At 44.4% G+C, this 144,179-nt stretch overlaps 5 protein-coding genes across 9 annotated transcripts in view; 2 read left to right on the top strand and 3 right to left on the bottom strand.

The window, feature by feature from the left end:
* Window positions 1–27,585: 27,585 nt before the first annotated feature.
* LOC115117975 (solute carrier family 25 member 36-A-like) lies at window positions 27,586–53,864 on the top strand. Its single transcript, XM_029646492.2, has 7 exons — window positions 27,586–28,025; window positions 35,251–35,415; window positions 38,773–38,850; window positions 47,421–47,521; window positions 49,854–49,920; window positions 50,038–50,321; window positions 50,521–53,864. Exons 1-7 carry the CDS (start codon window positions 27,985–27,987, stop codon window positions 50,712–50,714), a joined length of 930 nt encoding a protein of 309 aa, XP_029502352.1. The 5' UTR covers window positions 27,586–27,984; the 3' UTR covers window positions 50,715–53,864.
* A 2,796-nt stretch (window positions 53,865–56,660) lies between these two features.
* On the bottom strand, window positions 56,661–116,759 carry LOC115117976 (SPRY domain-containing SOCS box protein 4-like). Of its 5 annotated transcripts, none has more exons than XM_065024317.1 (4): window positions 116,394–116,759; window positions 106,461–106,548; window positions 66,717–67,567; window positions 56,661–57,777 (listed from the first exon to the last, which is right to left on the bottom strand). In XM_065024317.1, exons 3-4 carry the CDS (start codon window positions 67,423–67,425, stop codon window positions 57,650–57,652), a joined length of 837 nt encoding a protein of 278 aa, XP_064880389.1. In that variant the 5' UTR covers window positions 67,426–67,567; window positions 106,461–106,548; window positions 116,394–116,759; the 3' UTR covers window positions 56,661–57,649. The 5 variants fall into 5 exon arrangements, with proteins under 5 accessions (XP_064880389.1, XP_064880388.1, XP_029502353.1 ...); XM_065024316.1 differs by lacking the exon at window positions 106,461–106,548 and adding an exon at window positions 77,273–77,423; XM_029646493.2 differs by lacking the exon at window positions 106,461–106,548.
* LOC135573871 (octapeptide-repeat protein T2-like) lies at window positions 68,426–68,872 on the top strand. Its single transcript, XM_065024053.1, has one exon. It carries the CDS (start codon window positions 68,426–68,428, stop codon window positions 68,870–68,872), a length of 447 nt encoding a protein of 148 aa, XP_064880125.1.
* Window positions 116,760–133,050: 16,291 nt separating the features above from the next.
* LOC115117978 (uncharacterized) lies at window positions 133,051–134,114 on the bottom strand. Its single transcript, XM_029646498.2, has 2 exons — window positions 133,387–134,114; window positions 133,051–133,273 (listed from the first exon to the last, which is right to left on the bottom strand). The coding sequence occupies exon 1, from the start codon at window positions 134,094–134,096 to the stop codon at window positions 133,548–133,550; it is 549 nt and encodes a 182-aa protein (XP_029502358.2). The 5' UTR covers window positions 134,097–134,114; the 3' UTR covers window positions 133,051–133,273; window positions 133,387–133,547.
* A 5,425-nt stretch (window positions 134,115–139,539) lies between these two features.
* The window catches only part of LOC115126092 (calsyntenin-2-like), a 546,721-nt gene continuing 542,081 nt past the window's right edge, over window positions 139,540–144,179 (bottom strand). The window contains exon 17 of the mRNA XM_065024315.1: window positions 139,540–144,179. This exon is cut by the window's right edge and continues 202 nt beyond it. The gene's annotated coding sequence lies outside the window, so the exon portion shown is untranslated.

Here is a 144,179-nt window from a genome sequence, read left to right as displayed (position 1 = left end):
ACCTTGGAAATGATCAGTTGTCACCCTGACCATTTCCTCTAGTTCTCTAACTATACTACCATTTTCTTCCCTAACACCATGCATTACCTTCCTACTCTGTCTTGCCCTAACCAACTTAAAGAACATAGCAGAACAAGTCTCATTATGTTCTAGAAAGCCACTATGCGCTCGCTCAAGGAAAGCTCGAGCCTTCCGCTCCTGCAACTCCCTGAGCTGCGCCTTTAGGGTTGCGGATCTCTCCCAGTCAAACGACCCGCCGAGGTTGCCTGCCTCGTATTCGAGTTCAATTAACCTCTGGATACGATCCACCTCCCTCCTCTCCTCCCTTTTTTTCCTCTTGCAATACCCTATTATAAAAGCCCTAATCCTCACCTTAACTAATTCCCACCACTCTAACACCCCCTCGCACATGGACCGGAGGCCCTCAAGCCTCAAAAGAAACCATAAAACCCGTCAACAAAAGCCTGCTCCTCCAGCACATCCCGATCTAGCTTCCAGTACCCTCTACCAAAGAGGCAGACTGGCGACCCCACCTGCAGGAGCACCCCGTCGTGATCCGAAAAGAAAACAGGCAACAGCCGCCCAGACAACTTACCCAAAGACCTGGGTACAAAAATATAGTCGAGCCTCCGCTCAACCCCCCTGGAGTTACGCCATGTAGGACCGTCCATTTTCGGAGTAGTGTGCAGACCACCATCTACCAGACCATGGCAAGCCATTAGCCTGGCAATGGCGCCCGCACTGCTATCCCCTCCTCTTCCTAAATCTGTATTAAAATCCCCCCTATCACTAATTTCCTATTTGTGACACACAGGGGCGTCAGACAGTCCACCATCTCCCTTCTGTCTGCCACCACCTGTGGCCCATACACCACCACTAATCTAAATTTACAATCCCTTATCGTGACATCCACCCCTATAACCCGCCCCTGCATTACCACGAAAGAATCCTCCACTTTTACCTCCCTGTGCCCACACAAAATCCCTACCCCCGATGAGTGCACCCCCCCAACACCCCAAACCGACTCCCCCTTGTCCCACTCCCTCTTAAACCTAATAACATCCCCTCCATCCCTCAGGTGAACCTCCTGTAAAAAACAAAATCAAACCCCACACCCTCCAAATAACTAAAAACCGCCCTCCTCTTAACAAAATCCCTTAAACCCCTTACATTTAAACTAACAAAAGTAAAATTAGACTCCATGAAAAATAAATACATGTAATACACTCAAATTCTAAACCCAGACAGAAAAAAACATAAAACAGGAGACTCACCCGATGCTCCCCTGCTCCATATCTACCGGTGAGAACACCATCCGTAATCCCGACATCCCCCTCTTCCTCCATCACACCCTCCCAGGATGCAGGAATAGTGTTTGGCTCCGGAGTGCCCTGCACCCTGGGTCTACCCCCACAATCCTCCCCCTCCCCAGTGTTGCAGCTGGTTTGGAAAAAAATTGGGGAGGCTGAGTCCCCAAACAAAAAACTCCCCACCTCCTCTTGTACCCAGTCCTGAGTCTTGTTATGTGTGTCCCCACCCAACAGAAGTTGAGGGCCTGGGGAAACCAGCAGCAACCCAGAGGTTTCTCCCGCCCCCATCACTCTCTTGGCCATCCCTTCCCCCTCACTGTCGGCCAATCGCCCCCTCCTCTTCATACTCTTCTTTGGTGATGGCGGCAGTGAAGAGATACCACCCTCCCCCTGCCAGCTCCTCCACCATACCCCTCATCTCTTCCACCATGGCACTTTCCCCCAGTCCACTTTCTCTTCCACCGTCTCCTTCTCCACCACTCCTCCTCGCTTTCTTCTCTCTCATGCCCCTCCACTCGGTTGCCTTCTTCCGCCGCTTTTTCTGGTTCTCCTACTCCAGTGCCTTCCGTTTCCTTCTCTCTTCCATCCGCCGCTTCTGGCTCCTCCTCCTTCCTTGTGGCCTTCCCCTCTGGACCTGATCTCTGGTCATGAGGCGTGCTTCCTTCCCCTCCTCTTCTTCCCCATCCCCCGCTCCTGCTCCCCCCAGCAGCAGACGCATATGACCTCTGACGGGCCGGGCACCCCTCCACAGGTGTGCTGACGAGCCACACCCATGGCACGTCTTAGGCTTGTCACAATCCCTCGCCTCGTGATCCTCAGATGCACAAAATCTGCATTTTCTTGCACTGCATGAGGCGAAAATGTGACCATAGGCCATACAGCGTCTGCAAAATGGGGGCTGACGTGCATAATACAACGTCCCCCTGTCAGCCCCTAGGAGAACATAGCAGGAGGATGGAGGTAGCCACCATGTCCCCTTGGGTCCTCTCTGAGGAGGGCCTGGAAGCCTCTCCTCCCATTCCAAAACCCAAGGGAGTCTTTGAGGTGCCTTGCTGAGGAGACGTTATCCATGTATCTCCCCAGAAAAGCCCTCACCTCTTCGTCCTTAACGTAAGGGTTGTAAATGTTTACAGTTACAACCCTAAAGTTATTCTTCGCCAGGCTTGTTATTTCGTAGTGGCACATCGGCCTCTCACCTCCCACTGCTCTTGCCCTTCTCAGGATATCATCGTGTTTTTCCTCTGTATATAGTGCAACGTCGTATGCTCCCTCCAACGAGTTGCCTTGGAAACAAAACACGTCCTTCACCGTCAGCTTTAGAATCCCCATCAATATTATCCTTCCAAAGGATTCCCGTCCTAAAGGCTCAAACTCCTTTTCCTTCCAAGCAAACCGAATCGTGTTGGCCAGCCCAATCCCAGGGACCGACCGTGTTGATGTATTTAGCACCATCTCCGCAAGGAGAATGGCGCTCGTTCTCTTCTCTTCCAAAACAATTGAAAAGAAAAAACCAAGTGACTGAGCCTATCTTGTGACAACAAACACAGAGACAGGAACAATCACCCTTGAAACACTCAAAGAATATGGCTGCCTAAATATGGTTCCCAATCAGAGACAACGATAAACACCTGCCTCTGATTGAGAACCACTTCAGGCAACCATAGACTTTTCTAGATAACCCCACTACACCACAATCCCAATACCTACAAAAAACCCAAGACAAAACACACCACATAATTAACCCATGTCACACCCTGGCCTGACCAAAATAATAAAGAAAACACAAAATACTAAGACCAGGGCGTGACATTCTCCAATTACATTGAATGAACTACAGGACAAAATACAAACCCTCCAACCCAAAAAGGCCTGTGATGTTGACGGTATCCTCAATGAAATTATAAAATATACAGACAACAAATTCCAAATGGCTATACTTAAACTCATTCACATCCTCCTCAGCTCTGGCATCTTCTTCCATATTTGGAACCAAGGACTGATCACACCAATTCACAAAAGTGGAGACAAATTTGACCCCAATAACTACCAATGGGACATGCGTCAACAGCAACTTTGGGAAAATCCTCTGCATTATCATTAACAGCACATTGCCTCAGTTAAAAAAATGTGCGGAGCAAATGTCAAATTGGCTTTTTACCAAATTACCGTACGACAGACCACATATTCACCCCGCACATCCTAATTGACAAACAAACAAAGCATAACAAAGACAAAGTCTTCTCATGCTTTGTTGGTTTCAAAAAACCCTTTGACTAAATTTGGCATGAGGGTCTGCTATACAAATGGATGGAAAGTGGTGTTGGGGGGAAAACGTTTGGCATTATAAAATCCATGTACACAAACAACAAGTGTGCGGTTAAAATTTGCAAAAAAACACATATTTCTTTCCAAAGGGCCTTGGGGTGAGACAGGGATGCAGCTTATGCCTCACACTCTTCAACATATACAGTTGAAGTCAGAAGTTTACATACACCTTAGCCAAGTACATTTAAACTCAGTTTATCACAATTCCTGATACTTAATCCTAGTAAAAATTCCCTGTCTTAGGTCAATTAGGATCACCACTTTATTTTAAGAATGTGAAATGTCAGAATAATAGTACAGAGAAATATTTATTTCAGCTTTTATTTATTTAATCACATTCCCAGTGGGTCAGAAGATTACCTACACTCAATTAGTAATTTGGTAGCATTGCCTTTAAATTGTTTAACTTGGGTCAAACGTTTCGGGTAGCGAACCACAAGCTTCCCACAATAAGTTGGGTGAATTTTGGCCCATTCCTCCTAACTGAACTGGTGTAACTGAGTCAGGTTTGTAGGCCTCCTTGCTCGCACATGCTTTTTCAGTTCTGACCACAAATGTTCTATAGGATTGAGGTCAGGGATTTGTGGATGGCCACTCCAATACCTTGACTTTGTTGTCCTTAAGCCATTTTGCCACAACCTTGGAAGTATGCTCGGGGTCATTGTCCATTTGGAAGACCCATTTGCGACCAAGCTTTAACTGCCTGACTGATGTCTTGAGGTGTTGCTTCAATATATCCACGTAATTTCCTTCCTCATGATGCCATCTATTTTGTGAAGAGCAAAGCACCCCCACAACATGATGCTGCCACCTCCGTGCTTCACGGTTGGGATGGTGTTCTTTGGCTTTTTCCTCCAAACATAACGATGGTCATTATGGCCAAACAGTTCTATTGATTTGCACTTTTTGCACCAAAGTACGTTCATCTCTAGGAAACAGAATGCGTCTCCTTCCTGAGCGGTATTACGGCTGCATGGTCCCATGGTGTTTATATTTGCGTACAATTGTTTGTACAGATGAATGTGGTGCCTTCAGGTGTTTGGAAATTGCTCCCAATAATGAACCAGACTTATGGAGGTCTACAATTCGTTTTCTGAGGTCTTGGCTGATTTCTTTTGATTTTCCCATGATGTCAAGCAAAGAGGCACTGAGTTTGAAGGTAGGCCTTTGAAGGTAGGCCTACAGGTGCACCTCCAATTGACTCAAATGATGTCAACTAGCCTATCAGATGCTTCTAAAGCCATGACATCATGTTCTGGAATTTCCCGAGCTGTTTAAAGGCACGGTCAACTTAGTGTATTTAAACTTCTGACCCACTGGAATTGTGATATAGTGCATTATAAGTTAAATAATCTGTCTGTAAACAATTGTTGGGCAAATTACTTGTGTCCTGGACAAAGTAGATATCCTAACCGACTTGCCAAAACTATAGTTTGTTGAACAAGACATTTGTGGAGTGGTTGAAATGACGACAACTTAAGTGCATGTAAACTTCCGACTTCAACTGTATATCAATGAAATGGCGAGTGCACTAGAACAGTCGGCAGCACCCGGCATCACCCTACTAGAATCTGAAGTCAAATGTCTGCTGTTTGCTGATGATCTGGTGCTTCTATCACCAACCAAGGAGGCCTACAGCAGCACCTAGATTTTATGCACATATTCTGTCAGACCTGGGCCATGACAGTAAATCTCAGTGAGACAAAAATAACGGTGTTCCAAAAAAGGTAAAGTCGGCCAGGACCACAAATACAAATTCCATCTCGACACCATGGCCATAGAGCACACAAAAAACTATTCATACCTCGGCCTAAACATCAGAGCCACAGGTAACTTCCACAAAGCTGTGAGCCAGCTAAGAGACAAGGCAAGAATGGCCTTCTATGCCTTCAAAATGAACATCATATTTGACATACCAATGAGGATCTGGCTAAAAATACTGGAATCAGTTAGGGAACCCATTGCCCTTTATGGTTGTGAGTTCTGGGGTCCGCTCACCAACCAAGAACTCACAAAATGAGACAAACATCAAATTGAGACTCTGCATGCAGAATTCTGCAAAAAATATCCTCAGTGTACAACGTAAAACACCAAATAATGCATGCAGAGCACAATTAGGCCGAAACCCGCTAAATATCAAAATCCAGAAAAGAGACGTTCAATTCTACAACCACCTAAAAGGAAGTGATTCCCAAAACCTTCCATAACAAAGCCATCACCTACAGAGAGATTAACCTGGAGAAGAGTCCCCTAAGCAAGCTGGTCCTGGGGCTCTGTTCACAAACTGAAACAGACCCCACAGAGCTCCAGGACAACAACACAATTAGACCCAACCAAGTCATGAGAAAACAAAAAGATAATTACTTGACACATTAGAAAGAATTAACAAAAAACAGAGCAAATTAGAATGCTCTTTGGCCCTAAACAGAGTGACTGACCCAAACTTAAGGACATAGCTTTGACTATGTACAGACTCAGTGAGCATTGCCTTGCTATTGAGACACTATGTTTCATCAACATGTTAATGAGATAAGGTATGACCATAGAGAATGATAGATGCGTCTTGTGCTCAAAAGCCAGTTTTATCATGGGCAGAGCCATTTTGAAGTGGTCAACTGGGTGGGACTTCCTATCGGTTAAGGAAGGATTACATAATTCCATCCAGGTTATTAGGAGGGATTAGCCAATGAATTACATTCGTGAGCAAACATTCCATAACTGCAGGTGGCAGTAAATCACCTACCTGGTCTTTATACCTGTTTAAAAACACACTCCAGGTGTCAGTGTGCACCTTTTCAGATTGTTCACCAACTCTTAGTAGTAGTAAAATAAGAAAATGGACAACTTCAAAATGGAGATGGCCTCAATGGTGCTGCCTGTGTGCTCACAGATGCCATAATGGGATAGCTATTGTTCTCTATGGGTGTGACTGTTATTTCAATGTTTCTCCCAATAGGGGTCATAGTTGACCCTGTATTTGACCTTGCCTTGGGGAACGCATGTGTTTTTGTGTCAACTCCCACTTTACCTCTATAGTCTGGTCTCCTTCACCACCAGCAGTTACCATACCCAGTAAGCTAGGTGGTTGCTACTTAAAGTCCCCAGGACATTCACAGTATTGGGCAAGACTGCCTTTTCTTCTTGTGCATCAGATGCATGGAATAGTCTACAATCCATGCTTCGTCTATATATGTTAGTGCCACTGAATGAATTTAAAATATTGATGGGAGACTGTTACAGAGGAGTGGAAATGCTTTTCGTAGGATGGATCATGTTGTTATATTGGTGTATGTTTTAATTCTGTAATGTATTGATTGTTGCTGCCTTCTTGGACAGGTCTCCCTTGAAAAAGAGACGCTGGGTCTCAATGGACTTGTCCTGGTTAAATAAAGGTTAAATATATATATATATCCTGCAACCTTGACCCTACCGATAATTAATCACCTACCAGTAGACACAACATATCACCATCAGGCAGAACTATCTAGAGGCGATTGTTTCTTTTGGAGGCAATTTTTAACAGAAGCTGGTGGGAGGAGCTATAGGAGGATGGGTTCATTGTAATGGCTGGTGTGGAATGAATGGAATGGTATCAAAAACGTTTGACTCTGTTCCATTAATTCCATTCCATTAAGATGAGCTCCTCCCATCAGCCTCCTCTGCTATATAATGACCTGAAACATGTTTTAGGTAATGGCATCATAATGTATATGTATTGTGTTGTGTGTCTACACACTGTGTCTTTATTTGATGTTCAGGGCACCCCACAGCTTCCTCTGCTTTATAATGACCTGAAACATGTTTTAGGTAATGGCATCATAATGTATATGTATTGTGTTGTGTGTCTACACACTGTGTCTTTATTTGATGTTCAGGGCACCCCACAGCTTCCTCTGCTGGGATCTCTTGAATGGGACAATATTTACTGGGAATTTATAATTATGCCCACCTGTGAGGTAAAGTTGTTGTGATATTGATTGCCATTGCCTTGGATGCTGAAGAAGGGCTCATACCCAAAACATTTGTGCGGAAATTAAATGTCAATTTAAATGTATTTACAGGAGTGCTGTCCTATTTCTGTTCTTCTAATGACCTGCAGACTGACCCCTCTACGTCTTTTCGTGTGTTTTCACAGACTTGATCTGTTTGCAGATATTTTTTTATTTGTTTATACAGGTTAGTCTCATTGAGATAAAATCTCATTTTCAAGAGAGACCTGGTCCAACCAAGACAGCAGCAGGTTGGATATAGAATTATACTGTTTCTACTCCATTCTACTATACTATTATTGTAACAGTAGAGCTGACCATTAGAATTAAATGGTTGGTTAGAAGAACATCATTGTCAAATCAACTTTTCGGCCAAAAGATAAGGGGTGGATAGACGATGTAGGCTACCTTTTAGTGAGCATCAGTATTTTTAAGTGGTATATTGTCCGCGACTAGCCTCCTACGAACAATACGGATCTCGTAACCTTACATTCTGTACGAGGCTAATCCGTGACAGCACCGATCTGACAAAAAAAGAACAAATGTTATTTCATTTGCTCTGTTCTTTCACATCAGGGTAGGTGAGGGATGGGAAACAATGAAACAAAGGGATTTAAGATAGGATTCATTTTGAAGTCCTTTGAATGCCCACTCTGGAGTTAGACATTTCCTATGTGGCTGTATGGCGCATAGAAATATACTGAACAACAATATAAATGCTACATGCAACAATTTAAAAGATTTTACTGAGTTACAGTGTATAAGGAAATCAGTCCAATTGAAATAAATTTATTAGGTCCCAATCTATGGATTTCACATGACTGGGCAATGGCGTAGCCATGGGTTGGCCTGGGAGGGCATAGGTCCACTGGGGAACCAGGCCCAACCAATCAGAATGAATTTTCCCCCAAAAAGGGCTTTATTACAGACAGAAATACTTCTGAGTCATACTTAAATACACAGGAGGTTGGTGGCACGTTAATTGGGGAGGACGGGCTCGTGGTAATGAGTGGAATAGCATCCAATACTGTACATCAAACACATGGTTTCCATCTGTTTGATGTCATTCCATTCGCTCCGTTACAGACATTAATATGAGCCGTCCTCCGCTAAGCAGCCTCCACAGCTTAAATACCTTATATCTAAGTACTGAGGTCACTGAGTGTCTATTGATCATACCATATCGCTTCTTGAAAATGAAACAATGTCTGATAACACTAGGCCTGTTTCACTGAACCACTTCATGCATATCATGTTGGTGATCTCATTGCTGGTTATAGTATAAAATATGCAAATTCTTGATTTATTTCTTACTGTTTTTATCGTGTGATTTGAACAGCCCATCCATTTGACCCGGAAGGACCCCTAACTAAGGAGCATCCCTGCAGTCCCGTGGCTTTCAGATGGCCCCTCGTGGCCCCTTCCTGTGTCCTGGGGCCAGGGTACAGAGTGCAGCAAGCAGGTCTCTGATTATTGATGATTGAATTAGGCATTGGTTCAGTGGAGGATCCCAGGCTGTCCTGGGCTGGCCTGTCTGTCTCAAATTCCTGGGTTTGTCCCTACAGTAATATCTGAAGGTATGACAGTCACATGAGCCAGGCTGCCTGCTAAACGTGCCTCGACTTAAAGAGGCCTCTTCCACAGGCCCATACGGCAATAAGAGTCATGGGATGGGGAGGGTGTGTGTGATTGGAAGTAGTGTGTGTGTGTGTTTCTTATATAGGCCTAGTCGGTATCTAACAATTGTTTTAATTGAGAATATATCTGCATCATGACACAGATGTTTAGTTTTATGACTGCTGTCACACTGTTTGTTATATGCACTGCAAAAAATGTTGATCTTTTGGATTTGGATTTATTATGGATCCCAATTCATTCCTGCCAAGGCAGCAGCTACTCTTCCTGGGGTCCAAAGCACCCACATTACATATAAAACAACATATAAAACAGTGAACTATGTTTGTACTGAATGAGCTAAAGATAAAACAGTACATCATATAACATCCCTACACCACCACGTGTCCACAACACAAAATGTTCAATACCACCATACAACAATATCACAATGTGTCTGTACTTTTGTGTGTGTCTTTTCACAGTCCCTGTTGTTCAATAAGATGTATTTTTACCTGCTTTTTAAATCTGATTCTACTGCTTGCATCAGTTACCTGATGTGGAATAGAGTTCCATGTAGTCATGGCTCTATGTAGTACTGTGCGCCTCCCATAGTCTGTTCTGGACTTGGGGACTTTGAAGAGAACTCTGGTCGCATGTCTTGTGGGGTATGGATTGGTGTCCGAGCTGTGTGCTAGTATTTTTAACAGACAGCTCATTACATTCACCTCTTACAAAAACAACTAACTATGAAGTCAATCTCTCTTCCACTGTGAGCCATGAGAGATTGACATGCATGTCATTAACATTAGCTCTCCATGTACTTTTAAGGGCCAGCCGTGCTGCCCTGTTCTGAGCCAACTGCTATTTTCCTAAGTCCCTCTTTGTGTCACCTGACCACCCTACTGAACAGTAGTCTAGGTGTGACAAAACCAGGGCCTGTAGGACCTACCTTGTTGATAGTGTTGTAAAGAAGGTAGAACAGCGTTTTATTATGGACAGCTGCCCTGGGGAACTTCTGATTCTACCTGGATTATGTTGGAGAGGCTTCCATTAAAGAACACCCTCTGTGTTCTGTTAGACAAGTAACTCTTTATCCACATTATAGCAGGGGGTGTAAATACATAACACACGTTTTTCCAGCAGCAGACTATGATCGATAATGTCAAAAGCCAGACTGAAGTCTAACAAGACACAATCATTTGATCATCTATTTCTCTCAGCCAATCATCAGTCATGTGTGTAAGTGCTGTGCTTGTTGAGTGTCCTTCCCTATAAACATGCTGAAATTCTGTTGTCAATTTGTTTACTGTGAAATAGCATTGTTTCTGGTCAATCACAATTTTTCCAGAAGTTTACTAAGGGTTGGTAACAGGCTGATAGTAAAGGAGGCTTTACTATTCATGGGTAGCGGAATGACTTTAGCTTCCCTCCAGGCCTGAGGGCAGACACTTTCTAGTAGGCTTTAATTGAAGATGTGGCAAATAGGAGTGGCAATATCGTCCGCTATTATCCTCAGTAATTTTCCATCCAGATTGTCAGACCCCGGTGGCTTGTCATTGTTGATAGGCAACAATAATTTTTTCACCTCATCCACGCTGACTTTACAGAATTCAAAAGTACAATTCTTGTCTTTCATAATTTGGTCAGATATACTTAGATGTGTAGTGTCAGCGTTTGTTGCTGGCATGTTATCCCTACGTTTGCTTATCTTGCCAATGAAAAACTCAAAGTAATTGGGTTTTGTGTCACATCCTGACCATAGAGAGTCCTTATTTTCTATGGTGGAGTAGGTCAGGGCGTGACTGGGGGGTTAGTCTAGTTTATTATTTTTATGTGGGGTTCTAGTTTTGTTTTCTATGTTGGTGATTTTGTATGATTCCCAATTAGAGGCAGCTGGTAATCGTTGTCTCTAATTGGGGATCATACTTAAGTAGTGTTTGTGGGATATTGTATTTTGAGTAAGTGTATGTAGCACCTCTGTAGTCACGGTTCATTGTTCGTTTATTGTTTTTTGTTAAGTTTTACCCAATAATAAATGATGTGGAATTCAACATTTGCCTTGGTCCGTTTCTACAAACGATCGTGACAGAATATCCCACCACAACAGGACCAAGCAGCGTGCCCAGGAGGAGAGTGTATCCTGGACTTGGGAGGAGATTCTGAACGGAAGGGATCGTGGACTTGGGAAGAAATCCTGGCAAGACAGGATCGCCAACCTTGGCGGGAGGCGCAAGGAGAGAAGGGAGAACAGCGACAACGCCGGGGTTCGTGGCCACAAGGAAAGCCCAAAAGACAGCCCGAAAATGTTTTTGGGGGGGAAACACAGGGTGGTCAGGATGTGAACCAGTGACAACATGGGAGGAGGTAGAGAGGTGGTCGGTTGACCCAGGGAAAGTACCAGAGCCCGCCTGGGAGTCAATGGAACAGTGCGAGGAGGCATACCGGAGAATGGAGTTGGTGATGAGTATGCGGCAACGCAGGCGTTTGGAGGAGTGTGTCAACCTGTGCTGGTCCCACGCATCAATCCTCCAGTGCGCCTCCCCAGTCCAGTACGTCCTGTGCCTGCTCTTCGCACTCGCCCAGATGTACGCCTCCACAGCCCAGTACGTCCTGTGCTAGCTCCTCATCGTTCCGGTACAATTTGTGCCGGCTCTATGCGCCAGGTCTCCAGTGCACCTCCACAGCCCAATGCGTCCTGTGCTAGCTTCTCGCACTTGCCATGCAAGGTGTGTCATCGAACCGGTACCTGCTCCTCTCGCTCGCCCTGAGGTGCGTGTCACCAGTCCGGCCCCATGCACCAGGCTTCCGGCGACAGTTCCCAGTCCGGAGCTTCCGGCGACGGTTCCCAGTCCGGAGCTTCCAGCAACGGTTCCCAGTACGGAGCTTCCGACGACGGTCCATGTCCGGAACCTCCGACGACGGTCCACAGTCCGGAACCTCCGAGGACGGTCCACAGTCCGGAACCTCCGACGACAGTCCACAGTCTGGAAACTCCTGAGATGGTCAACGGTCCGGAACCTTCAGCGAGGGTCAACGGTCCAGAGCTTCCGAACATGGTGTCCGATCCAGCTCCATGGCAGGAGTCTTCCTCTGGGCTGATGTACAGTCCAAACACGGCGTCCAGTCCAGCTCCATGGCAGGAGTCTCCCTCTGGGCTGATGTACAGTCCTGACACGGCGTCCAGTCCAGCTCCATGGCAGGAGTCTTCCTCTGGGCTGATGTATAGTCCAAACACTCTGTCCAGTCCAGCTCCATGGCAGGAGTCTTCCTCTGGGCTGATGAATAGTCCAAACACTCCATCCAGTCCAGCTCCATGGCAGGAGTCTTCCTCTGGGCTGATGTATAGTCCAAACACGGTGTCCAGTCCAGCTCCATGGCAGGAGTCTTCCTCTGGGCTGATGAATAGTCCAAACACGCTGTCCAGTCCAGCTCCATGGCAGGAGTCTTCCTCTGGGCTGATGTATAGTCCAAACACTCCGTCCAGTCCAGCTCCATGGCAGGAGTCTTCCTCTGGGCTGATGAATAGTCCAAACACTCCGTCCAGTCCAGCTCCATGGCAGGAGTCTTCCTCTGGGCTGATGAATAGTCCAAACACTCCGTCCAGTCCAGCTCCATGGAAGGAGTCTTCCTCTGGGCTGATGAATAGTCCAAACACTCCGTCCAGTCCAGCTCCATGGCAGGAGTCTTCCTCTGGGCTGATGAATAGTCCAAACACGCCGTCCAGTCCAGCTCCATGGCAGGAGTCTTCCTCTGGGCTGATGTATAGTCCAAACACGCCGTCCAGTCCAGCTCCATGGCAGGAGTCTTCCTCTGTGCTGATGTATAGTCCAAACACGCCGTCCAGTCCAGCTCCATGGCAGGAGCACTCTGCTCCGATGCCCAGTCCAAACACGGTGTCCAGTCCAGCTCCATGGCAGGAGTCTTCCTCTGGGCTGATGAATAGTCCAAACATGGCGTCCAGTCCAGCTCCATGGCAGGAGCACTCTGCTCCGATGCCCAGTCCAGACACGGCGTCCAGTCGCGCTCCATGGCAGGAGCCTTCCTCGGCATCTGGGTCCGGTCCGGTCACAATGTTCAGCCTGGGTCCATGGCTGGATCCGCAGGATGAGCGGGTTCTTCGTCCCGCACCAGAGCCACCACCAGGGATGGTGGATCCGTGAGCTGAGCGGGTTCTTCGTCCCACACCGGAGCCGCCTCCGATGCTGGAGGATCCGCGAGATGAGAGGGTTCTTCATCCTGCACCAGAGCCGCCACTGACACTAGACACCCCACCTAACCCTCCCTTTTGGTTTCAGGTTTTGCGGCCGGAGTCCACATGTTTGGGGGTTGGGGGTACTGTCACGTCCTGACCATAGAGTGTCCTTATTTTCTATGGTGGAGTAGGTCAGGTTAGTCTAGTTTATTATTTCTATGTGGGGTTCTAGTTTTGTTTTCTATGTTGGTGATTTTGTATTATTCCCAATTAGAGGCAGCTGGTAATTGTTGTCTATAATTGTGGATCATATTTAAGTAGTGTTTGTGGGACATTGTATTTTGAGTAAGTGTATGTAGCACCTCTGTAGTCACGGTTCATTGTTCTTTTATTGTTAAGTTTACTATTAATAAATTATGTGGAACTCAACATTCGCTGCGCCTTGGTCCGTTTCTACAAACGATCATGACATTTTGTGATAAATGAGCCATCTGATTCAATTAACGATGGAGCCGAGTTGGCTTTCATTCTCAAAATGTCATTGAAGGTGCTTCAAAGCTTTTTACTATCATTATTTATATAATTTATCTTTGTTTCATAGTATAGTTTATTTGCATTTTTATTTAGCTTAGTTACAAGATTTCTTCATTTGCAGTACGTTTGCCAATCAGTTGGGCTGCCGGACTTATCTGCCATACCTTTTGCCTCATCCCTCTCAACCATACAATTTTTAAATTCCTCATCAATCCAAGGGGATTTAACAGTTTTTACAGTCATTTTCTTAATGGGTCACTTTGCTTATTTGTAACTGGAATAAGCTATTTCATAAACGTGCCAAGTGCAGCGTCTGGTTGCTCCTCATTACACATCACAGACCAGCAAATATTATTTACATCATGAACATATGAATCACTGCAAAACTTCTTGAATGACCTCTTATACAGTGGCAAGAAAAGTATGTGAACCCTTTGGAAATACCTGGATTTCTGCATAAATTGATCATAACATTTGACCCGATATTCATCTAGGTCATAACAATAGACAATCACAGTCTGCTTAAACTAATAACACACTAACAATTATACATTTTTAGGTCTTTATTGAACGGACTGTGTAAACATTCACAGTGCAGGGTGGGAAAAGTATGTGAACCCTTGGATTTAATAACTGGTTGACCCTGCTTTGGAAGCAATGACTTCAACCAAACTTTTTCTGTAGTTGCGGATCAGACCTACACAACGGTCAGGAGGAATTTTGGACCATTCCTCTTTACAAAACTGTTTCAGTTCAGCAATATTCTTGGAATGTCTGGTGTGAACTGTTCTCTTGAGGTCATACCACAGCATCTCAGCATCGGGTTGGGAATTCATTTTTCCGTTGATAATAGCAAGCTGTCCAGGTCCTGAGGCAGAGCAGCCCCAGACCATGATGCTCCTTGCACCATACTTTATGCTTTAAAGCAAATTTCTGCAGCATTAGTACATATGTGATCAATACATGTTGATGATTTAATTCCTGTGATTTTCGTAATTACCCTGGTAGGTTGACTGATAACCTGATCCAGGTTGCAGGCACTGGTTACAGTTTGAAGTTAATTCTTGAGTGGGCAGGTTGATGAGAGCCAGTCAATATTTAAATCACCCAGAAAATATACTATTCTGTTGATATCACACACACTATCAAGCATTTCACACATATTATCCAGATACTGACTGTTAGCACTTGGCGGTCTATGGCAGCTTCCCACAAGAATGGGCTTTAGGTGAGGCATATTACTTTGACAGGATTTAACATTAGGTCGTCGCAAAACTTTACCGGAATGTGGTTCTGAATATAGACCGCAACACCGCCCCCACTTACATTTCTGTCTTTTCTGTAAATGTTATAACCATGTATTGCTACTTCTGTATAATCAAAGGTATTATCTAAGTGAGTTTGAGAGATAGTCAAAATATGAATGTCATCTGTTACAAACAAGTTATTGACTTCATGGACCTTGTTTCTCAGGCTGCATATGTTAATATAATATGGGCTATTTTTAGCACTTTTCTGGGTTGCTTGATTGTTTTTAATTCTTTACTGGGAAGAAGTAGACTTGCTCATGTTATTTATATTGGAGCTGATAGTGCAGGGTGAGCTGCATAAAGTGGTCTTCCTACTAGGGCACACCGCCTCAGTGCTAACAGTGTAACTCTGGTTTATAGGCTCATGATTACTGCTTACAATAGCTGTAGGATAAACAGTGGTATTCAGGGCAATTAGGTGGACATAAATTAAGTTATTTACATAGTGTCTGCCAACGCCCCTAGGATAATGTACATTTGATGCAGCATTATGACGACTCATTGTCACATTGGTAGAGATTAACTGAGTTGGTCTTGGGTCATTGATAAGTCTTGTTTCAATGCAGCCTTGAAATGCGTGGAGTCCAGGAGCCAAGATGATTTGGATGGACTCCGTCATTCCTGTAGTGTGTCTTCTGTTTCTAGAAGGTGTCAAAGTTATTTATAAAAGTGACTCCAGCAGAGTACAGTAGTCTTTTAGCCGGATGTGTAATGCCAGCAGTCTGCTGAATCTTTCACACCCGCGGCCCAACGATGGTACTGGACCTGAAATTATTGGCAGTTTTTTGGAGTCTTTTAATGCTAAAATCAGTTCTTTAAAATCCATTTTCAGATTTTCCGAGCTAGCCCTCCTGATGTCGTTTGACCCCACATGGACTACGACAGTGTCAGCTCCCAGCATGTGTCGTAGAACAGTAGGAAGCAGCTATGTGATGTTCTGAACTCGTGCTCCTATGTAGCACAGGGTTTTTGCCTTGGGGACCGAGATGTTTCTCACCATAGATGTTTCTCACCATTCTCGCCTATGATGACAGCTGGTGATGTTGAATGGGCCGGTTTCTCAGGCAGCCTCACGGTCTGATAAGGTTGGGAGCTCTGAGGATCTGAACTCGAGGTAGAAGCCACCGGAGAGGGAGACAGAACAGAGGACGAAGACGTAGGTACCTCCGGATCCAATCTTGAATGGGAAGCGCTGGAACCTCTGGATCCAAGGCAGCAAAACCGTTTCTGGTCTGTGTCAGGTCTGGGCTCACCTTGCCTAGATATCTCTTACCATTAGAATGCATTTACTTGACATCTTACCAAGGTCATTTTCCATGGTAATAGAGTTACGCTGAGACTCTGTTTCTTCACTTTAAAATGAAGAATCAATGTTTTCTGAGTCTCAGCGTAATTCCGTTACCATGGAATTGCCGTGACCCGTTTTATTTTTTAATAATTTGGAGGCCTCCACAAGTTCTTCAAACTACAGTGTGTAATTTTAACTCTCATGTCACTGTGGTTCAGTCTGTGTCTGGGTGCTCACACACACACATGAGCAGCAGGGAATGCTGGGAAAGGACTCATTTCTTCCAGGTCAACCAGTACCATACGTGGCATGAGGAAAAACCCAGCACCTGCGAAGGGTTAAAGTTTAACATTGCCACTGGTGCACACACAAACACACACTGTAAAATACACACAGATATATTAATAGCAGCTGCTTGGTATAAAGGTCAGTTCAAAGAGAGGTTCAGGAGCCAACTGGCTAGAGATATTAGTTGATCATTGTCTCTGCAGACATGTCTCTGGTTCAAGAAAAACACATTTTAAAAGAGCAAGTGATCAGGAAAGTTTTCCTAATCAACATGTACTTGAAGGTACAGGTTAGTTCATACTAAGCTGAGGTGGTAATATAGAGAATTGAGTGAAAGGTTAAGTTCCAAATTTGGTGAAATGGTAAGGAGTTCAAGATATAATTTACAGTATAAGGATGATTCAGCTCAGTATTAGGCCTAGAAGACATTTTTAACATAAATGCACGTTATTAGTGTCCTAAGCATATCCACATGTTTACATGAACAAAGACATACCTGTAAAATATGAGGATCCCACCACTGGCTGTAAGGATATCCCTCCATGCCATGACAGTCTCCTTATATGGTGGATGTGACACAAACACACCTCAGCTACTTTATACACATGGGCCTTCCCAGGTATTGCCCAAATCAATTATTTTTGTAAGGGACCACCCTAATATGGCAGAGCACACTAATACGGTCGACAAGCTGACACAACTCACCTCTCCCAAATATAGCGGGAAAAGGAACCTAGACGTTCCCTTCTCTTCAGTCAGCTGGAGGAACGTCAACCATAGTGAACTGAAACTAACTTCTGGCAAACCAATTTTAGAGCATTGTTTATCATTCAATTGTCGTTTTATTTCAGTTAAAGACATTGTATTATGTGAGGACACATAATTATGTGAGGCATTTATTTTAGCTGGAGATTTTAACAAAGCTAATCTGAGAACATATCTTCCTAAATTCTATCAGCACATTGAATGCGCGACACGATTTGGTAGCACTCTGGATCACTGCTACTCTAACTTCCACGATGATTCCAGGCTACGCTGTGGCGGCAGCGTAGCCTAGTGGTTAGAGCGTTGGACTACTAACCGGAAGGTTGCAAGTTCAAATCCCTGAGCTGACAAGGTACAAATCTGTCGTTCTGCCCCTGAACAGGCAGTTAACCCACTGTTCCTAGGCCGTCATTGAAAATAAGAATTTGTTCTTAACTGACTTAACTAAATAAAGGTAAATTAAATAATGCCACTTTAATAATGTGTACATATCCAACACTTACTCCTCTCATATGCTGTATTCTATTCTATATCATCTACTGCATCTATGCCGCTCGTCCATATATTTATATGTACATATTCTTATTCATCCCTTTACATTTGTGTGTTGTTGTTGTGAATTTGTCAGATTATTAGTTAGATATTACTGCATTGTCGGAACTAGAAGCACAAGCATTTTGCTACACTCGCATTAACATCTGCTAACCATGTGTGTGACATTTTTTTTGTTGATTTGGACAGAGAGCTAAAGATCCTATTTAAACAGATATTTATGAGTAACGTGTCTTGAGTAGACCAACAACACTGGTTCAGGGAATTTTATTTAACTAGGCAAGTCAGTTAGAAACAAATTATTTACAATGACAGTCTACCCCGGCCAACACTGGGGCTGTGGGTTCTCATGATACATCTGTTTTGATTATTTTGACTTCTGAAACAAACTGGTCGTCCCTGCCAAGTTGTGTCTGACACTAGATCAATACAAGCACATGACTTTATGTCACAAAGGCTATTAGACTGACTTTTGGTGACAATACTGTAGATTGCTATTTTGACACGTAGCCTATAAGCTGCATATCGGGGTCGATGGGCAATAGCAGCCTACCCTGAGCATTTTGTAGATAGAATAGTGAACACATATCTCCGTGTAGGTTAGGTTAGAGTAGGTCGCAAGTGTTACGTGATACAGGCGGATATCTGGTCATATTCGAGTATCTTTCCGCTTCTCTTGTGGTCATCGTGCCACACGCATCCCTAGTTTCGTTCACACAGATACTGGGTGGGTGTGACGCAATTAATTCGATGAGGTCAGGTGACAGTCTTTAGGCCCTCAATAATGCTTATATTATTTGTCATAGGCCTATAATATAAACATCATTTTTCTATATATCTAAAAGCAACTCTGCTAAATAATAAGCTACGTGTTGATTTTCTGAGGAAATTTGAGAAAATATTTCAGTTAGAGTTGCGTGTATTTATTCCTGTCACCTTATAAAGATTTTGAACATGAAAATAATTCAGGTCAAATTGAGTTAGGCCTACTCTGTATGTTAACAATTACTCCTCTGAAGTTTACCTTTTTAATATGGCACCAGAGAACAAGGCTGACATTTTACGTATTCCCAACCAATAGTGTTTTTAGTTTGTTTCTTTGCGTTGAATGTTTTAAAAACTTATTTGATACATAACGTCGCTGCTACCATCTCTTATGACCGAAAATAACTTCTGGGCATCAGAACTGTGATTACTCCCCAGGACTGGCAGAATCCTTATTTTCCTTTATTGAGTCGACAAGCCCGACGTGAATGATATACTGCTTCCCCAGGAACAGGCCCAGACCATATCCTGTCATTTGCGTGAAGAGAAAGCGGAGAAAAAGGGGCCAGGGGGCGAGCTGCCTTCTGAGAATTCGTAGGCGATCGAATAAACCCCCACTTCCTTCCATTCTGCTAGCTAATGTGCAATCTTTGGAAAATAAAATTGATGACCTACGCAGAAAATTAAACAACGACTGGAACATTCAAAACTAATATCTGATGCTTCATGGAGTCGTGGCTGAACAATGAAATTCTCAACATGGCTGGCTGGTTATACTCTGTATTGGCAGGACAGAACAGTGGCGTCTGGTAAGACGAGGGGCGTCTGACTTTATTTTTGTAAATAACAGCTGATGGATGACATCTAAGGAAGTCTCAAGGTTTTGCTTGTCTGAGGTAGAGTATCTCATTATAAGCTGTAAAACTCTAGGTAGATAGTGTGGTCATCTGTATTTTTCGTAGCTGTCTACATACCACCACAGACTGATGCTGGCACTAAGACCGCACTGAATGAGCTGTATTCTGTGTGGTGCCAGGACATCTCCCTCAACTTGATCAAGACAAAGGAGATGATTTTGGACTACAGGAAAAAGAGGACAGAGCACGACCCCATTCACATCGATGAAGCTGCAGTGGAGCAGATTGAGAGCTTCAAGTTCCTTGGTGTCCACCTCACCAACAAACTATCATGGTCCGAGCACACCAAGACAGTCGTGAAGAGGGCACAAAAAATCTATTCCCCCTCAGGAGATTGAAAAGATTTGTCACGAGTCCTCAGATCCTCAAAAGGTTCTTACAGCTGCACTATCGAGAGTATCCTGCCTGGTATGGCAACTTTTGGCCTCCGACCGCAAGGCACTACAGAAGGTAGTGCGTACGGCCCAGTACATCACTGGGGCTAAGCTTTCTGCCGTCCAGGACCTCTACACCAGGAGATGTCAAAGGAAGGCCCTAAAAATTGTCAGACTCCAGCCATCCTAGACACAGACTGTTCTCTCTGCTACCCCACGGCGGTACCTGAGCGCCAAGTCTAGGTCCAAGATGCTTCTAAACAGTTTCAAACCCCAAGCCATAAGACTCCTGAACATCTAATCAAATGGCTACCCAGACTATTTGCATTACCCCCCCCCCCCCTTTACATGGCTGCTACTCTGTTGTGATTATCTATGCGTTGTCACTTTAATAACTCTACCTGCATGTACAAATTACCTCAACTAACCGGTGCCCCCGCACATTGACTCTACCGGCACCCCCTGTGTATAGTCTAACTATTGTTATTTTACTGCTGCTCTTTAATTACTTGTTACCTTTATTTCTTATTCTTACTCGTGTATATATATTTTTAAACTGCATTGTTGGGTAAGGTTAGGGGTCCCGCTACAACTTCCTGTGAAACTGGAGGGTGCGCAATTCAAATAAATAATCATAAATATTATGGATTTTTCACATTTGTGTCTTATATCGGCTGAAAGCTTAAATTCGCTAAGAACCTTGGCGTGATCCTGGACAACACCCTGTCGTTCTCAACTAACATCAAGGCGGTGGCCCGTTCCTGTAGGTTCATGCTCTACAACATCCGCAGAGTACGACCCTGCCTCACACAGGAAGCGGCGCAGGTCCTAATCCAGGCACTTGTCATCTCCCGTCTGGATTACTGCAACTCGCTGTTGGCTGGGCTCCCTGCCTGTGCCATTAAACCCCTACAACTCATCCAGAACGCCGCAGCCCGTCTGGTGTTCAACCTTCCCAAGTTCTCTCACGTCACCCCGCTCCTCCGCTCTCTCCACTGCTCGCATCCGCTACAAGACCATGGTGCTTGCCTACGGAGCTGTGAGGGGAACGGCACCTCAGTACCTCCAGGCTCTGATCAGGCCCTACACCCAAACAAGGGCACTGCGTTCATCCACCTCTGGCCTGCTCGCCTCCCTACCACTGAGGAAGTACAGTTCCCGCTCAGCCCAGTCAAAACTGTTCGCTGCTCTGGCCCCCCAATGGTGGAACAAACTCCCTCACGACGCCAGGACAGCGTAGTCAATCACCACCTTCCGGAGACACCTGAAACCCCACCTCTTTAAGGAATACCTAGGATAGGATAAAGTAATCCTTCTCACCCCCCCTTAAAAGATTTAGATGCACTATTGTAAAGTGGCTGTTCCACTGGATGTCATAAGGTGAAAGCACCAATTTGTAAGTCGCTCTGGATAAGAGCGTCTGCTAAATGACTTAAATGTAAATGTAAATGTAAATGCTATTTTACATCCAGATGCATCTGTTTAATCATTGAGTGAAGAGTTAAGTGTATATTTACTCTATCCAGTACTGTAATGGCATTTAACAGTGAATTGCTTTATTTGAGCAACTTCTCCCTCAACGTCAGTAAGATCAAGAAGCTGATCGTGGACTACAGGAAATAGGGGGGCGAGCACGCCCCATCCACATCGACAGGGCTGTAGTGGAAGAGGTCAAGAGCTTCAAGTGATCCACACACACCCACACAGATGCGAAGAGGGCACGACAGCTCCTCTTCCCCCTCAGGAGGCTGAGAAGAATTGGCATGGGCCCTCAGATCCTCAAAAAGTTGCACCATTGAGAGCATCTTGACTGGCTGCATCACCGCTTGGTATGGCAACTGCACCGCGCTCAACCGCTAAGCACTACAGAGGGTGGTGCGAACAGTCCAGTACATCACTAGGGCCAAGCTCCCTGTCAGGACACCTATATCAGTTAGGTGTGGCAGGTAGCCTAGTGGTTAGAGTGTTGGGCCAGTAACCAATAGGTTGCTGGATTGAATCTGTGAGCTGATAAGGTCAAAATCTGTTGGTCGTCCCCTGAACAAGGCAGTTAGCCCACTGTTCCCAGGTAGGCCATCGTTGTAAATAAGAATTTGTTCTTAACTGACTTGCCTAGTTAAATAAAGGTTAAATTAAAAATAATATCTATCAGGTGGTGTCAGAGGAATGCCCAAAATGGCCAAGAGCCCTAAGAGAACTACTACACTGTACCCACATCCACACACTGGTTTCAGTGTATTCCCAAAACAATGGGGAAGATCATGGGATATCATAGTGAGTCTTGTTAGAAAGACTAGGAAGCTGTAATCTTATTCTGATGAAGGGAACAAATTCTCAAGCTCTCCCTTTGGCTCTATGCCAGTTTTGGACTGTATTACAAGTCCAGAGGATGTGTGATGTTCACACACAGCATCAGGAAGTCAGGATACACCTCCCTATCTCGCTAAGCCTACAAGGAAAGGACTATTACATAAAAAGTGGTAATGGACATCCACACGGTCAAAATCACTGCAGAGTAATTCCATAAGGACTCAGTGTTATTAGAGGATCTACAGATGTAGGATCTAAATTTGAGCCAGTTTGCTACAGCAGGAAAATAATCCTGCAGCAACAGAAAATGTTAATTATTATCTGGATTATAATTAATGGATATTATTTTGTAGGGGTTGATACATTTTTTCGATATGGCAAATGACATGTGTATTTAATGTTATTTAACCAGGCAAGTCAGTTAAAAACAAATTCTTATTTACAATGACGGCCTACACCGGCCAAACCCGGACAACACCGGGCCAAATGTGCACCAACCTTTGGGACTCCCAATCACGTCCGGTTGTGATACAGCCTGGTTTCAAACCAGGGTGTCTGTAGTGACACCTCAAGCACTGAGAAGCCGTGCCTTAGGCTACTGTAATCTGAGGGAAAAATGTCTCTAATATGGTCATACATTTGGCAGGAGGTCAGGAAGTGCATCTCAGTTTCCACCTCATTTTGTGGGCAGTGTGCACATAGCCTGTCTTCTATTGAGAGCTAGGTCTGCCTTCTGCGGTCTTTCTCAATAGCAAGGCTATGCTCACTGTACATCATCAAATATTTCCTTCATTTTGGGTTAGTCACAGTGGTTAGGTATTTTGCCACTGTGTAGCATTCTAGTTTGCTCTGTTTTTTTGTAAATTCTTTCCAATGTGTCAAGTAATTATCTTTTTGTTTTCTCATGATTTGGTTGTGTAATTGTGTTGCTGTCCTGGGGCTCTGTTTGTGTTTGTCAACAGAGCCCCAGGAAAAGGCTAGTAACGTCATCTGGGAGATCATGCAATAGGTTGATAACAGGAAATCCAATAGGCTAAAGTACAGGCAGTGAAGAGGAAAAAGGTGTCATTAGTGAGGCAGGCAAAAACTATCATACACATGAGGCGTAACTCACGGAAAACCACCACTCCAAATAGAAGTGTGTCACAAAACAAACAATACCTCACAATGATGGGGTGCAAAGAACTGAACTAAATACGGTGTGATAATGACATACAGGTGTGTTAACAGGTGTTCAGAATTCAGGTGATTGGGATCTGAGCTGCGTTCAGGGGACCTATGTGTTTGGGAGTGTGAGCTGGAAAGTGAGCTGCGTTCAGGGGATCTACGTGTTTTTAGAGTGTGAGTTGGAATCAGACGTTACAGGGGTTTTACGTTGTACGCGGAGGATATTTTTGCAGAATTCTGCATGCAGAGTCACAATTTGGTGTTTGTCCCATTTTGTGAATTCTTGATTGGTGAGATGGCCCCAGATCTCACAACCATAAAGGGCAGTGGGTTCTATAACTGAGTTATAGAAACCAAGTATTTTTAGCCAGATCCTAATTGGTATGTCAAATTTTATGTTCCTTTTGATAGCATAGAAGGCCCTTCTTGCTCTCTCTCTCTCCTCCCTTCTCTCTCATACAGAAAGCAGTCAGTCAGTAAGGTGATTAGCATAGAGCACCATAAGGCACATGATCTGTGTTATAAAACCAAGTGGCGTATTCATTTTATTTTCTAGCTCAAATGAGAACACTGCATTTTCTCCTTAATGCCAGGATGGCTCAAGTCACCTCCCAGATACACTTAACTTCCAAACATACACATGCACACAAACAAACAAATAGAGGCTAAATCCATTTTAGCATGCTATACCAACGTTGTGGTCACCAATGTCCCAATTCATCCTACACATGCATAAGTTGTATGCTACCAGCATATACTTATTCCCAAAGCCCACTTTGTGTTTGTTTTATGTGCAAAATATCCTAGTTGGTTACATAACAGCATTCCATGAGGGAGGTCAATATTAATGTGTTTGTGTGATTGACACTCCCTCTGAGCTGAACTCTTGGTAAATGATGCCAAGGTTGTCTTTTTTCTCTCACTGGCCACTACAACAAGGACCTTTTCAAGGTGGCCATGTTGTTTTGGTTGGTAGTAGTGCAGCTGAAATGTTTACACAGTCAGACTTACTTTTCAACCACTAACTTCAAGAATGCGGTAAGAAGGATATTACATTGCAAAACACTGACATGCATAACATTTCACTTTAGTGATCTTTCTCCTTACTCAATAAGTTCTCTTTGCTTTCACCTACCTCTAAATCATAGGCATCACAAGCCTGATACTTACTCATTCTAAATAAGAACTACCCTGCATTTCACCTTCAATGTTCATGTCAGTTACGCACTTACAAAGAATAGGAGTTGCAGCAGGTCAGGTAACATGGATGTGTACAAACAGACCAGCTATGCCCTCCATTAGGCAATCAACGAGGCAAAACAACAACACATGGACAAAGTGGAGTCTTAATTCATTGTATGTGGCAGGGACTCCAGACAATCACGGGATATAAAGGGAAAGCCAGCCATGTCGCGGACACCGACGCCTCAGTCCCGGACAAGTTAAAGACCTTCTTCGCCCCAAGGAAAACACTGAGCCGCTGACACGGGCCACCGATGCTCACGAGGACTGCGAGCTCTTGTTCTCATACCCCATACCACGTATGGACTCAGCAGCAGGGACGGGACACAGACCTACAGCCAGTGCTACAGTGGGTAGAGGCGCAGGTGAGGCCACCATGGGAAGAGGTGACAGCGCTCTCACTCGCGACCAAAGGGTTGTGGTCGAAGTTTGAGAGACTGCGGCTGGCTGATGGCGTGCTACAGCGGGCATGGAAGGAGTCAGCTACGGGAGAGGCGAGGTGGCAGGTGGTGGTCCCAAAAGCATTGCGGGAGGCTGTGCTCCAGAGTACTCATGGGGGGGTGGGGACTGGACACTTTGGGGTCACAAAAACACTGCGCCGTCTCCGTCAGGGCTTCTACTGGGGGCAGCACAAGAGGGATGTGGAGGACTTTTGTCGCCACTGTGACAACTGCACAGCGAGAAAGGGCCCCCAGGCCGCTCTCATGCTCAGCTCCAACAGTTCCCAGTGGGGGCTCCCATGGAGAGGGTGGGAGTGGATGTAGTTGGGCCGTTCCCCACCACAGACAGTGGAAACCGCTGGGTGCTCACGGCCATGGACTATTTCACAAAATGGCCCGAGGCCTATGCTCTGCCTGACCAGGAGGCAGAGACCATCGTCGACGCCCTGACAGCGGGGATGTTCAGCAGGTTTGGAGCTGCAGAGTCCATCCACAGCGACCAAGGCAGAAACTTTGAGTCCCGTGTGTTCGCCACCATGTGTGAGAGGCTGGGTATGCACAAGACCCGCACTACTCCTCTCCATCCTCAAAGTGATGGCCTTGTGGAGCGCTTCAACAAAACGCTTGGACAGCAGCTGGCCATCGTCTCTTCCAAACACCAGCGTGACTGGGACAAGCACCTGCCTATGGTCCTCATGGCATGCCGCTCCGCTGTCCAAGACTCCACCTCCTGCACGCCTGCCCTCCTCATGCTGGGGAGAGAGATCCGCACCCCTGCGGAGATGGCGTTTGGTCGGCCCCTGGATAGCCCTCATGTTCCTCCGGGGCCGGAGTATGCCCGGAGACTCCAGGACCGCCTGGAGACAGCCCACACCTTCGCCAGAGAGCAGCTGGTGAATGCAGGTGTGAGGCAGAAAAGGAACTATGACGTGCACACCCGGGAAGGCACTTTGTGGCTGGGGAGCTGGTCTGGGTCTACAGCCCCTAAGGAAAAAAAGGCAGATGCCCCAAGTTGGACAGTCACTGGGTGGGACCCTGCAGTGTCCTGGAGAGGGTAGGGGAGGTTGTGTACCGGGTGCAGCTTCCTCCCAGGGGGAGAAAGGTGGCACTGCACCGGGACAGGTTAGCCCCATACAGAGGGGCCTCTTCTCCCCAAACCCCAGGAACCCCCACAATTCCCCTCTCTGGCAATGACATTCTCCAGGCACCCACCCTCAGGTGCCGCAGACAAGGCTCCAGACAGCCCACTCCCCTGTCTCCCCCCCTGTGTCACCGCGTGGTTCCCCAGAGCCACGGACTGTATTACCCGTTCCCGCTTCCTTGTCCCCCATATCCCTGCCTTCATCCCCTGGTTCCCAGAGGGGCACTCTGCGACCATCACGGCCACGCAGGCAAAGGAGACCTCCGGGTCGCTTCAGAGACTTTGTTTGTTCCCTCGGGGACGAGGGACTTTGTGGTGGGGGGGCTGTGTAGCGACCCGCACAGACAGCTGTGTGTTATGTGCTAGGCTAGGAGGTGGTTGTGTTGTACTGACCAGTACCCGGTGTTCGCGGGGTCCGACATGTCAATCAACCTGCTATCTGCCAATCACGGGAATGCCTGGAATGTTCTGATGCCGGGCATCCTGGTGGTTGGCGGAGTGGCGTGGAGGGGGGTTGGGCAGGGGGGTGGAGCATTGGAAGTTAAGACCAGGTTCAGCCTTTGTTCTCTCCCTCTTGGGCTTCACAAGAGAAGGTCACGATTGGCTTGTGGGTTATCTGTCATCTATTTGGCGTGTGCTACGGCCCAAACAGTAGCCTGTGTAAAGTTGGTTTAATAAACCGTCAATTCGCAAACTCAAGCCTCTGTCTGGACAATTGTTCATTTATGATCTAGTCAGGTCATTACAGTATGTTAGGTATGCTGCACTTTTGGAACTAGAAACATAAGCATTTCGCTGCACCTGCGATAACATCTGCAAAATACTGTATGCGTACGCGACCAATAAAAATATTATTCGATTTGATCCAATTTGTAAGTCGCTCTGGATAAGAGCGTCTGCTAAATGACTTAAATGTAAATTTAAACTTGCTGTATTACCAGCTTGCAAAGCTTCCATTCAAAGTCTGATCACGTGAAAAAGTAGTGGTGACGGGGCGGGATTTAATGACGTCATTCAACACATCCGCCAATCACAGCCTTTGTTTTGCGACTTCCCTTTCGATGAAAACCATTCTGTCATGTCGCTGTAGCGTTCAGTGTGGCACGGCTTGGCGGCGAGGAATGTAAAAATCATGCGAAACATGTGTCGGGGTATAAGTATATCACAACGATTTTTATTTATTCACTAGAAAAATACATCCACTATGGCAAAATAGTATCCCTGTTAACACAGAACAGCCGCAAAGTCACTGTCGAGACCGCGAGGTTTTTAATCGGGGGAGGGCAACTATTAGCTTGTGAAGCTAACGTTACATATACTCGTTTTGCTAGCAACTGACCTCTACCAAAACACGGCGCATTGGACTAGTGATCAATAAGTTACAAATTCCTTATCGTCAGCCCTCCTACCAACCCAAAGTGGTGCCCTTGCGTACGGGTCCTGTGAATATGAGACAGAATGAGTCAGAGAGATACCCTGGTTCATCTGTTTGCTGGAGGGTGAGTATCATGGCTAATCGCTTGCTAGTAATACAGTCCACTGTAACAGTACTTAACATAATGGAATGGAAGATGAAGCTAGCTAGTAAACAATACAATTCAAATATGTATAGTTAGCTAGTTATCTATTAGTTGCTGTTAGTCTGGACTCCTTCCTGATGATGTGCCTGTAACAGATGTTTTGCTAGCTTGTTAACTAGCTAATATTAGCTAGCTAAATTCAATGTCATAACTGACCCTGTCTGGTTTTGGTAGGACCGTTTATTTTGCGGCGTTATGTAGAAGTTTTGCGCCCAAATCAACATGGCCAGCTGTTCTATTGTATACGAGTTTTTCTATTGCTATTCTCTAAATACTAACTTGATATATTGTCAGACTATTAGCCATAATCCAGGCTGATACACTAGTTTTAGCACGTGCGCTCGGATGCCATTGTTTTGACCTTATTTCACATTCTAACGTTAGCTAATCTTAACGTTTCCTGTCATCCCTTACTATCAAATTATTTAGCTACTCGTGCAACTAATGCACCATTAACGCTCAAAAGAGGACGTCTAATATTCTGGTAAGCTGTAAACTATCCGTTTTCTCTCACTGAGGTATAAGTATTATATCTCATAGTGGCATCTGCTCAAGATGCGGCGTCAGAACCAAAACAAATGTTCTCCAAGGTCGTGCCATGGCCAGCTATACATTACCTGAACCGCCGCAGCCGATGGGGAACTCTTCTCTAATTAAACCTATACAGCCCAAGGTTGTACTGGTAAGTAGTCATGATGCCCACACTGTCCGTGTCACATTGAAGCGAGCCATGACTGTCTAGTATGAATACTAGACCAAGATGTGCTCATAAGGAGCCTAACGTTACCATTAAATGTTAATTAAGGTCCAAGGTATATGTTATTTTCAGAGGTACACTTGCTTTGGCAGCCAAAACAACCAAATACTCCACCTAAACATAAATTGATTCTAAATTGCCATACGGTTCTACAAACTTATTCTGTTACGCCCAGGTGTTTGGAGCATGCACAATCGCGAATTAGCACAGGCGGTCCTTCTGTCTTCCGTAAACACGCGCTGTAACATCGAGATATGGTAGTGTGGGAACACAAACCCTATAAAGGTATCAATTCAACCTTTTGTTTTTAGAAAAGTATTTATCTTTGATATGAAAGAAAAGATAAGATCCGTATGCTTCTAAAACTGTACCGCAAGCGATATGTGTTATTGTTCAGACCATGCCCCAGGGCTCTTAACATTTCCACATACACAAGACCCTTCCACCAATGACTGTTATGTGTAATGGAACTTGAACTCAGTCATGATCGAGGGCTAGATGAGGATTTTATTTATAAATAACCGCAACATACAAGGGCTGTATGGTCAATAGAGTGAAACAACCGATGAGATGCTTTCAAGATTATGTGGAAGATTTCAGGACTCACATTTCAGCTGGGACGCTGTTGTGTGTGAAGGCGCATGTCAAGCTTGAGGCTGCAGGGCAAGAAGCATTCCTGCATGTGTTACTCACAGACTCATGGAAAAAGGCCAAGATGGATCAATACAGAGCAAGAGCTCTCCTTAATTCTTGTAAACAAAGGCACATGGCCTATTATTATTATTATTATTATTATTAGTTTTTTGTTTTCACAATATAGCAATGCAATTGAATTACATTTATCACTGAACAATAAATTGGCAGACATTTTTATTTCTTTTATTTTACCTTTATTTAACTAGGCAAGTCAGTTAAGAACAAATTCTTATTTTCAATGACGGCCTAGGAACAGTGGGTTAACGACAGATCTGTACCTTGTCAGCTCAGGTATTTAGAATTGCAACCTTTCGGTTGCTAGTCCAACGCTCTAACCACTAGGCTACCCTGCCGCCCCAAACATTAATATACAGTACCAGTCAAAATCCTGGACTCACCCGCACACTCATTTGAATGGTGTGTCCAAATCCCGACCGGCACCACGCATACAATAAAAAAGAGGAAACAACCTTATTCACCCCCATGCATAACTATTATAACAAAAACAAATAAAACAAAAGTCCCTACCACTACCAATCATCTCTGTATGTCTATCAGGCCTTTACAGGTCTATCAGGCCTTTCTTTCTATCGCTGAGAGAAAATGTCTCCAGATATCAATAAAATTATTGAGTTGACAATTAATTTGATAAATAAATCTTTCATATGAAGCAGTTTCTGCCAAGACTATGTACCATTCCTGAAATGAGGGAGGGTCCTTCTCCCTCCAGTGTCTCAATGTGACTCTTTTGGTTGTGGTTAGAGCAACTTGTAGAGGAGTCCAGTAAATCCTATTGAACACTTTAAATTGAATCAGTTTGAACCAGGCATCTCTCATTCCTCCTCTCTAAAATTACCTCTAGGTCTTTTTCCCATACTGCCTTCAAACCCTTACAAGTTCCATTAAATATATACAGTGGGGCAAAAAAGTATTTAGTCAGCCACCAATTGTGCAAGTTCTCCCACTTAACAAGATGAGAGGACTGTAATTTCCATCATGGGTACACTTCAACTATGACAGACAAAATGAGAAGAAAAAAATCCAGAAAATCACATCGTAGGATTTTTAATGAATTTATTTGCAAATTATGGTGGAAAATAAGTATTTGGTCCACAACCTCAAACAGTCACACTCCAAACTCCACTATGGCCAAGACCAAAGAGCTGTCAAAGGACACCAGAAACAAAATTGTAGACCTGCACCAGGCTGGGAAGACTGAATCTGCAATAGGTAAGCAGCTTGGTTTGAAGAAATCAACTGTGGGAGCAATTATTAGGAAATGGAAGACATACAAGACCACTGATAATCTCCCTCGATCTGGGGCTCCACGCAAGATCTCACCCCGTGGGGTCAAAATGATCGCAAGAACGGTGAGCAAAAATCCCAGAACCACACGGGGGGACCTAGTGAATGACCTGCACATGTCTCACACATGTGCCTGTTTTGTAGTGTGTACTGGCACAAAGGAATTCACAAAACATATTGTCATGTAAGAGGCTGGTGTTCATTCACCAACATTAACATTTTTCTCTTCCTTCTCCTATTCCAACCGTCAGATCAATGGGAGCGTGATCTGTCATAGTTATCTTGTGAGATCAGAAAATAGTCGATGTGTGAATAAACAGTGTGCCTATTAGAAAATAATGTGTAATCACAAGTGGTTGGATTGATCAGTCTCCATATATCATAAAGACCAGCATCCTTACAGTGTTTTAATTGCTTCTTGTGTTTTATAGGTCCTGGTTACAACAGTTTTGAATTTATCAAAAAATGCACCAGGGGCCTGATTTTATAATGTAAATATACTACTACCAAAATGTGACGACTGTTAGAAAGTGAGCGACTGTTAGTGCACCCCACATAGAACACTAAACGTCCCATTGAACAAATGTCATAAACATATCCCAATTATTCTAAAAGAAAATCCCCCTCCCCCTAAACCAGGCCTTCATTCGTGTGAAGTGTCCCGAGGTCTTCCCAGCACTGACGCTCCAACCAGAATAAGAACGTTTTATGACCATATCCATTTTGAAACGACAGCGATGACATGTCATAGAAAAAACATTGAACCTAAAGAGACAGGCTGATCATTATACTCACAAAGAGAAGATATTACCATTCTCATGAACTGTCTAATTCCATAAGGCAGCAATGTAAGCAGAGAATAAACACCGAAGGGAGACCTGTATAGGTCATAATAATGATAAAATAAACGTACACTTTGGGTTGTGCTCATCATGCATGGCACAAACATGCCTGTTGTAGCCTATATTGACCAACTATTGCTGTTATGATAAGAGTGAAAACTTAAAAGAATATATATGTTTATCCCTACTATGTCCGTAAATCTATAATCCTGCGCAATCTAGTACTATAATGATATCAACTGTTAACCAGAAAGATACATTGTAGGCAACATTCACAGCATAAACACTCCGTGAGACTGCTTACAACATAGGAAGTTCTATCAGTTTAGAGAAAAATGGTAGTCTATCCCTGATGAACCACCCATCATGTGGATCTTCCACAGCCTACCACCCTACTCAGATTGTTCAGCCTCATTGATGTCCGCAGCACCCTTCTTTGGGTCTGTAAGAACGACGTAGTGATCCTCTCACAGTAACCCAGAACACGGCAGGGTATTGCAAGGTGTATTTTAGTCCCCTTTTTTCATGCACATACGTCTTACCTCCGTGAACGCATTTCTCTTGTCCTTGGGAAAGTCAGGGAAAAACTCCACCTTTGTCCCTTTGCAGCGAAAAGTCCTGAGTTATTTTGCTTTGAGCCGGAACTTCTCCCTGTCGGTGTATAGTAAGAATTTCCCCAGGATAGGCTGAGGGTTACGTGGGGCTGGTCACTGTCCGATGTGTTCTCTCAATGGTCATGTTGTTAACATCCTCCTGTGTGTCCTCAAATAGATTGTGTAAAATGTCTTTCACACAATCCACCGTATTTATGTGGAGGGAACCCCTCTGTTCCGAAGTGCATTTTTCCAACTTTCTCAGATTTTCCTGGTATTGAAGTCATTCTTCCAGTTTTTCATGTACAGTCTCCATTTTTTCAACAGTGTGGTTTAGGTGTGTGTTCTTGTCCTCCAATGTTGATATCCTTTCTTCAGCGTTTAACTTGGTTGTCGAGTGTGTCCGCTATATGTTTTATTTCAGCCAAATCTTCACCCACTTTTGCAATTTTCTCTGAGATTTTTGCGAATTTCCTCGAGAACAGGCTGTTCTTCTCCACCATTTTCCTTGCTAGCAGTAGCTGCAGGTAGACCACTTTCGTTTCCCCATGTAACTGATATTTTGGACAATTAGTAAACAAAATGTGTAACTAGATGTTGAATAATTAGTTAAAATCAGGTTGTAGCTACACACCCTCTTTAGTTAGCTGCTGCTCCTCACCACATCGTCGCCGGAAGTCTGCACATGGCCAATTTCAGCTCAGACTACCAATTGTGAAATATGTCAGGGAGTATTGGAAGACCCCTACTGTATGAGGGTGACTTGACACCAATAAATCAAATGTATTTATGTAGCCCTTCTTATATCAGCGGATATCTCAAAGTGCTGTACAGAAACCCAGCATAAAACCCCAAACAGCAAACAATGCAGGTGTAGAAGCACGGTGGCTAGGAAAAACTCCCTAGAAAGGCCTAAACCTAGGAAGAAACCAGGCTATGAGGGGTGGCCTGTCCTCTTCTGGCTGTGCCGGGTGGAGAATTATAACATAACCAAGATGTTCATAAATTACCAGCATGGTCAAATAATAGTAATCACAGTGGTTGTCGAGGGTGTAACAGGTCAGCGTGGACTGGGGATAGCAAGGAGTCATCGTGCCAGAGGTAGTCTTCAGGCATGGTCCTAGGGCTGAGAGAGAGAGAGGGCTGAGAGAGAGAGAGATTTTTATAATAAAAAACACAAGTTTGTTTCATTACGCATGGCAGACATATTGCGAAAAAGGCCTAGACATGTTCTCCTTTTCTTTCAAAATAACATCAGTAGCTTGACATAGGACTACTGGAAGATAGAGTTTAGCACTGCACCCTCCCATTGTTTACCTTTGCTAATGTCCTCCATGGTGCTCATGCTCTGTCTTATGTGTAGACATGCGCAGTCCACATGTGCCAGGTGTGCATGTTTAGCAGGTGGGCTTCCCTCGATCTTTTTACTGTGGCCATCTCCCTCAATAGAACTATGGATTAATGATCAACCACCGTATCTGTCATTTACTGGGGTTTGGCTGAAAATATTCCCTCATATCTTTTTAAAATTATTTTGTAAAAAATATTTTATGATACAACACAGGACAAACTTTCTACTTGCCATATTGCCCCCAAAGGATTCGTAGAATGTAGGCTTCTTCTTTCAAATCATCCCACTTCCATTCATGAGTTTATATGAAGAAGCTTAGACTCAGTCATAGACATTTGTGGATGTATGATAGTATTTCTGGTAGCCTGGTCATTTGTGTGCTTTTGGAAATTAGGTGTGTGAAGGGTACCTGCACAAAGTGTTTGTTATTGCATTGATTAATTCCAGACGAGAACAGTTTTTTCCCCAGACGGGGCATTACTGTGCTGACTCTCCAAAGCCAAGCCTTGCCTAGTCCCCACACTGCCCCACAAGCCTATCCTAGTCCCCACACTGCTCCACAAGCCTCTCCTAGTCTCCACACTGCCCCACAAGCCTCTCCTAGTCTCCACACTGCCCCACAAGCCTCTCCTAGTCCCCACACTACTCCACAAGCCTCTCCTAGTCTCCACACTGCTCCACAAGCCTCTCCTAGTCCCCACACTGCCCCACAAGCCTTTCCTAGTCTCCACACTGCTCCACAAGCCTCTCCTAGTCCCCACACTGCTCTACAAGCCTCTCCTAGTCCCCACACTGCTCTACAAGCCTCTCCTAGTCCCCACACTGCTCTACAAGCCTCTCATAGTCTCCACACTGCTCTACAAGCCTCTCATAGTCTCCACACTGCTCCACAAGCCTCTCCTAGTCTCCACACTGCCCCACAAGCCTCTACTAGTCCCCACACTGCCCCACAAGCCTCTCCTAGTCCCCACACTGCCCCACAAGCCTCTCCTAGTCCCCACACTGCTCCACAAGCCTCTCCTAGTCCCCACACTGCTCTACAAGCCTATCCTAGTCTCCACACTGCTCCACAAGCCTATCCTAGTCCCCACACTGCCCCACAAGCCTCTCCTAGTCCCCACACTGCCCCACAAGCCTCTCCTAGTCCCCACACTGCTCCACAAGCCTCTCCTAGTCCCCACACTGCTCTACAAGCCTCTCCTAGTCTCCACACTGCTCCACAAGCCTCCCCTAGTCTCCACACTGCTCTACAAGCCTCTCCTAGTCCCCACACTGCTCCACAAGCCTCTCATAGTCCCCACACTGCTCTACAAGCCTCTCCTAGTCCCCACACTGCTCCACAAGCCTCTCCTAGTCCCCACACTGCTCTACAAGCCTCTCCTAGTCTCCACACTGCTCCACAAGCCTCCCCTAGTCTCCACAAGCCGCAGATCCTCTGGATTCCATCCACAGTGTATTTCTGTAATGGAATCAGCACCTTCCATCCAGACAGCCAGTTTGTCTGCTGCTTTTCTCGAGCAGCTGAGTGACATGTGCTGCCACTTCAGAAAATCCATGTTTTCTTCCCCACTGTGTTCTCTCTCCCCCTCTCCTCCTCTAGGTGTGGGGGAACGGTAGGAGCCATCCTGACCTGTCCCCTGGAGGTGGTGAAGACCAGACTACAGTCATCCCACATCACACTCTTTGTGTCTGAGGTGCAGCTCAGTACCGTCAATGTGCCCAGCGTGGCACGCATGTCCCCTCCAGGACCTTTGCACTGCCTCAAGTGGGTATTATATTCAGCCTGCACAACTTGATTTTCTAGCATTGTCATTAGGGCTGGACGATCAGACGATTTATATCGTGGGAAGATATAGAAAAACATCTTATCGTTTCATATTATGCTCTGTTTATTTCGTTGTGTCGCAAATCAAGCACTTTACGGCAATATTTTTTTGTCAATTGGACGATGCTTTGCGGTCTTCCACGCGGAAATTTGCAACACGAACAAACATGGAGGAGAGTGAACGTGGCACGGAGACATGTTGCTCGTACCTAAAAGAGGGGCTACTTTGTTTGCATGGACGTGGTTTGGGTATGAGTCTGACACGGACCAGAAAACTGTCCTCTGCCAAATATATGCCGCAGGCTGGTTCTGACAACCGGCTCAAACACCACTAACCTCTTTTACCACCTATGCAAGAATTACGTGAAACCGTACGAAGAGTGTCTGGATGAGACTCCAAAAAGTACAGTCTAGTGCTCAAAACAAACCACTGACTCAGACGTTCCAAGAGGCTTTTGCCCGCGGCTCACCATATGGCAAAGAATCATGCAGATGGAAGGAGAGAACAGCTGCCGTTACAACATACATCTGCTAGATATGCCCCCAATTTACACAGTTTCGCGAGTTGGTGCTAACACTCGACCCAGGTTACCAAATGAGAATTGATATGACACCTATTAATGCCAAAATGACATGCAAAACAGGCACGCCCCCCAAAAAATATATATATTTTAGGCGTAAATAAATTTTGTTTGCAAGTATAGTTTAAGTGTTTTCTATTTACCTTTTTAGATTTTATACATTAATATTTTGTTACGTGCTTAATTTAACATTTGTACAAGGGTTCTAAATAAGAGGGGAAATAATCAAATATGAGTAAGTACCTTTTTATTTGTTGAGTATAATTGTATAATTATAATTGAGTATAATTCAAATGTAATAAGAAATAGGCCTTTGCATGTGGTCATTTTAATTAAACTATTTATTAATTGAATTTACAGAAAATGTGCTATATCGTGATATGTACAATCGAAGTCGGAAGTTTACATACACCTTAGTTAAATACGTTAACTCAGTTTTTTCACAATTCCTGACATTCAATCCAAGTAAAAATGCTTAGGTCTTAGGTCAGTTAGGATCACCACTTTATTATGAGAATGTGAAATGTCAGAATAATAGTAGTGATTTATTTCAGCTTTTATTTCTTTCATCGCATTCCCAGTGGGTCAAACGTTTACAAACACTCAATTAGTATTTGGTAGCATTGCCTTTTAAATTGTTTTGACTTGGGTCAAACATTTCGGGTAGCCTTCCACAAGCTTCCCACAATGAGTTGGGTGAATTGTGTCCCATTCCTCCTGACAGAGCTGAAACTGAGTCAGGTTTGTAGGCCTCCTTGCTCACACTTGCTTTTTCAGTTCTGCCCAAAACTTTTCTATGGGATTGAGGTCAGGGCTTTGTGATGGCCACTCCAATACCCTGACTTTGTTGTCCTTAAGCCATTTTGCCACAACTTTGGAAGTATGCTTGGGATCATTGTCCATTTAGAAGACCCATTTGCGACCAAGCTTTAACTTCCTGACTGATGTGGATATATTGAAGAAACATCTGACAATTTTCCTGCCTTGTGATGCCATCTATTTTGTGAAGTGCACCAGTCCCTCCTGCAGCAAAGCACCCCCACAACATGATTCTGCCACCCCCGTGCTTCACGGTTGGGATGGTGTTCTTTGGTTTGCAAGCCTCCCCCTTTTTCCTCCAAACATAATGATGGTCATTATGGCCAAACAGTTCTATTTTTGTTTCATCAAAAAGTATGATCTTTGTCCGCATGTGCAGTTGCAAACCGTAGTCTGGCTTTTTTTATGGTGGTTTTGGAGCAGTGGCTTCTTCCTTGCTGAGCAGTCTTTCAGGTTATGTCGATATAGGACTCGTTTTACAGTGGATATAGATACTTTTGTACATGTTTCCTCCAGCATCTTCACAAGATCCTTTGTTGTTCTGGGATTGATTTGCACTTTTCACACCAAAGTACGTTCATCTCTAGGAGACAGAACGCGTCTCCTTCCTGAACGGTGTGATGGCTGAGTGGTCCCGTGGTGTTTATACTTGCGTACTATTGTTTGTACAGGTGAACGTGGTACCTTCAGGCATTTGGAAATTGCTCCCAAGGATGAACCAGACTTGTAGAGGTCTATTAAAAAAAAATGAATCTGAGGTCGTGGCTGTTTGTGTTTTTTTCCCCCCATGATGTCAAGCAAAGATGCACTGAGTTTGAAGGTAGGCCTTGAAATGCATCCACAGGCATACCTCCAATTGACACAAATTATGTCAATTAGCCTAATAGAAGCTTCTAAAGTGATATCATTTTCTGGAATTTTCCAAGTAGTTTAAAAGGCACAGTCAACTTAGTATATGTAAACTTCTAACCCATTGGAATTGTGATACAGTGAGTTATATGTGAAATAATCTGTCTGTAAACAGTTGTTGGAAAAATGACTGCATATGCTACATGCACACAGTAGATGTCCTAACCGACTTGCCAAAACTATAGTTTGTTAACAACAAATTAGTGGAGTGGTTGAAAAACAAGTTTTAATGACTCCAACCTCCAACCAATGTACGTAAACTTCCGACTTCAACTGTATGTATCTTTATCGAGATAAGAAATTTCGGCCATATCGCCCAGCCCTAATTGTCATCGTAACATAGACTATCAGCTCACAAGACCAAACAGGCATAGGCCTATATTCCATTATAGGAATATAGGCATAGGCCTATATTCCATAGTTATGTTTGTTAACCATCAAACTGTACAAGTACAATACTCTATGCTTGTGTTATTGGTTTTGATAGTTTGGGATGTATTACTGTCATTGCCCTCCAGCTTTGCCCATTAAACTTCACAGTAAACAGTCCTAAGTAGCCTGATGTGTAGAAGTCTCAAGAAACCAGAGTAAAAAGGAGCTGGTGTATTTTGGGTGTTTACACGCCCTCCGCTCTACCCCCTGTCCTCTTGTGGGGTTTGGCAGCAGGATCCCTCCCTCCTCACGAAACCCCATGTTGTTTGCTCAGGCTCATGTCTACTCGGCATGCAGTGCCATGTGGACTGAAATCCAACTCCTAGAGCTTGTCTCTCTCTCCCCTACCTTCAGGGAAAGGCCTGTCTGGGGATCTGTAGCATACCCCAGCAGGATATATCACATCGTATCCAACTACAATCATACTTCATGTTACAACCCAGCAAGGCTTTCAGCAGACCCTTTTCCTAGTTCATTGTTATGAACTCCACTGAAGTTTAAGTGAAAATAATGTGAATATTTTTGAGTGGTGGGTAAGATGTGTTTTTGTCTTCAGGTTGATTCTTGAGAAAGAAGGAGCCCGCTCTCTGTTCAGGGGCCTGGGGCCTAATCTAGTGGGCGTGGCCCCCTCCAGGTAAGCACCCAACATTACTTAAAACATTTTAGATTAATGAAATTATATTATTGTATGATCATTTCATATTTCAGGCTAAACAATATAATTAACCACGTTTCCATCCAAACATTTCACGCAGAGTTACCTGATGCATAAAAAGTCTAAACGGTTCACCTGATATGGATGAAAATAACCTCAAATTAAAGCTGACAGTCTACACTTAAACCTTTTAGCAATTGTATAATTTCAAATCGAAAGTGCTGGAGTACGAAGCCAAAACAACCAAAAATTTGACATTAGCCCAATACTTTTAGAGCTCATTGTATGTGTGCGCTACGCAGTATCTGCTCTATGGTTGCAAAGCTACCGGTAATTTACTAAAGTTACTTGAATCTTAACATAATCTAAGTAACTTTGGTAATTGATTCTTGAATAACTGTTAAAATAAATATCATATTAGGGGTGACCCCATTTAGTCGATTGGTCGATAGGCTGTTGGTTGACCAAGATTATTTTAGTTGCTCAATCGCAGATCTAAAAATGAATGGCACACGAGACACCGGTCTGATTTGCACCTGTCTCAGAGGACTAATCCATTGAGGAGGCAGCGGGGATGCCACAGTCCAAGAAGGAGTGTGGCTAAGATTCATAATGCACGTCTCTCCTGAATGTGCTCTCTTCCGCTATTTCGTGCCCGTTCATTGGTTCATAACTTTGTGTGAATTGTTTGCCCTTGATTGTTAGTCTATCAATTCCCCATTACATAGATCACCAATAGTAGCCTACTTTTACCGTTAATTCACATAATTGTTTACGGTAATTTCTGTTCATGCATTCAATATATTATTACAGTTTACTGTTCTCATTGTCGGAGTGGGCACCTTGTTTGCAGAATTCACAACCTATGCTACACTTGTGAGGAATATGTTTTGGTTTATTTCATTCCATTTATGAGTTTTGTCAATTTATTTATTGTCTTTTGTTTGGAGCGCTCCTGTCAATGTTGAGGAAGGACACGCACCTGATTACGCATATAGGCTACCTGGCCTGTGAGCAAATGTAGGCATATAAACCTGATCCAGTGGAAACATCATAAAATACCTGATTTACTTCTCATCCCTTGAACAAATACCCCACAGCTGTGTCTGTCCTGACTGGCATGTTAGGTCATTGCCAACTCGTGCTAGCGAGGCTATGGCATAGAAGTCACTTTTAGATTTGTATCATTTTCATTTAGAAATAATTCAAATTAACTACATGACAATTATTTTGAGGTATACTTTGTATTATAAATGAAATGAAACTGTTCACGAACATGTGCATATGAAAATCATAACTGGCACGCAGATCGGTAGACATGGTCATATTAATTGGCACTCCAAATGGAAAAGGATGCCAACCCCTGGAGTAGCCTATTACAGGCATCTTCAGGAGCATAATGGCAGATTATTTTGCCAACGGCCAGGAGGAGGAGGGTCAAGAGCAGGTTATTTTTCCTCTGGTTGATCGCTAGCTCCCTCTTTAGGGATTTATTTAAACAGCATGCTCAAAGCATCAGAGAAGTTCAGTGTATATATAAACTCAGCAAAAAAAGAAATGTCCATTTTCCTTGTCTTTCAAAGATAATTCATTAAAATACAAATAACTTCACAGATCTTCATTGTAAAGGGTTTAACCTAGCGGAACCCCTCGACAACATTCCGCTGAAAAGGCAGTGCGCGAAATATGTAACTTTTACACATTAACATGTCCAATACAGCAAATGAAAGATAAACATCTTGTTAAAAACCTCTTAAGGCTAGGGGGCACTATTTTCATTTTTGGAAAAAATAACGTTCCCAAAGTAAACGGGCTATTTTTCAGGACCAGATGCTAGAATATGCATATAATTGACAGCTTAGGATATAAAACACTCAAGTTTCCAAAACTGTAAAAATATAACAGAACTGATATTGCAGGCGAAAGCCTGAGAAAAATCCCATCAGGAAGTGACTCTTATTTTGAAACCCCTGTGTTCCTATGCATCCCTATTGCCCATTGAAAGGGATATCAACCAGATTCCTTTTTCTATGGCTTCCCTAATGTGTCTACAGCCACTAGACATAGTTTCAGGCTTTTATTTTGAAAAATGAGCATGAACGACAACATTGCGTCAGTGGTCAGGTGATGGCTCTCAGAGTGATTTGTGTGTAATAGACAAAAGCGGCCATTGTTCCTCTCGCTCCTACTGAAAAGCCAATTGTCCCGGTTGATATATTATCTAATAGATATTTGAAAAACACCTTGAGGATTGATTATAAAAAACGTTTGCCATGTTTCTGTCGATATTATGGATCGTGACTGCAATTTCCGGTGGATTTCTCAACGAAACGTGGACAAGAAATGGAGGTATTTTGGCTATAAAAATAATCTTTATGGAACAAAAGGAACATTTGCTGGGAGTCTCGTGAGTGAAAACATCCGAAGCTCATCAAAGGTAAACAATTTAATTGGATTGCTTTTCTGATTTTCGTGACCAAGCTTCCTGCTGCTAGCTGGACATGCTAGGCTATCGATAAACTTACACAAATGCTTGTCTTGCTTTGGCTGTAAAAACATAATTTCAAAATCTGAGATGACAGGGTGATTAACAAAAGGCTAAGCTGTGTTTCACTATATTTCACTTGTGATTTCATGAATATGAATATTTTTTAGTAAGATTTTTTGTCCGTTGCGTTATGCTAATTAGTGTCAGTTGATGACAATACTCCCGGAGGGGTAGTTTCAAAGAGGATAATCTACCCATCGTGTCCGATTTCAAAAATGCTTTACAGCGAAAGCACTACATATGATTGTTAGGTCAGAGCCAAGTCAAAAAAACACAGCCATTTTTCCAGCCAAAGATAGGAGTCACAAAAAGCAGAAATATAGGTCCAATGAATCACTAACCTTTGATGATCTTCATCAGATGACACTTATAGGACATCATGTTACACAATACATGTATGTTTTGTTCGATAATATGCATATTTATATCCAGAAATCTGTTTACATTGGCGCCTTACGTGCAATAATGTTTTGATTCCAAAACATGTGGTGATTTGCAGAAATACTCATAATAAACATTGATACAAGTGTTATTCACAGAATTAAAGATATACCTCTCCTTAATGCAACCGCTGTGTCAGATTTCAAAAAAGCATAATCTGAGAACGGCGCTCAGAACCCAGAACAGCCAGAGGAATATCCACCATTTGAGTCCACAAAGTTAGAAATAACACCATAAATATTCACTTTGATGATCTTCATCACAATGCACTCCCAGGAATCCCAGGTCGACAATAAATGACTGATTTGTTCCATAAAGTCTGTCATTTATGTCCAAATAGCCACTTGTTGTTATTGTGTTCAGCCCAGTAATCCATCTTCATGAGGCGCAGGCATTTCATCCAGACAAAAAAATCTAAAAGTTCCGTTAGTCCTTTAGAAACATGTCAAACGATGTATGCAATCAATCTTTTTAACCTCTTGCGACGAGCAAACCCGTATCCCGGAGTGTAATCATAGCCTCAAATGCATTAGCATAACGCAACGGACATAAATACCCCTAGAAACTTTTCCTATTCATGAAAATCGCAAATGAAATAAATATATTCAAACACAAGCTTAGCCTTTTGTTAACAACACTGTCATCTCAGATTTTCAAAATATGCGTTACAGCCAACGCTAGACAAGCATTTGTGTAAGTTTATCATGGCATAATGCTATGCTAGGCTCTGCTGGCAGCAGGCAACATTTTCACGAAAATAAGAAAAGCAACCAAATTAAATAATTTACCTTTGAAGAACTTCAGATGCTTTGACTCAGGAGACTCCCAGTTAGATAGCAAATGTTCCCTTTTTCCAAAAATATTATTTTTGTAGGCGAAATAGCTCCCGTGTCTTCATCATGCATGGCTGAGAAATCGACCGGAAAATGCTACAAATATAACGCCAAACTTTTTTCAAAGTTTGCTCCATAATATAGACAAACACGGCAAACGTTGTTTAGGATCCATCCTCAAGGTGTTTTAACATATATATTCAATAATATATCCGTCGAGGCAATTGGTTTCTCATAAGAAGCGATTGGAAAAATGGCTACCTCAAGGTTTTCTGCGGGAGACACCATGTGACCACATACCATATATGGTCCCTTACAGCCATTCTTCAATGGAAATGCCTAAAAAGACGCCACAATGCTGTAGACACCTTGGGGAATACGTGGAAAACGTAAGCTCATTCGTAGCTCATTCACAGCCATATAAGGAGTCATTGGCATGAGGCAGTTTTAAAAAATGCGGCACTTCCTGGTTGGATTTTTATCTGGGTTTCGCCTGGAACATCAGTTCTGTGGCACTCACAGACAATATCTTTGCAGTTTTGGAAACGTCAGTGTCTTCTTTCCAAAGCTGTCAATTAAGGTGAATGCACCAATTTGTAAGTCGCTCTGGATAAGAGCGTCTGCTAAATGACTTAAATGTAAATGTAGTCGAGCATATTTTCGTGACAAACTATCTTATAAAGTATAATATAAAGTGAAGAGAAGAAAAGGCCTAGGAGGAGAGATCACTAGAAATGATTCGGTTGACGGTTTTGTGTGGATTAATTGTCAGAGTAGAGGACCTTGTGCATTTCAGGTAAAATAACAACTCAATGTTTATCTCAGGACAAATTAGCTGGCAACAGCAAGCTTGCTAAATTGGCTTTTTACTTGTCCACAAATGAATGTAATTGGTTCAGAGTTTGTTTTGATATTTTAACCTGCGTGTTGTGATCGCGTTTGGTGTGGGGGGACAAAATACATTTATACACGATGGCGCACCTGCGCAGCCAGTTTGGGTTCCGTGTTAGACTGGACAAACAGCACTAATGCACTGCATCAGGCTGTCCATCCCACAGTCTTAATGCTGTTACATAACACTGTCGGTCACTGTGGAGGATAAAGGAGAGCACAAAACTAGGGTTTCTGAGTGAGCGAGAGAAGCCGATCACAGCTACAATGATCAGGGCTCAGTGGCACTGTACTGTAGCCAGCCAGTGAGCTAACCAACTGTAGGAGTGGGAGAAAAGATTTGTTGCTAAATTGCTACTAATGCTAATTAGCCCCGGGCCTGCTGATGATGATGCGTCAAAGTGGTAGCTAATGGTAGAGGCTAGCTAATGCTATGTCTAACAAGAGCTTGTGTATGTGGGGTGCTTTGTTGACACTGTCAGGGTAGACGTGTAGACGAGTCAAATTGATGTAACACGAAATGCACTACATGGCCAAAGGTATGTAGACACCACTTCAAATATGTGGATTCAGCTATTTCAGTCACACCCGTTGCTGACAGTTGTATAAAATCGAGCACACAGTCATCCAATTTCCATAGACAAACATTGGCAGTAGAATGGCCTGTACTGAAGAGCTCAGTGACTTTCAACGTAGCACCGTCATACGATGCCACCTTTCCATCAAGTCAGTTTGTAATATTTCTTACCCTGCTAGAGCTGCCCCGTCAACTGTAAGTGCTGTTATTGTGAAGTGGAAATGTCTAGGAGCAACAACAGCTCAGCAGCAAAGTGATAGGCCACACAAACTCATCGACTGTCCTTAGTTGCAACACTCGCTACTGATTTTATTATATATCTTTAATCCAAACTGCCTCTGGAAGCACAGTCAGCAAAAGAACAGTTCATCGGGAGCTTCATGAAATGGGTTTCCATGGCAGCCAAACACAATCCTCAGATCACCATGCGCAATGCCAAGCGTCGGCTGGAGTGGTGTAAAGCTCACCACCATATTAATGCCCATGATTTTGGAATGAGATGTTTGACGAGCAGGTGTCCACAAAATGTTGGTCAAGTTGTGTGTGTGTGTGTATAGCCTAGGCTAGACACACACACAGTCTTGTACAGCTAACCTTGTAGGGACACACATTTCAGTTCCATTCAAAGTCCTATTTTCCCTAACTCTTACCTTAACCCAAAAATGTAACCTTAAACTTAACTCTAAACCCAGCTGTTTAAAAAGTTATATAAGCTTTTATTTTTGTTTTAAGAAAATCTAAATTGTTGGTATTCCTGATTCTATATATGATCACGAGTCATCATGCCCGATGAGAGCACCATCAAAAATAACACCGGATTTTCTTAAATGAAAACACGATTACTCAATGTGCGCTTGAAATCAATATGTAAACATGGCTCAGACATAGTATAGGCCTATGCTATAATACTTTCTTACAAACAGAAAAATATGGGCTCTTGTGTGACTCTGTAGCACGTACTTCTCATCTCTCAGTCCGGGGAAATGTGATGGGCTGTCGCTGTGAAGTATCTCGCTGTAGCCCTGGAGGTCCATCCATCAGTAGTAAGCACAACACAGGGTTTGTTGGCCAATTCATTGACAACTTCAGCTTTGGCTTCTTACTGTGAATTTGGAAAGTATTCAGACCCCTTGACTTTTGTAGCATTACAGCCTTATTCTAAAATTGATGAGGATCTACACCCCATAATGACAAAGCAAAAAAGGTATTTAGGAATGTTTGCTAATTTATAAAAAAAATTGAAACATCTTATTTACGTAAGTATTCAGGCCCTTTGCAATGAGATTATGTGCATCCTGTTTCCATTGATCATCCTTGAGTTGTTTCTACAACTTGATTGAAGTCCACCTATGGTAAATTCAATTGATTGGACATGATTTGGAAAGTCACACCTGTCTATATAGGGTCCCAATGTTGACAGTGCATGTCACAGCAAAAGCCAAGCCATTATGTCGAAGGCATTGTCTGTAAAGATCTGAGACAGGATTATGTTGAGGCACAGATCTGGGGAAGGATACCAAAACACCTCCATTCTTGAATGGAATGTCCGCCCAGCCAAACTGAGCAATCGGGGGAGAAGGGCCTTGGTCAGGGAGGTGACCAAGAATCCGATGGTCACTGACAGAGTTCCTCTGTGGAGATCGGAGAACCTTCCAGAAAGACAACCATCTCTGCAGCACCCCACCAATCAGGCCTTTATGGTAGAGTGGCCAGACATAAGGTACTGCTTAGTAAAAGGCACATGACATCCCACTTGGTTTGCCAAAAGGCACCTAAAGACTCAGAGCATGAGAAGCAAGATTCTCTGGTCTGATGAAACCAAGCTTGAACTCTTTGGCCTGAATGCCAAGTGTCACATCTGGAGGAAACCTGGCACCATCCCTACTGTGAAGCATGGTGGTGGCAGCATAATTCTGTGGGGATATTTTCCAGAGGCTACGACTGGGTGACTAGTCAGGATCAAAGGAAAGATGAACGGAACAAAGTACAGAGATCCTTGATGAAAACCTGCTCCAGAGTACTGAGGACCCCAGACTGGGTCAAAGGTTCACCTTCCGACAGGACAACGACTCTAAGCACACAGCCAAGACAACGCAGGAGTGGCTTCGGTACAAGTCTCTGAATGTCCTTGAGTGGCCCAGCCACAGCCTGGACTTGAACCCGATTGAACATCTCTGGACAGACCTGAAAATAACTGTGCAGCAATGCTCCCCATCCAACCTGACAGAGTTTGAGAAGATCTGCAGAGAAGAATGGGAGAAACTACCCAAATACAGGTGTGTCAAGCTTGTAGCATCATACCCAAGAAGACTTGAGGCTGTAATCGCTGACTAAGGTGCCTCAAAAGTAATGAGTAAAGGGTCTGAATACTTATGTAAATGTGATATTTCCATTTTTTTTATTTGTAATACATTTGCGCAAATTTCTAAACCTTTTGCTTTGTAATTTTGGGGTATTGTGTGTAGATTGTGGCTGGAGAACTTTCACGAGGTGCTGAAACCTACTATTCTTCTCAACCACCGAGAATGGCTCATATCCACCGCCATTAACATACCGATCACTCTTGTCATTTCTGTTGCCCGATCAGAATCGACTGCGAATAGCTACTTGAATGCAGAGGGGAGACAAAGTTGTTCTTTTGCATTTCCGTCTTGCTCCGGTTGTAGGAATACTGAGGTTATGTCGTGAAAGTTTGAGATATTGGCAGCTGCATAAGCTATTGTTGATCAGTGGCCAAATATTTGTAGTGTTTTATCCACAACTCTCTGTCCATTGCTGTTGTAATCTATTGAGAAACCAACATTTTCCCAAACTGTAGATTTTAAACGTTGATAGAGAATCCTCCCGATTTATCGACCCTACCACTCGCCATCGTACAGAACTAGTTCCCAGCTCCGCCTCCAAAAAAAGGACTTTTAAATGCGGCATATTAAGACTGAAATTTGATTACAATGTGCGGATAGGCTCTGTTTCAACAGAATAGCCTGAAACAGATTTACTCCAGGCATACAACACAGCGTAGACATAGCATATAGAACAAGTGGTTTTTATGTTTTACATATATTTTTTTAATGTATTCATTCGGTTTCACAGTGCGGACCGAACCGAAGTCCCCAATACCGAACGGTTCTGTATGAATACATGTACCTTCTACTGTATTCTGTAAGTTCCTTGGCAGGACAAGGGTTTCCCCACCAGGGATGGTGAAGATGATGATTCCTGTGCTGTATGTATCATGTTCTCATCCTGTCTCCTCCAGAGCCATCTATTTTGCTGCGTACTCCAGTGCCAAAGAGAGACTGAATGGAGTGTTTCAGCCGGACTCTACACAGGTCCACATGGTGTCTGCTGGCTTGGCAGGTAACCACACCAACCTCACCCACTTTCTAACACTATACCATGTAGTCTTACATTTACATTTAAGTCATTTAGCAGACGCTCTTATCCAGAGCGACTTACAAATTGGTGCATTCACCTTATGACATCCAGTGGAACAGCCACTTTACAATAGTGCATCTAAATCTTTTAAGGGGGTGAGAAGGATTACTTTATCCTATCCTAGGTATTCCTTAAAGAGGTGGGGTTTCAGGTGTCTCCGGAAGGTGGTGATTGACTCCGCTGTCCTGGCGTCGTGAGGGAGTTTGTTCCACCATTGGGGGGCCAGAGCAGCGAACAGTTTTGACTGGGCTGAGCGGGAACTGTACTTCCTCAGTGGTAGGGAGGCGAGCAGGCCAGAGGTGGATGAACGCAGTGCCCTTGTTTGGGTGTAGGGCCTGATCAGAGCCTGGAGGTACTGAGGTGCCGTTCCCCTCACAGCTCCATAGGCAAGCACCATGGTCTTTTTTTTACGCTTTTATTTATAGATTTTTCATTAGTAGGTATACTTTTCAATCATCCATTTTTCTGTGAGTATTCAGTAAACTGTAGCTAGGCATTTTGGATGATAAGCTAACCTGTAGAGTCATGTGATGTGACTACTTCTAATGTGTTGGTCAGACATGCCAGAGAGCTGCACCTGACCGGGTCAGTGGTGGCAAGTCCAGTCAAACCCAGACTGACTAGTTCTGTAGAGGTCCCCTACCTTACGTTCCTATTCTAGGGTTAGGTTTCTATATTCTAGTCTCGTGCTACAGTATATCTGCCCAGCAGCTCTCAGCCTGTTGGTTCCTGTGACAGCTCCTCATATGACCTAATCCTCTAGCCTAGTGGCTAAACTAGTTTGACACAAGGGGTCCCTCTGTCTTTCCATCTGCATTTTGTTAGGACATTGTTGATTTTTCAAAGGCAAGGGAGTAGAATAGTCAATTTGTTGTTGAGGTTCCGTCTACAAACCCTTCTTCAAGACAAGTCTCAGTTAGGCCTAATATAATACAAGAGCTCAAACCTAGGCCTCCTGTACACACACTGAATCATCTGTTTCCCCCTGGCCATTATGCACCTCTGCTTCAAAGTGACAACCCCATGTTAAACCTGGCATATCAGGCTGAAGCAGGCAGAGCAACTCCCTGGCAGGCTGATGTAAGCAGTACTAGACATGGTAAAACTTTATTTTGGAAGATCGACTAAACAGCCTTCCTAGACGCAAGCTGGTTTCATACATGTTGGTGACATGAGATGTCCTGATGAAGGTCCACTGACTGGAAGCTCAGCCACAGTTAAAGACATTTGCATCTGACCGGAAGTATGCAGAGACCTTTTCCCTTTTTCTCCAGTTTTGCCTCCAGCAAAAGTATGTGGTAGATTCTACCTATTATCATACAATTATATTGTAAAACTCCAACTTGTACAGTATTACACACACACACACACTGGCCTTTTCTAGATGAGGAAATACATTCTCTAAATTATTATTTCTGTCCAGTGTCAGTGATCCTATGTAGCCTAGACTCCTGGCTTCTACCCTTTTAGAATTTAGGTCAGTCAAGCAAGCTGGGCTTTTAAAGAGCACTGCGTGTTTTTGTAATAGAGGACCGGGTAGGAACGTGATCCAGATCCCTCCAGGTGTTTTTGACAGGTTTACGTTAACACCCTTTCCCTCTGAGCAGCATGGCTCGGTCCTTCCACCAGTCAAATCAAGGCCCAAATACTCCCTCTAGTGGCCACTCCATGAGGTGCAGCTACCTGTAGAACCAGTATTAGCCACAACAGGCTTCTTTCTCTCTGTGATGCAGGAGCTCAGGGAGGGGAATAGACTGGCTCTGGTATGAGACGGGTGTGTTGATAGGCTGGTGAGAAAAGAAGCCTGTTTGCCATTGGTAGAGAGAGTTGTGATACAGAGAGCTCATTGGTACATCGTAGATATGTGCTACAGAGAGTTGTGTAGCCAAGTGGCATTTGCAGAGCTAGGAATAACCCTGAGATCAGTGTCAACATGACTGCCAGGCTAAAGCAGTCGAACACTGAAATTATGGAAGTGTAACCTTACACACACTAACATGCTGTCACAACACAGATATCCTAGGCCTTGTCATACTGTGGTATGTTCATGAGCTCGTCTCTCTTAAAAACGTGTTGACAAGGTTAACAGTTCTTAATTTCTGATGGTTTTAAATTCCCTTTAGGGCTGATGCCCCAGAGAAGATTTGGACAGTGTTTTGTTCTGCAGCTTAGTAGACAGACACTCCTGGTGTTGGTGGTGTTTGTCTGTAAAGTTAAGTGCCTGAATCATCAGAGCTCTTGTCCTTCCTCTCAGGGTTCACAGCCATCACAGCTACCAACCCTATCTGGCTCATCAAGACTCGCATGCAGCTGGACTCCAGGTAAACACACATGTCTGAGTCAGTAGTGGCTAGAGGTGGATTTAGGATGTGGTGTCGGTGTACAGCGCCTCTGTCTTTTGTACCATTAGTAAATCCTTTTCCGCCTGCCTTTCATAGGAACCGCGGGGAGAAGCCCATGAATGCGTTTGAGTGTTTGCGGCGGGTATACCAGACAGAAGGCCTGCGAGGGTTCTACCGGGGAATGTCAGCGTCCTACGCTGGAATCTCAGAGACTGTGATCCACTTTGTCATCTACGAGAGCATCAAGCGGCGCATCCTGGAGGCCAAGGCCACGCAGCACATGGACGAGGAGTCGTCCAAGGATGCCTCAGACTTTGTGGGGATGATGCTCGCCGCTGCCACCTCCAAGACCTGTGCCACATCCATTGCTTACCCCCACGGTGAGGGCACTGCATCCTGGGAGCAGGAGTGGAGGATGGGGGGGGGGGGGGTTATAGTCTGTCATGTGTTTGTAGTCCTTAGACTAGTTAGAACCTGTTGTTAGTATTGGTTCCAGTATGGAATCTAGTACTGGGAAAGTATTTATTTGAAATGTACCAGGAAATGAGCGTGCTCCTCTCCCTTTTCCCATCTTTACAGAAGTGATCCGCACCCGGCTACGGGAGGAAGGCACCAAGTACCGTTCCTTCTTCCAGACTCTGACCACGGTGCCCAAGGAAGAGGGCTACCGGGCGCTGTACCGCGGCCTCACCACCCACCTGGTGCGCCAGATCCCTAACACCGCCATCATGATGTGTACCTACGAACTAGTGGTCTACATGCTAAACGGTTAACCTTTGTCCCTTGACCTACGACCCCAGATTAAACCCTAGAGAGATGGGCCTACGTCCCACGTTGGACCAATGGCACAGAGACCCCCAAGAAACAGGAGAGGGACCAGGTACTCATCTCTCACACCTCCAGTCCCTCCATCCTGTCTAAAACGAAAGCAAATTGTCCTAAAAGCACCCTGTTTTGGGATGGGGTTGGGTTGTTTTCAGAGGTGCACGACACAGGAAGAGGGGTTGGTAGACAGGAAATCGCCATGTTTGTTTTGGGGATATGGTTTAAAGGTGTTTAAAAAGAAGCAGTGTCATTGAAAATGAGTTCTTAGGAGCCCTTTCTCCCTCCTTTTCTTGCCCTCTCTTATTGTCTCCTAAATAAGCTTCTTTACTAGAGCATAGCTTACTGGAGCAGGTACAGTGGGGAGAACACAAGCTATTTTAGTCTAACAATGCTAATCATTTCTCTGGGTTGTGTGTCAAGGGGCAGTAGAGTAGAGGTAGTAGAGGCTTGTTGAGTGCAGTGAGGTCTTAAGAATTGGGTTGAAGGTTTGAGCGAGGTGGATAGGGGACGTGCCTTGCCTTGCGTGACAACTTCAACTGACCGGTATAGATGCACAATAGTGATGAAGAGAAGCAAAGGTCAAACCAGCCCTTGTTTCTGGATCTCATTAAACCACAGTTGGACCGCAGGCATTCAGAACCACACAGTGCTGGTCGGGTCCGCTTTGCACTCAGGACCAAGCCTGGTCCCATCCACCCCAGGTCAGCAAGCTCACAGGTCATCCCTACAGCCAGGTCTAACCTAACCTCTGTGACTGGCTGGCCGGCCGGCCCTGACTAACACTAAGGCTTGAAACTCTGACTCATACAGCAGTCTTTACAGTGTTCTCTTTGTGTGGATGTTCTGTAATGTGGGTGATGGTAAGAACCTTTTGACCCTCTCCCTCATACCACCCAGACTGACCAGAATCATCCGCCATTTTAAACTACTTGAATGTTAATCAACACAAGGAATAACAAACGAAAGACTATGGGAGCATTGTCCCACATCAGATGGCAACTTTGTGTAAATATTCTAAGAGAGAAAATGCATAAAAAGTTTACGAACAACAAGACAATTATATGAAATCGTATAAATGTCTTCATAAGATGTAACATTGTTGCATTTTTCTACCCAGTCATGGGAGTTTAAACTGTTTTTTGGGGAGATTGGAGGGTGAACCTCTGAACCTCAAGATTTCCCCTCCTCCCCCCCTTTGACATACAGTATTGTGATTCTTTCTGCACTTTTCTATAGACCTGCTCTGACCTCCAGTTGCATCTCTTCTTTCCCTGCCTCAGAATCCACATGTTACCAATGAGACAATCCTCTGTCTGGTGTTCACTTTGGGAATAGATGGAATTCTCTTGTGTACGTGTGTGAAATGCTACACGATAAGGAGACCCTGTGTTGTCTATCCCCATACTTTATGCAGTATGTGTTTTTACAAGTTGACTACGTTTGGAAAAACAATCCGTTTTTTGATGCCTTGAAAACAGAAAGATGCTTTGCTGTCTACTTCTTTCCACTCCCTTTATTTAGCTGTTTTTCCTGTTATTTTCTGATTGTCATTTTGAAACTGTGAGAACTCAATGTTCATCATCTCCTTGTTTACATTCAGTCTTGTGTAACCATAGAGACGACCTTACCTACTGACCTTTCCCCACTCACATGATATGAGCACGAAGAGTCTTCCCAGCACATGTAAGCATCACTGCAGCCATTCAGTCAAATATCCACAGGTCACACTAATGCTAGAAGTAAGAATTAGGTTCATAACATGCTTACTGTTCCTTAAGAGGGGGTGCACAACCACATTTAAGTTGCACCTGTATTCGTCTCTGTCTCACTCGTCATAATTCACGATTTTAGAAACATTCTATTCTTACTGACTTTAAAATGTCAATACATTTACCATTAATTTCTATTGGGCACAAAATAATCTGAAACACAACCAAAACAAACAGCAAATGCATCAAACACATTTGTAGTCGCAATGTTGACGTAATCATTGCGTGCTATAAATATGGGGCCAAATAATGAACTTTTTACTACACCTAAGTGCATTTGTCCCAATACTTTTGGTCCCCTAAAAATGGGGAGACTGCCAAAACAACGTGTTACTGTCCCAGTACTTGGAGCTCCCTGTATAATTAATATATATATTTTTTTAATTGATCCACGAGGGCCGCCAGTTGCCCATCCCTGACCAACATGTGCATGTTTCTACTCTGGGTCTGTGTGTGCTTATAACCAGAGACATTTGGTACTCTGTTCTTTCACATGGGTCTGTTCTCATCTTGTCCCTGAATGTCTGAATTGTGTGTTCGAGAGCGTGTTTGTTCCATATGATTCTTGTCCTGCCCTTTTTTGTTTTGTAGGTGTGTGTCAGAAGTATGCTCTGTCATTAATGGACTGTGTTTTTCCATTTGTTTCCTCTAATTTGTGTTTTGTATTTGCTCGTGAGGTCTTTGACGAGCCTCCTAGATGCGTGGCTGACTCTATGCATTCTTCTCACACCCCTGGTTTGTAAAACAAATTTCCATAAATGGGAAAGGGTGCTCGGGGCATTTGTGTGGTTTGATGGTTCCAGAAAATTTCTAACTTTACCGGCAAGGAAAGAAACCGCTCACTACTGTTTTTATAACCAGCAGATGGCAGTATTGACTTCAGGTGCCTGCAGCAAACTACCAAGTCGCTTATAACAAACACACCCAAGTTTCCATTTGTATTAGTGGTATGTACGGCATACACCATCCAACTAAATGCTTACGTGCAGGTTCTTTCTTCACAGTGCCACAAAAAGAAAATAACAAAGTAAATTGCTCCGTAAAAATATTTGATCATAAGTATAATACAGGAAGGCACAATTTATAGTCCAATAGGTGTTTAGCGATCATAAGAGTGTGACAGTGAGTCAGTCCAGTTGAAGTGGTGCTAAAAGAATGACTGTCATGGGTCTACTGATGTTGATGTCAGCCAGACACTGAACAGAAAAACAACCCTCCTACAGCTCCATACATGACCTTCACAATACCCTCTACCACACGGTGGACGTCGAACGGCAGTGAGGTGCTCATTTGTCAAATTCTCTTTCAATAAAGTCTACTTTCTTTCCATTCTTCATATGGTTGTCATTGATGTCGCAGCAACAATGTATTGTAATGTTGTTGAAAAGGGCAATGATCCTCCTCTCCCCAGTCCATACTAACACAGTACTTCAGTAGACTGTTATTTCCCCCCCACCTAGTCGCTTTGGTTAGTTGACAATGGCCCCCAGGTCCATTCACAGGCCAGTGTGTTGTGACCACACCACAGCTCTGGGAAGACGAGATACCATCCAGCCATGTGCTGCTAACCTCGTGTTAGTGGTTCTGTCAGTTGTATTCCATGCCTGCACTGACGACATTCACGGCTATTTAAAATGTGATTGACAGCTACCTACTTTCTGTGTGTCAGTGGAGGACGGCTCATAAATGTCCATAACAGCGCAAATGGAATGGCATCAAACACCTGGAAACCATGTTTGATACCATTCCAGTAATTACCATGAGCGTGTCCTCCTAAATTAAGGTGCCACCAACCTCCTGTGGTGTGTGTCCTGTCTACAGGGCTGACTATGGGGAGTCTACCCGTTGTTTAAAGATCATTAAAATAGGTCAAAGAGAAGTTTAGCTTTGAGAAGTCAAGCACTCATTCATTTGATCTGCCTTAGAGAGAACTTTTACACCACGCTCTGCAGAAGAAAATAACTAAACGAGTATACATTTCTTCATCTTCCCTCCATGCAAGATAACAGCCCTTCAACCGCTACATTCTCCCCCCCCCACATGTCACTCACTACAGGATGAGAGGGAGGTAAAGGAGGGAGAAGAGTGAGAGGAGGAATGTTGATAGGACATCATGGAGTGTGAATGCAGTAGAATAGACAGGTGAGGGGAGAGATTACACCTTTCATTATGAAAGTGATGGAAAGAACAGCCATAAGAAAAAGGAGAGTGCAGACAGTAATAATATGGATGATGGAAAGCTGCTTGGAGAGGGCGAGTAGTGGGCGAAATAAATGGGTTGAGTAGGGAGAGGGGGAAGATTACGGAAAGGAGAGAGCCAATAGCCACCGTTGTAAGATTATACCCCAGTCAACTGGATAGACTAGAGCTCAATTGTAATCATAGCAGTGCAGCTGCCACAACACACTCAAGAAACGGCGTATCAAGGATAAGCCCCTTTTAAACAGGTCAAACAACTTCAGTTTTTATCCCGATTTGATCCTACGTTTCCGCGAGGGAGTAAATTCATTACGGAGTCGATATTCCAATACCTGGTTTTAGCCTCACGAATTGTGGTGTCCGGCGTCATGCCCCAAAACCGTTCTCATCCTTTCCTTCAAATCCTCGCTTCTCAACCTGAATTTCAGCACAAAAGCCTTCGCCTGAGATCCATGTGGTAGAACACCAGTTATGTACCCTTCTGGTAATGGGCAGGTAACTATGGCCCTGCAAGACCATCCTTACCAAGCCTTCCTAGAGGGAGGATGATTGTAACCATTTAGGGACATTTTTCCTTCCCTACAACCACTTGCGTTAAATCATCTCATCATGACCACTTTGCTGTTGCTTGGCGCTCTAGTCCTGGTGAGCGCACGCACTCGTCCTGGTGTGATTTTTCTACAGTATGATCAGAGACAGATTTATGCTGTAAACCATGAAGGGTTTTTTGAACAGTAAAGCTGCTTTGTCTGAACTGTGATCGCAACAGGCTCTGTTCAGCCTACCTGCCCCATGGGTCATCAGGATCACAAAACATTACTGAGACTAAATATCAAATACATGCAGCCAACTACAGCATCAGATTTGAAATCACAGTTAGAGAAATTCAATACTATAGTTTTGGTTCAAAGGCTTAGTGTGTGAAGGTGCTGGGCAGCATTGCGACTTCCTTTCATTTGGATGACACTGACACGCTGAGGTGACAGTAGGTCCAATTGGGGGAAAATCACCAGTATGTTGGGTTCAGTTTTTTTTAATTCACATTTAAAAAGATGCTCATTGCAGCACATTCCTCGATCAGTCTCTCTCAGCGAGACTTCCTGTCTCAACCGGGTCACTTCCTGTTCGGCAAATAGATCTTAATACAATAGAAATAAACAAAAGCCTCATTCATAAAAAGAGAAAACGTATTTAAAAGAGGATTATCACCATCGGGATAAGAACAGGAGGAGTGAAAAAACAAAGCAGCATATACATTTTTTAAAACAGTCTCCTGTGACAGAGGTGTCGTGTGCTTTCTCTGCGCAGGCACATAAACAGTAATAGCGGATTGGCCCTCTGATCAGCTTAAACACACACTGACTGACAACATCCCAGGGTATGTCCACAACGGCACCCTATCCCGACATAGCGCACTACTCCTGATCCGTCTGATCAAACGTAGCGCACTACTCCTGATCAAACGTAGCGCACTACTCCTGATCAAACGTAGCGCACTACTCCTGATCAAACGTAGCGCACTACTCCTGATCAAGCGTGGCGCTACTCCTGATCAAGCGTGGCGCACTACTCCTGATCAAGCGTGGCGCACTACTCCTGATCAAGCGTGGCGCACGATCAAGCGTGGCGCACTACTCCTGATCAAGCGTGGCGCACTACTCCTGATCAAGCGTGGCACTACTCCTGATCAAACGTAGCGCACTACTCCTGATCAAACGTAGCGCACTACTCCTGATCAAACGTAGCGCACTACTCCTGATCAAACGTAGCGCACTACTCCTGATCAAACGTAGCGCACTACTCCTGATCAAACGTAGCGCACTACTCCTGATCAAACGTAGCGCACTACTCCTGATCAAACGTAGCGCACTACTCCTGATCAAACGTAGCGCACTACTCCTGATCAAGCGTGGCGCTTTACTCCTGATCAAACGTAGCGCACTACTCCTGATCAAACGTAGCGCACTACTCCTGATCAAACGTAGCGCACTACTCCTGATCAAACGTAGCGCACTACTCCTGATCAAACGTAGCGCACTACTCCTGATCAAACGTAGCGCACTATGTAGGGAATAGGGTGCCATTTGACGCAGACCCAGACAGAGACTTAATGGAAGCCTGGATCCAATGAAATCCACTGATAAATAAAGACACTGCCAGTTGAGAGGGAGGTGTAGTGCAGCAGGGCACTAAAAGATATCAGGGCTGCAGTGTCCCCAAACTCAGTGGAGTCAGAGTGGGTCTGACTGATGCCTCGGGTTGCCTGTTGCGGAGCAAGGCCGACACGCACCAACCCACACATGCATAAAACCTCACGCCACTCACACTGAAAACAGCCCCTCTGAGCATGAGCGAGTGTTTGCATATGCATGCATTCAAGAATGTTTGCCTGCCTGTGTGTTTTCCATCCTCTAACTCCCTGTGGCTAGGGGCTGGTGAGTCTCAGTGGAGCCTGCTATAGGGTCTAAATATAAATATCTAGATGTTCCAAGAGCCTTCCAGGGAATCTGTATAGATGTACAGTAGCTACGTATGATGTCTATATGCATCATCCTCAAACGCCCTGTTCCTCCAGGCACATATTCTAGAAGCACTACAGACCCACATACCCAATGAGAAGTCAGCATCATAGCCCAACACTTCTGCTACAGTCTAGTCTCAAGCCCACCCCCCTCCTTTCGTTAATCCTTCCTCTGTCCATCAACCATCACAGCAGTGAGCAAATTTAAAAAAAACACAAAAAAACCAGACAAATCCTAAAAAGAAACTCGGAACTCCTTCATAGGCTTCCTCCAGACCATCATCATTATCCTGAGTAGATGTCCAATGGTTCAGGGTTACATTTTTGGGGGTTGACTGTAGTGAAATGTAGCTGCCGTCAAGCAGTCAGTCGTTCGTTGTCCTGGTGAGTGGGGTCACTGGTACTGGAGGTAGTTCTTGAGGGTCTCTGGCAGAGGGAGGGTGTCTATCTGGTTGAGTCGGTCCCGCCCCAGAGCCAGCCTGGCCACTCGCCTGCACAGATCCATCAGGGGGAGGGGCTCCGCTGTGACAGACAGGAGAGAAGAGGACATTAAAAAAGGAATGTACACAGATTTAATAGATGCTATTTCAGAAGGAATGGCAATGAGTGCATTTAATATTGGTGTAGACTAAGCAATATGATATCATTCTCAGAAGGGCTTTTAAGTGCATTTGTTTGTGTCAGAGATCTTACCACACAGAGAAACTTTGATAATGAGAGTGCCCTTCACGGACGTCAACTTGACCGGTCCACCTGCCGTGACCATCTGTTTGTGCTGGACTTACAGAGCAGACACTCTCCTGAGCACTGTGTGAAGGTGATGCCCAGGAGCTCACCACACACAGTCTCCCTTACTAAAGTACACATACACAATCTGCTGAGTCACTGGCCACATGGCTTGGAATAGACAGAGTGGGTGGTGTCAAGGGGGACCCTAGGGAATCCTCTAAATGGACTGGTGCCCTTGTAGCTACGTGACCACTAGACAACACACAGCAAAATATATTAGACACACACTGACATTGGACTCTCCTGTATTATACACCAAGATTCCATGGGAAGGATGTGATACAAAAGCAGGCTGGCAGGCAGGCTGGCTTTTGACATTATCTATTTCACCATATAATGAATGTTCTTAAAACTAACAAAGATCCAAAAGAAACGTGCAAATTGATGATTGACTCAACTTCCAAGAAACTACCGTAAAACATAGGCCTTAGACACGCGCAGACAAATACACACGCACTTCCAGATGTCGACTTCCAGGATCCGGCCTGCCTATCTGACTCACTAACGGGCTAAACAGGTCACATGGTCACAGCCTACACCTCATTTGCTGCGCAGAGGGATTGTGGGAGATGGATGGATGTAATCTCCTGTCTGCATGTTTCTTCTGTTTGTATGACTCCATGGTTATATGGGCGTAAGACAGTCATAGGGCGTAAGACAGTTGGGCACCACCTGGAGGATGTAAAATCTACAATTCCTGTTAGAGAGCCTGGATATATTAGGTGACCTCTGAACTCAGTAGTGAAAGGTAGCTCTCACCACCTGCACACACACTGGTGTGTCATTACCTAGGCTTACTAAAGGAAGACGATCATCTCACTGTAGCCGTGTGTCAGGAACACACACACAAACAAGGCAAGCCTATTAACATGTGAGAGCCATAGTTGAGTCAATTGAGAGGAATAGTAACATAGCATGTTATTCAGTGGAGATCTGGGAATTGCATAGGAGGGATCATAATTATGATGCTGCTGTTGCTGCTTCCTGGAAACTGTCCAATCATCCAGCTGGTGCGCCCTCTCCCTGCGTTGCCACCAGCGACAAGTGGTCCCATCAAACAGCGGGAATCTGAGCAGGAGTCTGTTAATGTCTGCTGTCAATCAACAGTCTGGCTGAGCTATCAGACTCCACACTGCTCCGGTGAATGTAGGTGTGTGGGTGTGTTTGCAGGTTGAGGACTCGAAAAAGAGCATGGAGTAACCTGTATGGTGCGTATCTCTTGGGTATCATGATTAGCTTGAAATAGTCTTCACAAAGAAAGAGACAGAAAAGGGAGAGGTAGGGGAGAATAACAGCTACATGTTGGTCAATATTCTATGCAGAAGCATGTCTGCCTTGGCTTGCTGAACTGCATGCCATGTGGGTTCATAAAAACCCATATTACACTTCAAAACATGGGATGAAAGCAAACAGGACAGGGTGATATTAAGTATTAATGGAAGCAAATTAGCTGGAAGTGGTTCAGTTAAAGGGACTAGAAAGTAATATCAAGCAAGCCACTTTCTTCTCTCATCTCCATCCCTCTCCTCCTATCCCGTTTATATCCATCCATCGATCTTTCTCTCCCCTGACTCAGTCCCCCTCTCCCCCACTGCTCGGTTAATAATGGTGAGATACAGGTTTGTGTCAGTAAAGCAGATATGATGCTGTCTGGGTCTGTCTGATTCAGGCATAGTCCAGGGCTCTCGTTCTGGGACAATCAGGAGCATGCTCTAGACCTGTATGTAGATATGAACTCAGGTGAAAACAGAGGTAGGGCACTGATGTTGGATGACTAGGCCTGGCTTTCAGTCGGCGTTCCAATTCATCGCACATGTGTTCGATGGGGTTGAGGTCAGGGCTCTGTGCAGGCCAGTCAAGATCTTCCACACAGATCTCAACAAACCATTTCTATATGGACCTCGCTTTGTGCACGGGGGCATTGTCATGCTAAAACAGGAAAGGGCCTTCCCCTAACTGTTACCAAAGTTGGAAGCACAGAATCATCTAGAATGTCATCGTATGCTGTAGAGTTAAGATTTCCCTTCACTGGAACTAAGGGGCCTAGCCCAAACCATGAAAAACAGCCCCAGATGATTATTCCAAACTTTAAAGTTGGCACTACGCATTGGGGTACGTAGCGATCCCCTGGCATCCGCCAAACCCAGATTTACCCATCAAACTGCCAGATGGTGACGCATGATTCATCACTCCAGAGAACGCGTTTCCACTGCTCCAGAGTCCAATGGCGGCAAGCTTTACAGCACTCCAGCCGACACTTGGTGATCTTAGGCTTGTGTGCAGCTGCTCGGCCATGGAAACCCATTTCCCGAAGCTCCCGACGAACAGTTATTGTTGTTGCTCAGACATTTCCGATTCAAAATAACAGCACCTTTAACAGGCCAGAAATTTGACGAACTAACTTGTTGGAAAGGTGGCATCCTATGACGGTGCCACGTTGAAAGTCACTGAGCTCTTCAGTAAGGCCGTTCTACTGCCAATGTTTGACCTTGGTGATTGCATGCCTGTGTGCTCGATTTTATACATCCGTCAGCAACAGGTGTGGCTGAACTACCCGAATCTGCTAATTTGAAGGGGTGTCCACACACGTATCTTGATCCTGCTGTCCCAATTTCTTCTCGCGCTCTCCCCATCTTTGTTTCGGATCAATCTCTCCCGCCATCTCTCATTTCCTCTCAGACTCACAGTCTTTGCGTGCAACCAGGAGAGATTGACCTGCTGTCAGGATATTCAGTATGGACTTGTTGATTCCAGACTCAGAGCTTATCTAATCAATATGGAGAACTGTGCCAGTGGAGATGGATAACATCTCAAACTGTGCACCAGTTCCAATGACCACCTCATGAGTGGGAGTGGGAGCGTGTCAGATGTAAAATATATAAAAAGACTGACTTATTATGGCAAGTAGTGTGTGTGTGTCACACAAATGTATAAAATGACCATCTTGTGACAAGACGTGTGTGACGTCAATGCATAAAATGAGCAGCTCATCCTGCGTGATTGATTTTTCCAGTAAGTAAGCATGGGAAAGAACGTACAACAGTGACCAATCCCCAAGAGCACATCACCGGGAGAGTGAGTGAGAGCGCACATCAGACAGACAGGACAGACAGAACATCACAGGGGGAGAGAGAGAAAGGACATCACAAGGAGAGTGTGAGAAATAACGAATGGAAACAGCAGTGAGGAAGAGAGAGAGCAAGAGAAAGGGCAAGCCTCAGCCTCTCTCAAATTGGAAATGCCAGTGTCCAAATTGAATCGCTGACTTCAGCTGAATCCAATTGTTCACTGAACTAACGGACACCAGTCGTCCGTTGGCGCTTTATTACCAGACAGAACCAAATGTCCCAGCCACTGATCCCCAGACAGAAGCAAATGATCCAGTCCATTTAGCCACTGATCCCCAGACAGAAGCAAATGATCCAGTCCATTTAGCCACTGATCCCCAGACAGAAGCAAATGGTCCAGTCCATTTAGCCACTGATCCCCAGACAGAAGCAAACGATCCAGTCCATTTAGCCACTGATCCCCAGACAGAAGCAAATGATCCAGTCCATTTAGCCACTGATCCCCAGACAGAAGCAAATGATCCAGTCCATTTAGCCACTGATCCCCAGACAGAAGCAAACGATCCAGTCCATTTAGCCACTGACCCCTGCAGTGCCCCTATACACTCAGGTCCTCAGCATAATAAAGCCTGCTATACCTCTGCAAGGCATTGAGTACGGTTACATGCACACAACACCATTATTGTGGATAGTCAGATTAATATAATAGTTTGTTTAAAACGTTTACATACTTTGCAAGAATAACTATTTCCCTAATAATCCTGTTGACAGCAGTAAATCCCCAATGAAAATAAACGTTCTACCACAGTGACAATGTTATTTTTGCGAAGCCTATTATATTCAGAGTTCGGACATATAAAGTTTGTATCTGAAAACTATTTCTAAAGATGCACACTCTGCTTTTCCAAACTCACTTCACTCGTGCATAAGAGGGAGGCTTGCAATACCCGGTGCTGGCACATGTGCAGATCAAACACACCACTGGAACGCTGATTAAGCGGTTTACGTGTCCTAATCAGTCTAAAGATCGCAAAATAAAATGTGTGTTTAAAATCGCTGTATGCTTACCTCGATTTTGACATTAAACCAATTCAGATAAGCAGAGTAAGGTGTTTGTGACTATTACCATACTCGGCCTGCTGACATAATCAGTTTAATATCGAATTATTAGTGTTCATGTAAACGTACTCACTGTCTGTGAATCTATTCTCCACACTATCAGGAGACTTACAGCAGAGTTTCATGGCTCCAAACAAGAGGAATCTCCATTCACAACCAAGATGATCCAGTCCCAGCCAACACACCATCCCCAGCCTAAATCTCCCTCCCCAAGCCAGCACTTGCTGTAACGTCTCCTCTCCCCATTCAGCTAAACGGTTTCTACGGCAACTCCCCTACATGATCAGAAGTGTAAATATTGAAGCAGGATTTGAGGGTAAACAAATGGGAGTGAGTGAGAAAGAGATATCGGGGGAGAGAGCGAGTGAGAGAAAGAGCCAGCATGAAATGGTGTGCATTTGTAACAGAGGTTTTGCAAAGTGCTCACCTCTTGTTATTCTCTTGTTAAGCTCTGAATGAGTTTGGCTGCTGGTAGCCTCCCTATGGCTGTAGTGTTGTGCCATTTTGGTATGTGAAGAACAGTGCTATTAGAATATAGCTAGCAGGACAGCCTGATCCCCCCTCTCCTATTGTTTTCTATTTACAGGCTTTATGGAGCAACAGAAACACTAAAGAAATCAATAAAGCTTCTATCAGTGTGAAAGTCGTGTGGAGAAGAAACTATGTGTTCGCTGAGAAAGACAGGATCAGAGAATTGCATTAACTGTGTTAACTTCTTCGAGTTTTAATTTTAGGATAAAAAACGTTCCCGTTTTAAACAAGATATTTTGCCACGAAAAAATGCTTGACTATGCATGTAATTGACAGCTTTGGAAAGAAAACTCTGACGTTTCCAAAACTGCAAAGATATTATCTGTGAGTGCCCCAGAACTAATGCTAAAGGCGAAACCAAGATGAAATTTCATACAGGAAATGGTCCAGATTTTGAATGCGCTGTGTTCCACCAATGTCTCCTTATATGGCTGTGAATGCGCCAGGAATAAGCCTGCACTTTCTGTCGTTTCCCCAAGGTGTCTGCAGCATTGTGACATATTTGTAGGCATATCATTGGAAGATTGACCATAAGAGACTACATTTACCAGGTGTCCGCCCGGTGTCCTCCGTCAAAATTATTGCGTAATCTCCAGCTCCATGCGCGTTTCCATTTTCTTCAGAGGAGAAAGTCAACTGCCACGAATGATTTATCATCGATAGATATGTGAAAAACACCTTGAGGATTGATTCTAAACAACGTTTGCCATGTTTCTGTCGATATTATGGAGTTAATTTGGAAAAAAGTTCGCGTTGTAAATGACTTAATTTTCGGGTTTTTTTCTTACCCAAACGTGATGAACAAAACGGAGCGATTTGTCCTACACAAATAATATTTTTGGAAAAACTGAACATTTGCTATCTAACTGAGAGTCTCCTCATTGAAAACATCTGAAGTTCTTCAAAGGTAAATGATTTTATTTGAATGCTTTTCTTGTTTTTGTGAAAATGTTGCATGCTGAATGCTAGGCTTAATGCTATGCTAGCTATCAATACTCTTACACAAATGTTTGTTTAGCTATGGTTCAAAAGCATATTTTGAAAATCTGAGATGACAGTGTTGTTAACAAAAGGCTAAGCTTGAGAGCTAATATATTTATTTCATTTCATTTGCGATTTTCATGAATAGTTAACGTTGCGTTATGGTAATGAGCTTGAGGCTATAAATAGGATCCCGGTTACGGGATTGCTCGTCGCAAGAGGTTAAGGGACAATTTGAGAAAGTGATGGAAAAGTGGAGGGACATCTCTCTTCACATGATTTTATTGCAAAAGAAAGAGAAGACTCCTTTACCACAGTGCATCTAAAACAGAAACATGGAGAAGCTACCTTGGGGAATACAAGCCAATGCCTGGCATCTCAGTGTATGCATACTCATAAACTGTCTCCATGTTCCTGTGCGTGTGCCCCATTTCCAAAGCATAATTAAGCAATAAGGCCAGAGAGGGTGTGGTAAGGGCTGTTCTCAGACACCCCTGATGTGCCTTATTACTATTATAAACTGATTACTAAGATAAATAGAATTCATGCATCAGACCAGTGGTTTATTGTCTGATATACCTCTGGCTGAAGTGCTGTTTCAGCCATAATAGCATCCAGTACCCAAACTACCCAATTTATAATATACCATGCTTTCCTCTGGAGCATTCCTACAGAACAAATAAATACTATTAACATCAGTGTAGAGAGAAGATGACAAACACAGGACTCCTACATAATGAGGCTACAGAGTTGTGACAAAGCAAGGACGTGGGGTGGACAGAGTTATGCTTCAGAAGCTGCTTCCATTAGCTTCTCTTACATTATAAAACTTCATTCCCTTAACTTTCCACTATCTTCATTTAGTTTGGGAAAACACAGCAGAGGGGGGAGAGAGCTGGAGAAATAGAGGGATATTGTGAGGGAGGGTAGAGAGAAATAGAAGGGGGGAGAGTGAGACAACCCCATGCCCTATAATAAACCAACACTAAAACCCCTCCTTTGTCCTCTTGAAAGTAAACCAGTTGATGAAGAATAGGGCTTGTGTTCTAATGGGCTATAGAATAATGCATTAATGTCACACGTTCCACACAAAACAGCCCAGTGTGTTGGTCTGAGATAGAGACAAGAAAACCATGCAACAGAGGGTGCCTGTATGGGGCACAATACACACACACATACACACACACACCTTCCTTCGCAAGGCGAGACATTGAGCTCTGCGCCACACTGGGACTGCCTCCACAATTACTCCACTCCTGGCTCTCTTCCGTGAACTCACACAAACACCTGGCTTGCGGCCATGAAAATTAGTAGTTAATGTCTGACCGTCTAAGGGGGGGGTTGACTGAGGAGAGAGCTTATGGGTAAGCTTACTATGGGTAAAGACATCTTTTTATAGATCAGAGCCAAGAAACACACACCAGCAGGCCCTCCCCCACTTTCTCTCCACAGTAGCAGAGGCAGTAACTGCACACAGAACTGTATACAGTCAACCCAGGCAGTCTGAAGTATAAAACACTATCAGCTAGTCTCGCTGTACTGACATGCCACTGATTAGTGTACGGGAGGCTATAGATTGACAGAGACCAGTGGCCAACTCTAGCTCCAACACAGCTGATGCAGCTAATCTAGGTCCTGATGAGCAGCTGATTGGTAGAATCTCAGTATCCAGTAGGTCTGCAGGAGGAAGGTAAGCCACCACTGGTATACAGCATCTCCATGCTCAGGCTGTCACTACTACAGTATTATTCAGACAGAGTCTCTGGGACTAACCTAGTGAGGAAACGGTCACTTACTGTCTGTCAACACATAGCCTCATCGTCTCCAGTCCATTATGTCCAAAACCCATGACTGACTGACAGACACACAGATGATTACATCCAAATATCTTTCTCCTTCAACCTTTTTCAGTAGTTGTCTCCAGTGGTTAGCGTCAGGGAGGACTGTTCTGGACTGATGTGCAGTGTGCTTCTCTGACACCTTCCTGAGTGTCGTAGCTTCACCCAGGTGGGTGCTACACATCGGTAGTGGAGGGGTTCTACCCATGGAGTCTGGCTTCAGAGAGTACTACTGAGAAGCGCTGCATCAGCGACAGCAAGGGCGCCCTGATGAACGGCTCTGGACCAATCTGAAACCCCCTGGATGTGACCTCCCTCCATTTCATCTCTGAACTGCCTCTACTTTAGCCTTCCTCCTGGCACCGACTATGCAAGCCATTAACTAACTACCCTGCCTGCCATGACAGTCCATCTACTGTTTTACAAAATTGCATTATTTTGTTTTGTTGTTGCTTAATAAAGTGCTATGAAATTGTAATAAAGAGCACTATAAGTTGAATTTATAATTATTAACCTTAACCACTTCATCTCACTCCCTCCCTTTCCCCCATTCTCTTTTTTCCTCCAGCTCTGTCCCTCCATCTTTCCAACCCTCCCACTGGTCATATTCATGTGCTCTGCGCATGTCGATTCATCAGAAATCTCCCCTGGGCGAGAGGTTGCCTCAGCACTTCTAAAATAAGCCCCAGCTCCAAACACAATATAATTGTGCTGTTCAACATTTCCTACAGACGCCTCCCTCGTCCCGCCTGCCTCCCCTCATCAACACAGTAAACAATGAAAAGCGATCGCTCCAACTTGGTTTTATATTCAGAGATGGGGAGAGTATGGGTGTATGAGTCACTGGGTTTTGACATTGTGCTTTATTGTTTTCTAAACAAGAGCCAGAGAGAAAGGAAAGTGAGCGCCCTCAAGGCATAATGCAGCATTGACTTGCTGATATTATAGTTGCTTTGAGCTACAGTATTAGAGAATACATAGCCTTGTCAGAGTATGCTATGCTGACTGAGGTATGCAAAACCACAGCACAGACTACAGAAAACCCCACAATATAATGTAGACAGAACAAACAGAAGGCAAAACAGCCAGAGAGAGAGAGGTTTCCCACTGTCAAGGCATAAGGACATTGACTTACGATCCAGTCCATTGACGTAGCGGATGGAGACCTCACAGTGTCCCCACACGGCGCTGACGATAGGGTACAGCCTCCTGCCCTTTAACCCTCTGAAGGCCACGCCCAGGTACTGGCCGTCCACCATGAAGCTGAGTGAGCCCTCGTCCATGTCCAGCACCACCAGCAGGGCATCTGGCAGAACAAACGACTCGTCTGCCTCCAGGAAACACGGGTATGTTGGTGCCGAGGTGGAGGCCGGCCGGTTCTTACTGTCGTGGTAGAGTCTGTTCCGGCCCAAGTCCCAGCCCCACGACTCACAGTCCGAACCCACCAGGGCCGTGTAACCCACAGAGTGTAGAAGAGCGTCAGCCGTGCCCACCCCTACGACAGCGTGTGTTCCTCGTTGTCTCACCGGCCAGTGGATCCGCCAGACATGGAGCCCCCGTGTGTAGCCCACCTGGCCGCGGATGCAGTCGGTGCTCTGGGCCACCGGGTGGCGGTGGAAGGTCAGCTTGTCATCCTCCTTGACAAAGACGTTGAGCGAGCGGTCTTCGGGGTTCCATGCGTGGTGGAGCTGCAGGTCAGAGGTCGCAGGGGGCATGTCCAGAAGCAGGTCCAAACGAGGAGGCCGGCAGAAGTCTGGACCCCGCAGCTCACGGCGGACCGGCCGGTATGAAGGCTCACCCCGTGCGTCCACTGACTTGATGCTGCCTGAGATCTTCTGACCCATCGCTGCAGGGGGGGGGGGTGGAGCGAGGGTAGTATGGGGCTTCCCGCCGTTACCTCATGGACACTGTGGCCAGAAGAGCAGTCGTCCCAGGCTGAGAGACGCTCACAGAGACACTCAGTCCACTGTCAGAGGAAACTCGCAACTAGAGGAGAGACAAAGAGGAAAACATTACTTGACTTTATCATGACATATTCTCACTTTCCCAAACTCATGTTACACACAGCAGCTGTGCGAAGACAACTTTTTTTTTTTTTAAGCCCTTTTCCTCACATATTGAAAATGTAACTCTCAGACAGACAGGCTAATGCAGCTGCAAAAGGCTTCCTTCACCCAAATTAAAAACACAACGCATCAGAAGAGTAGAGGGGGAGGAAGACACGAAAGAAAGGTGTACCAGTCTGAAATCCTGTGGTTCCTACCAGCCCTCTGGAAGAAGAGGGAACATCTGAGCAGCCTCACACTCCAAGGGCACCAGACATGAACGTTCAAACTACACACCAAACAAGAGGAGACTGCCCCACCACCCCAGAAACGTAGTCACTCAACCACACACTTACCAGATACTGAACAGAGAAGACCAAACACTGTATAACAAAACACACCATGACAAACGTTGGGTCACTCACATGCACACAATGAAAAGGCCTTTGTGTGTTCTTAAAAATGAAGGATATTCTAGATGGAACACTAACATTCCTCTGGGTGGAGACTAAACAAGACCAAAAAGATTTGGGAAATCATTCCACAAAGATGTCAAAACAGTCAGTTACCGTGCCACAGATTTTACATAACTATCTCTGGCACATTCACCCTGCCACTACATTTCCCAAAAACCCACCGACTTCCATCTGTTTCCACCTGTTCCAAAATGTCCCGTTTCAAATACTCCCTCCCTGTTTGAGGAAAGAGACCCACTCCACTTATAGAGAACAGAGAGAGAGAGAACACTTAACTGGCAACCTGCAACTCCCTGAGAGAGCTGAGCTGCTGCTGGGACACAATGGCGGGAAGCGGTCACATTCAACCCAAACACCAGGGGGAGACAGAGCAGGTGAGGCAGAGGAGGCGAAGAAGAGGAGGCGAGGCAGAGGAGGCGGGGCAGAGGAGGCGGGGCAGAGGAGGCGAAGAAGAGGAGGCGAGGCAGAGGAGGCGGGGCAGAGGAGGCAAAGAAGAGGAGGCGAAGAAGAGGCGGCGAGGCAGAGGAGGCGAGGCAGAGGAGGCGGGGCGGAGGAGGCGGGGCGGAGGAGGCGAGGCGGAGGAGGCGAGGCGGAGGAGACGAGGCGGAGGAGGCGAGGCGGAGGAGGCGAGGCGAAGGAGGCGAAGAAGAGGAGGCGAGAAGAGGAGGCGAGGCAGAGGAGGAGAGGCAGAGGAGGAGAGGCAGAGGAGGAGAGGCAGAGGAGGAGAGGCAGAGGAGGCAAGCCAGGTCCAGAATTTAATAACCACATAACAAACACTGAAACTACTGTCTGTGCGAAGCAATACACATGTGCCAGTGTGTTTCAAACCTCATCTGCATTGCACTGTCTCTCTCTATACAAATTAAAGCTACATCTTCCATTTACATTAGATTTGTGTACATTGTGAAATTGTTAGACAATACTTGTTAGATATTACTGCACTGTTGGCACCAGAAACACAAGCATTTCGCCACATCCGCAATAACATCTGCTAAACACGTGTATGTGACCAATAATATGTGATTTGATTACATATTAATTCATTTATAAGTTTATAAATGACTCATGGTGCCATTTGTGCTGGAATGAAGGGTCCTATTTACCACAACGCATAACGCAATGAGGCCCACTGAGACTCACTGATCACACTGTGTTGTATGACATGCAGACACTTGCTGACGGAGATAGTGCTAAAGACGGGTTAAGTGGCTTGTCTCGTCTGAGGGAAGCTACTCGTCATCTTATGACCCCTGGGGGGAGAAACATCAAGGCAGACAATTAGATGACAAACATTGAATGGAAAAGGAGTGACATTCTCTCCTGCTGATCTCAACTTCATTACCAAGATGTCTGCAGTCACATGTCAATAGCATTAGCAACGCGCGTGCACACACTTCTGAGCCTATGTGCTGCTGGTGTGTGTCGGTCTCTCCATCCTGTGAATGAAGTAATGTCTCTCTGTATGCGTGTTGTGAGTGTTCTCTTGACCCCTGTGGCCAGTGTGTGAAGGCACACACACCAAACCATCTGGTGTTTTATACTAATCTGGGCCTCTGTCCTCTTCAATGAGCTGTGGAGGATAGGAGATGGGTGCAAGGGAGGAGATGGGTGTGAGAGTGTAAGAGCGCACCCACTACAACAAATGTCAATCTGCAGCTCATTTGCCGTTTGTTCAACATTAGTTTTAGGGACCACCCACCGGTGGGCGTCTGACTGCCAATATTTTCGTGTGATTCTACATGTAGAAATCTGTTTATAAATTACGGCTGGCACTCTGAACAGAGGTGCTAAGTCTGCAAGATGGCGCCAGAGAACAAGGCTGACGTTTTACGTATTCCTAATGAATTGTGTTTTTTGCGTTGCTTCTAACATATTTTGTACATAATGTTGCTGCTACCGTCTCTTATGACCGAAAATAACTTCTGGACATCCAAACTGCAATTATTCACCACGGACTGGCAGAGTCCGACGAGCACCACAACGTCAATGATATACTGCTTTCCTGGGAACAGGCCCAGATCCCGTCATTTGCATGAGGAGGAGGAGAAAAGGGGGCCAGAGGGCGGGCTGCCTTCTGAGAATTCATAGGCGATTGAATAAACCCCCACGCAAACGTGCAATCTTTGGAAAATAAAATCGATGACCTACGCGGAAGATTAAACTACCAATGGGACATTCCAAATGAATAACTTATACTTCACGGGGTACTGGCTGAACGACGACAATATCAACATACAGATGGCTGGTTATACGCTGTATCGGCAGGACAGAACAGAGGCGTCTGGTAAGACAAAGGTCAGCAGACTATGTATTTTTGTAAATAACAGCTGGTGCACGATATCTAAGAAAGTCTCAAAGTTTTGCTCACCTAAGGTAGAGTTTTTAATGATAAGCTGTAGACCACACTATCTACCTAGAGAGTTTTCATCTGCATTTTTCGTAACTGTCTACATACCACCACAGACTGATGCTGGCACTAAGACCGCACTGAATGAGCTGTATTCCACTATAAGCCAACAAGAAAACGCTCACCCAGAGGCGGCGCTCTTAGTAGCCGAGGACTTTAATACAGGGAAACATAAATCCATCTTACCAAATTTCTATCAGCATGTTAAGATGTGCAACTAAAGAGAAACATTTGTAAAAAAAAAATATATATATATATATATATTTTTTTTTAAATCCACTGGACCACCTTTACTCCACACATAGAGACGCATACAACGCATACAGCTCCCTCATCCCCTATTTGGCAAATATGACCATAAATGTATCTTGATTCCGACATACAGGCAAAAAATTTAAAGCAGGAAGCACCAGTGACTTGATCAATAAGAAAAGTGGTCAGATGAAAAGCTACAGGTCTGTTTTGCTAGTACAGGCTGGAATATGTCCCAGGATTTCTTTGATGTCATTGAAGAGTACACCACATCAGTGTTTGGCTTCATCAATAAGTGCATCGATGACGTCATCCCCACAGTGACCGTACGTACATACCCCAACCAGAAGCCATGGATTACAGGCAACACCTGCACTGAGCTAAAGGCTAGAGCTGCCGCTTTCAAGGAGTGGGACTGTAACCCGGAAGCTAATGAGAAATCTTGCTATGCCCTCTGATGAACCATCAAACGGGCAAAGCATCAATACAGGACTAAGATCGAATTGTACTACACCGGCTCTGGCACTCGTTGGACGTGGAAGGGCTTGCAAACCATTACAGACTACAAAAGGGAAGCACAGCCGAGAACTGCCCAGTGACACGAGCCTATCAGACGAGCTAAACTACTTCTATGTTCGCTTCGAGGCAAGTAACACTGAAACGTGCATGAGAGCACCAGCTGTTCCAGAAGACTGTGTGATCACGTTCTCTGCAGCCGATATGAGTAAGACCTGTAAACAGGTCAACATTCACAAGGCCAGACTGATTACCAGGATGTGTACTATGAGCATGCGCTGACCATTGGCAAGCATCTTCACTGACATTTTAAACCTCTCCCTGTCCAAGTCTATAACACCAACATGTTTTAAGGAGACCGCCATAGTCCCTGTGCCCAAGAACACTAAGGTAACCTGCCTAAATGACTACTGACCCGTAGCACTCACGTCTGTAGCCATGAAGTGCTTTGAAAGGCTGGTCATGGCTCACGTCACCATTATTCCAGAAACCCTAGACCCACTCCAATTTACATACCGCCCTAACAGATCATGCAATCTCTATTGCACTCCACACTGCCCTTTCCCACCTAGACAAATGGAACCCCTCAATGAGAATGCTATTCATTGACCTTAGCTCAGCGGTCAACACCATAGTGCCGTCAAAGCTCATCAATAAGCTAAGGACTCTGGGGCTAAACGCCTCCCTCTGCAACTGGATCCTGGACATCCCAACAGGCCGCCCCCAGGTGATAAGGGTAGGTAACAACACATCTGCCACGCTGATCCTCCCAGGGATCCTCACAGGGGCCACTCAGGGGTGCGTGCTCAGTCCCCTCCTGTACTCCCTGTTTACTCACCGACAACGACGAGACTGGCTGCATGGTGCCAGGATAACAACCTCTCCCTCAACATGATCAAGACAAAGGAGATGTGGACTACAGGAAAAAGAGGACCAAGCACGCCCCCATTCTCATCGACGTGGCTGTAGTGGAGCTGGTTGAGAGCTTCAAGTTCCTTGGTGTCCACATCACCAACAAACTAACTAACATGGTCCAGGCACACCAAGACAGTTGTGAAGCGAGCACAACAAAACCTATTCCCCCTCAGAAGACTGAAAGGATTTGGCATAGGTCCTCAGATCCTCAAAAAGGTTCTACAGCTGCACTATCGAGAGCATCCTGACTGGATGCATCAATGCCTGGTATGGCAACTGCTCGGCCTCCGACCGCAAGGCTCTACAGAGGGTAGTGCGTATGGCCCAGTACATCACCAGGGCCAAGCTTCCTGCCATCCAAGACCTCTATACCAGGCAGTGTCAGAGGAAGGACCTAAAAATTGTCAAAGACTCCAGCCACCCTAGTCATAGACTGTTACCGTATGGCAAGCGGTACCGGAAGCCAAGTCTAGGTCCAAGAGGCTTCTAAACAGCTTCCACCCCAAAGCCATAAGACTCCTGAACATCTAATCAAATGGCTACCCAGACTATTTGCATTGTACCCCCCCTCCTTTAACACAGCTGCTACTCGTATCATCTATGCATAGTCACTTTAATAACTCTACTTACATGTACATATTACCTCAACAAGTGCCCCCGCACATTGACTCTGTACCGGTACCCCCCGTCTATAGTCTCTCTATTGTTATTTTACTGCTGCTCTTTAATTACTTGTTACTTTTATTTCAACTGCATTGTTGGTTAGGGGCTCGTAAGTAAGCATTTCACTGTAAAGTCTACACCTGTTGTATTTGTCGCATGTGACTAATAACATTTGATTTAATTTGAAGTGTCCATACCTTAATGGAGGAAATCTGGAGTGATGAACAGAGGCGAGAGGAGGGAGATTACAGGAAGGGGGAAGAGATGGGTACAGGAGGCAGGGATGATGAGCAAAGTAGAGAAATCAGAGGAATATGAACATCACTAGTTATTCTGGTACACCTCTCCTCTGTTAGTATAGGTGAGAAGAGCTGGTTGGCGTTGGCAGTGTCATTGTTAGCATAGCAAATACAGAGACTGGCAGGACAATACAAGGCCACACAGAGACTCATACATGCCTTGCAGGCGCATTATAGCAGACAAGATCAAAGGAGTGACAGCAGCTTTGAACCGACACATGCAGACATGCAGTTTTCCACATGCACGCCATCTGAGTTATAGAGCTAATAAATAGCACATTATCTGATTCTAAGTGGATTTAAAACCGTGCATGCCTTTGCTAGCAACCCTTTGTTCCCATACATCCTATCATATCTGTCCCCTTAGCACACCTTTCTCTCAGCCACGTGCTATCACTTGGCGCCAAGATTGTTGTGCCTCCCTCCCTCCCCTGTTCCTCCCCTCCATCAAATGTGCTTTGTGGAGCAGCAGATAACCGTCACACAGTCCTAACTCAAGAGTAAATGGTTTCCCATTGTATTGTGTTGTTGTCTGTGTCGTGGGCCATTGGCTGGCCGGGGATCAATACAACGCCACTGGAGAAAAACCTCTAGAAATGACTATTGAGCAGAGGGGAAAACACCTGTGATATGTGGGCGTATTGGAAGATGAGGGGTTACACTTATTAATGTGAGATTCTGAGGATAACTCCAATGTCACACAAAAGGTGGGCAGAGTTTGAGCTATTTTAGTGATCCAGTCCATCTGAGCCAGGACTAGCGGACACACACAGAGGTGTGAACGAACTGCGTTAGTGATAGGGTGAGCACATCAGTAGTCGTACACACTCCACCTAACACAAATATTACTTGCTCTAACAGCAACTTAAAAATACAACACTGAGGGATTTACTGTGAGACTGAATAATACTCCACTACCATAGTGCAAGTACGACAACAAACCATAAGATACTGTTACAGTGAGAGAGCCAAGGTGAAATCCACTACCATAGTGCAAGTACGACAACAAACCATAAGATACTGTTACAGTGAGAGAGCCAAGGTGGAATCCACTACCATAGTGCAAGTACGACAACAAACCATAAGATACTGTTACAGTGAGATCCAATACTTCAAGACAGAGCATAACATCCTGATAATGAGTGTGCTTTACTGCTTACTGTTAAAAAAGCAGCGCACGTCATCTCACAGGACAGAAAAGACAGTGACTCTCCTACTCTCCAGACTTGTGTAACCCCAAACCTACAGGAAATGGCTTCTCTTGCTCTCTGTGTGCCAAACAGCTGTGGAATGCTAGAGTACCACACAGCTCCCTTCATTTTATATTTCCCATACTGAGTCCCTATAACATGCTAGCACAACCTTGCTTGAACACAACTGTGCCACACACAGAGAGCTAGAGACAAAGCGAGTCAGAGAAAGACAAGGAGAGCGAGCGAGGGAGAGCAAGCGCCAACATGGAGAAAGAAACAGAATGAGAGAAACTTCTTACCATGCGATATCCAAGGTCAAGCTGGTGTCAGCAATTAGATTTCTCACGACTCAAGGCAATGTGTACGCAAACACTAGAGGAGAGAGGAAATCCTAAAAGCCTTGTCGAACTTTGGCCAGAATAGTGGATTGAGAGAGAAATACAGAAAGTGAGAAATAGAATAGAAATGTCAGTAAGTGACGCCACAACAGGAAAACAGTCTTGCCTCAGTCAGTTCCCAGCTACGACAGGAAAACAGCCACTGCAAGGAGAAAGGGGGGGAATGAGCGAGGGAGGTGGCTAAGCATAAGGCCACAGAAAGTCTTTCCCAACTATTAGAAAACACCCCAGTCTCTCTTTCGCTCTGTGCTTCAAGTAGAGCGATGGAACAAAGCAAAAGAGCAGGAAAGAGAACAAAGAGACTGGTAAACAGTCCCTCACTGACTAAGTGACTGATGCAATAGGCCAGTCCTGAGGACGATGAAAAATGAGAAGTGAATAGAGAGTAGAGAATCAGAGCGGTTGTTTTTGGGTAAAGGTTCTGTGGACATGCCACTGACCAAACCTTCCAGAACTCAGAGTGGAAAGCAACCTTGGCTGGACTGTACTTTCCTGGTTGCTGCGAAGGCAGCCTCATTAGGAGTGAGGGAAAGAGAGAATGCTCTGTAGTGTTCCTTCAGTAGGAGAGACTGAATAGAGGGAAACTAAGGGAGAAAGAGGGAGGGCTCAATGATGGTGGGAGAGCTGTATCATGTTACTCCTCCTCTCACAGACACATAACCTTACAAGTATGGAGAGAACATGACATACTTGTTCATATCAACAACATGTCAGCCCTCTCCCACCTAACCTTCTCACTATTCAGCTTTGCAACCATGCCCACCTCTTCTCTAGCCTTCTCAGTGCCTATCCATCCCCCTTTCCCTCTCATGTTTCTCCCCTGAGAGACAAGAAAGCCTTCCCACCATATCTGCTCCTACCCACACTTCAGAGCGGCATTCCTCTCACCATGCCCTTTCCTCAATCTGGAGTGGCTTAAATCACAAGCTGTAGAGTCCAGGCAAGTCTCTATACCACACACAGAGGGAGATTCTACGACCACCTGCTAATACATTAGAATGCATTCTGTATAAAAAAAAAGTTTGCGTAAGAGAGCGCACATTAGGACACTATAACCGGTTGTTTCTGCTTTGTTTTGACATAGGCTCCTGTTGAGTGACAGCAGCTCTGTGTGTGTATGACCTCTGTGTTAGACAGAAGACCTCCCCTCGTCTGAGCAGAGCAGGACAGCACCGAGCACAGCACCGAGCACAGGCTGGAAACCTTTTCAATGCCACTGCCACTGTTTTTACATTCCGGTCAATTTCAACCCTCACCACAAACGTCAGTCAACTAGCTAGCTACAACCTTTGCTTCACAACTGTCAAAAGCACAGTCCCTTACAGAGAAGGCAGCATGATTCACTGAAATTAAGAGAAAGAGGGAGAGAAATTTGGAGGTGGAGTGAGACAAAAGAGATACGTTTTACTACTGGAGGTTCCATTCACTCCATCACCAGGAAGCGAGTAGAAAAGGCAATCATGCGAGAGATCAGAGAGTAAGGAGAGGAAAAAAAGGATGGCTAAAGACAAGGCAGAGTGGGGGAGGGGGGAAAGGTTGGGAGATGAAAGAGAAAGCAGTCAAAGAGCAACAGAGGAAGAGGAATGGTAGAAATAGATTACAGATCAGACTGTGTGCGTGCACATACTACATAAAAAACTTGCAGGATGCTAGCTATAAAAGAGTATCTCCTTCACAACACCGCATCACAAACAGCCATCTTGAAAGAGTAGTGCTACTTTTATCTCCTCTTAAATACAGACCGACAGACAGTGAAGATGAATCACTTTACAACAAAGATCAAAGGGGGTTGGCCAGCCAGGGCTGGTAAATGAGCAGCCATTTGGCCAAATCAATTCCCGTCTCATACACAAAGGAGACTGAAGAGCGCAATATCACCCCCTAACCCACTGCTTCAGTAATCCAGCTCCTCCAGATATGCACCCAGCCAAGAGCAGAATGGCCAGTATAGAGCTGGATAACAGAATAGCTGGCATCATACCTTAGCACTGCTCTGGGGGCCAGTACGTGCATTGCCACTAGTTGGATCCAGATAGTGAAGTTGAGATCTGGCCCCAATACACACAAAGCCGCTCGTTCAAAGTCCAGTCAGACTTGGCAGGAGTCATTTTACTGTAAGCACAAGGTGTATTCTGGAGGCATAATCCACTGGGTTGAGTACACACACTCACAACCAAACAAGACACATTCTGACAGGAGCTATTCATGAAGGTTAGTCAAGGTGAGCAGGGCAGGACATATAGTACCAGTCAAAGTTCAGACACACCTACTCATTCAAGTTTTTTTTTTTTTTTACTATTTTCTACATTGTAGAAAAAGTGTGAAGACATTCAATCTATGAAACATGGAATCATGTAGTAACCAAACAAATTGTTAAATCAAAATACATTTTGGATTTTAGATTCTTCAAAGTAGCCACCCTTTGCCTTGACAGCTGTGCACACTCTTGGCATTCTCTCAACCAGCTTCATCTGGAATGCTCTTGAATGAGTTCCCACATATGCTGAGCAGTTGTTGTCTGCTTTACCTTCACTCTGCGGTCCAACTCCTCCCAAACCATCTCAATTGGGTTGAGGTCGGGTGATTGTGGAGGCCAGGTCATCTGATGTAGCACTCCATCACTCTCCTTTTTGGTGAAATAACCCTTACACAGCCTGGAGGTGTGTTAGATCATTGTCCTGTTGAAAAACAAATGATACCTCATCTGGTTTTCACCTATTTGGACTGGCCTATCGCTGCAGAATGCTGTGGCAGCTATGCCGATTAAATAAATCACAGACAGTGTCACCAGCAAAGCACCCCCACACATCCTCCTCCATGCTTCACGGTGAGACCAACACGTGAAGATCATCTGTTCACCTACTCTGCGTCTCAAAGACACTGTGGTTGGAACCAAAAATATCAGACCAAAGGACAGACTTCCACCGGTCTAATGTTCATTGCTCGAGTTTCTTCGTCCAAGCAAGTCTCCTCTTATTGGTGTCCTTTAGTAGTAGTTTCTTTGCAGCCTTTTGACAATGAAGGTCTGATTCACGCAGTCTCCCCTGAACAGTTGATGTTGAGATGTGTCTGTTACTTCAACTATGTGAAGCATTTAATTGGGCTGCAATTTCTGGGGCTGGTAACTAATGAACTTGTCCTCTGCAGCAGAGGTAACTTGGGGTCATCAAGGCAAAGGGTGGATACTTTGAAGAATCTCGAATATATTTGTATTTGTTTTACACTTTTTTGGTTACTACATGAAACGTGTGTTATTTCATAGTTTTGATGCCTTCACTACTACTCTACAACTTATATAATAGTAAAAACAAAGAACCCTGGAATGAGTGGGTGTGTCAACTTTTGACTGGTACTTTATATGGCCTCGTTATTGTTATTTTACTTTTAAAATTTTGTTTATTTAAGTAAATATTTTCTTAACTCCATTTCTAGAACTGCATTGTTGGTTAAGAGCTTGTAAGTAAGCATTTCACGGTACCGGTTGTATTCGGCGCATGTGACAATTGTTGATGACTCTTTCACAACTCCTCTCATAAAATCCCTCCTATCAGCCAACAGTTAGGCAAATCAATGGATAAATTACAGACAATGATACTTGTCATCACATCACCCTACAGGCAACAACAAAAAAGCCCAGAAAAACAGGTTTGGGTAGCGCTTGGGAACTGACCGTGGCATGTTGATGCTCCACGTGGGTCGAACTAGTGTATGAAGCCAGAACCTCCTATACATTTTATAAAGGGCTTGGGGTACATTGATAAATCATGCTTTAGAATGTAATTCATAATGCGGTGACGACGTATAGTGACTTAGCCTAGCGCTCACTGTGTTGTCACTGTGGTACTAGTAGGTTAAAACCCAAATCGGTCTCTCCATGTTTACAGAGCATTTCAGCTGATTGGGCTGGACCCTGTTCAAATATTAATAAGTACCCAGGCTGAAGGCTCTGGTTACCTGGGCCAGCAGTTAAGTAAGCCCAAACAGTTCTGATCAGGTTCCTCACCCTGGCCCCTGGGTCATAGAAATGGGAACAATCTATTAAATAGCACATGGGTGAATCCATCAATAGGAATGAACAATCAAAAGCACTCAGCAACATTTGGCATTATGGCATGTACAGGATCTTTTATTAGTATCTCTGAATAAAACAACAGCACCTCATCTCTGCTGCTTTTGTTAGAAGGTGTAGTGTTTTTATAGCATGCGTAATCAAAGTCCACTCTTGTTTTGTGCCCGTTTTACACTTTGAATGGTTCTGGAATGCAGTCAATGTCCAATGAAGGAGTTGAATTGGGTCCATCAACTGTAAGGAGCAAATTATTAGTAGACTAGTGTTCTGCTGGTTGTATGTGAGTTCACCTGTTAATTCATCTGAGATCTGGAGTCCGCAGCGAACAACCAAATCACCAAGTCCAAAGGTCACAGGTCAATCACCTTACTGTGGCCTGCCTACTTCCTGAGGAGAAACAGAAGGGGGCCAGCGAGACAGCAGGTAGAATCAGGACAGTACATATTAGACCGTGTCTGGAAACATCACTAGCGGTCGAATCCTTGCTTCTTTAGTCCGTGTTTCCTCACCTCTCTCTTTAAAGTGGATTGGAGGAGAGGATCAGATTTTTTACTTTATTTAACATTTATATAACTAGGCAAGTCACTTGAGAACAAATTCTTATTTACAATGATGGCCTACCCTGGCCAAAATCAGACGACGCTGATCCAATTGTGCGCCGCCTTATGGGACTCCCAATTACGGCCAGATGTGATAGCCTGGATTCGAACCAGGGATTGTAGTGACGACTCTACACTGAGATGCTGCTCCACTCGTGAGCCCCATGAGACAACCAGTAGAATAAGACAGGACACCGGCCTAGACAGTGACGTGGAATGTAAGTGTACTAAAGTTTAGTGTAGGGGAATTCAGAGTCAAACAGTGACCTAGTAAAGTTGAGGGCAAGGAACTTTAGTAACCTGGATGTGCAGTACAGCTACTTTAATAGGCTTCAGCACGGGACATTCCCTCAAACCTTAGCCAAGATCACAGGACTGAAGGCTCTAATCATTACATAACCAATGTGGACCTGCCTACAGCAGACACGAGGCAAGCAGGTGACATTACACAGGGAGACATTCTGTACCAAGTGGGAATAGCTCAATACCAATCAACCAGAGGGAAGGTAAGTCAGAGAGAAAGGACAGCTAAGGAGGAGGGAGGTATAGAGAGAGAGAGAAACCATATGGGGCATTGCAATCTTAATGTTCATCAAATGTTCAGGCGCCTCCTCTTCAAACATTAACCAGGCGTGTAGTGCTGCACCACCTGTCGTTTGATGGCTAAATTGGCCATTAGGCCGGGGCGGAATTGATGAAACGACTCCGTGGGCTGCGTCACTGTAGTACATTTCTCAGCCTAAGGAAAACAGCCTCTAATCACAATGTGACTACAAGGTCTCTCATGCACGGAATAATTCCCAGCCTCCACACACACACACACTATCCAGACAACGAACCTATTCTCACGGTGCCCCTGCTGCTTCCACCAAACTAGACCCAAAACACACACTTAACTCCAAAATAACACCAAACCAGCAGTAACTTCAATCCTCAACCACCTGGTGAACCACTGGAGACGAGACTACCCAGCCAAGACCACATCCATCTGCTGTGTAAAGTGCTGCAGCCTCCGGTTTCACGAGGTGGAAATCTGGTTTACAGGTGGATAACGCCCCATTTTGAGTCCACAGATGTTGCTGGGCGGAACTGGGAGCTCTCTACCACTTGATGAGATTAGAGGGGATGAGAGACGTCAGGCCTGATTAATACATCACGCCTTTCTCATTACGGCTACCTTCACCTCTCCCTCACAATCTCCCTGTCTATCTTGATAGGCCGGGGCTCAGCAGCAATTAAGCTAAATGAGGATTGGAGAGAAGACCGTTTGGTAGCTAAGGCGCTAAATAAAAACTTCAGTGAAAGCAGTGGGAGAAGGGGCAGGGTGTGATGTATATTGGCTGCTGCTGAAAAGCTGCAGTTCCATAGACTGTAAAGGGAAGATTGTATAAGCAGAGGCTTGTTAACAGTCAGACAGCACAGCTGAATAGCAGCAGCATCCTTTTCACTACACAAAAAGGTACAGTGGGGCAAAAAAGTATTTAGTCAGCCACCAATTGTGCAAGTTCTCTCACTTAAAAAGATGAGGCCTGCAATTTTCATCATAGGTACACATAAAACTATGACAGATAAAATGAGAGAAAAAAATCCAGAAAATCACATTGGAGGATTTTTAATGAATTTATTTGCAAATTATGGTGGAAAATAAGTATGTGGTCACCTACAAACAAGCAAGATTTCTGGCTCTCACAGACCTGTAACTTCTTTAAGAGGCTCCTCTGTCCTCCACTTGTTACCTGTATTAATGGCACCTGTTTGAACTTGTTATCAGTATAAAAGACACCTGTCCACAACCTCAAACAGTCACACTCCAAACTCCACTATGGCCAAGACCAAAGAGCTGTCAAAGGACATCAGAAACAAAATTGTAGACCTGCACCAGGCTGGGAAGACTGAATCTGCAATAGGTAAGCAGCTTGGTTTGAAGAAATCAACTGTGGGAGCAATTATTAGGAAATGGAAGACATACAAGACCACTGCTAATCTCGCTCGATCTGGGGCTCCACGCAAGATCTCAACCCGTGGGGTCAAAATGATCACAAGAACGGGGAGCAAAAATCCCAGAACCACACAAGGGGACCTAGTGAATGACCTGCAGAGAGCTGGGACCAAAGTAACAAAGCCTACCATCAGTAACACACTACGCCGCCAGGGACTCAAATCCTGCAGTGCCATACGTGTCCCCCTGCTTAAGCCAGTACATGTCCAGGCCCGTCTGAAGTTTGCTAGATAGCATTTGGATGATCCAGAAGAAGATTGGGAGAATGTCATATGGTCAGCTGAAACCAAAATAGAACGTTTTGGTAAAAACTCAACTCGTCGTGTTTGGAGGACAAAAAATGCTGAGTTGCATCCAAATAACACCATACCTACTGTGAAGCATGGGGGTGGAAACATCATGCTTTGGGGCTGTTTTTCTGCAAAGGGACCAGGACGACGATCTGTGTAAAGGAAAGAATGAATGGGGCCATGTATCATGAGATTTTGAGTGAAAACCTCCTTCCATCGGCAAGGGCATTGAAGATGAAACGTGGCTGGGTCTTTCAGCATGACAATGATCCCAAACACACCGCCCGGGCAAAGAAGGAGTGGCTTTGTAACAAGCATTTCAAGGTCCTGGAGTAGCCTAGCCAGTCTCCAGATCTCAACCCCATAGAAAATCTTTGGAGGGAGTTGAAAGTCTGTGTTGCCCAGCAACAGCCCCAAAACATCACTGCTCTAGAGGAGATCTGCACGGAGGAATGGGCCAAAATACCAGCAACAGTGTGTGAAAACCTTGTGAAGACTTACAGAAAACATTTGACCTCTGTTATATACCCTTTGTTGGCAATGACAAAGTATTGAGATAAACTTTTGTTATTGACCAAATCATTATTTTCCACCATAATTTGCAAATAAATTCATAAAAAATCCCACAATGTGATTTTTGGATTTTTTCCCCTAATTTTATCTGGCATAGTTGAAGTGTTACTATGATGAACATTACAGGCTTCTCATCTTTTTTAAGTAGGAGAACTTGCACAATTGGTGACTGACTAAATACTTTTTTGGCCAACTGTATCTTGAAAAGAGTTCCAGGAGTGCCAGTGTGCTCCAAGAGATAGTGTTGTTCTCAGTTTCCTGTGGAGAATAATCCAATGAATGCTCAACATCAATGAGCAGAAAATGGATTTAAGAAAGAAAAAAAAGCAACAACCTTTTAGGAATCTTAATCTTCATCCGAGATCAATATATGCAAATGTTTCCATAGCAGGGCAGACTATAGTGCATATGATAAGGGATTTTAACCTATAGAGGGCACTTTGCATCATATGGCAAAACGGCAAAGTGGAAGTGCTGGGCAGATTACAGTGCCCTTCCCTCAGGCCTCCAGTCCAGCATCATCATGAGTAATCTACTGATTAGAGGAGTCATCTCTCCCAGCTCATCAGGCCCACAGGCAAAAACACACGAACACACACATAGTGATGTGATAGATAGGCAGCAGGTTGGAACGGCTAGAGTTGAGACTGATGTCTCTTATTGCTCTTTCTTCACAATTCACCACCTGTTCCCTCCACTTCTCCGTCATTCACTAACTGAATCTTCTTCAGAATGGGTCTTTGTTGTTCCATTCTTCCCCCCAGCACCACACACACACACACACACACACACACACACACACACACACACACACACCGAGGTTACCCTGACTCCAGCATTCAAAACACTCGTTTTGTGTGGACAGACCGGTATGAGAGTTGAATGGGCAGCGAAAGGAGAATGACAGTAAGGTCATAGCGAAACACAAAGTGGAAAAAAGGTCAGATTCCTCCTTGTTAGTTTGGGTACTGGTTTCTCTCTACACTAAAACAAGGAAGTCATTATCTTTAGGTAAGTCCCTGAGTGACTGGTACACAAAAGAACAGCAGGTTTGCACTACAACAAGCCAATGATGCTTTGGCTTGGGGTGCATCAAGCTCACATGTGCCAACTGGGCAAAACAGAGAGAACTATAGGAAGCTGCTTTTTTTGATTCCACAAGGGGGCTGCCTTTGCCCACAATTATGGGCAAAACCGTGAACTAAAAAGAAATATCATAACACTCTTCATACATTTTATTTTGAAATTTATTTTCAAGTAGCTATAGTTTACCCAATAGCAGTTTCTTATTTTTACATGAAGTGTATAAGGTTGGTAATCATTTTACGAGCACACAGGGTTAGTGTTGGGCCAGTAATAAAAAGATTGTAGACCTCCACAAGTCTGGAAATTGCTCCCAAGGATGAACCAAATGCCTGAAGGTACCATGTTCATCTGTGCAAACAATAGTACGCAAGACTAAACACCATGGGACCACACAGCCGTCATACCGCTCAGGAAGGAGACGCATCGTCTTCTAGAGATGAACATACTTTGGTGCGAAAAGTGCAAATCAATCCCAGAACAACAGCAAAGGACCTTGTAAAGATTCTGGAGGAAACATGTACAAAGGTATCTATATCCACAGTAAAACGAATCCGATAGACATAACCTGGAAGGCCGCTCAGCAAGGAAGAAGCCACTGCTCCAAAACCGCCATTAAAAAAAGCCAGACTACGGTTTGCAACTGCACATGGGGACAAAGACCGTACCTTTTGGAGAGATGTCCTCTGGTCTGATGAAACAAAAATAGAACTATTTGGCCATAATGACCATCGTTATGTTTGGAGGAAAAAGGGGGAGGCTTGCAAACCAAAGAACACCATCCCAACCGTGAAGCACGGGAGTGGCAGAATCATGTTGTGGGGGTGCTTTGCTGCAGGAGGGACTGGTGCACTTCACAAAATAGATGGCATCATGGGGAAGGAAAATTGTCAGATGTTTCTTCAATATATCCACATCAGTCAGGAAGTTAAAGCTTGGTCGCAAATGGGTCTTCCAAATGGACAATGACCCCGAGCATACTTCCAAACTTGTGGCAAAATGGCTTATGGACAACAAAGTCAAGGTATTGGAGTGGCCATCACAAAGCCCTGACATCCGTCCTATAGAAAATGTGTGGGCAGAACTGAAAAAGTGTGTGTGAGTAAGGAGGCCTACAAACCTTTCAAATCAAATCAAATTTTATTTGTCACATACACATGGTTAGCAGATGTTAATGCGAGTGTAGCGAAATGCTTGTGCTTCTAGTTCCGACAATGCAGTGATAACCAACAAGTAATCTAACTAACAATTCCAAAACTACTGTCTTATAAACAGTGTAAGGGGATAAGGAATATGTACATAAGGATATATGAATGAGTGATGGTACAGAGCAGCATACAGTAGATGGTATCGAGTACAGTATATACATATGAGATGAGTATGTAGACAAAGTAAACAAAGTGGCATAGTTAAAGTGGCTAGTGATACATGTATTACATAAGGATGCAGTCGATGATGTAGAGTACAGTATATACGTATGCATATGAGATGAATAATGTAGGGTAAGTAACATTATATAAGGTAGCATTGTTTAAAGTGGCTAGTGATATATTTACATCATTTCCCATCAATTCCCATTATTAAAGTGGCTGGAGTTGGGTCAGTGTCAATGACAGTGTGTTGGCAGCAGCCACTCAATGTTAGTGGTGGCTGTTTAACAGTCTGATGGCCTTGAGATAGAAGCTGTTTTTCAGTCTCTCGGTCCCAGCTTTGATGCACCTGTACTGACCTCGCCTTCTGGATGATAGCGGGGTGAACAGGCAGTGGTTCGGGTGGTTGATGTCCTTGATGATCTTTATGGCCTTCCTGTAACATCGGGTGGTGTAGGTGGTCTGGAGGGCAGGTAGTTTGCCCCCGGTGATGCGTTGTGCAGACCTCACTACCCTCTGGAGAGCCTTACGGTTGAGGGCGGAGCAGTTGCCGTACCAGGCGGTGATACAGCCCGCCAGGATGCTCTCGATTGTGCATCTGTAGAAGTTGTGAGTGCTTTTGGTGACAAGCCGAATTTCTTCAGCCTCCTGAGGTTGAAGAGGCGCTGCTGCGCCTTCTTCCCGACGCTGTCAGTGTGAGTGGACCAATTCAGTTTGTCTGTGATGTGTATGCCGAGGAACTTAAAACTTGCTACCCTCTCCACTACTGTTCCATCGATGTGGATAGGGGGGTGTTCCCTCTGCTGTTTCCTGAAGTCCACAATCATCTCCTTAGTTTTGTTGACGTTGAGTGTGAGGTTATTTTCCTGACACCACACTCCGAGGGCCCTCACCTCCTCCATGTAGGCCGTCTCGTCGTTGTTGGTAATCAAGCCTACCACTGTTGTGTCGTCCGCAAACTTGATGATTGAGTTGGAGGCGTGCGTGGCCACGCAGTCGTGGGTGAACAGGGAGTACAGGAGAGGGCTCAGAACGCACCCTTGTGGGGCCCCGTGTTGAGGATCAGCGGGAGGAGATGTTGTTGCCTACCCTCACCACCTGGGGCGGCCCGTCAGGAAGTCCAGTACCCAGTTGCACAGGGCGGGGTCGAGACCCAGGGTCTCGAGCTTGATGACGAGCTTGGAGGGTACTATGGTGTTGAATGCCGAGCTGTAGTCGATGAACAGCATTCTTACATAGGTATTCCTCTTGTCCAGGTGGGTTAGGGCAGTGTGCAGTGTGGTTGAGATTGCATCGTCTGTGGACCTATTTGGGCGGTAAGCAAATTGGAGTGGGTCTAGGGTGTCAGGTAGGGTGGAGGTGATATGGTCCTTGACTAGTCTCTCAAAGCACTTCATGATGACGGAAGTGAGTGCTACGGGCGGTAGTCGTTTAGCTCAGTTACCTTAGCTTTCTTGGGAACAGGAACAATGGTGGCCCTCTTGAAGCATGTGGGAACAGCAGACTGGTATAGGGATTGATTGAATATGTCCGTAAACACACCGGCCAGCTGGTCTGCGCATGCTCTGAGAGCGTGGCTGGGGATGCCGTCTGGGCCTGCAGCCTTGCGAGGGTTAACACGTTTAAATGTCTTACTCACCTCGGCTGCAGTGAAGGAGAGACCGCATGTTTTCGTTGCAGGCCGTGTCAGTGGCACTGTATTGTCCTCAAAGCGGGAAAAAAAGTTATTTAGTCTGCCTGGGAGCAAGACATCCTGGTCCGTGACTGGGCTGGGTTTCTTCTTGTAGTCCGTGATTGACTGTAGACCCTGCCACATGCCTCTTGTGTCTGAGCCATTGAATTGAGATTCCACTTTGTCTCTGTACTGACGCTTAGCTTGTTTAATAGCCTTGCGGAGGGAATAGCTGCATTGTTTATATTCGGACATGTTACCAGACACCTTGCCCTGATTAAAAGCAGTGGTTCGCGCTTTCAGTTTCACGCGAATGCTGCCATCAATCCACGGTTTCTGGTTTGGGAATGTTTTTATCGTTGCTATGGGAACGACATCGTCGACGCACGTTCTAATGAACTCGCACACCGAATCAGCGTATTCGTCAATATTTTCATCTGACGCAATACGAAACATGTCCCAGTCCGCGTGATGGAAGCAGTCTTGGAGTGTGGAGTCAGCTTGGTCTGACCAGCGTTGGACAGACCTCAGCGTGGGAGCCTCTTGTTTTAGTTTCTGCCTGTAGGCAGGGATCAGCAAAATGGAGTCGTGGTCAGCTTTTCTGAAAGGGGGGCGGGGCAGGGCCTTATATGCGTCGCGGAAGTTAGAGTAACAATGATCCAAGGTTTTACCAACCCTGGTTGCGCAATCGATATGCTGATAAAATTTAGGGAGTCTTGTTTTCAGATTAGCTTTGTTAAAATCCCCAGCTACAATGAATGCAGCCTCCGGATAAATGGTTTCCAGTTTGCAAAGAGTTAAATAAAGTTCGTTCAGAGCCATCGATGTGTCTGCTTGGGGGGGGATATATACAGCTGTGATTATAATCGAAGAGAATTCTCTTGGAAGATAATGCGGTCTACATTTGATTGTGAGGAATTCTAAATCAGGTGAACAGAAGGATTTGAGTTCCTGTATGTTTCCTTCATCACACCATGTCTCGTTAGTCATGAGGCATACGCCCCCGCCACTCTTCTTACCAGAAAGATGTTTGTTTCTGTCGGCGCGATGCGTGGAGAAACCCGTTGGCTGCACCGCATCGGATAGCGTCTTCCCAGTAAGCCATGTTTCCGTGAAGCAGAGAACGTTGCAGTCTCTGATGTCCCTCTGGAATGCTACCCTTGCTCGGATTTCGTCAACCTTGTTGTCAAGAGACTGGACATTGGCAAGAAGAATGCTGGGGAGTGGTGCGCGATGTGCCCTTTTTTAAGTCTGACCAGAACACCGCCTCGTTTCCCTCTTTTTCGGAGTCGTTTCCTTGGGTCGCTGCATGCGATCCATTCCGTTGTCCTGTTTGTAAGGCAGAACACAGGATCCGCGTCGCGGAAAACATATTCTTGGTCGTACTGATGGTGAGTTGACGCTGATCTTATATTCAGTAGTTCTTCTCGACTGTATGTAATGAAACCTAAGATGACCTGGGGTACTAATGTAAGAAATAACACGTAAAAAAACAAAAAACTGCATAGTTTCCTAGGAACGCGAAGCGAGGCGGCCATCTCAGTCGGCCTGACTCAGTTACACCGGCTGTGTCAGGAGGAATGGGTCAACATTCACCCAACTCATTGTGGGAAGCTTGTGGAAGGCTACCAGAAACGTTTGACAATTTAAAAAGGCAATGCTACCAAATACTAATTGAGTGTATGTAAAATTCTGACCCACTGGGGATGTGATGAAAGAAATAAAAGCTTAAATAAATCCTTCTCTCTACTATTATTCTAATATTTCACATTCTTAAAATAAAGTAGTGATCCTAATTGACCTAAGGCAGGGAATTTGACTAGGATTAAATGTCAGGAATTGTGAAAAACGGAGTTTAAATGTATTTGGCTAAGGTGTATGTAAACTTCATCTTCAACTGTATGTCGTAGCTAAACCATTAGATATGTCATAGCTAAACCATTACGTATGTCGTAGCTAAACCATTAGATATGTCATAGCTAAACCATTACGTATGTCGTAGCATTATAATGCAGTACAATACAAATAAAAACAATTAAACCAAAATGACAATTATGACAATTGTGGCCGTTTTGCATGACAATTAGTTATCCAAAACACCACTCGCCACATCCCTAACCAACAGCATGTAATGGTAAGGTAATGACAGACCTCACCAACAGCATGTAATGGTAAGGTAATGACAGACCTCACCAACAGCATGTAATGGTAAGGTAATGACAGACCTCACCTTGCAGTTTTATCGCGTCTCGAATTAAAGAAAATAAATCATAGCAGCTCTGTGATTGAGGCTGCTTCAATTTAGCTCAAATGCACTTAGGAACACAATTTAGCCGCTTGATAGGGCGAGGTGGTGTTGGAGGAATACCCCATGGTATAATTGAGTGCTTTGCAAGGCAGGGGGTGAGAGAGAGACACTGGAAGAGTGCGTACTGTTTTTTATGATGTGACATTTGTTGGTCAGTGGGAAGACTGGGGCCAGCCATTTATCAGTATGAGCCACTGGGGATATAAAACAGACCGCTCTTCATCTCCCTCCAACCCGGTGCTCTTTTCTCTCTCTCCACAAAACACTCAGGGTGAGTTTCTCCCCCATAGACTTTACTTGTATACGAGTGCCGGCTGAATAGCGTCATCTTCACACACATTAAATTGTGAAATAAAAAACGGCACGTCATGCCGATGTAGCATGGAGATGAATCACCAGTCGGGAAGGAGCCCTGGGTGCATATCTTACACCCCACTCCCTCCTTCCCCCCACCACCCCCTTGAGAGAGATGCAATAAATTAGCTCCCAAAATACCCAGCCAGCCATTACAGCGTGAGCCTGCAGCAGGGGCTCTAAAATAAGAACGCAAATCATCCCTATGAGGTTCTGCTCCAACCACTATTTGTCCACCTTGGCAGACAGCACGTTAATAGGCCGATGACTGATTACAGGAATAATTAAGTAATGAAATATTAAGAGATTGTTGTTAACATGAGAAACCACAGATATTTTAACCCCTGAACCTCTGGGATAGCAGTGTGCTTGGTTTAAAAAAATATCCTCAGAGACAGAACTACAGTAAGGATGCAAGTGCAGTATACCTTTACCTTTTGTCAAGAATTTCTCAACTTATTTGGAGCAGTCAGTTGATTCTCAACTGACTCCACAAAGCCTTGGAGACTGGTGATGATGCGTGGGTTCAAAGCTTAGCCGAATGGGCAAGTCTACCCAATGGAGGCCAATCACTGATTGAAGAAATTATGGACTTAAGACCTATGCAGTCTAAAGTTCAATCCCAAGCCTGGTAGACCCTAATAACTTTCTGTGAGTAGATTTCAATAGACTTACATTTTCTAATGTCTAGGCCTTAGCTCAGTGGGCTAAAATAGCCTTGTGACTCAAACCCCGCTCTGTCACATTAACAACCAATTAGTAGCTTGTTAGTGTGGATCATACAATCCTGCCCCCTGTCCCTGGCTCATCCTGCGTCACTGTGCTCGTCAAAAACCCACCAGGGAGAGATGAACCTCCCAAGAGCGATGACCCCGTTAGGGATGGACAGACCGCTGTCACTCATCTAATCTCAAGCCAGTCTGGAGAGCTGGGTGATGTTGACAGGGATGTGAGCTCTATTCATAACAGGGCCCTGCCATGATTGACATACATCTATGACACACACACGCTTATAACACAGGCAAATGCACACGAATCAACAGGCAAAAAACATGTGCAAACACCGACCTCCAAGGATAAAACATATGGTCTGTCACTGCAAGTAGCACAACTCTAGGCCAGAGCAAGCATAGTTACTTTAAAATATCTATGTAAATACATGTCAGTTCCCAACTAAACAATAGGGATAGTTATACAGAAAAAAATATCCCACAGATAGGAACAACTGCTGAGAACAAAAGATACATTAGATTGTGCAGCGTGGCAGGAACCAGGAACACAGCAGGCGTCCAGAGCTGGTGTTAGAGGAACGCTTGGCCCTGTGTTGTCTGATGCTTTAAGAACTGCAATTAAAACTGAAGACAGATTACTAAAGATGGAGCCAGAGAGCAATATAGCCTAACCAGAATAAAACAAACCTGTTCCTGACCCTCCTGCTGGCCTTGGCAGATTCTGATATTATGCTCCCGAAGTTAGGCTACAACAGAGGTCGGCAACCTTTCCTATTTGGAGTGCCGAGTTATCCTACCATTTCTTCTGATCTGCATGCCAGTTATGATTTTCATATGTACATTTTCATGGAACAGTTTAATTTATAATAAAGTCAAAATCAATGTAACGTGGTTAATCAAAATTCTACTTTTTAGATTTGTAACTTTTATTGCCAATATGTAAAAATAGCCTACATAAATAAAAACATCGCAGTAAAAACAACAAAAAAACATTGCAGCCCATAGGTAGAAAATATCCTGATGAAAACAAATATCCTATAAATCACTGGCTGCAAGGAACTTTAATCATTGTACAAGGGATAAGTAGTAAATCAGGTAGGCCAATTTTATGACATTTCCACCAGATCAGAGCATTACATTTTTCCCCCTTTCATTCCGGTAATCCAAAAGGCTATGTTGAGGAACTATTGTCCTTCTCAAATGGATGCAAAAACAGACTGTTAACTTGCTGTATGAGATGAAGAAAAAATTACTGAGAAGCTCCACAGTGATGGCCAGTTAAGACACTCAGAACTAGTATCACATCCCCAAATGGTCATATTATAGGACTACATATGCACGCAGGCCAGATGGACTAGTCCGACTTCTATATGCATAATCAGGTGCATGTCCTAACTCAAGATAGACAGGAGCCCTCAAACAAATGGATCGAAATAAACCAAAACTTTCTTACAAGTGAAGCCTAGGTTGTGCGTTCTGCAAACAACATGTCCACTCCTACAATGACAATGGTAAGACTGCAACAATAATACAATTCAATGCAAACAAATTACTGTAACCAAACAAGCGTTGTAGATTAGATATTATGGGAATTAATGATAACTGTACTACTGGTGAGCCATACATGCGGCCTGCACAATGGATTAGTCCACTCAGAAGGGCATGAATGCATCTCGTGTGCTAAACATTTTTCATATTTGACCATGCTCAATTTTTTTTTTAAATGCAATCGACCAGTCGACTAATTGAGGTCAGCCCTAAAGAACACACAAGACAATTCTGTTATTCATGCTGGAACTGAGAAACTAACAGCAGCTTACAATGCGAGAGAACTGGTGAAACCAGAGCTAGTGTGTCCACCTGTGTGTTGACTCTTAAGACTCAGTCAGGTCCAAAAGAAAACTTTCTCCAGGACAGCACTACTAGTCTTGATTGGCGGGTGATTGACTGAACACTGAAGGACTTGTGTATTGTTCAGCGCACTCCGGTGCTCAGGGGGGGATTTGGGAAGCAGTGTTCAGTCATGTTCCGGTCGACCAGACTTGCTGTGTAGGGACCACAGTCGAGTCACACCTGCTGGGAAGGCCTAGACTGAGGCTACTGCTGCTTAGCCTAACAGGAGGATCAACAAACCCAAGGAAGCCATGATGGTGGGGGTAGTCTTTAACTTCTTGGTGACAGGGGGCAGTATTTTCACATCCGGATGAAATGCATGCCCAAATTCAACTGCCTGCTACTCATCCCCAGGAGATAATATATGCATAGTATTAGTAGATTTGGATAGGAAACACTCTAAAGTTTCTAAAACTGTTTGAATCATGTCTGTGAGTATAACAGAACTTATTTAGCAGGCGAAACCCCAAAGTCACTCTTTTCAATGAGTTTTCATTGGGAATCCAGATTTATAAGGGACCTTCCTGCAGTTCCTATCACTTCCACTGGATGTCAACAGTCTTTAGAAATTGGTTGAGGTTTTTCCTTTGTGTAATGAAGAAGTACGGCCATCTTGAACGAGGGTCACTTGAAGTGTACTGTTAGATAGAGGCATGTGACCAGAAAGCTAGCTACAGTTTGTTTTCCTCCTGTATTGAACACAGATCATCCAGTCTTCAATTTTATCGATTATTTACGTTAAAAAATAACTAGAGTTGTATTACAAAAGTAGTTTGAATTTTTTTGGCAAAGTTTAAAGGTAACTTTTGAGATATTTTGTAGTCACGTTGCGAAAGTTGGAACCGGTGTTTTTCTGGATCAAACACGCCAAATAAATTGACATTTTGGATATATATAGACGGAATTAATCGAACAAAAGGACCATTTGTGATGTTTAAGGGACATATTGGAGTGCCAACAAAAGAAGCTCGTCAAAGGTAAGGCATGAATTATATTTTTATTCCTGCGTTTTGTGTCGCGCCTGCAGGGTTGAAATATGTTTTTCTCTTTTTGTTTACGGAGGCGCCATCCTCAGATAATAGCATCGTTTGCTTTCGCCGAAAAGCCTTTTTGAAATCTGACATGTTGGCTGGATTCATAACAAGTGTAGCTTTAATTTGCTATCTTGCATGTGTGATTTAACCTGTTGCTTCTACTCGGGACGCTTGCGTCCCAACTAGAGCCCTGGAAATGCAAATGCGCTACGCTAAATGCTAATAGTATTAGTTAAAACTCAAAAGTTCATTAAAATACACATGCAGGGTATCGAATTAAAGCTACACTCGTTGTGAATCCAGGCAACAAGTCAGATTTTTTAAATGCTTTTCGGCGAAAGCATGAGAAGCTATCTGATAGCATGTAACACCCAAAAAGACCCACAGGGGACGTAAACAAAATAATTAGCATTTCGGCGTTACACAAACCGCACAATAAAATAGAAAACATTCATTACCTTTCACCATCTTCTTTGTTGGCACTCCTAGATGTCCCATAAACACTATTTGGGTCTTTATTTAGATTAAATCGGTCCATATAAAGCCTAGATATCGTTATATGTAGACTGTGTGATAAACGAAAAAAACATCGTTTCAAAACGTAACGTCATTTTTTTAAATTCAAAAAGTCGACGATAAACTTTCACAAAATACTTCGAAATACGTTTGTAATGCAACTTTAGGTATTAGTAAACGTTAATAAGCGATAAAATTCATCAGGAGGCGATGTAAAGATCATTAGCTTAAATGTAAATGTAAATTAGCTGTCCGTCTGGAAAAATGTCCGGCTAGAAACTCAACGAAAATATCCGGTCCTAGACCATAGGAGATACGGTGCCCTGCATGTGTTTGACCAAGAAAAAACTCTAAGGGAAATGACAAGACTCTAGACACCGTGTGGAAGCTGTAGGTACTGCAACCTCAGTCAATTAATTGTGGTTCACCTTTATCAATGGGTTCAAGTAGCGCATGGATATATTTTCCCATTTTCAGTGATCAGTTTTTCCTGTGCTTTTCGATGTAAATGCCGTTCTGGTAAAGCCACAGCAGTGATTTAACCAGTTTTATAAACGTCTGAGTGTTTTCTATCCACACAGACTAAGCAAATGCATATACTATATTCCTGGCATGAGTAGCAGGGCGCTGAAATGTTGCGCGATTTTTAACAGAATGTTCAAAAAAGTAGAGGGTCGACTGAAGAGGTTAAAGAAAGTTAGATTTTTATAGTAATTTATTTGAATTTGGCACTCTGCATTTTCGCTAGCGTCCCACATATCCCAGAGAGGTTAAGGAGGCATAGACCCTTACAGCAGCACAGCTATTTACCATTAACTTCTTTGGAATAGGGGGATGAATAGCGTGCCAGAGTAAACTGCCTCCTACTTAGTCCCAGATGCTAATATATGCATAGTATTATTAGTATTGGATAGAAAACACTCTGAAGTTTCTAAAACTGTTTGAATGATGTCTGTGTATAACATAACACTTCCTAAGGCTTCCAATAGATGTCAACCGTCTTTAGAAAGGGGGGCCAGATGAGAGCTGTTTGACTAAGGGGTCTGGCAGCAGCCTCGTTCTCAGTCATGCGCATTTCACATGAGGTAGCTCTCGTTCCATTGCTTTTCTACAGACAATGGAATTCTCCGGTTGGAACATTATTGAACATTTATGATAAAAACAACTTAAAGATTGATTCTATACTTAGTTTGACAAGTTTCTACGACCTGTAATATAACCTTTTGAACTTTTCGGCCGACGTTCGGCTGGACCTGAACGCGCATTTGGATTTGTTTACCAAATGCCCTAACAAAGGAAGCTATTTGGACATAACTGATGGACTTTACGGAACAAATCAAACATTTACTGTCGAACTGGGATTCCTGGGAGTGCATTCGGATGAAGATCAAAGGTAAGTGAATATTTATAATGCTATTTCTGACCAATGTTGACTGCGCAACATGGCGGATATTTATTTTGGCTGTTTTGGGCTCTGAGCGCCGTACTCAGATTATGCTTTTTCCGTGAAGATTTTTTTCTGACACAGCGGTTGCATTAAGGAGAAGTTTATCTATATTTCCATGTATAACACATGTATTTATAAACATTTATAATGAGTATTTCTGTAAATTCATGTGGCTCTCTGCAAAATCACTGCATGTTTCGGAACTACTGAACGTAACACGCCAATGTAAAATGAGATTTTTTAAATATAAATATGAACTTTACCGAATAAAACATACACAATACATGTAACATTAAGTCCTATGAGTGTCATCTGATGAAGATCATCAAAGGTTAGTGATTAATTTTATCTCTATTTGTGCTTTTTGTGTCTCCTCTCTTTGGCTGGAAAAATGGCTGGGTTTTTCTGTGACTTGGTGGTGACCTAACAATAGTTTGTGGAGTTTTCGCTGTAAAGCATTTTTTAAATCAGACACTGTTCTTGGATTAATGAGAATTTTATCTTTAAAATGGTGCCTAATACTTGTATGTTTGAGAAATTAGATTTATGAGATTTCTGTTGATTTGTATTTGGCGCCCTGCAATTTCATTGGCTGTTGGCAAGGGGTTCCAACAACAACCAAATACTGTTGTCTTTTTCAAATAATTCCTTCATTAAATGAACTAAGTATCAAATGGCTAAGGTAGCTAAGTAAGATGTTTATTTATTTGTAAGGTTAAAATATTCCGTGTTCATGGGCGAGCTTGAAAGCATGAGTTTGTCAATTAGGCTACTCTAAGGATATATGTTTTAACTTGGCCAGGATTGAATAGAGGAGAATCCTAACCAATTTTGAGCATCTGAGAGACAGTTTTACAACCGGGAATATGCAGCATTAGTTTCATCAACTGTGCACCAGTATCAACTGCGTGTCAGCCATTTTCAGTTCTACACAAGTGTCGGTGGAAAGTTATTTTAGGACATGGGACACGACAATGCCATTAAGACATAGCTAAATAATTAACTAGCAAGATAGCAAATTCACAACATAATGTAGTTTGGCTGGTTATTATTTTACTTGCTGTGCAAATCTCCCCCATGGTGCACACCATGATTTTCTCATTGCTGACCAAAAATGACCTACAACTGTGCACACAAGGCTAGGGTCGCTTTGATCTCAAAAACACATTTCACGACTGTGTGATTGAAAGACCACTCGTGCCCGTCTACATAGGCCTACAATAATTATACTCTGATGCGCTCTGCAGAGACTGGGAGGACAGTGTGCAACACATTGGATCCGGAGAACACTGATCCAATTCTGATCGGAGTAGCCTCATTGTTTGATCTTGTGAGGCAGGTCAGCCAGGGTGAGAATTCTGTCCGTCTGTGAATAGGAGCCTCGAGACACTGTCCTGTGTCTGACTCAGGCAACGGGTACAACGCTTTGCATGCCATATAGAACAGACCGTAAAACAACAGATGATTAAAAAGGAGTGGGAGAAGTGGCAGCTGGGGTGAGGTCTCATTGACATACTGGAGGGAAGACTTCCTGGGGCATGATTTAGTGACATGACACAGCAACCTCTTGACCTACAAGACTACGGTGAGCCTGACCATCCGCTGAACATCTAATCAAATGGCCACCCAGATTATTTGCATTGCCCCTTTTACACTGCTGCTACTCTGTTGTTATCATCTTTGCAGTCACTTTAATAACTCTACCTACATGTACAGTGGGGCAAAAAAGTATTTAGTCAGCCACCAATTGTGCAATTTCTCACACTTAAAAAGATGATGCCTGTAATTTTCATCATAGGTACACTTCAACTATGAACAAAATCCAGAAAATCACATTGTAGGATTTTTAATTAATTTATTTGCAAATTATGGTGGAAAATAAGCATTTGGTCAATAACAAAAGTTTCTCAATACTTTGTTATATACCCTTTGTTGGCAATGACAGAGGTCAAACGTTTTCTGTAAGTCTTCACAAGGTTGTCACACACTGTTGCTGGTATTTTGGCCCATTCCTCCATGCAGATCTCCTCTAGAGCAGTGATGTTTTGGGGCTGTTGCTGGGCAACACGGACTTTCAACTCCCTCCAAAGATTTTCTATGGGGTTGAGATCTGGAGACTGGCTAGGCCACTCCAGGACCTTGAAATGCTTCTTACGAAGCCACTCCTTCTTTGCCCGGGCGGTGTGTTTGGGATCATTGTCATGCTGAAAGACCCAGCCACGTTTCATCCACGTTTCACTCAAAATCTCACGATACATGGCCCGATTCATTCTTTCCTTTACACGGATCAGTCGTCCTGGTCCCTTTGCAGAAAAACAGCCCAAAAGCATGTTTCCACCCCCATGCTTCACAGTAGGTATGGTGTTCTTTGGATGCAACTCAGCATTCTTTGTCCTCCAAACACGACGAGTTGAATATTTACCAAAAAGTTATATTTTGGTTTCATCTGACCATATGACATTTTCCCAATTTTCTTCTGGATCATCCAAATGCTCTCTAGCGAACTTCAGATGGGCCTGGACATGTACTGGCTTAAGCAGGGGGACACGTCTGGCACTGCAGGATTTGAGTCCCTGGCGGCGTAGTGTGTTACTGATGGTAGGTTTGTTACTTTGGTCCCAGCTCTCTGCAGGTCATTCACTAGGTCCCCCCGTGTGGTTCTGGGATTTTTGCTCACCGTTCTTGTGATCATTTTGACCCCACAGGTTGAGATCTTGCGTGGAGCCCCAGATCGAGGGAGATTATCAGTGGTCTTGTATGTCTTCCATTTCCTAATAATTGCTCCCACAGTTGATTTCTTCAAACCAAGCTGCTTACCTATTGCAGATTCAGTCTTCCCAGCCTGGTGCAGGTCTACAATTTTGTTTCTGGTGTCCTTTGACAGCTCTTTGGTCTTGGCCATAGTGGAGTTTGGAGTGTGACTGTTTGAGGTTGTGGACAGGTGTCTTTTATACTGATAACAAGTTCAAACAGGTGCCATTAATACAGGTAACGAGCGGAGGACAGAGGAGCCTCTTAAAGAAGAAGTTACAGGTCTGTGAGAGCCAGAAATCTTGCTTGTTTGTATACTTATTTTCCACCATCATGTGATTTTCTGGATTTTTTTTCTAATTTTGTCTGTCATAGTTGAAGTGTACCTATGATGAAAATTACAGGCCTCTCATCTTTTTAAGTGGGAGAAGTTGCACAATTGGTGGCTGACTAAATCATTTTTGCCCCACTGTACATATTACCTCAACTAACTGGTGCCCCCACACATTGACTCTGTACCCCCCCCCCCCCCCCCCCCGTATATAGTCTCAGTATTGTTATTTTACTGCTGCTCTTTAATTACTTGTTGCTTTTATTTCTTATTCTTCTTTTTTTTAAACTGCATTGTTGGTTAGGGGCTCGTAAGTAAGCATTTCACTGTAAGGTCTACACCTGTTGTATTCTGCATTTCACTGAAAGGTCTACACATTCAGCATTTCACTGTAAAGTCTACACCTGTTGTATTCAGCATTTCACTGTAAAGTCTACACCTGTTGTATTCTGCATTTCACTGTAAAGTCTACACCTGTTGTATTCTGCATTTCACTGTAAAGTCTACACCTGTTGTATTCAGAGCACGTGACTAATAACATTTTATTTTAACAAAACTGAAAGACCAACCTGGTGGGAAAACCCAATAAATGCCATACATGATGATTAGAACACTAAACTCCAATCCTTTCAGATCTAGGCCACGTGGGGCCAGGGGATTGATCTGAACAACACGTGACAGAAAAAAAAACTGATGTTTAACTTGGGACAGTGCTTTGTGTTAGAGTTGGCTGAACCCAAGTGGTCCTTCATGCTACTCTATCTAATGCAAATGAGAAATGTGATGAGCTGTCACTTCAAGACAGGAGAGGAATCACATATTTCTCAAAGTTCCCAGGGCCAACATCTGCTCTTGCTCACTCTCTAGTTATCATTGTTACAATCACTTATTAAATCCACCATTTTCTTGTTATCTTTATAAGCAGCTACTCGTGATAAAAGAACAAGTTTAGAAGTGCCCGGCTCAAACTATATATATATATATAGTTTGCAGGAATTGCTGACACACTCCAGCCACATGAGGTCTAGCATTGTCTTGCATTAGGAGGAACCCAGGGCCAACCGCACCAGCATATGGTCTCACAAGGGGTCTGAGGATCTCATCTCGGTACCTAATGGCAGTCAGGCTACCTCTGGCGAGCACATGGAGGGCTGTGCGGCTCCCCAAAGAAATGTCACCCCACACCATAACTGACCCACCGCCAAACCGGTCATGCTGGAGGATGTTGCAGGCAGCAGAACGTTCTCCACGGCGTATCCAGACTGTCACGTCTGTCACATGTGCTCAGTGTGAACCTGCTTTCATTTGTGAAGAGCACAGGGCGCCAGTGGCGAATTTGCCAATCTTGGTGTTCTCTGGCAAATGCCAAACGTCCTGCACGGTGTTGGGCTGTAAGCACAACCCTCACCTGTGGACGTCGGGCCCTCATTCCACCCTCATGGAGTCTGTTTCTGACCGTTTGAGCAGTCACATGCACATTTATGGCCTGTTGGAGGTAATTTTGCAGAGCTCTGGCGGTGCTCCTCCTTGCAAAAAGGCGGAGGTAGCGGTCCGGCTGCTGGGTTGTTGCCCTCCTACGGCCTTCTCCACGTCTCCTGATGTACGGCCTGTCTCCTGGTAGCGCCTCCATGCTCTGGACACTACGCTGACAGACACAGCAAACCTTCTTACCACAGCTCGCATTGATATGCAGGATGGCACGAGCTGCTCTACCTGAGCCACTTGTGTGAGTTGTAGACTTCGTTTCATGCTACCACTAGAGTGAAAGCACCACCAGCATTCAAAAGTGACCAAAACATCAGCCAGGAAGCATAGGAACTGAGAAGTGGTCTGTAGTCCCCACCTGCAGAACCACTCCTTTATTGGGGGTGTTTTGCTAATTGCCTATAATTTCCACCTGTTGTCTATTCCATTTGCACAACAGTATGTGAAATGTATTGTCAATCAGTGTTGCTTCCTAAGTGGACAGTTTGATTTCACAGAAGTGTGATTGACTTGGAGTTACATTGTGTTGTTTAACTTCTTGGATATAGGGGGCGCTCTTAATTTATGGATTAAAAAAACGTTCCCGTTTTAAACAAGATATTGTGTCACGAAAAGATGCTCGACTATGCATATAATTGACAGCTTTGGAAAGAAAACACTCTGACGTTTCCAAATCTGCAAAGATATTATCTGTGAGTGCCACAGAACTGATGCTACAGGCGAAACCAAGATGAAATTTCAAACAGGAAATGCCCCAGATTTTGAATGCGCTTTGTTCCAATGTCTCCTTATATGGCTGTGAATGCGCAAGGAATGAGCCTACACTTTGTCGTTTCCCCAAGGTGTCTGCAGCATTGTGACGTATTTGTAGGCTTATCATTGGAAGATTGACCATAAGAGACTACATTTACCAGGTGCTCCGGTTGGTGTCCTCCGTTGCAATTATTGCGTAATCTCCAGCTGCGTCTATTTTACCATTTGCTTCAGAGGAGAAACCAAACTGTCACGAATGACTTATCATCGAATAGATATGTGAAAAACACCTTGAGGATTGATTCTAAACAACGTTTGCCATGTTTCTGTCGATATTATGGAGTTAATTTGGAAAAAAGTTTGGCGTTTGTAATGACTGAATTTTCGGGTTTTTTTCTTATAGCCAAACGTGATGAACAAAACGGAGCGATTTCTCCTACACAAATAATCTTTTTGGAAAAACTGAACATTTGCTATCTAACTGAGAGTCTCCTCATTGAAAACATCCGAAGTTCTTCAAAGGTAAATTATTTTATTTTGAATGCTTTTCTTGTTTTTGTGAAAATGTTGCCTGCTGAATGCCAGGCTTAATGCTATGCTAGCTATCAATACTCTTACACAAATGCTTGTGTAGCTATGGTTGAAAAGCATATTTTGAAAATCTGAGATGACAGTGTTGTTAAGTGTTCCCTTTATTGTTTTGAGCAGTGTATATTTTTTAAAGCGACTCGGGGAGGGAAATTGCAATCGGAGACTTTAAAGAATTCTCTCTCACTGCCAGATCCATTTTCCCCCAATCTTACTCCCATGTCGCCGCATTCCATCAGTCTCCCCCTCTTTTATTGATCCCTGTCTCCCTCCATTCCCGTCTCCCTCCATCGCCGTCTCCCCGTCTCCCTCCATCCATCCCGTCTCCCTCCATCCCAGTCTCCCTCCATCCCCTTCTCCCTACATCCCTTCTCCCTACACCCCCCTCCATCTCCCTCCATCCCAGTCTCCCTCCATCCCCTTCTCCCTACATCCCCTTCTCCCTCCCCATCTCCATCCCCTTCTCCCTCCCCATCTCCCTCCATCCCCGTCTCCGTCTCCCTCCATCCCCTTCTCCCCTTCTCCCTCCATCCCCTTCTCCCTCCATCGCCGTCTCCCCCATCGCCGTCTCCCCATCCCGTCTCCCTCCATCGCCGTCTCCCCATCCCCTTCTCCCCCATCGCCGTCTCCCCCATCCCCGTCTCCCTCCATCCCAGTCTCTCTCCATCCCAGTCTCCCTCCATCCCCTTCTCCCAGTCTCCCCCATCCCCTTCGCCCAGTCTCCCCCATCCCCTTCGCCCCGTCTCCCTCCATCCCCTTCTCCCAGTCTCCCCCATCCCCTTCGCCCCGTCTCCCTCCATCCCAGTCTCCCTCCATCCCCTTCTCCCCATCTCCCTCGTCTCCCTCCATCCCCTTCTCCCCATCTCCCTCCATCCATCCCCCTCGTCTCCCTCCATCCCCTTCTCCCCATCTCCCTCCATCCCCGTCTCCCTCCATCCCTGTCTCCCTCCATCCCCCTCGTCTCCCTCCATCGCCGTCTCCCCGTCTCCCTCCATCCCAGTCTCTCTCCATCCCGTCTCCCTCCATCCCCTTCTCCCCATCCCCCTCCATCCCCTTCTCCCCATCTCCCTCCATCCCCTTCTCCCCATCTCCCTCCATCCCCGTCTCCCTCCATCCCCTTCTCCCTCCATCCCCTTCTCCCTCCATCCCCTTCTCCCTCCATCCATCGCCGTCTCCCCGTCTCCCTCCATCCCAGTCTCTCTCCATCCCAGTCTCCCTCCATCCCCTTCTCCCCATCTCCCTCCATCCCCTTCTCCCTCCATCCCCTCGTCTCCCTCCATCCCCTTCTCCCCATCTCCCTCCATCCCAGTCTCCCTCCATCCCCCTCGTCTCCCTCCATCGCCGTCTCCCTCCATCCCCGTCTCTCTCCATCCCCGTCTCCCTCCATCCCCCTCGTCTCCCTCCACCCCCTCGTCTCCCTCCATCCCCTTCTCCCCATCTCCCTCCATCGCCGTCTCCCCTTCTCCCTCCATCCCCGTCTCCCTCCATCCCCGTCTCCCTCGTCTCCCTCCATCCCCCTCGTCTCCCTCCACCCCCCTCGTCTCCCTCCATCCCCTCCATCCCCGTCTCCCTCCATCCCCGTCTCCCTCCATCCCTGTCTCCCTCCATCCCCCTCGTCTCCCTCCACCCCCTCGTCTCCCTCCATCCCCATCTCCTTCTCCCTCCATCCCCGTCTCCCTCCATCCCCTTCTCCCTCCATCCCCTTCTCCCTCCATCCCTGTCTCCCTCGTCTCCCTCCATCGCCGTCTCCCCGTCTCCCTCCATCCCAGTCTCTCTCCATCCCAGTCTCCCTCCATCCCAGTCTCCCCGTATCGCCGTCTCCCTCCATCCCCTTCTCCCAGTCTCCCCACCATCCCCTTCGCCCCGTCTCCCACCATCCCCTTCGCCCCGTCTCCCACCATCCCCTTCGCCCCGTCTCCCTCCATCCCCGTCTCCCTCCATCCCCTTCTCCCTCCATCCCCTTCTCCCTCCATCCCCGTCTCCCTCCATCCCCGTCTCCCTCCATCCCTGTCTCCCTCCATCGCCGTCTCCCCGTCTCCCTCCATCCCCTCGTCTCCCTCCACCCCCCCGTCTCCCTCCATCCCCATCTCCCTCCATCCCCTTCTCCCTCCATCCCCGTCTCCCTCCATCCCCGTCTCCCTCCATCGCCGTCTCCCCGTCTCCCTCCATCCCCCTCGTCTCCCTCCACCCCCTCGTCTCCCTCCATCCCCCTCGTCTCCCTCCATCCCCTTCTCCCTCCATCCCCGTCTCCCTCCATCCCTGTCTCCCTCCATCGCCGTCTCCCCGTCTCCCTCCATCCCCCTCGTCTCCCTCCATCCCCTTCTCCCTCCATCCCCTTCTCCCTCCATCCCCTTCTCCCTCCATCCCCTTCTCCCTCCATCCCCTTCTCCCTCCATCCCTGTCTCCCTCCATCCCTGTCTCCCTCCATCCCTGTCTCCCTCCATCCCTGTCTCCCTCGTCTCCCTCCATCCCAGTCTCTCTCCATCCCCGTCTCCCTCCATCCCCCCGTATCGCCGTCTCCCCGTCTCCCTCCATCCCCTTCTCCCAGTCTCCCCACCATCCCCTTCGCCCAGTCTCCCACCATCCCCTTCGCCCCCATCCCCTTCTCCCCTTCCCCCCGTCTCCCTCATCCCCTTATCGCCATCCCCTTCTCCCCCATCTCCTTATCTCCATCCCCTTCTCCCCCCATCTCCCTATCTCCATCCCCTTCTCCCCCTCCTTATCTCCCTCCATCCCCTTCTCCCCCATCCCTGTCTCCCTCCATCCCTGTCTCCCTCCATCCCTGTCTCCCTCCATCCCTGTCTCCTCGTCTCCCTCCATCCCAGTCTCTCTCCATCCCCGTCTCCCTCCATCCCCCGTATCGCCGTCTCCCCGTCTCCCTCCATCCCCTTCTCCCAGTCTCCCCACCATCCCCTTCGCCCAGTCTCCCACCATCCCCTTCGCCCCCATCCCCTTCTCCCCTTCCCCCCGTCTCCCTCATCCCCTTATCGCCATCCCCTTCTCCCCCATCTCCTTATCTCCATCCCCTTCTCCCCCCATCTCCTTATCTCCATCCCCTTCTCCCCCCATCTCCCTCCATCCCCTTCTCCCCCATCCCCTTCTCCCCCATCGCAGTCTCCCCCATCCCCTTCTCCCGCGTCCCAGAAAGATGAACAATGCACTTGGATTGCCATCCTACTCTTCACAAATATGTTACCAGAACCAACGTACCAATATAGACATGAATACGTGTTCACAGCAGTCAATATGCTGTTGTGTGCATGTGTGGGGTACCATAGCTTCAGCATGCATGTTCAGTACTGCAGAACTCCAGAAATGTGTGGGTGCAAGTCTCTGAGGAGCCTCTCACCCTCAGATCTGGAAAAGAGATGAATGACTGTTCTGCTACATCTCTCCTCCACTATGGAGAGAGGTATCCATCGCCTGTAAGTGTGGTGTGTGGGGGTGTGGTGTGTGTGTGGGGATGTGGTCTGCGTGTGTACGGGGGGGGGCATAAGTTCAGGCATAGGGACTCAGATCACCACATCAAGTTAAGTACATTGAAATGCCATTCTTGCCATATCAATGTAGTACTAAAAATAACAAGGTAGAATAAAAACACAAAAATAACACTAGAAAGAAGCCCCACTCAGGTGCCAGTTAATTAGGTACAGCACCTGTCCAGGAAAATGGTTAGCTCCTATAGACAGTGAGTCACGGTGCCGTAGCTTACTATATAAAACAGGGAAATAACGGCGCAGTACAACAGTGGTGTGCAGAACGGCATCTCGGAACGCACAACTCGTTGTCTGCTGCAATAGCCCATCCATGACAAAGACCGACCCCACACCGGGTTCCACTCCTATCAGATCAAATCAAGAAGCAGCTCCAGTGGGTACGCAATCACCAACACCGGACAAATTAAGAAGTGGAAAAACATTGCCTTGGCCGACAAATCCCGGTCAGGATTTGGTGTAACCAGTCCATGGCCACATCCTGCCTGTTGTCAACAATATAGGCTGGTGGCGGTGGTGTAGTGTGGGGAAGTAGCAGCAGCGTAAATGATGATTGTATGTGAGTGTGTGTAGCCAGTATAAATGTGTGTGCATGTTGTGTGTGTTGGAGTGTCAGTGTGTGAGAGTGTAGAGTGTGTGTAGCCAGTATAAATGTGTGTGCATGTTGTGTGTGTTGGAGTGTCAGTGTGTGAGAGTGTAGAGTGTGTGTAGCCAGTATAAATGTGTGTGCGTGTTGTGTGTGTTGGAGTGTCAGTGTGTGAGAGTGTAGAGTCCTGTGAGTGTGTGTAGCCAGTATAAATGTGTGTGTGTGTGTGTGTGTTGGAGTGTCAGTGTGTGAGAGTGTAGAGTCCTGTGAGTGTGTGTAGCCAGTATAAATGTGTGTGTGTTGGAGTGTCAGTGTGTGAGAGTGTAGAGTCCTGTGAGTGTGTGTAGCCAGTATAAATGTGTGTGTGTTGGAGTGTCAGTGTGTGAGAGTGTAGAGTCCTGCGAGTGTGTGTAGCCAGTATAAATGTGTGTGCATGTTGTGTGTGTTGGAGTGTCAGTGTGTGAGAGTGTAGAGTCCTGCGAGTGTGTGTAGCCAGTATAAATGTGTGTGCATGTTGTGTGTGTTGGAGTGTCAGTGTGTGAGAGTGTAGAGTCCTGTGAGTGTGTGTAGCCAGTATAAATGTGTGTGCATGTTGTGTGTGTTGGAGTGTCAGTGTGTGAGAGTGTAGAGTCCTGTGAGTGTGTGTAGCCAGTATAAATGTGTGTGCATGTTGTGTGCGTTGGAGTGTCAGTGTGTGAGAGTGTAGAGTCCTGTGAGTGTGTGTAGCCAGTATAAATGTGTGTGTGTGTGTGTGTGTTGGAGTGTCAGTGTGTGAGAGTGTAGAGTCCTGTGAGTGTGTGTAGCCAGTATAAATGTGTGTGTGTTGGAGTGTCAGTGTGTGAGAGTGTAGAGTCCTGTGAGTGTGTGTAGCCAGTATAAATGTGTGTGTGTTGGAGTGTCAGTGTGTGAGAGTGTAGAGTCCTGTGAGTGTGTGTAGCCAGTATAAATGTGTGTGTGTTGGAGTGTCAGTGTGTGAGAGTGTAGAGTCCTGTGAGTGTGCATAGAGAAATACCACATCACTCAAAAACAACCAGAGGCCCCAAGTAAGTTGACAACATACGCAGCAAACCATCTATCTGTAATCACACACAACCTTCCAGTTTGACAGCTTACCTTCCAGTTTGACAGCTTACCCTGGCAACTAAGTTCAACAACTGGTTGTTTAGACCGTTGCTTCTTAACATAATGGTCATTCTGCCTGATTATAACCTTCATTTACATGAAATTGGACATAACAGACTACAGAAAACAAAATGCACGCAAACCTGTTGTCATCGTTATTATCACAGGACACAAGTGACATCAGTAAGAGTAGCCTACAACTATAGTACAAAAGTGGCTTGAAAAATCTATTATCTTTGTGACCGAGTCTCTCTCTCTCACTCGCGCACACACACACTAATGGTGCAGACCAAGCGAGTTAGTCCAAAACAGATTAAAATGCCTGTGGACAGTAAATGAACATGGGAGTCATGCCACAACTTGAGCAATTAAATTAAGGCTACTACAGTAATTATATGATATTACACTGTGGGAACAAGGCCTTTAAATTGTCCCGCTGTCCCCCTTACAGCCCAGTGTGTCATTCAGTGACCTATCACTTTGAATGGGATTTCTAAACATTACCATTTGACTGACTCAGCAGTGTGTGTGAGGGGAGGGAGGGACAGGGGGCTACAGGACACACAGGCACGGCCGATGGGACTAGTGCTAGTGTGTCACGACTCTGGACAGCTGCTGGCTGACGCAGCACTGTTGGTTTGTGTGGAGATTAAAATGCATTCATCACCTCCATGATCCCACAGGCTCTGAGCAAGGTGGAGCGGAGGAACTACTGCATGCCGTTCCTCCTGGACCGTGGGTATCCCTTCTGAGCTCTGAATGAACAGACGGATGGAAGAGGATGTGAAATGATTTGTGCTGCTCTGATAACGTTAATGTTCCTGGAAGCTATGTTCCCAAGATGGTGATCAACATGAGTAGCATGCACCTGTCAGAGGGAGAATTGAATGTTCATGTCTCTACCATAAGCTGCTTCCAAAATCATTTTAAGAGGATTTGGCAGTACGTCCAACTGGCTTCACAACCACAGACCATGTGTATGGAGACATGTGGGCAAGCCGTTTGCTGATGTCAACATTGTTAACAGCAGCCCATGGTGGCAGTGGGGTTATGGTATGAGCAGGCATAAACTATGGACAACGAATACAATTGCATTTTATCGATGGCAGTTTGAATGCACAAAAAGGTATCTGTATTCCCAGTCGTGAATTCCATAGATTAAGGACTAATGAACCCATTTAAGTTGTTCTGCCTGCGGATAAGAAACCCTGACCTGTTCACTAGACGTGCTGCTTGTCCCGGACCTGCAGTTTTCGTCTCTCTCTCTCACACACACACCATGGCCATGCACTGTAATAGTTGCCTCCCGGCACAGCCAGAAGAGGACTGGCCACCCATCAGAGCCTGGTTCCTCTCTAGGTTCCTGCCTTTCTAGGGAGTTTTTCCTAGCCACCGTGCTTCTACATCTGCATTGCTTGCTGTTTGGGGTTTTAGGCTGGGTTTCTGTACAGCACTGTGTGACATCGGCTTTAGTATTTATAAAGCCCCTTTTAAAATGTAATTGATTGATCTATTTCAATTGACATTTCCTCATATGAACTGTAACTCCGTAAAATCAATGAAATTGTTGCGTTTATATTTTTATTCAGTGTATATTCTGTATGTCACCACAGTGGTTTGCTGGGACGACTGATTTCTGCTCAACGAGAGGCCTGTGACACGCCAGTCATTTGCAACCTCATTTGTCACAATAAATTACCTAAATATCGCAGCAGTAATAGAGTTGTCATAGCGATAACCGCATGCATCAAAGTAGCTCAGAAACGTTGCTTCTTCTGCGTCATAAACTCTTAAAAAAAAATCCACCTCTGTGACAGAAACATGGAAGAAGCGGAAACAAGCTGCCAACGCCTCTCTCAGGATGGCCCTGAGCCACACCAGCCCCCCTACTGAGACTCAGAGGGGGGCAGCATAACCTGATTCATGGTCACATAACCTGCTCACAACAACGTTAGGGTGTCCTGTCAGTGTCAGCACAGCTAGCTTACTTTGTGGTAGGGTACAGTGAAAACCATATAGCTATCAACATTAGCACCAATTGCCAGAGTGTGAAGCAGGATTGTGACAGGGTAGGCAATTCTGTTTCCCTCAACACCACCACTCCATTGAACACACACTCAGGAAGCACGGACCCTGTGTGTGATGTTTATAGCAATACAGTAGTCACATGCACAGCCTGTTTGTACTGCATGTGACAGTAGGCTATGCAACAAACACCACAATATAAACTGGTTACATTATAGTGTATTCAGGGGTGGTGTGCTGAGGGGTGTTCCATCACAATCTTTCTTCCAGGATCTAGCACACGCTCTCAAATTAAGTATACCACTCACTGGCTGTCCTTAGAAGCAGTCTAAAAGACAAGACAGATGTGTTCCGCAAACTGTGCTTTTACTTATCGCACTCCATACACATATGACATCCTTTAGGGGGGTCAAAGGGTTTACAGACAGCTCATTATTAGTTCATATTTAGTTTAAGGTGAATCCACACAGATGGACAAAGAAACTCAAAGCCCAATGTGTAGGTCTAGAAATCATCCTTCTTTGCTCTGATCCAAGCTATCCTGATTTCTGAGGTCAATCCTCAGACCAGGAGTAGACATTCTGTCCATTTGTTTTTATTAGGATCCTCATTAGCCAATGGCAACAGCTAGTCTTAAAGGGGTCCGACAATGAAAAAGACATTCATTTACATATATTTTAAAACATGAACATGTATTGTGCATCTATCAGTAACACATACGTGTCAGTACATACACACAACAAGAAGGTCACTTGGGGGAGAAGCGTGCCATGAGGTGAAGCATTGTTCGTTTTTTGAAACCAGGTTTGCTGTTCACTTGCAGTAGTTAAGATGGAAGAGAATTAAAATGCAATAATGGCTCTGTATAATACTGTATGTTCCCTTGAATTTGTTCTGGACCTGGGGACTGTGAAAAGTGTGTGTGTATCAGTGCTGTGTGCAAGTTTACTATTCAAACCATTTGGAATTTCCTACACATGAATGTTTCTTATAAAATCAAGAAGTGATGCAGTCAGTCTTTCCTCAACTCTTAGCCAAGAGAGACTGGCATGCATAGTTTTGATATTAGCCCTCTGATTACAATGAAAAGCTAAATGTGAAACTCTGTTTTGGGCCAGCAGCAGCCTTAACTAGGTACTTCTTTGCAGCACTAGACCATGTGACTGGACAATAATCAAGATAAAACTAGTCAAGTTTTAGGACTTGCTTTGTGGAGTGTGATGTCAAATAAGCAGAGAATCTATATCACGGACAGACCTCTACACAGATTTACAACCATTGAAAGGACTGACCCCAATTAGTCGACTGGTCGATTGTTTGGTTTATCTTGAGAGAGACACAGCACCCGTCAAAAGTTTGAACGCCTACTCATTCAAGGGTTTCTTTATTTTTACTGTTTTCTACATTGTAGAATAATATTGAAGACATCAAAACTATAAAAAAGCACATATGGAATCATGTCGTAACCAAAAAAAAAAAAGTTAAATAAAAATATATTTTAGATTCTTCAAAATAGTCACCCTTTGCCTTGATGACAGCTTTGCACACTCTTGGCAATCTCTCAACCAGCATCATGAGGAAGTCACTTGGAATGCATTTTAATTAATTGGGGTGCCTTGTCAAAAGTTAATTTGTGGCATTTCTTTCCTTGTTAATGCTTTTGAGCCAATCGGTTGTGATGTGCCAATGTAGAGATGGTAAACAGAAGATAGCCCTATTTGGCAAAATACCAAGTCCATATTATGTCAAGAACAGCTTAAATAAGCAAAGTGAAAAAGTCCATCATTACTTTAAGACATGGTCAGTGAATCTAGAAAATTTAGAGAACTTTCTTCAAGTGCAGTCGCAAAAACCATCAAGCACTATGATGAAACAGGCTCACATGAGGACCGCCACAGGAAAGTAAGACCCAGAGTTACCTCTGCTGCAGAGGATAATTTCATTAGTTACCAGCCTCACAAATTCCAGCCCAAATAAATTATTCACAGAGTTCAAGTAACAGACATCTCAACATCAACTGCTCAGAGGAGACTGCATGAAATCAGGCCTTCATGGTCGAATTGCTGCAAAGAAACAACTACTAAAAGGACACCAATAAGAAGAAAAGACTTGCTTGGGCCAAGAAACATGAGCAATGGACGTTAGACTGGTGGAAATCTGTCCTTTGATGTCCTCCAATGAGACCAAATTTGAGATATTTGGTTCCAACCGCTGCGTCTTCGTGAGACGCAGAGTTGGTGAACGGATGATCTATGCATGTGTGGTTCCCACTGTGAAGCATGGAGGAGAAGGTGTGATGGGTCTTTGCTGGTGACACGGTCTGTGATTTATTTAGAATTCAAGGCACACTTAACCAGCATGGCTACCACAGGATTCTGCAGCGATACACCATCCCATCTGGTTTGCGCTTAGTAAGACCATCATTTGATTTTCAACAGGACAATGACCCAACACACCTCCAGGCTGTGTAGGCTATTTGACCAAGAAAGAGAGTGATGAGTGCTGCATCAGATGACCTGACCTCCACAATCATCCGACCTCAACCCAATTGAGATGGTTTGGGATGAGTTGGACCGCAGAGTGAAGGAAAAGCAGCCAACAAGTGCTTAGCATATGTGGGAACTCCTTCAAGACTGTTGAAAAAATATTCCAGGTGAAACTGGTTGAGGTAATGCTAAGAGTGTGCATCAAGGAACAGGTGGCTACTTTGAAGAATTTTTTATATATTTAACACTTTTTTGGTTACTACATGATTCCATTTGTTATTTCATAGTTTTGATGTCTTTACTATTATTCTACAATGTAAAAAAATGTAAAAAATAAAGAAAAACCCTTGAATGAGTAGTTGTGTCCACACTTTTAACTGGTACTAATATATAATTTTTTAAATGGCACACGATACACCTGTCTGATTCACGCCCATCTCAGTGAACTAATTAATTACAGAGGCCTAGACTAATCCATTGACGAGGCAGTGGGGATGGCACAGTCCAAGAAGAAGGAGAGTGTGGCTAAGATGCACGTCTCTCCAGAATGCACTCTTCCGTTCATTTGTGAAAATTCATTGCTTCACAACTTCATTGTGTGAATTGTTTGCATTTGATTGTTAAGGTCTATCAATTCCCCATTACATATCTCACCAGTAGTACATTTACCGTTAATTCCTAACCTACAATGTTTGTTTGGTTACAGTACTTTCTGTTAATGCATTCAATATATTATTATTCCAGTCTTTTACCATTCTCATTGCCAGAGTGGGCATGTTGTTTGCAGAGAACACAACCTATGCTTGTGAGAAACAAGTTTTGGTTCATTTAATTACATTCACAAGTTTTGTCAATTTAGTCATTGTCTTTTGCTTGGACACGCACCCGATTACACAGAGGTAGGCCTATTGGTTTCCTGGCCTGCGCGCAAATGTAGGCATATAAATGTTTAAAACGCACTACCACTAATGAGCTATGGAGCTTCTCAAAGTAATGTTTTCTTCACCTCAAACAGCAAGCAAACAAAGTCTGTCATTCTCAATGGATGAAAAACAATCATTCCTAAATGTATTTGGGGGGTGGGGGATCAAGCTCTTTCCCTTTTGATAACCACTCAGCATGAATAGGGAAAAATGTAATGCTCTGATCCAGTGGAAATGTCATAAAATTGGCCTACCTGATGACCCCTTACCCTGTGTGTCCTGAGCTCACTGGCACAGGAAACTGAGGGTCCAGAATGTTAATCAATGTTGCAAGTTCACTAGCACAAGCTTAATCAAACAGTGTGCTTAAAGCATCAGACAAGCTCAATACATATAGTTGATTTTATTAAAACACAAAACACAAAAATACCCATTTAAACATTTCAACCAAACGATTGGTCAAAAGAACAGATTACTTTCAGTTGACCGAGATTGTCAACATATTGATTCAATGGTTTAGGACTGTCCCTGACTAAAAACAATCTAAAGTAAAAGCAAGTAATTTAGTCTAAAAAGCCTCACCATTCATTACCAGATTCAAAGGAGGTCTAGAACTTAGGAATGATTTGTACCAAATACATTGCTCTTAGTTTTAGAGATGTTCAGGACCAGTTTATTACTGGCCACCCATCCTAAAACTGACAGCAACTTTTACAGTGATTCACTAGCTGTGGTTGCTGGTTTGAAATTAAATATATGTTCGTTTTTTTTTTGAGTGTTGGACTACACACTGTACTAAAATTATTCATTATTTTAACATTTAATATATGTGCAAATCAGATCTAGTTGTTTAAAACATATAATATGATATAATGACTATTTATAGCATTGAATCATTACCGTACATGGACAAAGGTTTTCTTTAATGTCAGTAGCTTTCTTTAATGTCAGTAGCTTTCTTTAATGCCAGTAGCTTTCTTTAATGTCAGTAGCTTTCTTTAATGCCAGTAGCTTTCTTTAATGTCAGTAGCTTTCTTCAATGCCAGTAGCTTTCTTCAATGCCAGTAGCTTTCTTTAATGCCAGTAGCTTTCTTTAATGCCAGTGGCTTTCTTTAATGCCAGTGGCTTTCTTTAATGCCAGTAGCTTTCTTTAATGTCAGTAGCTTTCTTTAATGTCAGTAGCTTTCTTGTCCAGTAGCTTTCTTTAATGCCAGTAGCTTTCTTTAATGCCAGTAGCTTTCTTTAATGCCAGTAGCTTTCTTTAATGTCAGTAGCTTTCTTTAATGCCAGTAGCTTTCTTTAATGCCAGTAGCTTTCTTTAATGTCAGTAGCTTTCTTTAATGTCAGTAGCTTTCTTTAATGTCAGTAGCTTTCTTCAATGCCAGTAGCTTTCTTTAATGTCAGTAGCTTTCTTTAATGTCAGTAGCTTTCTTTAATGCCAGTAGCTTTCTTTAATGCCAGTAGCTTTCTTTAATGCCAGTAGCTTTCTTTAATGCCAGTAGCTTTCTTTAATGCCAGTAGCTTTCTTTAATGTCAGTAGCTTTCTTCAATGCCAGTAGCTTTCTTCAATGCCAGTAGCTTTCTTTAATGTCAGTAGCTTTCTTTAATGTCAGTAGCTTTCTTTAATGCCAGTAGCTTTCTTTAATGCCAGTAGCTTTCTTTAATGTCAGTAGCTTTCTTTAATGTCAGTAGCTTTCTTTAATGTCAGTAGCTTTCTTTAACCTCTTCAGTCGACCCTCTACTTTTTTGAACATTCTGTTAAAAATCGCGCAACATTTCAGCGCCCTGCTACTCATGCCAGGAATATAGTATATGCATTTGCTTAGTCTGTGTGGATAGAAAACACTCAGACATTTAAAAAACTGGTTAAATCACTGCTGTGGCTTTACCAGAACGGCATTTACATCGAAAAGCACAGGAAAAACTGATCACTGAAAATGGGGAAAATATATCCATGCGCTACTTGAACCCATTGATAAACGTGAACCACAATTAATTGACTGAGGTTGCAGTACCTACAGCTTCCACAGGGTGTCTAGAGTCTTGTCATTTCCCTTCGAGTTTTTTCTTGGTCAAACACATACAGGACACCGTATCTAATCCGGTCTAGGACCAGATATTTTCGTTGAGTTTCTAGCCGGACATTTTTCCAGACGGACAGCTAATGATCTTTACATCGCCTCCTGATGAATTTTATCGCTTATTAACGTTTACTAATACCTAAAGTTGCATTACAAACGTATTTCGAAGTGTTTTGTGAAAGTTTATCGTCGACTTTTTGAATTTTAAAAAATGACGTTACGTTTTGAAACGATGTTTTTTTCGTTTATCACACAGTCTACATATAACGATATCTAGGCTTTATATGGACCGATTTAATCGAAATAAAGACCCAAATAGTGTTTATGGGACATCTAGGAGTGCCAACAAAGAAGATGGTGAAAGGTAATGAATGTTTTCTATTTTATTGTGCGGTTTGTGTAACGCCGAAATGCTAATTATTTTGTTTACGTCCCCTGTGGGTCTTTTGGGGTGTTGCATGCTATCAGATAATAGCTTCTCATGCTTTCGCCGAAAAGCATTTTAAAAATCTGACTTGTTGCCTGGATTCACAACGAGTGTAGCTTTAATTCGATACCCTGCATGTGTATTTTAATGAACTTTTGAGTTTTAACTAATACTATTAGCATTTAGCGTAGCGCATTTTCATTTCCAGAGCTCTAGTTGGGACGCAAGCGTCCCGGGTAGAAGCAACAGGTTAATGCCAGTGGCAGGTCATTGGTAAAAATAGAAAAGAGTAGAGGGCCTAGAGATGCCCTGCACACCACACTTCCCATGTTTAACATTAGAGAAGCTTCCATTAAAGAAAACACAATGTTCTATTAGATAGATTGCTATATCCTGGATTCAGAGCAGAGGTTGAAAAACCATAACAGGTTATGGTCAATAATATCAAAGGCGGCAGATCCTACAATCCAAACACACCCAAAAAGTTGTGAAGAGGCACGACAACCCATATTCCCCTTCAGGAGACCGAAAAGATTTGGCATGGGTCCCCAGATCCTCAAAAGGTTCTACAGCTGCATTATCGAGAGTATCCTGTCCAGTTGCATCACCGCCTGGTATGGCAACCACTCGGCATCTGACCGTAAGGCATTAGAGGGTAATGCACACAGCCCAGTACATCACTGAGCCAAGCGTCCTGCCATCAAGGACCTGTATAGTAGGCAGTGTCAGAGGAAGGCCCAAAAATTGTGACTCCAGTCACCCAAGTCATAGACTGCTCTCTGCTACCGCACGGCAAGCGGTACCAGAGCACCAAGTCTAGGTCCAAATGGCTCCTTAACAGCTTCTACCCCCAAGCCATCAGACTGCTGAACAATTAATGAAACGGCCAACTGGACTATTTACATTGACCCCCTCCTTTGTTTTTACACAGCTCCTACTCTCTGTTTATTATCTATGTATATAGTCACTTTACCCCTACCTACATGTACAAATTACCTTGACTAACCTGTACACCCGCACATTGACTCTGTACCGGCACAAAGCCTCGTTGTTATTTTGTGGTACTTTTTATTTTGTAAATATGTTCTTAACTCTATTTCTTGAACTGCATTGTTGGTTAAGGGCTTGCAAGTAAGCATTTCACGGTAAGGTGAACACCTGTTGTTTTCAGCACGTGACAAATAAAATGTGATATTATAAATGTATTTCAACCAATCATTAGTAATTTGTGTCAGTACAGTAAATGTTGAGTGCTCTTCTCTATAAGCATGCTGAAAGTCTTAATTTGTTCACATAGAAATAGCTTGTGTGTTTGGTCAACGACAACTTCCAACAGTGTGCCTATTCCAGCTCTGCATCGGTGTGGTCATGATGCACTATGGATGTCGCCCATCTAGGTGGCTATAGGGTTCATAGGTCACCTGACATGACTGAGGTTGTGAGTTCAAACCCCAGATGTTAATAATTGAGTGTGCGGGCTGTGAATGGTTCTATACTAGGAACTATCTGAATACTTCCCACGGGATCATTCATTGATTGGGCCTATACAACAGCCAAAAACTGGTCATGGATTTCCATATAAATGGGTTAGTTGTAGGCCTAGTCAGAAGAGTAAGCAAGGCCTACTCTGGTGACAAAGAGGTTTAATGTACCATCCACTAAGACGCATTAAGGAAAGAAAAGCACATCAATATGATAACTGGCTCTTTAGGTCCATCCCACGGTAATCCCGTCACACTTCATCTGGACAGTGTTCCTGCCCGGAAGGGCCAGGTCAGGCAGATGTTGTGGTTACTGTCCCTCCAGGAGATAAGGCATTTACCATTTAAAAATGACCAATAAACTGCAACAGATCCACTTGAATAGGCGTCCGTTTTGGTAAACCTACCCCCGCTGTAAAATATCTCTCCTGTTTGCCCACCTGTCTGTCTGTAGAATCAAAGACTACACTGACGTAAATTCAGCTGTGACAATAGGAAACTGCCCAATGCAGGGTATCAAATAGCAAGCCGACATGCACATTCTGCAAAGGAGTAGACTACAATACAGTGGGCTAATACTTAAAGCAAAAAAAGTGCTTTCCTGATGTAATTAATAACCATTACGGTGGCCTACTCAGTGTCCCAGTTTTCGACAGAATTATATCCTGAATATTCTACATGTTGTCAACAACATATTTTGGGGGAAATTATGTTTATTTGCTTGTAGCCACTCAGAACCTTTTCAGAATATCGTTTCGAAAACATTCTAATCATAATAAGTTTATTAATATGTTGTCATTATTTCCCAAGCTCTTGTAAACGGTGGGATTAATTAATTGTAAAAAAATAAAATAAAAATGTAATTTACAAGTAAATGCCAAAGACAAGTTATGCTTCTCAAGTTACCAAGCATCGCTTCCCAGTCGACGTAATTTTATTTCAATAAAGTCCTAAATTAGCCTTCTCGTACGAATGGCTTATTGAGTTGCTGCAGCTTCATAAAAACAACATGTACAACAACAAAACATACCCAACCCAGTGCGACAAAGTTGTAAACACTGCCAAGTTTTCTAAACGTCAACAATAGAGAGCATATTGAACAACACTATCAAATGTGTTCAAACATTATTATATTCGATGGGAAAAAATGAAAGCAGGCAAGACATATTTTACTTACGTTCCAATGTAGCCAAAAGCCTCGCCTCGCGACCGACAAAAGCCCTCACGACGCCAAGTTCTCTCCTTGAGCATAAAAAAACGTTGGACTTTTTTTTCTATTATGCGTCGAAGATAATCATTTTATTTCACCCAAGCCGTACTAACTTTACTCTTCTGTGCTGTTTTATCGGCTAATTCTCTCTATCTACCGATACGGGATTCGCGACGGGCGGCTTCTTTGTTCCGCGAGCCATTCCGTGGAAATCATCGTTCATGTGTCGCTGATACGCACTGATTGGCCAAGTCGCTCGAGGGATAGGATCGGTAATAGGTGATGGCTAGGGCAACAGCAGAGCCATTTCTTTCCGCAGTCCTAAAGTCAGCCCAATTTTCGTGGCGAGGATATAATAATTCGACTAGCTAGTTTTGCTCACAACACTGACCTCGGGGAGTGAAGAAGTATCCTAGTCTAAATTTGAAATGACTTTTTCTATGCAACTAGCCTAAATGTTACTAAATAGCATAGGCCTACATTGCCCAATATTGGACTAAAGGAGCCTAACGTTACTCCTTAGTCCAAGTACCTTACATGTTCTGTTTAAGGGAACTATACAGTCACCTCTCATGGCAGACCTCGTGGATCTGTTGCCGTGGGTTTGGGTTTTATGTTTGACAAAAGTACAAAGTGGAGGGGGAGCCAGGCCATTCAGGATCTTAAATACAAGACGTGTTGCGATATTGCGCAATATTTCCCCAACTCGGGATCTTATGTTTTCTGAGGATGTAACAGTGATTATGGCTATTGGCTTTCTATCAAGCACCTTGAGAGCCTGATTGTAGACAGACTGACTGGGCTTTAATGTTGTACAGCAAGCTTGGGCCCAACTAGTCAAGCAGTATGTTAAGTGGGGAAGTATCAATGCATTGAAGTTCAGTTTGGCTACCTCTGTAGTCTGACAATTTCGTATGAATTGGAAATGAACGAGGTTGGATTTGGTTATTTGAGTTACCTTTCTCACCTGCTTTTTAAAAGAGAGGTTGGAATCAAGTATCAGATACCACCTGGAGCCTCTCCCCAGACACATAGATATCTGGCTCAGTAGTATCAGATACCACCTGGAGCCTCTCCCCAGACACATAGATATCTGGCTCAGTAGCATCAGATACCACCTGGAGCCTCTCCCCAGACACATAGATATCTGGCTCAGTAGTATCAGATACCACCTGGAGCCTCTCCCCAGACACATAGATATCTGGCTCAGTAGTATCAGATACCACCTGGAGCCTCTCCCCAGACACATAGATATCTGGCTCAGTAGTATCAGATACCACCTGGAGCCTCTCCCCAGACACATAGATATCTGGCTCAGTAGTATCAGATACCACCGGGAGCCTCTCCCCAGACACATAGATATCTGGCTCAGTAGTATCAGATACCACCTGGAGCCTCTCCCCAGACACATAGATATCTGGCTCAGTAGTATCAGATACCATCTGGAGCCTCTCCCCAGACACATAGATATCTGGCTCAGTAGTATCAGATACCACCTGGAGCCTCTCCCCAGACACACAGACATCTGGCTCAGTAGTATCAGATACCAGCTGGAGCCTCTCCCCAGACACATAGATATCTGGCTCAGTAGTATCAGATACCACCTGGAGCCTCTCCCCAGACACATAGATATCTGGCTCAGTAGCATCAGATACCACCTGGAGCCTCTCCCCAGACACATAGATATCTGGCTCAGTAGTATCAGATACCACCTGGAGCCTCTCCCCAGACACATAGATATCTGGCTCAGTAGTATCAGATACCACCTGGAGCCTCTCCCCAGACACATAGATATCTGGCTCAGTAGTATCAGTTGCCCTCTTTGGGAAGAACATGCAGACAGCTTTTTTCACCATGAGTCCACTCTGTCTTCCGTCTGTTTTCTGTAAACAAGCACTGTAACATTGAAATATGGCCTCATAACCCTATAAAGGTGTGTATCAATTTAACCTTTTGTTTTTGGAAAATGATTTCTTGACAATATGAAAGCTAAGGCCTGCAAGCGATGTGTGTTAATGTTCACACTAAGCGTTGCGGCTCTTAACATAGCTCCCCTACAGAAGACCCCGGCGACCAATGACTCTTATGTGTGAAGTAAGGAAACTTAGACTCATGATCAAGGGCTAAGGCCTACACAGCTATAGCCTTGAATACAGGCACGTAGGCTCTTCTCCTAATAGGCCTACAGAGAGTAAGATAGGCCTACATGAGGAAGACCAGATATTAGACATAGATGTTGTGATTTAGGGACTATAGATTCTGACCTAAGGGGCAGGATATCGAAATAGCGTGAAATCAATTTCAATGAGGCTTAGAGTTTAAATCAATACTAAACATCACCATTGATCACAAGTCATTGTTCAACAATATTGATTATATTTTGTCATTATACACATTACCATTGATCTCCCAATGGTATACGTCTAAGCGCTTGACTGCATACAGCTCAGAATTGTTAAAATGGTGCCAGGGGTAGGCTTATGCTGTGCTGTGCTCAGCCTGCATATCCGTGTGTGTGTGTGTGTGTGGTCAGACTGCCAGATGAATCTGTTCTCATTGCTGTTGACACCTGACATTAACAGAGCTGTCTGCTCAGCACTTTTATTTTCCCTTGTGATTTGATCCATAGAACTATGTCAATTCTCTCTTTCTCTCTCGCTATTGCTCTTTCTTTCTTTCTCTCTCTCTTGCTCTTTCTCTCTCTCTCTCTCTCTCTCTCTCTCTCTCTCTCTCTCTCACACACACACACACACACACACACACACACACACACACACACACACACACACACACACACACACACACAGAGTGTGGGGCTATGAATCATCATCATCAGTTGGATGTTTATGTCTTAGAGCGACCATCTCGCTGGGGCTGTAAACTACAGACTGGGTGTGTGATCTGTGAGCTCCAGACAGACTGTGTGTGTGTGTGTTCTGTGAGCTCCAGATAGACTGTGTGTGTGGTTCTCATAATCTTTTCATACTTTACCCCAGCCTCCCATAAATGTTCCCACCACCAGTTGCTGAAACTTCTTCAAGTCTATAGACACCCACGTCTCTCACTGTCTCTGCTCTCTCTCTGCCTGCATCTGCCTTTCATTAGCTCTTCCTTTTCTTTTCTCCTCCTAATCCTCTCTTATCACTGTGACATTTCCTCCCTGGGGTGTCACTAAACCGGATTGATTTGATCATCATGTATTGACAGTCAAACGCCACCATGAAGTTTTCTGCTCATTAAAAATCATGAAAATGAGTAACAGCCTGTATTGCTTCCGTTGTGCTGAACTTTCTTTCACTTTCCCTTATATGTGGGCCAGTGTTTTGTTTTCATTTGTGTGTGTGTGTGTGTGTGTGTGTGTGTGTGTGTGTGTGTGTGTGTGTGTGTGTGTGTGTGTGTGTGTGTGTGTGAGAGAGAGAGAGAGAGAGAGAATAGGAAATAATTTTTATTCTGGGTCTCTGATTTCACCCTCCCTTATGTGATGTAGTTTTGCAGATGAAAACTTGTTTGGTTGCAGAGTTAGCCAGAGTTCAGACAAAGCTCAAGGGATGTTTTGTGAGTGTCTCTTTGTAGACCTACACAGTGCTGAGACGGGGGTCTTCACCTAGATAGTGGGCAACAGAAGCAGTGGATGTCTGAAGGAACACCCACAGAACAGTACTTTTCTGTATGAATCTTAACTTTGCCATCGCTTCTCTATTTTGCTGGGATTTTGCCAGTGCCAATGTAGACTACCAGACTATTCTTACTGTTCTGCCCCAGTAGCTGACTCACCTGAATAGTGGAGGCTGCTGAGGGGAGGATGGCTCATAATAATGTCCGGAATGGAGTGAATGGAATGGTTTATGTTTGATACCATTCCATACACTCCATTCCAGCCATTACACTCAATTCCAGCCATTATTATGAGCCTCCACTGCACCTGATGTAAGATAAAGTTGTGTCCAGATACTTATCTGAGATCAGGTTTGGTAGTTTTCCAACTAATGATTAGGATTAGGATTAGGGTAAGGGGAAGCTGGTCGTTAATGGTTAGGATTAGGGGACGGGGAAGCTGGTCGTTAATGGTTAGGATTAGGGGACGGGGAAGCTGGTCATTAATGGTTAGGATTAGGGGACAGGGAAGCTGGTCGTTAATGGTTAGGATTAGGGGACGGGGAAGCTGGTCGTTAATGGTTAGGATTAGGGGACGGGGAAGCTGGTCGTTAATGGTTAGGATTAGGGGACGGGGAAGATGGTCGTTTATGGTTAGGATTAGGGGACAGGGAAGCTGGTCGTTAATGGTTAGGGGAAGGGGAAGCTGGTTGTTAATGGTTAGGATTAGGGGACGGGGAAGCTGGTCGTTAATGGTTAGGATTAGGGGACGGGGAAGCTGGTCGTTAATGGTTAGGATTAGGGGACGGGGAAGTTGATAGTTAATGGTTAGGATTAGGGGAAGGGGAAGCTGGTCATAATGGTTAGGATTAGGGGACGGGGAAGCTGGTCGTTAATGGTTAGGATTAGGCGAAGGGGAAGCTGGTCGTTAATGATTAGGATTAGGGGGAGAGGAAGCTGGTCTTTAACCTGTGCTTATGAGTAACGTCTACTTCAAGTGGCTCACCTTCCCAGAGCAGTCATCTGAGTGTTGCTAAAGTAGAGGATGATGGGAGATTCCCCTGGGCTTATCTAAGACTGTTGTTTCCCCTTGTCCTCTTACACTCAGCCTCCCTCTCCCACAAGTTATTTCTCTGCAAGATTGGAGGTGCCTCTGCAATGCTGGAAAAGTGATATAGGGGGAGTAGAGCAGGGATTCAGAGAGACAGGCAGGCAATGAGAAGTGACAGTAAAGGATAGAGGAAGATGGGGAGAGATTGACATAAATGATACATTTGAGAGTAGGAAGGGTGAGTTAGTCCTCTGAGTAAGCACAGCACCAGAGATGTGCCGAATAATAGTTTCTTTATTTAGCTAAGAGAACAAAAACACAAGCCCCTAAGAGTCATCTACTAAGCCTGTTTGATATAATCCCCACGACTACGATGGGAAAACAACAAACAACAGTCTCTCTCTCATTCTTCCTCCTCACGCCCTCTCTCTCTCTGCCCCCTCCCTTCTTTTCCGAAATGAGGATACAGGCTTAGCAGCTTGCTGCATCTGTTTTTGTAGGGGTGTTGTGGTGTTACTGTGTATGTATGATGCCAAATTCGAAACAAAGTCCTAGCCACTACCTCAAAGTACTATAGTAATTTTGAGAGGATTGGATAGTTCGCAGAACATCCTACCTGGCCTGAAGGCGGGTTAAGTGGATCTACTACTATGGATGGCACGGGTGGCACTGTGATAGACTGCATCCAGTTTGTTGAGTAAAGTGTTGGAGGCTATTTTATAGATGACATCACCGAAGTCGAGGATCGGTAGGACAGTCAGTTTTACGAGGGTAAGTTTGGCAGCATGAGTTAAGGATGCTTTGTTGCGATAAAGGAAGACAAAAGTGACAAACAATAAAAACTGAACAGTAAATATTACATTCACAACAGTTCGAAAGGAATAGAGACATTTCAAATGCCATATTATGGCTGTATACAGTGTTGTAACAATGTGCAAATATTTAAAGTGAAAAATGGAAAATACATTTACATAAATATAGAATGTATTTTCAATGGTGTTTGTTCTCCACTGGTTGCCCTTTTCTTGTGGCAACAGGTCACAAATCTTGCTGTTGTGATGGCACACTGTGGTATTTCACCCAGTAGATATGGGAGTTTATCAAATCAATTGGATTTGTTTTCGAAATCTTCGTGGGTCTGTGTAATCTGAGGGAAATATGTGTCTCTAATATGGTCATACATTTGGCAGGAGGTTAGGAAGTGCAGCTCAGTTTCCATCTAATTTTGTGGGCAGTGTGCACATAGCATGTCTTCTCTTGAGAGCCATGAGCCAGCTTCTTACTTCTGGCGCCGACAGAGATGGCCGCCTCGCTTTGTGTTCCTAGGAAACTATGCAGTTTTTTGTTTTTTTACGTGTTATTTCTTACATTGGTACCCCAGGTCATCTTAGGTTTCATTACATACAGTCGAGAAGAACTACTGAATATAAGAGCAGCGTCAACTCACCATCAGTACGACCAAGAATATGACTTTCACGAAGCGGATCCTGTGTTCTGCCTTTCACCCAGGACAACGGAATGGATCCCAGCCGGCGACCCAAAAAAACGACTTTGTAAAAGGGGGAAACGAAGCGGTCTTCTGGTCAGACTCCGGAGACGGGCACATCGTGCACCACTCCCTAGCATTCTTCTCACCAATGTCCAGTCTCTTGACAATAAGGTTGATGAAATCCGAGCAAGGGTAGCATTCCAGAGGGACATCAGAGACTGTAACGTTCTTTGCTTCACGGAAACATGGCTCACTGGAGAGACGCTATCGGAGTCGGTGCAGCCAGCTGGTTTCTCCACGCATCGCGCAGACAGAAACAAACATCTTTCTGGTAAGAAGAGGGGCGGGGGCGTATGCTTCATGGTTAACGAGACGTGGTGTGGCCAGAACAACATACAGGAACTCAAGTCCTTCTGTTCATCTGATTTAGAATTCCTCACAATCAAATGTCGACCGCATTATCTACCAAGGGAATTCTCTTCGATTATAATCACAGCCGTATATATTTCCCCCCAAGCAGACACATCGATAGCTCTGAACAAACTTTATTTGACTCTTTGCAAACTGGAATCCATATATCCTGAGGATGCATTCATTGTAGCTGGGGATTTTAACAAGGCTAATCTGAAAACAAGACTCCCTAAATTGTATCAGCATATCGATTGCGCAACCAGGGCTGGAAAACCTTGGATCATTGCTATTCTAACTTCCGCGACGCATATAAGGCCCTGCCCCGCTCTCCTTTCGGAAAAGCTGACCACGACTCCATTTTGTTGATCCCTGCCTACAGACAGAAACTAAAACAAGAAGCTCCCACACTGAGGTCTGTTCAACGCTGGTCCGACCAATCTGATTCCACACTCCAAGACTGCTTCCATCACGTGGACTGGGATATGTTTCGTATTGCATCAAACAACAACATTGACGAATCCGCTGATTCGGTGAGTGAGTTCATTAGAACGTGAGTTGAAGATGTCGTTCCCATAGCAACGATTAAAACATTCCCAAACCAGAAACCGTGGATTGATGGCAGCATTCGCGTGAAACTGAAAGCGCAAACCACTGCTTTTAATCAGGGCAAGGTGACCGGAAACATGACCAAATACAAACAGTGTAGCTATTCCCTCCGCAAGGCAATCAAACAAGCTAAGCGTCAGTATAGAGACAAAGTAGAATCTCAATTCAATGGCTCAGACACAAGAGGTATGTGGCAGAGTCTACAGTCAATCACGGATTACAAAAAGAAAACCAGCCCCGTCACGGACCAGGATGTCTTGCTCCCAGGCAGACTAAATAACTTTTTTGCCCGCATTGAGGACAATACAGTGCCACTGACACGGCCCGCAACCAAAACATGCGGACTCTCCTTCACTGCAGCCGACGTGAGGAAAACATTTAAACGTGTCAACCCTCGCAAGGCTGCAGGCCCAGACGGCATCCCCAGCCGCGCCCTCAGAGCATGCGCAGACCAGCTGCCTGGTGTGTTTACGGACATATTCAATCAATCCCTATCCCAGTCTGTTGTTCCCACATGCTTCAAGAGGGCCACCATTGTTCCTGTTCCCAAGAAAGCTAAGGTAATTGAGCTGAACGACTACTGCCCCGTAGCAATCACTTCCATCATCATGAAGTGCTTTGAGAGACTAGTCAAGGACCATATCACCTCCACCCTACCTGACACCCTAGACCCACTCCAATTTGCTTACCGCCCAAATAGGTCCACAGACGATGCAATCTCAACCACACTGCACACTGCCCTAACCCATCTGGACAAGAGGAATACCTATGTGAGAATGCTGTTCATCGACTACAGCTTGGCATTTAACACCATAGTACCCTCCAAGCTCGTCATCAAGCTCGAGACCCTGGGTCTCGACCCCGCCCTGTGCAACTGGGTACTGGACTTCCTGACGGGCCGCCCCCAGGTGGTGAGGGTAGGCAACAACATCTCCACCCCGCTGATCCTCAACACTGGGGCCCCACAAGGGTGCGTTCTAAGCCCTCTCCTGTACTCCCTGTTCACCCACGACTGCGTGGCCACGCACGCCTCCAACTCAATCATCAAGTTTGCGGACGACACAACAGTGATAGGCTTGATTACCAACAACGACGAGACGGCCTACAGGGAGGAGGTGAGGGCCCTCGGAGTGTGGTGTCAGGAAAATAACCTCACACTCAACGTCAACAAAACTAAGGAGATGATTGTGGACTTCAGGAAACAGCAGAGGGAACACCCCCCTATCCACATCGATGGAACAGTAGTGGAGAGGGTAGTACGTTTTAAGTTCCTCGGCGTACACATCACAGACAAACTGAATTGGTCCACCCACACAGACAGCATCGTGAAGAAGGCACAGCAGCACCTCTTCAACCTCAGGAGGCTGAAGAAATTCGGCTTGTCACCAAAAGCACTCACAAACTTCTACAGATGCACAATCGAGAGCATCCTTTTGGGCTGTATCACCGCCTGGTACGGCAACTGCTCCGCCCATAACCGTAAGGCTCTCCAGAGGGTAGTGAGGTCTGCACAACGCATCACCGGGGGCAAACTACCTGCCCTCCAGGACACCTACACCACCCGATGTCACAGGAAGGCCATAAAGATCATCAAGGACAACAACCACCCGAGCCACTGCCTGTTCACCCCGCTATCATCCAGAAGGCGAGGTCATTACAGGTGCATCAAAGCTGGGACCGAGAGACTGAAAAACAGCTTCTATCTCAAGGCCATCAGACTGTTAAACAGCCACCACTAACATTGAGTGGCTGCTGCCAACACACTGACTCAACTCCAGCCACTTTAATAATGGGAATTGATGGGAAATTATGTAAAATATATCACTAGCCACTTTAAACAATGCTACCTAATATAATGTTTACATACCCTACATTATTCATCTCATATGTATACGTATATACTGTACTCTATATCATCTACTGCATCTTTATGTAATATATGTATCACTAGCCACTTTAACTATGCCACTTTGTTTACATACTCATCTCATATGTATATACTGTACTCAATACCATCTACTGTATCTTGACTATGCCGCTCTGTACCATCACTCATTCATATATATTTATGTACATATTCTTTATCCCCTTACACTTGTGTCTATAAGGTAGTAGTTTTGGAATTGTTAGCTAGATTACTTGTTGGTTATTACTGCATTGTCGGAAGTAGAAGCACAAGCATTTCGCTACACTCGCATTAACATCTGCTAACCATGTGTATGTGACAAATACAATTTGATCAATGATTTGATTTGATGTCTTCCTACGGCAGCCTTTCTCAATAGCAAGGCAATGCTCACTGAGTCTGTACATAGTCAAAGCGTTCCTTAAGTTTGGGTCAGTACTTTCTGTTTAGGGCCAAATAGCATTCTAGTTTGCTCTGTTGTTTTGTTAATTCTTCCCAATGTGTCAAGTTATTATCTTTTTGTTTTCTCATGATTTGGTTGGGTCTAATTGTGTTGCTGTCTGGGGGCTCTGTGGGCTCTCTTTGTGTTTGTGAACAGAGCCCCATGACCAGCTTGCTTAGGTTACTCTTCTCCGGGTTCATCTCTCTGTAGGTGATGGCTTTGTTATGGAAGGTTTGGGAATCACTTCCTTTTCGGTGGTTGTAGAATTCAAAGGCTCTTTTCCTGATTTTGATAATTAGCAGATATCAGCCTAATTCTGCTCTGCATCCATTATTTGGTGTGTTACGTTGTACACAGAGGATCTTTTTACAGAGTCTCAATTTGGTGTTTGTCCCATTTTGTGAATTCTTGGTTGGTCAGCGGACCCCAGACCTTACAACCATAAAGGGCAATGGGTTCTATAACTGATTCAACTATTTTTAGCCAGATCCTGGTATGTCTGGTATGACTGGTATGTCAAATGTTATGTACCTTTGATGGCGTAGAAGGCCCTTCTTGCCTTGTTTTTCAGCTCGTTCACAGCTTTGTGGAAGTTACCTGTGGTGCTGATGTTTAGGCCGAGGTATGTATTGTTTTTTGTGTGCTCTATGGCAGCGGTGTCTAGATGGAGTTTGTATTTGTGGTCCTGGCAACTGGACCTTTTTTGGAACACCATTATTTTTGTCTTACTGAGATTTACTGTCAGGGCCCAGGTCTGACAGAATCTGTGCAGAAGATCTAGTTGCTGCTGTAGTCCCTCCAACACTCCCTCTCTCTCTGTCTCTAATTTCATCTCTCCATCTCTCTGTCTTCCACTGATACCTTTCCTACTGCCTACTTATCTCTTCTCCTACATCCCTTATTATTCTTGAATAAACATTGGTTTTGCATGACTGCATACTATGAGAACAGATGTTGAGAGAGAGAGATGGAGAAGATTGAGTGACATAACATTTAATTTAGCCTACCATCTACCTGTATATTGTAGCATAGGAATGAATTAGATTTGTACAATAATTGGTCTAAGGATTAGCTAGGACAAAAGCTTGAGTCTCAATGTTTTATCCTCTGGCCATTCCGCACAAGAGGACCGACTCTTTAGTCAAAATGCGAGTGAGACCCCCCGCCCTCCATCTCAACCTTTTCAAATGTCAGCCACTGCCTATTAGTGCAGCCAAACACTGTTACTGTGAGGGTTCATCTCAAATTAGCAACTGTAATGCGCACACACACACACACATACACACACAATTAGCGGCCACAGCCTTATGGTGATACCAGTGACATTGCCTAAACCCCTAACCATGTGTATGTGACCAATTACATGTGTGTTGTGTATGTTCTACAGATGATGTCAAGGCTTTTGGATGACTGTATGACCTCGTGACCTTACAAACACAATCGTATAACTCATGCACGCATGGATTCACAAGTAGTCACTATGCCACAGGATCACAGGCTGGTTTCTACTGTATGGGAGAATCGTAATTGCATACTCATTGCAACCTTTCTCCTCTCTTCCTTCTCAAAACCGATTGGAGGAGGTCAGAGGGTAGGGACCTCTGGCTTTCTTATCCAATGGGTTTTGAGAAGGAGGCGAGGAGAGAAGACGCGAGGAGTATGCAATTAAGATTCTCCCTCTGTGTACACAAACAGGACTCCTGCTGTGTTTGTACTGATGTCAGCCATACAAATGTAGGCAAGTCACTTGAGCTCAGCATGAGTCCCATTTCCTCTGACTTTGCATGCTACGCTCTGTTATTATACAATCATGATCATCAGCACAACTCTGATGAAGCTGGAAACCTTGTCATAATAAACTCACCCGGGAGTTTAGATTAGTTTGATTTTTTTGCTGATGCTGAATATTTTTTGCTCCACCTGATCCTGTGCTGGTGGGATCTATGCTCCCATCTTTTGGTCAATTCTGGAAATAGCAACCATGTACTTGTCTATGAGGATCAAGCCTACTGCACTGTAACATTGTACTTGTCTATGAGGATCAGGCCTACTGCACTGTAACATTGTACTTGTCTATGAGGATCAGGCCTACTGCACTGTAACATTGTACTTGTCTATGAGGATCAGGCCTACTGCACTGTAACATTGTACTTGTCTATGAGGATCAGGCCTACTGCACTGTAACATTGTACTTGTCTATGAGGATCAGGCCTACTGCACTGTAACATTGTACTTGTCCATGAGGATTAGGCCTACTGCACTGTAACATTGTACTTGTCTATGAGGATCAGGCCTACTGCACTGTAACATTGTACTTGTCCATGAGGATTAGGCCTACTGCACTGTAACATTGTACTTGTCTATCAGGATCAGGCCTACTGCACTGTAACATTGTACTTGTCCATGAGGATCAGGCCTACTGCACTGTAACATTGTACTTGTCTATCAGGATCAGGCCTACTGCACTGTAACATTGTACTTGTCCATGAGGATCAGGCCTACTGCACTGTAACATTGTACTTGTCCATGAGGATTAGGCCTACTGCACTGTAACATTGTACTTGTCTATGAGGACCAGGCCTACTGCACTGTAACATTGTACTTGTCTATGAGGATCAGGCCTACTGCACTGTAACATTGTACTTGTCCAGGAACATTGTACAGGCCTACTGCACTGTAACATTGTACTTGTCTATCAGGATCAGGCCTACTGCACTGTAACATTGTACTTGTCCATGAGGATCAGGCCTACTGCACTGTAACATTGTACTTGTCTATCAGGATCAGGCCTACTGCACTGTAACATTGTACTTGTCTATCAGGATCAGGCCTACTGCACTGTAACATTGTACTTGTCCATGAGGATCAGGCCTACTGCACTGTAACATTGTACTTGTCCATGAGGATCAGGCCTACTGCACTGTAACATTGTACTTGTCCATGAGGATTAGGCCTACTGCACTGTAACATTGTACTTGTCTATCAGGATCAGGCCTACTGCACTGTAACATTGTACTTGTCCATGAGGATCAGGCCTACTGCACTGTAACATTGTACTTGTCTATCAGGATCAGGCCTACTGCACTGTAACATTGTACTTGTCCATGAGGATCAGGCCTACTGCACTGTAACATTGTACTTGTCTATGAGGATCAGGCCTACTGCACTGTAACATTGTACTTGTCTATCAGGATCAGGCCTACTGCACTGTAACATTGTACTTGTCTATCAGGATCAGGCCTACTGCACTGTAACATTGTACTTGTCCATGAGGATCAGGCCTACTGCACTGTAACATTGTACTTGTCCATGAGGATTAGGCCTACTGCACTGTAACATTGTACTTGTCTATGAGGATCAGGCCTACTGCACTGTAACATTGTACTTGTCCATGAGGATTAGGCCTACTGCACTGTAACATTGTACTTGTCTATCAGGATCAGGCCTACTGCACTGTAACATTGTACTTGTCCATGAGGATCAGGCCTACTGCACTGTAACATTGTACTTGTCTATCAGGATCAGGCCTACTGCACTGTAACATTGTACTTGTCCATGAGGATCAGGCCTACTGCACTGTAACATTGTACTTGTCTATGAGTATCAGGCCTACTGCACTGTAACATTGTACTTGTCTATCAGGATCAGGCCTACTGCACTGTAACATTGTACTTGTCTATCAGGATCAGGCCTACTGCACTGTAACATTGTACTTGTCCATGAGGATCAGGCCTACTGCACTGTAACATTGTACTTGTCCATGAGGATTAGGCCTACTGCACTGTAACATTGTACTTGTCTATGAGGATCAGGCCTACTGCACTGTAACATTGTACACAAGCAGGTAAGATTACAGCTTTATCACTGATGAATCCTCAAATAACACTGTGGCAATCAGTCCTCTCTTTCCTCACAGACTGTGGGGATGGCAATGATGATGATAAGGTACTTGTTGTGGAATTGTTAGATTACTTGTTCGATATTGCTGCACTGTCAGAACCAGAAGCACAACCATTTTGCTACACCCACAATAACATCTGCTAACCATGGGTATGTGACCAATAACATCTGCTAACCATGGGTATGTGACCAATAACATCTGCTAACCATGGGTATGTGACCAATAACATCTGCTAACCATGGGTATGTGACCAATAACATCTGCTAACCATGGGTATGTGACCAATAACATCTGCTAACCATGGGTATGTGACCAATAACATCTGCTAACCATGGGTATGTGACCAATAACATCTGCTAACCATGGGTATGTGACCAATAACATCTGCTAACCATGGGTATGTGACCAATAACATCTGCTAACCATGGGTATGTGACCAATAACATCTGCTAACCATGTGTATGTGACCAATAACATCTGCTAACCATGTGTATGTGACCAATAGCATCTGCTAACCATGTGTATGTGACCAATAACATCAGCTAACCATGTGTATGTGACCAATAACATCAGCTAACCATGTGTATGTGACCAATAACATCAGCTAACCATGTGTATGTGACCAATAACATCAGCTAACCATGTGTATGTGACCAATAACATCAGCTAACCATGTGTATGTGACCAATAACATCAGCTAACCATGTGTATGTGACCAATAACATCAGCTAACCATGTGTATGTGACCAATAACATCAGCTAACCATGTGTATGTGACCAATAACATCAGCTAACCATGTGTATGTGACCAATAACATCAGCTAACCATGTGTTTGAAGAAGAGAAAAGATTAGATGACATTATGATCAGTGTGTAAACCTCAGCAAAGGAAACAGAAAAGCTGATGAGAAAGGCAGTACTATAAGTCTGCGTTTACACAGGCAGAAAAAATCTAATCTTTTGCACAATTATTGGCAAAACAGCTGATCTGATTGGTCAAAATACCAAAGTGCTAAAATATCAGAATTGGGCTGCCTGTGTAGACGCAGCCTAAGTGTGTGTATGAGAGAGCGAGTAAGAGACAGAGAGAGAAAGAAAGCGAGAGAAAGAGCGATGCCAGTAGTGATTTTAAAGGACACAATGACTTGCTTTATAAATTTAGTGTGATATTGCAGGTTAACAGCCTCTCATAGTGGAGCAGATGACTAATATTACAGCACAGACACCATGTTCACACAACAGACTCTATCACCCAGACCAACCCTCATATAACCAACCATGCACCAGGTGGACCGGTGGGGCTGTTGGGGTTAACAACTCACACCCTGTTGTAAATCAAGGCCAAAACATTCAGCTCTCCCTCGCCAATGTTCACCAGAGGAAGGTCTTTTGTTTCTACAGACTTTTCCCGCTGAAACTGTAACACGTTCTAAAGCGAATACTGGAACAATATTTCAAACATAAAACGTGGGGAATGGTCAGAGGTGATCTAAAGAACACTAATGTCATTTTGTTTGTAATTTTGTGATATCATATAAAAAAAAAATTATAAAGGAAATACTGTAGCTTGGAAAGTACACACACTACATGAGTGAAGTGTCCATCCAATGTGTTGTGCATGAAATATGAAAAATTATGAAAGTGTTTTTGTTAAGAGAGGGAAATGATTTTAAAAGACAAAATATATAATTGTTTTCCATAAACTGCACAAGTTACAAGTCACGCCCCTGAGTGAGGTCAGAGAGAGTGTCAGCCTGACGGAACCGCCCTTTTGAACAAACTGTATAAAATGATGTGTTAAGAATTTACATATCAGACCAGAGAGACATAGAGCTGCAGCTGCACTGTTAGAGCGGTTTGAACCCTGAATCTCAACACGAGGTAGAGACAATAAAACCACCTCCCGGACAATCACTGGTATGGTTTTGAGAGAGAAACGGCGAACCAAGGCATTTCACGTAAATATATTTATGATTTCTCACTCCAAGCAGGCGGCGGTTCGTGTGCAAAGTATAGGAATACTATAAGTGAGAGTATTTTCTAAATGTACCAACGTTAAGGGTCTCTCTCTCCCTCTCGCCCTCTCCATGTCTTTTGTAACAGGCAGCCATATTGTTGTCAGTCCGCTATGGACCTGTTTTTAACGTATTAAGTGTGTATGTTATCCTGTGTTACCATTTAATTAGTTTGTAAATAAATAATTACACCAATTTGTGTAGTACTGAATCATAAGTAAGTCTCAGGTTTTTGCAGATGCAAGGAGGTTTACGACTGTTCAGAATGATGATATGATATGAGGTTATGATTAATACATTGACTGTTTATAGATGTGATAGGTAAAGACCTTTAGAGTTTAATTCGGGAGATAGCAACTCTTTAAAGAACCCCTCTCGTGGTGCCCCAAATCCTAATGAGTTAATTGTTACATGATTAATTTAATCGGGTAACAATTAAACATATTTAGGTAATTAGATAAATAACAATCCTCAGATTGATTTTAAAGTCAAGTCACGACACTTACCAAATTTTTCAGGACAGTGCACTTTCAGCAGTGTTTTAATTAGAATGAGTGGATTACCATGTCCTTGAGAGATGTGTGGGCTGTAATAGCAGAGGGCTGCTGCTGCTGGGTAATAGGATGTAATTATTTAATGTTGTATAACGAGAGGGTCACCTAGGACTCGTTAGCCTGATGCTAATTAGTGTTTTTTTTCATAGGTGATTAAAGAAAGATTTCCACTGTTTGCTCTGGGCACCGAGACGTGACTAAGACTATAATTTTAAAGTGGTCAATACAATTTTATTCTGATTAACCTTTATTTAACCAGGTGAATTAGTTAGGAACAAATTTCACATAGCAACAAGATGTGTGCATTGTGTTTATTGAAAAAATGGAATAACTCACTTTTTCAAAGTTGCTTGCATGATTTTTTTATGCAATGTATGTTTCTGTTTGATAATGTAAAGTAATATGTGTAAATGGCAGATTGTAATAGACATATGGAGTATGAGATTTGATGTGTGGGATCTTTATTTCCTGTTGTAAGAGTTAGATTTCCTGTGTCACGGCTGCCTTGGCCTCATCTCCCTGGCACTTGGTGTTCACCTGGGAACAATGACAACATGAACACGGTAGTTGTTAGTAATACTCAGGTATATCAAAATAGGATTGGGCTCACAGTCAGTCAGTGAATGTCATTGGTCATGTAATACCACACTCACTCTGTAGGAGGAGCTCCACTCCCCGGCCCCGTGGCTGTTGACAGAGCGTGCCCGGAACAGGTAGTGTGTGTTTAGGCAGAGCCCGGCCGTCTGCAGGTTGCATGTCTTCAGCCCCACCAGGACCACTCCCTTCCCCTCCTCCATGGCCATCCCCACGGTAACAGCATCCTGGAAGTGGATGTCAAAGGTCTCCACCTCCTCGCCCATGGGCAGCATCCAGAAGATCTACACAGACAGATAGTTAGCTATCATCATATTGGATAACTTCTACATAGATATAAAACAATACATTTGAAGTTTAATTCCTGAATAAGTCCATAGTTGCTGTTTAACTGTACCTCCACAGTGGCTCCACTGACGATGTGCTGGTAGATGATGGGGGGCCTGGGCAGCAGATAGCGTTCCTTATCGCTGCAGTCCCCAGCTGACAGGCCCAGCTGTTCCTCCATCACCAGCTTCCTGTGGTTCCTGGGGGTCTGGGGGCTTCGGGGTGAGTCATTCAGGGAGCGGTGGGGGTCCCTGGGCATGACGGCAGCTGCACCACCTCGCAGCACCCCTCCAAAACGTCTGCCTCCATGCTGGTCGCCACAGAAACCACTGCAGCCACTTCGGGGCTCTTCCAGTGGAGGTGGGTCCCCAGCAGGGCCTGCAGGTCCCTAAAGAGGGCATCAAAGTCCATCTTCACCCCCTTGAAGGGCTCCCCCTGCTGGAGAGTCAGGGCAGGGCGATGAATGTCCCCGTTGACCCTCTGCAGCCGCTGGGTTAGAGCCATGGCCCCGGTCAGGAAGGCCACGGTGTTGGGCTCCAGGAGGGCCTGTTCAGAGATCATCTCCAGCCCAGTCAGGGAGCCCAGGAGTGGGGCAGAGGTCTGGAGGAAGTCAATGGCTCCGCTGCAGGTGCTGGAGGTCAGGTTGTCCAGGTGTGAGAGCAGCAATGCCTCCTGGTCTAGCAGGACATTACGGAGAGACAGGAAGCCCTCGCGTACACGCCGTCTTAGCTCGGTGCCGTCGGAGTCCGTCCGGGCCCTCAACTGGTCCATGGACACCATGTCAGCTTCACACTGGGACTTCACTACAGCCACATGACGGGTGCAGCAATAAACATCTGATACAAACTTACATTTCTGTATGAACTTTTAATGAATTAACTTTGAGTTTACTCTGCTGCAAGTAATCTGTTTGACATAATATTCCCTCTAAGCTGTGCACGTGTGTCGGCACGCAGCTCCCCTCGGATGGCCGGGCAGAGAAGAATGAGTTTGAACTTCACTCAACTTCCTAGTTTTTCCCTTTAGTTAACACTATCAATGTTTCACTATACTGTGGAAAATTGTGCTCAAATCAATACAATATTAGCCACTTTCAATGTAACATACTGAAACAAAACAAACTATGCAAGATTTAGTATGCTAAATTAACTGTGTAAGAGATTTCCTTGTATGCAGAGAGCATTGGCGTATTATTCTATTGCATTGACAGGCATGACTCAGGCCCCTACTCTACAGCGCCATAACCAATCAGAGCTGCAGTAGGCCTATATGCAAATAGTCATATATGGATCTGTGCCATTCACTTTGAACTGGACTGTGTTTACAGCATGAGTGGTCACGAGTAGATGCGCTTGTTTTGAGATCAAACCTGTGCACATTTGTTCATATTCTTTGCTAGTTAGTGAGTCATTAGCCCGGTTATCTCTAATTTCTAGTCAACAATGGGGGAGTGGTTGCTTCCGACAAGAGCACAAGATGTGTGCATTTCTAGTCATCTTTGAAAAGCTAGTCAGGTAAAGTGCGTTTTTTAAGTGTTAAAGGGGCAGTGTTGTATTTTGAGACAGGCTTGATAAGGTAAGTAGCCAATAGGCAGAGGGAAGCATAATTTGTCTGGTTTTCTATAATAATGGTATGGGAATAATAATGCATTTTATTTTGTAAAGTGGTGTCTTGCATCAAACAACAAACCATTTTAAGCCATCTCCTTGTCTGAAGGACTAGTGGATAACAGGGTAATGTTAAGCCCTGCATGTTTTTTTAAGTCTCATGGAATGTAGGCCTACATTGAACACCACACATTTGCTGCTACTGTAGGCTGATTGATAGAACAGCTATTTCCATGTTAAAATGTCATGGGATGTATTTTTCTCCATTGTTTTCGATGGTAGTCCTCTCTGGTAGACCTACATTATGATAAAATATCCATACTAGCCTACCTGACCACTGTTAAAACTGAAACTTAAAGCGAGTACGACCTCAGTGTTCACAGTAAACTTGCGTTGGAATTTGCACAGAATTTTCAAAAATGCTCAAGTTTGTCCTCAGCAGACCTGAAATTTGCTCAGTGCCTATTTTCTTTTGAGGGAACATTGGCTACCATTACTGTGGTTCACAGAGATTGGATTTTGAAAATGTATTTTTTACTTGGAGTAATTAAGATGTGAAAGGTTAGCACTGGTACATTCTGGCTGCACTTATGAAAGCTAATTAACTGAACAAAAGCTGTTTGTGCAGCAACATTAAGATGTCAAATGAACAACATAAATCCATGAAATTAGAGTAGTAGACGTGACCTTACCCTTCCATGCCTGCTCTAGGGAATTGTGGATGCCCACCTCCATGTGGGCGCGGGCCTCGTGGACTAGTGACACATCGTGTCCCTGGTGCCCCTGTTCCATGCACCCCTGGCACCCCAGAGCTCCGTCGTCAAGGCAACAGTGGGACAGGGAGCGGTCGTGGTGGGTGGGGCACGGATCGCGGCACCCGCTCTCCACGGGCTCCGTCAGCACGTGGACCTGGAATGCCCGTTTGCCATGGAGTTTTCTCAGGCACTTGGCACAGTAGTTGAGGCCGCAGGTGTGGCAGTAGCGCTGGGCCTCACGCTGCTTACAGCAGATCTCGCAGGCGGTCACCCTCAGGGGTATCTTCTTGGCACGGGTGTTTTTGGGTTGCTTCACCCGCCTCAGGCCCTTAAGTCTTTCCAGGAGCTGCTCAGCCACGTTAGCCAGGAGAAGGTTCTCTGGGAAGTGCCAGGACTCGCCGGGCTGGAGGGAGTAGTGGACCAGGCAGCGGGGGCACTGGGAGCAGGGCAGAGGTTGCTCGGCATCAGAAGCCTTGGTGCTGGGCGGCTTCTTGCGGACGCCTTCCAGGCAGGGCCGACAGAGGCAGTGGCCACAGGGCAGAGACACAGGCTGGAGGAGGAGAGTGTCACAGGCTGGGCAGCACAGGTGGAGAGCCAGGGAGCGGGTCACTGGGTCAAGCTCAGCTTTAGTCTGGGCATCCTGAGAGCTAGAAGGGGTAACAGGCAGGCTTAGGGGTCAGAGAGGGGAGAGCTGGAAAAAAATACTAATGTAGTCACAGTTACACTACAATATCATCCCCCCACTATGCCAGACATTTTCAGATGACTATTTCTGTTATTCCAGTCCATATAAAAATAAAAATCATATATGGCACTACTTCAGTACTTGTTAGGCTTTTTATCTGTTTCATACCCTATCTCCTTTCCTGTGTGTTTGGCTTTGGGGTTGTTGTGCATCTTCGAAGACCTCAAGCGCGGCCAACAGCCGGATTCAGAATCAGTACCAAGCATTCTTGTATTAGATAACAGATTCCCAATTCTATTTTATGCGTGAGATATCCTAAAGAAAACAAAGTCATGATTAGATTTCGCTCGTTAGGCTAGCCTACTTTCTATTTCACTCATTGGCTTACATTTTGGTTGCAAATTCTAATAGAGATCTTTATATTTAATTAGCCTAATCTAGTTAATTAATCTGCATTTTTCATTCATTACTGAGGCACTTACGTTCTTCAGCACGTCTGAGTGTGATCAAAAAGTGAAACTCGCGGGAATATCTCAGCTGTTTTACTATGACGTACACTTTCGGACGTCTATGACGTTATTATGGCAGCGTACGTTGCGGTCGAATTATGTGGTAACGTGGTCAAATTCCAAGGCCAGCGCTTTAATATGATTCTCTACAGCCTATTTCCTCGAAGTGGGGAAAAAGTTTATAAAACACTACCAATAAATTACATAACTAGAAATGGCCACTAGATGGAGACATTGTATTACATTTGTCATTGGATTAAACACACACACACACACATCTCACTCCCCTTCTTGGCTTCCATGGCAACCCCCACGGTAACCTTTCCCCAATAGAATATTTCCCCCACGGGAACCACATCTGTTGGCATTCTCACAAACAATTGCAAAATTGTTTCAATAATATATAGAACTTTTCTTGCAGCTCTGGAATATAAAGCTTTTTTGAGGCCTTGCTCACAATTCATTCTGTGGCACCACAATGACCAAACGATACACTGTATGCGAGGCTCTTGATCATATCTTTGATCATGACACTGGTGAGGAGGAGAGAATCCTTGTTAAACTTTGACACAAAGTAGTCTGTGATAAATAGCACAATAGGTTTCATCTGAGTATTTGTTATAGTCAAAATAATACAATAATCCATAATAATCCAGAGTTGTATGAGCTCAGGTCAATGAGGTCTACAGGCCATAAATAGCAAATAGAAGTTAAAAACGTGTAATGTTCACAATAACTTAAGTTGATAAAAAGATCTAACACAGCATTAGGTGATATACAGTGGGGCAAAAAAGTATTTAGTCAGCCACCAATTGTGCAAGTTCTCCCACTTAGAAAGATGAGAGAGGCCGGTAATTTTCATCATAGGTACACTTCAACTATGACAAACAACATTATTTTAAAAAATCCAGAAAATCACATTGTAGGATTTTTAATGAATTTATTAGAAAATTATGGTGGAAAATAAGTATTTGGTCAATAACAAAAGTTTCTCAATACTTTGTTATATACCCTTTGTTGGCAATGACAGAGGTCAAACTTTTTCTGTTCACACATTCACATAATGTTGCTGGTATTTTGGCCCATTCCTCCATGCAGATCTCCTCTAGAGCAGTGATGTTTTTGGGGCTGTTGCTGGGCAACACAGACTTTCAACTCCCTCCAAAGATTTTCTATGGGGTTGAGATCTGGAGACTGGCTAGGCCACTCCAGGACCTTGAAATGCTTCTCACGAAGCCACGCTTTCGTTGCCCGGGCGGTGTGTTCGGGATAATTGGCATGCTGAAAGACCCAGCCACGTTTCATCTTCAATGCCCTTGCTGATGGAAGGAGGTTTTCACTCAAAATCTCACAATACATGGCCCCATTCATTCTTTCCTTTACACGGATCAGTCATCCTGGTCCCTTTGCAGAAAAACAGCCCCAAAGCATGATGTTTCCACCCCCATGCTTCACAGTAGGTATGGTGTTCTTTGGATGCAACTCAGCATTCTTTGTCCTCCAAACACGACGAGTTGAGTTTTTACCAAAAAGTTATATTTTGGTTTCATCTGACCATATGACATTCTCCCAATCTTCTTCTGGATCATCCAAATGCTCTCTAGCAAACTTCAGACGGGCCTGGACATGTACTAGCTTAAGCAGGGGGACACGTCTGGCACTGCAGGATTTGAGTCCCTGGCAGCGTAGTGTGTTACTGATGGGAGGCTTTGGTACGTTGGTCCCAGCTCTCTGCAGGTCATTCACTAGGTCCCCCCGTGTGGTTCTGGGATTTTTGCTCACCGTTCTTGTGATCATTTTGACCTCACGGGGTGAGATCTTGTGTGGAGCCCCAGATCGAGGGAGATTATCAGTGGTCTTGAATGTCTTCCATTTCCTAATAATTGCTCCCACAGTTGATTTCTTCAAACCAAGCTGCTTACCTATTGCAGATTCAGTCTTCCCAGCCTGGTGCAGGTCTACAATTTTGTTTCTGGTGTCCTTTGACAGCTCTTTGGTCTTGGCCATAGTGGAGTTTGGAGTATGACTGTTTGAGGTTGTGGACAGTTGTCTTTTATACTGATAACAAGTTCAAACAGGTTCCATTAATACAGGTAACGAGTGAAGGACAGAGGAGCTTCTTAAAGAAGAAGTTACAGGTCTGTGAGAGCCAGAAATCTTGCTTGTTTGTAGGTGACCAAATACTTATTTTCCACCATCATTTGCAAATAAATTCATTAAAAATCCTACAATGTGATTTTCTGGATGTTTTTCCTAATTTTGTCTGTCATAGTTGAAGTGTACCTATGATGAAAATTACAAGCCTCTCTCATCTTTTTAAGTGGGAGAACTTGCACAATTGGTGGCTGACTAATTACTTTTTTGCCCCACTGTATGTATTATTATGGATTTATAATCAGCTATAATGGGATGGTCATTTTGGACCGGGAACACAGAATTAATTAACATGAAACTAACACAACAGGAGGGTTAAACTGTTAAATTGGTCTAATACCTTTCATAGCTTTGAAATGCCATAGGCTGAAATGTCCATAGACTTAACTATATGACTAATTAGTGACCTGCGGCTGAGTATTTCCCACTCCATTTGAATTCACATTCTCTAGGCCTAGTGGTTTTCTGTATTGAACAAATTGATAAGTGACTGCAGAATGAATGAGACACAGCTAGATTCTAAAACAAGTCTTTATTGGTCAATTGACAGAAAGTGTTGTAGTGACCATCTAAAGTAAACTAAGAAAAACAGTCCAAAGAAAAAATCAAGAAAAACCGAAAAAAGGTTTTACATATTTTACGAGGATGATATTTATTTTCACCTTCTTCTTCTTCTTCTTCTTCTTCTTCTTCTTCTTCTCTAACAGTGGTCACCAACCGGTGGATCGCGATTTTAAGTTATTAAAAACATTTTTTTAAACCTTTATTTAATGTTGATTGACAGGTTGATCTTCAAGGCATTCCTAGTCGATCACCAAACATTTCTGTAGAAAAGCCAACGGTAACAGCATACGCTTGCGCCCCTTTTTTTCCGTGTTGCGCTGTTGACGGTACGTTCAACTTGATTCTTAAGCCCTGGGCACCGGGTATACAAAGTTTTACCATTTTTTACCATTGCATTTGTCTGAAAAGACAAAAATCGAGTCGAGTGGCTAAATCGAGTGCGCTTTTGGTGCTGGCCAATCGGATAGCTCAATTCACGGTGCCTACCTACTTCCACGACCCCGGAAAATGAATGAGTAGCCAAGTGTATGGCTAGCCCTGCGTTTTTATTATTATTATTAGCAGCTCGTCGTGTGTATTTTAATATCGAGGATTATTTCACTTTCGCTGGTCATAGGAACAACATTAATTTGTGCCGAGGCAGATGTGGTGCGACTCGAGTTTTGCCATCAGGTGGAAGAGTGTGTCCCCTCTCTCTGGTCAGTCTCACTGGAGGAAAGGAAGGAGAGTGCAAGGACCGTCTGCTGCTCACTTCTTTCACCCACTGAGACTGTTTTTTAAATTTTTATAACTGGGAACTCGGGATTAATTGACTACTAATTAAATGTCCTCGTTCAAGACAACTGGGAACTCGGAAAAAGCAATATCCGACTTTTGGAAAATAGTTTTGAATGGTCATCCAACTCGTATTCGCTGGCATCTTTCTAGAACTCCGACTTTCCGACCTGAAGTTCACTGACTTCTTGGTTTGACCTCGTTTATTCAGAGTTCCCAGTTGTCTTAAAATCACCATGACCATCAGATGCAGGTACTGTACCATCAGTCCAGTTAAATAAAAAAGCGAATTATTTATGCTCAGCTGTGCCTCACAAGTGCTACACCAACTGATCTATTAGCTCGAGTTTTGAAATATAATATGGTCGAGAATAACAATATTGTCAGGGCAGGCATATAGCCAATATGCTAAGATAATGTATTGTGTACTGCACAAATCTCATTCCTACAGAGATGTTTTTATTAGGTTAATGTAAAAATCATTATCTGAGTGGTAGATCTTGGCTTGCCTTTTGACTGCGAAAGTGAGCTTGACTCAAATGTTGGTGACCACTGTTCTAAATCAAACGTTGGGAGAACATTGGGGAGGATTGATGCAAAGTCCAGCAAGGGTTCAAAGGGGATACATACGGGTACAGCTAGAACCAAAGGACTATCCCCGGGAAGGAATACATCAAGCAGGGTCACACAGTCAAATACCCAAATGAAGAAAATAGAAACATTGAATTTCTCCTCATGGCAGGTTAAACAACGTTTTGTAATAGGTGGACTGTGTATGATGGGGGTACGGGGGATTGCTGGGATTGACTACAGAAAGACAGAAGACAACACCCTATACATGCCCTGCCCATTAACCAGTTTAAGTTGGGTTTAAATTGGTTTAACCTCCATGATAATTTCCCACTGTTGTCCCCCATCCTAAAATGTAGGAACAGCGGTGTCTGTTTGTCTTGCCTGTCTTAACAGAGACCGAAAGCACAGCCATTTGGAATGAACTGAACATTGAGATGCAAACATAGAGAGAGGGGTGGGTTTGATGTGATATGAACAGAATTAAATGACATGGGTGGGTTAGTACATAGAGATGGGGGGTGTGCATACATACATACAGAGGGAGGGGCTTTGCTAGGTTCAGGGCAGGGTCACCTACTCTAGTCAGTATGTACAGGTAAGAGGAACATATCAAAATGTACAAGGTTCCTTCTCTCTTATAGTGTGTCCAAAAAAATCAGAACAGGCAAGGTCAACTTTTACCTGGGTGCTTATTCAGTTGGGTACAGAATATTGAAGATAGAAATTAAAAGCATATAGCTGACATGGTTATTGTTTTGCATGACAGAGAAACGTGTCTGTTCTATGCAACATATTTCTATCTGCACATTCTGTAACGTTGCAACTGCATGATTATGCCTCAAGTAACTACAACGTCTCCAACAGGACACCAATCAAAAAACAAATAAAGATTGTTTAGTGCTATTGGTTACACCAAATGTAAAATCACCTAGACACATCATCCAGGTTTAAATACGCAGTGATAAATCAAATATGTTCCATTGCAATAAACCCAACATATTTTTCAGGTATTAAAATATTGCAAATCAATGCAATACGTTTTTCTTATTTTGTCTTAAATTTTAATTTGATGCAATAGACAAAAGATATGATATACTGAACACAGATACACTACATTACCAAAAGTATGTGGACATCTGCTCGTCAAACATCTCATTCCAAAATCATGGGCATTAATATGGAGTTGGTCCCCCCTTTGCTGCTATAACAGCCTCCACTCTTCTGGGAAGGATTTCCACTAGATATTGGAACATTGCTGCAGGGTCTTGCTTCCATTCAGCCACAAGAGCATTAGTGAGGTCGGGCACTGATGTTGGCCGATTATGCCTGGCTTGCAGTCGGCATTCCAATTCATTCCAATGGTGTTAGATGGTGTTGAGGTCAGGGCTCTGTGCAGGCCAGTCAAGTTCTTTCACACCGATCTCGACAAACCATTTCTGTATGTAGGGGTGATGCGGTGACCTTATTACCGCCACACTGACGGTCACGAGTCATGAAGGCAGTCAAATTACACATGACCGCTTAGTCATGGTAATTAGGCTTCTCCAAGCTCTGATGCTGCTGATGGTCATTAGTAGCCTACCAAACTTGCTGCTCTGTTGTCCCTCTAATCACTCTCACATCAATGCAAATGTCATCGACAATCTAATCAAACACTTCATGAGAGCCCATGAGCTCATGTTGCGCAACATTTCTATAGGGTGTGCAATTGCGTGAAAACCTTGCTTTGTGCACGGGGGCATTGTCATGCTGAAACAGGAAAGGGCCTTTCCCAAACTGTTGCCACAAAGTTGGAAGCACAGGATCATCTAGAATGTCATTGTATTCCTTAGCGATAAGATTTCCCTTCACTGGAACTAAGGGGCCGAGCCCGATGCATGAAAAACAACCCCAGACCATTATTCCTCCTCCACCAAACTTTACAGTTGGCACTACGCATTTGTGCAGGTAGCGTTCTACTGGAACCCAGATTCGTCTGTCGGACTGCCAGATGGGGAGAGTGATCCATCACTCCAGAGAACATGTTTCCAGTGCTCCAGAGTCCAGTGGCGGTGAGCTTTACACCACTCAAGCTGATGTTTGGCATTGCACATGGTGATCTTAGGGTTGTGTGTGGCTGCTCGGCCATGGAAACCAATTTCATGAAGCCCCCGACAAACAGTTCTTGTGCTGACGTTGCTTCCAGAGGCAGTTTTGAATTCGGGAGTGAGTGTTGCAACCGAGGACATCATTTTTTCAGTTTCAGTCCTCGGCGGTCCCTTTCTGTGGCCTTCCCCTTGTGGCTGAGCTGTTGTTGCTCCTAGATGTTTCCACTTCACAATAACAGCACTTACAGTTGACCGGGGCAGCTTTAGCAGGGCAGAAATTTGATGAACTAACTTGTTGGAAAGGTGACATCCTATGACGGTGCCATGTTGAAAGTCACAGGTCTTAAGTAGGGCCATTCTACTGACAATGTTTGTCTTTGGAGATTGCATGGCGGTGAGCTTGATTTTATACACCCGTCAGCAACGGATGTGACTGAAATAGCCAAATCCACTAATTTGATGGGGTGTCCACATACTTTTGCAAAATAATGTATCAAGGTAAGGATCGAAGGTGTTCCCCTATACTGGACTGTACCATCTTAAAGGAAAACTCCACCCAAAGACTATCATTTGGTATTTGTTTCATTAGTTGGTTGTTACCATTACAAAAGATCACAACGACCTATAGGACCACAGTTTCTCAGACAAGATTTTAGACCCTGAAAAAATAGGTGGAAAACAGATGTTTGACAAGCAATTTCAGTTGTATACAGTATTTTCACATTTTGTTGTCTTTTTTTCACAGTCTCAGTAGAAAACAGTAGGTAAGGTTTCAGCTTGTGGACGAGGGCTTGAGGTCTGAGGTACTCAAGACCACAGGATAGTATTACAGCATTGGAGTACCACAGGGTAGCCTTTAGTTAACACCACATAGTTTGACATAAAGGAAAGGAGTCTTTTTAAATTCAGACTGGTGTTGTGTGTGTGTGTGTGTGTGTGTGTGTTTTCACTTTAGTGCTCATTCTATTCTTAATACCATTTCCTTTTTTTCACCAGTAGGGGGAGATGTTACCTCAACTCAGAGAAATCTCAGGTAGTCTCATGACTTGAACAATTTATTTTATAGTAGTGAGTATGTTGACGCCTCAGCGTGTGTGTATATACATCAGTGTGTATGTGTGTGCATCAGTGTGTATGTGTGTACATCAGTGTGTA

The sequence above is a fragment of the Oncorhynchus nerka genome, linkage group LG11 (genome assembly GCF_034236695.1).
Source record: "Oncorhynchus nerka isolate Pitt River linkage group LG11, Oner_Uvic_2.0, whole genome shotgun sequence".
In the NCBI taxonomy this organism is placed as follows: domain Eukaryota; kingdom Metazoa; phylum Chordata; class Actinopteri; order Salmoniformes; family Salmonidae; genus Oncorhynchus; species Oncorhynchus nerka.
Note: the sequence above shows the minus strand (reverse complement) of the source record. Positions and strands in the feature narration are given on the sequence as shown.

Excerpts from the sequence above, each read along its gene's own strand:
- LOC115117975 (XM_029646492.2), top strand. The coding sequence starts at position 27,985 with ATGAGTCAGAGAGATACCCTGGTTCATCTGTTTGCTGGAGG. Across the intron at positions 38,851-47,420 it reads GTGGGCGTGGCCCCCTCCAG|AGCCATCTATTTTGCTGCGT; the intron begins GTAAGCACCCAA and ends TGTCTCCTCCAG. Across the intron at positions 50,322-50,520 it reads ATCCATTGCTTACCCCCACG|AAGTGATCCGCACCCGGCTA; the intron begins GTGAGGGCACTG and ends CCATCTTTACAG.
- LOC115117976 (XM_065024317.1), bottom strand. The coding sequence starts at position 67,425 with ATGGGTCAGAAGATCTCAGGCAGCATCAAGTCAGTGGACGCACGGGGT. Across the intron at positions 57,778-66,716 it reads CTACGTCAATGGACTGGATC|CGGAGCCCCTCCCCCTGATG; the intron begins GTAAGTCAATGT and ends TGTCTGTCACAG.
- LOC135573871 (XM_065024053.1), top strand. The coding sequence starts at position 68,426 with ATGGCGGGAAGCGGTCACATTCAACCCAAACACCAGGGGGAGACAGAG.
- LOC115117978 (XM_029646498.2), bottom strand. The coding sequence starts at position 134,096 with ATGGTGTCCATGGACCAGTTGAGGGCCCGGACGGACTCCGACGGCACC.